We start from the raw sequence: 121,259 nt of genomic DNA, 5'->3' as shown, positions 1-121,259 counted from the left end.
GTCTTCTGTAACTATAAGGTCAGAAGTCAGTTTGTAGTAAAGTTGTAATTTAGTCAAAGTTGTTGGAAAAATTGTATAAGCATTTAAATCATTTGGGCTGAAGGCGACAGCAAGTTTATAACATACAAAGTAGTCAACAATTTAGCGCATAAAACTATTATTGACTAGAAAAGAGCGTTTTTGACTATACAGATAGACTATGTTAAATCCAAATTCTGGTTCTGGCCTGCTTCAATTCAAGTAGCTCAAATCCGAATAAATTGTGCACTTACTGCATGAAATGATTATCAGTTCTTTTTTGCTCATACATAATTAACAATATTTTTCTCAGATTTCCTTTGAATAAGGCACTTTGCGAGAAGTGGGTAACTGCTTTGCGGAGGGCGAATTGGATTCCAACTAGTTCTTCACGTTTATGCTCTGACCATTTTAAAGAGAGCGATATTAAGAGAACCGGGCAACGCACAAGAATTAAGGACAATGCTGTTCCGACCCGATTCAAAGCATTTCCAAAATATTTAAGAAAGGTATGCATAAGATAAACAACAAATTGAATCCTCAATAACTTTAAATGTTGTACCCAGAGCGACAAAAAATCCTGTCACATATTTTAATGGGTGTTTTTTTCATATATCAGGCAATTAAGATCACTATAGCATGCAGATACCTAGTATTTTAGCTTATGGTAATAGACTTGATCTGTTATGTATTTTAATTTTTAGTTTATCGGAATAACTATATAAAATCATCTGTTTATGTGATGTGAGAGATTTTTTTTTACGACAAATGCCTTCTAAATTTTCAAAATTCTCGTTTTTTGCCACATGCTTCGGTTCAACGCATCTAAAGTGGGACATGCTCATGATCATCAAAATTTCTTGCAGGTCAACGAACAGCGAAAGTCACCGACAAAAAGAAAATTTCATTCATGTGTAAAGCAGAAGTGGTCAGTGCAGGAGAAATTTAACAATGTGCTCCATGACCACTCATATTCACAGGTCATTGCTTCACCTACAAAGTTAAAAAAATTAAATCTCAGCTTACAACATTTAAAAGCAGTAAGAAAACGACTCCGGCTTTGTCAAAAAAAAACATATCGATTGCAAAAACATGTAAAATCTCTTGAAACGGTGCTAAAGTCCCTGAGAAAGAAAAACTTGGTGAGTGCTTCATGTGAAGAAAGTCTACAGCGATCTATACTTTCATCAATCTTCAATAGAATTTTAATGAATTTACAAACTGGAAAAGGCGTCAAATATCTCAAGTGCGTAAAGTCTTAAATCTGGCTTTACCACATCCAAGCGTAATAAAAAAATGGTACCAGAAACTTCCAGCTGAGCCTGGTTTCACAAAAATTGCATTTGATGCGATCCGGCTGAAGGTGAGTGCTGCATCGCACTCATTGATTTGTGCTATGATGATTGATGAAATGGCAATTAGGAAACATGTTGCTTGGGATGGAGAAAGGTATCGGGGCTTTGTTGACCTGGGAAATGCTGAAAATCAGGATGATTCTGCTCCACTTGCCAAGGAAGCTCTTGTTTTGATGGCTGTTTGTGTGAATGGGTCCTGGAAAGTACCTTTGGGATATTTTCTCATTAATGGATTGACCGGAGAAGAAAGAGCAAACATCATAAAGATTGGGATTCAAAGATTGAGTGAAACTGGAGCCAAGGTGGTATCCTTAACTTGTGACGGGCCATCTTGTCATTTTTCAATGCTCTCTCATTTAGGAGTTGTTGCCTCGCATGTAAGCATGCAATCATATTTTACTCATCCTTCGTGCCCATCTGAGCGGATTTATGTTTTCATGGACGTTTGTCACATGCTTAAATTAGTCCGAAACACCCTTGCGGAGTGGGGTGTTTTGCGTGATGGCAATGGGAACAAAATTTTGTGGGAATATTTTGTGCAGTTGCAAAAACTCCAATCAACTGAAGGTCTTAGGCTTGCAAACAAGTTGAAGCAAAGACATATACACTGGTATCAACAAAAGATGAAAGTTGATATTGCTGCTCAAACCCTGAGCAGCAGTGTTGCAGATGCGATCGAATACTCTGATACGGTGCTGAAATTCAAGCAGTTTAGTGGAAGTCAAGCAACTGTAAAATTTATCAGAATTTTTGACCAGCTTTTTGATGTGCTAAATTCCAGAAATCTCTTCGCTAAACGATTTAAGGAGCCACTAAGACCTTCAAATAAGCATATTTGGGAACCATTCATGAATCAGGCATGTGCATACATTGCACAGTTGAAGGATTCTTCAGGAAGACCAATCTTGATGTCAAGAAAAAAAACTGGCTTTATTGGCTTTTTGTTATCTGTATCCAGTGCAAAAGGCGTGTTCAATGACTTGGTCACTTCAAAATATTTAAAATATCTTTTAATGTACAAATTTAGTCAAGATCATTTGGAACTCTTTTTCTGTGCTGTAAGAGGTGCTGGGGGATTCAATAATAATCCAACTGTGCAACAATTTGCTTCTGCCTATAAACGACTGCTTATGAGAAGTGGGGTAAAAGGCACAGGAGGGAACTGTGAGCCCCAGGATGCAACAAGCATTTTGAATGTTTTGGACAGCTTCAGTCTGACTAATCATAATATGAGTTTAAGCTCAGTATCTTTTATGAAGAAATATGACCTTGAACCACGGACTCCACTAACTTCTGACCATGACTATGCTGACATACCTAACACAATCAGGTTGTCAGAATACGAGCTTCAAATAATCAAATATATTGCAGGATTTGTTGCAAAGAGGCTGCGAGATACCATGTTTTGCATAAAATGCAAGGAGGCTCTCGTATCATCTACTGATCATACTTCAAGTTTAATATATTTTAAAAACCGTGGAGGATTAACAGTTCCGTCAGCAAGTGTTATAAAAGTTTGTAGAGAAACTGAAAAATGTTTTCAAAGAATATTAGCTACCTCTGGAGGTAGACTGCCCCAATCCACTGGGCTCATCAATGCTATCGTTATTGCAGTGCAAGATGGTTTAATCGATAAGCCTATTTTTCCCGACCTTGTAAACCACTGGCGCGATACAGGGTTTGGTGATTGCCATATTAGTTTGATGGTGAAGGCCATTATTAAAGCATATTGTGGCATAAGGGCCAAACATATGGCACGAGAGTTTAATGACCAAGCTTCTGCAGTTAATATAAGAAAAAAATTGTCAAAGTTAATTATATGTCAGCACCAGTGAGGAAAATTTTTCGTCATTTTCTCAACAGGTCATGCTTTGGCAATGAATAATTTTAAAATAAAGTTATTAAACAAGGTCAATCATTGTCTATTTGTATCACATTTTTCATCCTGGCATGACCGAAATTACGTAATGTGGGTGATAATTTGGAATGCTATCAACAAAAACCTAAAATAAATTTTAAGTTTAAAATTTGTTTTAAGAAGTATTTCCAGTCTTTTCTGAACAAGTACTGATTCATACCTTTCATCTCGTACGTTTTCATTTGTGCGATATAAAATGAAACGCTTTTTTTGCCACTACTGTTTTCAATTTTGTCCTATTTGTGTCATTACTCTTGTTTCACGATTATTAGTTACAATAAATTAACATGCTTTATTATAGGTATAATGTAAAATGTGAACCGCCAACCTTATTCATGTGGGGGAGATGTTTACTTAGTGTGTGTTATTATTTGTTTGGTTTGTTGGCTAATGACTGGATGTTAAATAAACTTCGCTATCTATCCAAGTTTTCTGATTCTTATTATATTACAGAGGTGTGGCCAAAACTGAATAGGCTATACAGAATACCGTATTTGCTTGTTTAATAGCCCGGGCACTTATTTTTTTAAACAAACTCACTAACCGGGCCTTTATTCAAACCGGCGCTTATTCAAGCAGGGGAGCTTGTTATTTTTAAAGTAAAATTACACACAAAAATTACGGTACCGGTATCTTTGAAGACAAATATTTGACGACATTAATCCTTTTTCCATGTCAAACGCAAATTATTCACGTCTTAAGAGTAATTCCCTCATACTACGCTTCTTATTTCCTATTGCTCTCTACCACTGAAAAATCAGCTTTCACACCGGGCCCGTATTTATTTTTATGTCCTGTTCACACGGGCGGCTATTCAAACGGGCGCTTAATCAAGACCGGGCGGTTAAACGAGCATATACGGTATGTTATGAAAAGTTTTTTTGAACATTGGAAATCGAATATATTCTAAATTGGAAACAACTTCATTTGGAAAATTACAATAATTAATGTCTTAGCTCCGATAACATTTTAATTAGCAAAAAATGGTATTAAGGCGCACAAAATATGAAGCCGGGCTAGGTAAACTATGGCCAAATACAAGAAAATGGGTTGGCGATTCCGGTAAGCCACTCGGAGCAATGTAGCCTACTGTGTGATTGGTTAGGCAATATTATTCATCCACGATTAATGCAAATGAAAAATTAGCACGGTATGGCGAGCTTGGATGTATTAGCGTTTCATACCTAATAAAAAACGAATCAAGATCAAGCGAATATACAAAAAAAATCGACGCAAATAATTGGTATCTGTCAAATCCCATATGAAATACATTACGCGCTACGCAAAATTTGGAAGTCTAACGTCAAAACGAGAGAGGCTTCAAATGGTCCCGCGAAAACGAGAGAGAAGCACACTCTATATTTATATATCTCTGTGATTTGTACCCCCACAACTAATCGATCGACTAACGAAAAAGTAACGATCCTCTGCTGCCCACTGACGGCTCGTTGGAAAGCTTATTTAAAGAGCTCGCAATTGGCGATTAAAAAAAAAAAATTTTTCAAAAGGGGTGGTAAGAGTCACAAACCGGATAGAAAAAAGGCATTTTTTTTTCTTGGGTGTTGAAACTTCAAATCGTGATAAAAAATAGAAATATTTGCTATATCCTTTACTGTTACCGCTTCTTGGTTGGCAAACAATAGCATAATATTGCTGTAGCAATTTCGTTATCTAACTCAAAATACTTTGGTAGATAGAAGGGATAATATGGGTTCTATTACCACCCAAAAAACACCGAAATTTGCATGAATTTCAAAAACACTCCCTCGTTCCGCCGCAAATAAAATGCCTATGGTAAACGAAAGCGAGATTTACCGTCGCTTATGTTAATCTTGAAGAAGACTTCTTATCAATAAACTAAAACCCGGAAAAACTAGACCAACATTTTGCGACTGATTGCTAAATAAAACAGTGGAGTACATCAACGTACCCGCCGCAATCTAGCAAGTTTTGTCGTGGGTACGTATACGTGCCCACCACACGGAAAGGGTTAATTACCACCATTTAAAAAAGTCTTATTGTATATACGAATTATAAAATCATACAATACCAGTTTATCAATCACATATATATACATATTACATCCATGTCCATAAACTTCCTAACGCCAGCGATCTCTCTCGTTTCATGGTCGCTCCGCAGAGCCCAAAATGAATATAAAACACAAGCGAGACGCCAATTTCCGACAACGAACATTCACAAATGCCTCATCTGAGCAACAGTGTGATTCTGTGGGTGGATATATTAATTTACGTTCACGCAATGGATATAGTTGGGTACAACACGCACGGGTTCGCATGCAGGTTCATATCCCATGCAGCGATGGTTATGTGCGAGAGGATTGCTGGACTCCCCGCCGTCGTTGGGTGGTTCACGTAACCGCTGGTCGGTTACGGCTTCCTCCACCACCAAGTCCATGCTTCCGAAAACAAACAATATAACTAATCCCATACCCGACTTGGGAGACGCAGTTCTTACCACTTCATGGCAGCTCCTGCCACGAACGAACCGCGATTTTAATTGATCCTTCGGAATCATATCTACATAAACCCTAATCCCAAATCCATCAAAACTGTATTCATAAGAAAAACGTTACAACTTACCCAATATTCGTCACCATAAGGGGACAGCCCTGTCTTTACGGCCCACCTGCCGTGGTTAGGGCAGCAAAATTTTACCTGCCATTGGTTTTCAATTTGCTGCCGCGGTAACGGCAGCTCGTCATTGGTTTGTGGCGGCTAAAAAGTCAGTCGCCATAAGTTTGGCCGTAGCGGCCATGGTATGGAAATACCGCCATGGTTTTGCGGGAGCTGCAGACGCCACAAAATACTTAAAACTGCACTTGCGACTTGAAATGGTAACCGGACGAGAGGATGTGGTTCGCCATATGGATAAGCCGTCTTATCGGCATTCCTCTCCCCCGGGATAATCATGTAAATCTCATAAAAATACCTCTTATTTTATTCGTTATACGTTAGCTCTAACAAAAGCCATAGACAAGCAGAAACTGACATATTAATTTACGTTTGATGCCCTTCGATATACCAAATATTGTGTCACACTTTAATAGTAAATAGGATTTATACGTTTTCACTTTAAGTAAGGCTTTAGACAAGCAGAAATAGACATATTAATACACATTCACATGGGTGTAGTTTCGCACCACAATAACTTCTAGTGGGTGTGGCGTAGGAATTTTCGCATATATCGTCATTCAAAAATTACGTTACATATTTTATTCTAAATTTCCATGTGACTACGCCTTCCAAAAATGATATCACTGCGACGTCTCGACCGCGCAATAGAGGTGATTAACCCTTTCCGTGCGGTGGGCACGTATACGTACCCACGACAAAACTCGCTAGATTGCGGCGGGTACGTTGATGTACTCCACTGTTTTATTTAGCAATCAGTCGCAAAATGTTGGTCTAGTTTTTCCGGGTTTTAGTTTATTGATGAGAAGTCTTCTTCGAGATTAACATAAGCGACGGTAAATATCGCTTTCGTTTACCATGGGAATTTTATTTGCGGCGGAACGAGGAAGTGTTTTTGAAATTTATGCAAATTTCGGTGTTTTTTGGGTGGTAATAGAAGACATATTATCCTTCCCATCTACCAAAGTATTTTGAGTTAAATAACGAAATTGCTACAGCAATATTATGCTATTGTTTGCCAACCAAGAAGCGGTAACAGTACATGATTTAGCGAATATTTCTATTTTTCATCACGGTTTGAAGTTTCAACACCCAAGAAAAAAAATGCCTTTTTTCTATCCGGTTTGTGACTCAGACCACCCCTTTTAAAAAAAAAAATTTTTTAATCGCCAATTGCAAGCTCTTCAAATAAGCTTTCCAACGAGCCGTCAGTGGGCAACAGAGGATCATTACTTTTTCGTTAGTCGGTCGATTAGTTGTGGGGGTACAAATGCATAAAGTCGGCGTAGCAAATACGATTATTTAATAAAATTTAGTCGATGTTCATGATTTTTATTCAACCCTTTAAATTGGTGTCCGTTTGATTCTGACAAAATACATGACTTATGCTCAGCAAAGTCATTATATCAACCATATTCGGTATGTGTAAACGAACGCATTGAAAATGTCCCCTCTATGAGGGTTTTCATATAGCAGTCCATCACACTGCATATGCAAAATGGTCAACCAAACTTAATAAATGAGAATGGTTACGCAAATTACACTGTATATCTTAGATTTGTGGCTATGGCACGGATAATGTTGGCGAAATAGTGGGGTTTCACCCGCTTACGCCGCCATAACCACTCATCAATATAAGATGGAATGAAATCCCGGCTGACGCCGTTCATTCTTTTAAATTTGCGTTTACAGTCACACCACAAACTTTCGATATCATTTGTATGGCCACCAATGGCGGACACAAATCGACGAGAATGATTAACAGTCCGGTGGACATAATTCTGTGGGAGATTCAAAATAGAATGATCAAATTATTTTTCTAGAAATTTATTGAATACCTAGGGTAATTTTACCAATGAACCATTTTGTTGCTAACCCGATTAGGAAAAAGAAAGAACCCCATTCAAGTTAATTAAAATAAACATAATATTAAATACTAGACAAATTGCTGTAGGCCACTTTCAGATCCAGGAGCAATGAGCCGAGTAATAACTCCATCAAACGTGCTTCAATCGCGACTCGGCACAAGCTGGAGGAAGCATTCTCTGGAACAAAAAATATTGTTTTGAATTATGTTTCTGTGTCCATGATATATATTGCAATAAAACTCTGCTAACAACCTTGTCTCCAAATCTACTCATACAAAAAACCCATTGCTCCCGAATGGGTCTCGCTTGGGCATTTGACCCCCATTCTCCTTCTGGCCACCATTGTTTCATCGATGGCTACGATGTGCCCAATGCCGCATTAGATGCCCAATGCCGCATTAGATCAGATGAGCATGTCTGCAGCAGCGTTTCATTTTTTGTTTGACATTGGACCTTTGTTTTAAGCAATTAATAAATACAAACCTCACGCGCGAAATTACACCAATCAACACACGTAGCTTTGGAAATCCTGCACTCGTGCATAATATCATCCTGGTTTGTATTTTTCGTCCAGTAGTACAATAAAGTTACCAGAACCACAATTCTAGATGACTTCCTTGGAAAAAGGAGCCTTGTCGAATGAAAGTTGTCTTGCGACAACTCTAAAAAATCAACACGTGAACATCAGTCGATTACAGACGTTTTAATGCAAACATTTCAACTTACCCGCTCGGGACATCGCCAAACTTTACCGTTATTTTTCGCGGCCATCCGCTTCTCACTCATAGCAGCACCACATCCGTGGAAAGCCATGTTGCGAGAAATAAGGCCATGCTCTTTGCAAAAATCGATCGTACTATCGACATTATCAAATATGCCGTTAGCGTATAGCTGGTGAAGATTGATTGCGTTCAGATCCATGATATTGCTTACTCGGGATAAACACGAGATGAATGAAACATCAAGTCAGAGAATCACGGCGCATGTGATATATTTCTATTGTGACATCACAAAGCATCTAGGAGTATTGATAATTGCGACATTTTCCAACGTAGTTTGAATCATGGCCTGGTGATATGGTAACACGTTAAATGAGAATATACTTCCACGATTGTCGTGTTAAAAGCGTTCTTGAATGGCGTGCTGACTTCGATGATGAAGTACAAAATATTTGGACCGCTGTTGTATGAACGAAGTCGAGGGAAAACGATGCCTTTACGCTCTTTGTGCAACAAGTTAAGCCATATTCATTTCCCATAGACAACATTAGTGACTATAGTTTATTGTTCGCTCAACGTTTGATAACAAAAACTAATATGCGTAGTTGTGATAATAGATGTACCATATCTGTGTTATCACATATCTGAAACTAAAATCCGTGACAAGGCAGATTGTACGAACCTTGGTTTAATTTCGAGGTTTACTAATATCTGAAACGTCTACCATACTATTAAATTTCTCCGTGGATCTCTTTATAATATTCTCCACTGGTCTTTGAAATAAAAAAGCACAAAAAATATACTTATTAAGAACAATTATTACTAAAAAAATTTTATCGAAACATTTTTTTTTCAGTAGATAGAATAGTTCTTAGAAATTCTTTATGCGATTGAAATTTATTATAAGAGTGGAAGAATGAGGCGCCGGCATTATTCCGCAAGTTATAAGTGCAATCACATTTTCTCCAAGCATTCCGCCACTGCGTTCAGATCCTAAATTTTTAGAAGCGGAGAAAATTTGTTTATCAAATTCTGAGGTTCCCCATTAAATACAAATTCACTAAATTTGGCAAATTGGAATATATATTTCTTTGGGAAAAAAAAATTAAACGTTGCAGTCTATATCTTTAATTTAAAATGATAAAATCTTTGAAAATTTGAGCTTTGAAGCTTTGAAAATTGCCATATACCAGTTAAGTTAATTTTGCGTCAGATTTTCAAAACTCAATCGAAAAATTCAAAAATTTATAAGTGTTTGTTGAAATTCATTTGACTTTGCTCACATTCTATATGACAATATCTTTAATTTAAAATAATAAAATCAACCGCCTCTTGACCGACAACATGCTGCTGGGCTTTGAAAATCACCAAAATTGCCATATGCGGGGTATTTCAATTTTGCGTCAGATTATCAAAATTCAATAAATTGCAAATGTTCGTGTGACGTCATTGTTGCTTTAGATTACTTACCGTAGCTGAATTAGTTGAAATACAAATCTATTTTTTTGTGACGTCCACATTGCTTATAAAATTGAAGAATATACGCTCTGTTTAGTATTATATATGACCAAGTCAAAACGTGCTGCTACTATTTTGGTATAGTTAAGTCGAATCTATAAGGTATCTGCTTTTCTCCGATGTGTCATGGTGATGCCTTTAATGGCCATTTTCACGAAATCGACGTTCTAAAAACAATAATTTTTTCAAAACTTCTTATTTTGCGGATTACCTTAAAATTCAATTTTCGTTTACTTAGTCTTTTTTTAAACACTATTTCTTAGTCAAATTCGTTGTATTCATTCAGTTTAGAGATTTTTTTATGTAGTTCCGTGGTAAAATTATACTTTTATCAACCTTTCCAATCCTTATATGTAACTATAAGTGAATATGCGCGTGGAAATGATATTCAATGTGTAAAAATATTCTGGCTGAAAATTCTGCTAGCTTCACAGTGGTCCACCGATATGTCATGTATACCTCTGTGAAGCCAGCAGCAAAACACGGAATCGCAGAAAATACCCACGCGTAAATTTAAATGTTCCCAATAATTTTTAAAAGAAAGTACTGTATATATTTTGATTAGTTTTACAATAGCAAATAAAGCAAAACATCATTAACTACACTGCTCGTCTTGTTAATATATAGTAAATAAGCTAAAACGACTGTAACAGTGCATAATAAAATTAAATACTTTTTCAAGAGTTGTTAAAAAATGACTGAATTTCCGTCGTTTAAGACGGTCGTTTCCCGAAAACCTCAAAAAAAAGCATGATTACAACCCCATTGGAATAAAGTAGAAACCTCATAGATTCGATTTCATTATGTCAGAAGAATAGTAGCACGTTTTGACTTGGCCATATATAATACCTAACATAGCGTATAATTTTCAATTTTGTGAGCAATGTAGACGCAAAAGGGTTTTGTATTTCAACTAAATTTACTAGATAATTCATCAAATCCTTTTTTCTCTTGGTCATACATCTATACTGTACGTTCATCAAACTTGGAATAAGTTTCAGAAAATATAAAATAACTAATTTCAAAAAATTATCGTTTTTGAGGAGGCGATTTCTCGAAAACCGCCAATAAAGGCAGCACTACGACACATTCGAAGATAAGCAGAAACCTTATTGATTGAATTTTATTACGTCAGAACAGCAGCAGCACGTTTTAAAATAGCAGCATATTTAATTGAAAACAGTTTGGTATTTCAACTAAATTTACTGGATAATTCATTAAACATCTTTTCCTCTGGGACATAAAATAATACTGTACGGTCATTAAACTTGGAATAAGTTGCGGAAAGTAAAAATAACAAAAAAAAATTTTACGTCCTCTTGTGGATTTTTTTTTTAAATTTTTAAAAAAATATCGTTTTTGAAAAAGGGATATCTCGAAAACCGCCAATAAAGGCACCACTACGACATATTCGGAGAAAAGCAGATACCTTATAGATTCGATTTCAATATGTCAGAACAATAGCAGCACGTTTTGACTTGGCCATATATAATACCAAACATAGTGTATAATTTTCAATTTTATAAACAATGTAGACGTAACATGTTTAAAAAAGGTTTGTATTTCAACTAAATTTTCTGATTAATTAATCAAATATATTTTTCTCTTAGTCATACATTAATACCGTTCGTCTAATAAACTTGGAAAAGGTTGCAGAAAGTATAAAATAATAAAAACATTTATGCTCTTTCGTGAATTTATTTTAGAATTTCGAAAAACTATCGTTTCCGGAGCGGCGATTTCTCGAAAACCGCCAAGAAAGGCAGAACCACGGCACATTCGAAAAAAAACCTTATAGATTCGATTTCATTATACCAGAACAGTAGCAGCACGTTTTCACCTGCCCATATATATTACCAAACATTGCGTGTATTCTCAATTTTATAAACCATGTGGACGTAACAAATTTAAAAAGGATTTGTATTTCGACTAAAGTTGCTGGATAATCGATCAAATACATTTTTTTCTTTGTCACACTTTAATACTGTACATCTATTAAACTTGGAATGGATTGCGGAAAGAATAAAATAACGAAATTTTACGCCTTCTTGTTTCGTCAACATTGTTTATAAAATTGAGAATACACGCTATGTTCGGTATTATATATGGCCAAGTCAAAACGTGCTGCTACTATTCTGGTCTAATAAAATCGAATCTAAAAGGTATCTGTTTTTCTTCGAACGTGTGGTAGTGCTCTCTTTTTTATTTGCGGTTTTTGAGAAATCGCCACTTCAAAAACGATAATTTTCGAAATTTTAAAACAAATTCACGAGGGTGCGTAAAATGTAAACCCTGTTAGAATTTGTTACTTTTACGTTGTTTATAAAATTAAGAATACACACAATGTTTGGTATTATATATGGCCAGGTGAAAACGTGCTGCTACTGTTCTGGTATAGTGAAATCGAATCTATATTATATCTGCTTTTTTCGGTATGTGTCGTGGTGCTGCTTTTATTGGCGGTTTTCGAGAAATCGCCCTTTCAAAAACGATAATTTTTTGAAACTTCGTATTTTGCGAAGTACCTGAACAATCATTTTTCGCTTAGTTAGTCTTTTTTAAACACTATTTTCTCGTCAAATACATTGTATTTAATCAGTTTAGAGATTTTTCATGTAATTCCGTGGTAAAATTTTATTTTTATCAGTCTTTTCAATTTTTATGTGTAACTATAAGTGAATACTATATGCACGCGGAAACTATATTCATTGTGTGAAAATATTCTGGCTGAAATTGCTGCTAGTTTCACAGTGGTGTCATGTATTGTGCCACACTTTATTAATGAGTCTAGCCCACTGATTCTCAACCAGTGGGCCATGACCCACTGGTGAGCCACAGAGATATTTTGAGGTGGGCCACAGACCAATTATAGATTGCAAGGGTTGTTAATTGAAAAGATTGATTCGTTAACATAATCAGAAACACGTGTCTTGGAAAACAATACTGTATATTCAATTGCAAAACGCATTGTGACGCAACAAACACATTCTATTGTCGGTTGGCTCTGTACGGGGGATAGTAATCGTATAGTATTTTGAAACTTGGGAATCAGTTGAAATGGCAAAACGAAAGTTCATCGAAGATTACATTAAGTATGGATTCACATCATTTCTTGAAAACAGAGACGAAAAAGGACAGTGTGCCTTATGCTATAAAGTTCTTGGACCTCATTCATTGGGGCCATCAAAACTGAAACTTCATCTGGTAAAAGTTCATCCAGCTTACAAGGATAAAGATGTGAGTTTTTTAAACTCAACATTCAAAAACATTCAACATTTTAAACAACATTCCCGAAGCATTGTTGAAGCGTCTTATGCAGCGAGTTTTATAATCGCAAAGCAATGTAAACCGTACACAATTGGCGAAACTCTCATTAAACTATGTGCTTCGGAAATGGCTAGAATTGTACTTGGTCACGAAAGCAAAATGAAACTGCAACAAATCATTTTTCAAACGATACTGTACAGCGACGAATTGCTGATTTGTCGGACAATATGAAAAAACAGGTAATTACAGAAATTTGAAATTCACAATTTGGATTTTCCTCAATTCAACTACCGATGTTGCCTCTTGCTCTCAGTTCTTGGTGTTTTGCAGATACATGTCAGAAAATAACATTAAAGATAATATCCTCTTTTGCTCTGCATTAGAGGCCAATACGAGAGCTGTGGATGTCATGGGAAAGTTGGTCGCGTTTTTTGACCAAGAAGGGTTTATCTAGTTAATATTTTTGACCAATTGAACCGCCTAAATCTCAAGCTACAAATGAAAGATACAACTGTACCTGACTTCATGGACGCCCTGAATGCGTTTGTGGAAAAGCTTGAAAATTGGAAACGAAACGAATGCCCTCACATCTGTGATTGAAAGAAACTTGGACATGAAATTGTTGTCTGAAATATTGCAACATCTTGTCAGTCTCCGGGAAAAATTTTTGGCCTATTTCCCTGAAATATCTGATGTTGATTTGGAGCTGGTGAGAAAGCCGTTTACATTACCAGTGGAAAAAGCTGATGATTTACGAGATGAACTCATTGACTTTAGAAATGACCCTGCTGGTAAGGATATGTTTGAGACTTATTCAATCTGTGAGTTTTGGGCAAAGGTGTGTGTTACTTATCCGCGCATCAGTAAAGAATGCATCAAAGTGCTTTTGCCGTTCAGTAGCACGTATTTATGTGAAGCAGGGTTTTCCACATTGGTGCAAATCAAAACGAAGGCTCGGAACCGACTTGATGTGTAGAATGGCATGCGTTGTGCGCTCTCTTCAACGCCACCAAAAATTAATGTATTAGTCGATAATTTTCAGCAGCAAGTATCTCACTAATGCTCATAATAATAAAAATTCTATCGGGAATATGATCTGTTGCTATTTGTTTTTAAGTTAGTAGTTTCTTCAAGCATAAAAAAATTAGTGGGCCCCGGAACTTCCGTGCAACAAAAAGTGGGCCACGAACGGAAAAAGGTTGAGAACCACTGGTCTAGCCAGAGCTTTGGACAAGCATAAACAGACATATTAATCTACGTTTACGTAATGAGTGTAGTTGGGTACCTTACACCTAAAGACTTGCTATTTTATGTCCTGCGATATACCATGTATTGTGCCACTCTTTAATAATAATAAGGCTTTATACGTTTTCACTTTATTAAGTAAGGCTTTAGACAAGCAGAAACGGACATATTAATTTACATTCACATGGGTGTAGTTTCATACCACAGTAACTTCTAGTGGTTGTGCGTAACATTTTTTCATATATCATTCTTTCCCCATACATGACAAGGTCATTCAAAAAGTAGGTCATATCTCTCAATAGAGCTGATTAAAGAATGAGCGGGATATATTAATTCACTTTAGAACAATCTGACACGTATGGCGATGGGTATTATTTAGTACCACAGGTACTTTTAGTAGTCGTGGCTTATCCATGTTTACATATTTTATTCTATATCCCCATGTGACTATGTAAACCAAAAATGACGGCACTACGACTCCACAATCGCTGATCCAGGGGGGGGGGTATCAATTAGTTATTTTATTTATTTTTGGAAGCGTGGTGGAGGAAGCGGTGACCGACCAGCGGTAACGTGAGCTCCCTACGGCGGCGAGGAGTCCAGCAATCCTCTTGCACATAACCATTCCTGCATGGGATTCGAACCTACGCAGGGTAATCAGAGGTACGGTGGCGAGCGCATTCCTAACGCTTAGCACGATAAGCCACGCCGATTAATTTAATACTCTGAGGTGAACAAATATATACCAGCTCTTTTAACAACATCTTTCAATCTAAAATCTGTAAGTTTTGAACCTTATCTAAGGTTTTGTTTGCTCTCGTGACTCTATAATCAGTTTTATTTATTTTTTATCAATTATTTTATCGTCTATTATTACTGGGCCAGTTGTTCCCAAAACCCTTTCTTCAGCAACGCGAATTTTTTAGGAAATGAATTTTGTTAAATCTCGCTACGCAATGATATACTCGCGTACTAATCAGCATGTAAGCAGTAAAGACGCTGTTATATTCCCCAGATAAAATTGAGCAATACCTCAATAACCGATATAAAATAGAATTTTCTAGAAATATTTTTGTCGCCAAAATGGGCGACCTAAGAAGATTTTTAGGCGATCCAGTAGCCCGGTGGTTCCCAACCTTTTTACATCGGCGGACAAAGAATATCAAATAAAATGGTCTCGCGGACCGACAACAAAACATTGAACTAACAAATAGCACAAAAAAAAATATACGCGAGGTCTCACATTATTGAGTGGGTGTGTTGCTTTTGATCGCATGCAACACTTGAAAGTTAAAAATAAGACAATAGAATAGCAAATTGTTATATATATATAGAGTTTTCGACATTTGGATGAAAATGTTTGGGAACCACTGGGCTAGACCACCTGATTTACCAAATTATATTAAATTTTACTGGTAACCGTATAAGGAAGTATGATTGAAGCGGTAAAGCACGGTGATAGGACCCACAATCGGGCATGGATGCAACTTTCAGATAACCGAAGAAACAGGCAGTTATCGTCTAACAGCGTTTACTTTAAGCGGCAACCACAATATCATACCATTAAAACATTCGACACCACACTATTGAATACATATGTATATTTTTTTCCAATAAAAATTACTACAGATTATTAGATAATATAATTTAAGTCAAGAAGAGGGCATTATTCGTCCAATTTGACGGCGTCCGACCGTGTTTTTTTACTTGGACACAAATTGGACCTATGTATCATTTTGCTAATATGTTGTAGATAGCATTTTTGTTGTTGTTACCATATGAAAAAATCTACTCAACTACTGGATCAATTTTTTGAATTTTCAGTGGTGAAAGATTGTATTTGCCACTAGAAGACTATTCCTATTATTTATTTCGAAACTTTTTGTGGTCTTCGTGTCCATATACAGCATCACCCTCTTATCTTTACTATGTGTCTCATGTAGTAATATTTTTGTGTCGGTGAGACCACGCATTGCACATTTATTGTCTCTTTTTCGCATTTCCCCATGCGTTTTGTTGGCTAGGTCTTTATGGATAGGATAGGATTTACATAATTATCCCGAGAGACAGAAAAGTCGGCCTCTTGCCCGATTACCATTCCATGTCGGGTATGGGATTAGTTATTTGGTTTCGGGAGCATGGGCGGGTAATCGAAATAAACCTACTTTTTCAAGAGATTATCATACAGAAGACTTCTCAACAAAACAGCACTAATGTTTGGCGTGGTCTTCATTTATAAGTTGCAGTGGTTGTTTATATTGCTACATCATATGAACTAATGAAAGTGAGGCTTCAGCTTCAATATTCTTCCCAGTAGTTTTTCTAACGACTTTCCAAGTGTTCTGTACTGGGTCATACTCCTCAATGTTGTTGTCAGAACCAGCCCTGTTACAAATAAGAGACTTAACTCCAAGTCAGCAAGGAATTTATGGGCACCTCTGCCAGTGAGTGTTATGGTTTCAAATATAGGATAGGATTTACATATTTATCCCGGAGAGAGGAAAGCCGATAAGATGGCTTAATCATGTGGTGAACCACGGCCTCTCGTCCGGTTACCAGTCCAGGTCAGGTATGGGATTAGTTAGCCAGTTATTTGTTTTTGGAAGCATGGACTTGATGGCGGAGGAAGCCGTAACCGACTAGCGGTTACGTGAACCACCCTACGGCGACGAGGAGTCCAGCAATCCTCTCGCACATGATCATCCCCGCATGGGATTTGAACCTGCGTTCCCACGAAGGGTGATCAGAGATGCGTGGCGAGCGTATTCCTAACGCTTAGCACGATGCGCCACACTGCCGAGCCGTAAAAGTTTTGCTGCTTTTATATCAGAGTAAATGAAGAATTGTGATATCAGAGGTGCCGAAGGAAATCATTTGTCATTTCAAATAGATATATCAGCAGAGGCGGCGCGTCAATAGGGCCAACCGGGGCACTGCCCCGGTTGTTTTTTCGGTATAATAAAAAATATTCGAAAAATACCTCAATATCGGTTGCACAGACTGTCTACACTAGCCATATTCTCCCGACATGGTTCATTTTTCGCTCGCAAAGCCTTCGCCGAACGTCGACGGGGCGACGCCGATTTTGCCCCAGTTGCTCATTGTATATCGTATTCTCTCTTTTATCTTCCACTCGCCGCGTTTGTTTTCTGTTTCTTTTACTAAATCATCGGGGCCGATCGGGGCTAGCCCCGAAATTATGACGACACAATGCCGACGTTTCTTACAACAACGTGTTGACATATTCACGCATTCCTTCTCGTTCGTTGGTTGCTTGAAGAGTTGATAGTTTCCTCGCCTTCGTTTTTGTCGCTTGTTTCGCTATTTGAATCAGTTAGAGACCTTTAGTCCATTTGCTTTCGATTTTCCACATTTCTTTTGAGCTCCTCACTTCTTTCCGGCTTCGCATTTCTTAGCCTTAGACCTCATAATGAATAAGGTTGATGCACTACTTCGCATTCCGTTTTCGCAGCTGCCGCTGGAACAAAAATTAGAGGTACAACGTCTTGGGCCTTATCAACCAAAAAATTGTTCACTGGAACAATCCCATGACGGAGGAAAGCGTCGGCGTACATTCTGCGCAGAAACTTGGTATAAAAAACACGAATGGTTGTGTTACAGCGAGGACAAAAATGCACTTTTTTGTTTTTATTGCCTACTTTTTGCTACCGCCCGTGACTCACGTTGGTGTAAATTTGGTTTTAGAGATCTTAAACATCTTTCCGAGCGTGCCAGGAATCATCAATCTTCTATGGAGCATCTGGACAATGCAGTAAAATACCGAACATTCGGAAATGTTAATATTGCAGCACAGTTGGATGAAGGACGCGCGGTTTCTATTCGTCGGCACAACCAAAACGTCGAGAAAAACCGCCACGTTCTCGGTCGATTGATAGATGTTTTGAAGTTCATTGGTTGTCACGAGCTGTCCCTCCGTGGGCACGATGAACGGGCTGGCTCTTCTAATAGAGGGGTATTTTTGGATATGGTGGAATACACCGCATCCCTAGATACAGTATTGAGAGATCATCTTGATGCCGCAACTGTTTCGAAAGGGACATCTAAGGATATCCAAAATGATTTGCTCGACTCAATGTATAAAATTTATTTACAACATTTGGCTCTGGAAATTGAGAATTGCCAGTTCCTTTCGATTCAGTCTGACGAGACAACTGACATCAGTGCGTTTCCCAAATGGCTGTGATTTTTCGGTTTGTGAAAGATGGTAAACCTACCGAGAGATTTCACAGCTTTGTACCAATCGTTGATCGCACGGCTTGCGGGATATCGGCTGTACTGAAAGAAGTGTTACAGCCTTACAACGCGAAGTCAAAATTGATAGCTCAAACTTATGACGGCGCGGCAGTCATGAGTGGGTCGAAACATGGTGTTCAAGTTTATATAAAAGGAGATTTTCCTCATGCGCATTTTTACATTGTTATGCACACCAATTTAACCTCGTTATTAAAAATATGTGTCTTGATACTCCTCTCGTCCGTATATTCTTTGCAAATGTTTCGGTGTTTTCTTCATTTTTTTCCGTTTCGCCGAAGCGCTCTGACCTCCTTCGCCAGATATGTAGCCGCCGTCTCCCAGCTTGTGCACCAACACGTTGGAACTTCCAATCACGCGTGGTGCAGGGCGTGTCCGAAATTAGGCCTGAGCTCATTGAGTGTTTCAATGGCATTCAGAGCTCTCCGGTTTGGGACGAACGCTCTGTGAGGGATACGGCAGGTCTAAAGCGTCTGCTAGAAGATGGTGAGTTTTCATTTTTTCTCGCTTTTTTCTCCACAATATTCTATCACGTGGATGTATTATACGGCGCATTGCAGTCAAGGCTAATGGATGGAGCGTCTGTGCAGTCGTATATTTCAGACTTTTGCGATGCTGTATCTCGTATCCGGGAAACAATAAAATACGACGACACATGGAGTGCTTCTTTACGCCGCGGGCAAACAACGCAGCGTTTGATTTTGTCTGCATAGGAATGCTGTGACATTCTGGTGAATCAAATAGGCGATCGTCTGCGCACTGAACACCTTGCCGCGTTCTCTTTGATGAACCCCAAAAATTTTTCAAAATTTGCACGTCAATTTCCCATCCATTTGTTGGCTACTGTCTCCTAATTTTACCACATGATAAACGTGGGTAAATTGGAAAATGAATTGCGATGTATATACACCAATCAAACTTTTTTGAACATCACATCAACTTGCGCGCTCTATGGGTTCCTCATAGATAACACTCTAGTAACTACCTTTGCGGCAAAATTTCTGGACATCATTTTGACGATGCCTATTTCTTCCGCCGACGCAGAGCGAACATTCAGCACGCTGAAGCGTATTAAAACGTATCTCAGAAACACAATGAAGCAAGATAGATTAAATTCCTTGGCTGTTTTATCCATTCACAGAGACGTTATTTCTGGGATGCATGACTTTAATCAGCGCGTTATTGAGGATTTTGCTTCCAAGAAACCGCGGCGTGTTGCATATATGTTCAAGTAGTAGAAGTCTAGCAGCATATATATCTATGAGTGAGCGACGCATGTCCTTATTTTTGCATTATCTTTCCTTTCTTCATAGTAACGTTTTAAACCTTATTTTAGGTTTTGTCTGCTTTCCCGAAGTTTCTGTTAATATGTCATTGTATTTATCTGGGTAAATATTGCCTTTCCTTTTGAAAGAGGTTTCAAAATAAACTATGTCTATATTTATTAATCCTTTGACTTGGACCGGTTTTAAAGACACTTTCTTATCGTTAAAAATTGTCGCTTTTGCCGATTGGTTGTTACCGATGGAATGGTTTTTATACTCATAAAACGATGGGAGAACTTACAGCGCTCATCCTGTCCCCGTAGATGGGGGTGACTTGGTCCCGCAGTAGCTTGCCCCGGTTGTCAAAATGACCACGCGCCGCCACTGTATATCAGTAATATTGGATGAAAAGACTCTCACCCTCCGATAATATAAATTTTGTTTTGTGCAATACAAGCCCCAAGTTGCCATCTTGCATGATGCATGCATGCCATATTTGTCCATGTTTCCGATGTGATATCAAAACATAATGTGGTGTTAAGGTAGTCCGCGTTTAAGCTTCCTCCTAAAATAGAGATATGAAAACCAGTGATGAAAAAACAAGTTCATCGGGTTAATTTTTCAGATAAAGAAAAGAGAACTACAAGGTGAGGGCACAAAAACTCCCACTTTTCAAATTATTATTAATATGACAAGGCTGTTGCAGTTATTCGCCTAGTTTAGGTAAATTTATGTTGGTAATGGACAGTCATTTTATTATTAGTTTTCCAGAGATTACAACAATGAGTGATTTATTATCTATTTAATGAAAATCGTTGATGCATAATTATGTCTTGGATGAGTAAGCACCAGAAATAATGTAACTGGCATTGGTATTAGGCAAAAGTAACCTCGGAGAGCTACGCGAGTCGTCATTACGATTACATACCTAGCACATAGATTTTTTTTTTCAACTCAACAGCTGCAGCATAACATCTTCCAGCAGGCAAGTTGGGTAATGTGTGCCATTTTGAATAAACTGGATCAAATTTTAGATTGTCGGTAATAGAATATAATTTTTTGTATCCTCCAAGACAGAAGATGAATCCTGAAAACCTTTATTTTTCATTTTTAGATAATACAATACTATAGAGGCAGTGGCGCAACCAGCGGAGAGGTCACGGGGTCGTGTCCCATCGTTTGAAATTCGTTTTTTTTTTATATTGTTCCACGTTCAACAACGACGTTACGCGATCATAACACTCCGGTTCTCAGTGCTTTATCACCTCAACTTAATTCAACACCGCCCGACTTCAATCATGCCTTATCGATCGCTGTTAGTTACCTAATAATGACGCTATCCCCGCTGGACTTGCACGTAATCGACCAAAATCAGTTACGTAATTACGGGAAAATCGCTATGTAATGACGTGCTTGTGACCTTAATTTTCATTGGCGCCGATTTCTCTAATCATAAAGGTAGAAAATTAAGACATGGATGTATATTTAAATTACCTGAATGAGCTGATACTGGCTGAACAAAATGAAACGGACAAATAGCCATACTAATCAGAAACAACAAAATGAAACTGAAAAATTTGCGTTAGAATAAACAACAATTATTTGCAAAAAAACGATTGAATGAACGTTGTTTTCGTTCAACTTTGAATAAATGCGTTTGTTTTTCATAATTTGTTGCGACATTGGTAACAAAGAACGTTTCCGTTCTCCATTGCTCAACTTAAAAACATATTTGGGCACAATTTATTTCATGTCTGATTGTTTTTGTCAGCCTTGCGAGATTATTTAGAACGTAAACATCCATTGTGTCGATTAACTCTATTTGTGCAAATTCTCCCTGCGTCACAAATATCTCTCTGCACATATTGAGATGGGCAATTCAAAATACCGAATTCAAAAGGATCCGATAACAGGATTAGGTTTCCGCCTGCTTGGCGCCAATGGTTAATTTTTGTAATTCGGGTTTCAAATTAATCAAAGACGAGCGTATTAGCGCGCGTCGAAATCTCTCACGGTGATCTTAAAGAACCCATAAAAGCGGGAGACATCAGGAACGACAACTTCACCCGACATATTCAGAATGCGGAACTTCGTCAATCCAAAACAAAAATTTTTCTTTCTTTACTTTCTAGTTTATATATATTAATTATTGGTTCCGACTTCACGAAATCAAAAGCCAGGCGTTAAATGTTATTAAATTATTTGCGATAAATTTAGATCAAATATTATTTGCGCATATTTTTTTTTCAATTTCAAATACTTTTATGACATTCTTCTCCGAAAATACAAAGTTATATCGCAAATCAGCACTCCCAAAAATTTACATTTTATGGAATCCAAGTCAACGGTCCTATCTTCCAAGATCAACACACGTTTGGTCGAGTGTCTGTGGTATTTTAGTCGAGGATAGATCAAATAAAGTTTATGCATTTGGTAAAAACAGTTAATCATAACCGTACCAACTATTTAGCGGCATTACGCAAACATGTATTGAGTGGGGCCGAGTCTAGGTATATATAATCCGATAGAAGGTTAAGGACGGAAAATCGAGATTTTGCAAGTGCAGTTTTAAGTATTCTATGGCGTCTGCAGCTGCCGCAAAACCATGGCGGTATTTCCATACCATGGCCGCTACGGCCAAACCTATGGCGACTGACTTTTTAGCTGCCACAAACCAATGTCGAGCTGCCGTTACCGCGGCAGCAAATTGAAAACCAATGGCAGGTAAAATTTTGCTGCCGTAACCTCGGCAGGTGGGCCGTAAGGACAGGGCTGTCCCTTAGGGTGACAAATATTGGGTAAGTTAGAACGTTTTTCTTATGGATACAGTCTTGATGGATTTGGGGTTAGGGTTTAAGTAGATATAATTCCGCATGATCAATTAGAATTTGGTACATTAGTTTGTGAATATACCGTTAATACTGATTACTGAATACAGAATAGCGCTATAAAACCATGGCAAGAGCTGCCGCGGTTCGTTCGTGGCAGGAGCTGCCATGAAGTGGTAAGAACTGCGCCTCAGATTTTGTGATAAAAAATGGATCTTTTCATATTGCGTTACAAAATCAAAATTACTTCAACTTTATTTCACGAGTCTTGCTCGCACAGAATAAACACGCTGACCCATACTTGATTATTATAATTGATAGTGGTTGAATCTGATATTATACAGCAATATTTAACGTGATCCTTACAAAGTGCGGTACCCGCTGGCCCCGCCTTTAATTAATTCTCGGTGGGTATATTATTACCAATTATTTAATGCTGATTCATATCTAATTTTTGTATCATATCAGTTTACTATAGTATGAAATATATAATGCGAGTAATACATTTACACTTTTGCTTACATTTTTATCCATCAACTAGGTGCGGAATTTACACTATTTAAATAACTATGAAAATCGAATATGATTCGGTATTCTGAATTCGATGTAAGTATTCCAGAATGGCAAGACATGTAGCCACCACGTTAGTCAATAATTACGCCTGTACGTAATTCCAAATTTGCCGACGTAACTGAAAATTAATTCGTAAATGACGTGCAAGCCTGCGTATATTTTTGTGTTCGAGGATGTGATAAGTTACCTTAAGAGTAGAAATCATGCGCTGTCGATGATAATTGAATGCGGCAATGGTATCACGCTCTCTCTCTCTCTTGTGTCAAACTGTGCATTTTCAATAACTTATTTTGTCTATTATTTAAAGTCTGAATCTTGTGCCATCGCTGTCACTCAGTATCGACAGCGTGTAATATCCAGGCATCTACCTTTAAAATACGCATCTCATATATTATAATCATATATACCGAGATAGCACAATTAATATTGCAGTCTTACAGCGATAACTTATCCTAAACATGAAAAATTGCGGTAATGAAGAATTTCAATTTGTTCACCGTTGAATTGATCACCAATTGATTCAATCGATGGCGTATCCCTATTAAATATATATTGTATATTTTATATATATTGTCCTGTCTTATAAACTTATCTTGTATAAACAGTGTATGCATTCAATCTAATATTTTTTGTTCTGTACTTGTCAAAAGGGGTGCATGTCGAACATTTTTGTTTTAGGCCAGTACGGCCTTGTACATGCGTCCCGTCTCCAATATGAATATTGTCAATTTTTTATATTGCTTACTACTACGAGACTAATAAACATACATACATACATACAACCAGGAGCAATTTATCTTGTTTCCGACGGTTGAGGCGAAACCTAGTAGCGTTGCGACTTACGTCGTGATTGCACTGTGCCAATTCCGGCCGGACCCCCGTTGAAAGCGGCCTGGTTGCGCCACTGACTAGAGGTTCAAGACTTATGGAAAAAGTGCAGGAAGAATTTGGTTAAATTCAACCAAATATCCAAATAAAATACCAACACTTGTCCAAAAGCAGAAAAATAACCTTCAAATGGCCACTGATGCCAAATTTAGTATAAGAAGTTATTGAAAAAATGTATCATAGAAATATTGCTGCTGTTCTGAAAAGACCAAAAATTCCAAAAATAATTTGACTGTAAATCCCTATTATAACAAGTAAAAAATATCCAAGTAGGACTTCACTCCTTGCTATATGGCAAACCGGGGTTAATTGGTCTGTAAGGTTAACAAACCTTTTGCTGACACAATTGAGCATTCGTAGGATGGAACTGGTTTCTCAGTCACCTGCCGCCATGTCTCATTTGGAGCTCGCAAACTTTCAACAGCTGAACTGTAATCCTTAGAATCATCGAAAGCGTAAATTATGCCTGAAACATATTTTAATACATTATATACAGATTGCATCCAATGGTACTTAGCTTGAGCCCGATTCTAACAAATTCGAATCAAATTAGGAATAGGGATATATATATACATCTGAATAATGAGTAATAACAAAAAACCAACATTCTTACACATTTCGAATAGATCACCGCAAGAGGGGGATGGATGTTTATTGGTATAAATTATTGTTTCATTCAGCACAAGCGATATAAGCTACATGTTGCCTCTACTCAACCGGAAGACTGAATTAGGATAGGGATAGGATTTACATATTTATCCCGGGGAGGGGAAAGCCGATAAGACAGCCTAATCATATGGCGAACCACGGCGTCCCGTCCGGTTACCAGTCCAGGACAGGTATGGAATTAGTTAGCCAGTTATTTTTTGTTTTCGCAAGCGTGGACTTGATGGTGGAGGAAGCCGTAGTCGACCAGCGGTTACGTGAACCACCCAACGACGGCGAGGAGTCCAGCAATCCTCTCGCACATAATCATCCCCGCATGGGATTCGAACTTGCGAACCCACGAAGGGTAATCAGAGATGCGGTGGCGAGCGGTAGGTAGTATTTATACTCAGGAAGTAATGCTTCAGTGGATTTCCAACAGTGCTATACAATCGTTCTATGCTGTCATTTGTAAGCTAAAGAATGGGAGAACAAGGATCAGACCACTACTATCCCAATATGACATTATCTGGAACATAAGGTTTACCTGATATAAAGGTAGGGTTTTTATCAAGGGAAAGGAAAGCTTATAAAGATGGCTTAATCACATGGTGTTACACAGCCATCTTGTCCTGTTACCAGTTTATTTCCGGTATGGGATTTGTTAGCCAATTATTTGTTTTAGATGTATGGACTTGATAGTGGAGGAAGCCGTAACCGGCCATCCATTACCTGAACCATCCTCCAGCGGTGAGGAGTCCAGTAATCCTCTCGCACATAATTATTTTCAATAGAATTCGAACCTGTGGACCCACCCAGGGTAATTAGAAGAACAATGGCAAGTATACTCCTAATGCCTAATGCTCAGAACCAGTAACCATACGGAATTGGTGAATGAAATGTAAATACTAAATTAAGCTCACCATTCAAAGTCACTGCACGCAGTCTACCATTTGACTTCCGATCAGAGATTCGAACCCAAGTTGCTTCAGGATCGGAATAGTTTTTTAAACAATAGTTTGTCTTATCATATCCAAGAATATAAATATCATTATCAATGACGACTGCCACAAATTGTTTACTAGCAATCTCATCTGTAATGCTCTAAAATACCATAAAACTGAAATTTATAACAGTAATTTTTCTCTTTGAATTTATCAAGACAAAAGTCTACTTCGGCTCAGAAGTGTGACGCGCTGTGTTAAGCGTTAGGGATTCGCTCGTCACTGCACCTCTGATTACCCTGTGTCGGTTCGAATCCCATGCAGGGATAAGCAATAGCTTGTTTTATCATATCCAAGTATATACATGTTGTTGGCATCTACACCAGCACAGGACGGTTCAGCAATTACAATGAAGCTATCTCCATTGTAATTGCTGAATCTACATATTTATCCCAGTGGAAAGAAAAGAGAGAGAGGACGGCTTGATCATATGACGAAGAATGACCTGTTGTCCGGTTACCAGTTCATGTTGATATGGAATTAGTTAGCCAGTCATTTGTTTTTGGAAGCATGGATTTGATGGTGGATGAAGCCGTAACCAACCAGCGTTTACGTGAACCACTCTACGGCGGTGAGGAGTCCAGCAATCCTCTTGCACATAACTATCCCCGCATGGGATTTTAAACCACACACGGTAAGCAGAGGTGCGGTGGCGAGAGTATCCCGAATGCTTTGCACTTTGCGTCCTACACCGTTGAAAGAAAAACATGATAATACATTATCAGGTACCCGCAGTTCCACCAACTGATTGTTTTCTAGATTTAAACCTTGAATTGACTTCGAAGTTTTATCAAACACAGCAACAACTGAACAAAGTTATGACGACAAATCAGAGTTTCAGGTTATTGCAGTTAGAAGATATAAAGTAGCCTTAAAGTGTTTTGCATAATGGTTTTAATTTGTTTAAACTTATTACAATTTGTTCTATTGTATATGGGTGATGGTGAAATCCTTCCGCTTCTATCCTTCTAAATTGTTACTAATATCTTGATGTTTTTACTTTTCTTTTAACTGATAACATTTTTATAATATTTGTGTGCTTTAGTTTATATAAACACCTTAATTCCGATTTTTCGTATTTTAATGCTACTACGATTTCGAGGACTGTCTGTGTTAGTCAAGTATATATACCCCTAGCCCATAGGTTTCAGTCCCTTTATACAACTTGATGTAAAGTAGGCGAACAAAATTAGTTACCACCATATTGGGACACATAATTCTGGACCGCCCTTAAGCCAACCCAATATGTATAATAGAAGTGAGCTTACCATTTTTTTCGGTTTATCTGAAATAGAACATCATTTTAGAAACTTTTACAATAAAAAGTTAACCTAGTAACATGCAGTACCGATTCTAACTATTCATTCCACAGATTATAGTAAAATGCTATTCCATGTAAAGTTACATACAAGAACATTGTATTTAGGTAATTTCATGCATATTTTTGAACATAGGCTGAGAATAAAACTTGTTCTTTTCATGATACACAACATATATGAGGTACCTAAACTTTGCACTGAACATACCAGATACTTTTACAATACAAATTATTACAAATTGGTAAGGTGACTGTCATGGGGAACTCAAGATCTTAACTCGAGACCACAGGTTATTGCACAAGCAAAAATCAACCATCAAGGTGAATTAAATTGTGCAGTAAATACAGAACCTGTAATATTTTGATCTTTACAAACATTACTAGCAGCTTGGTTGGAGTGAAGCTATTAACACAGCTCAAATAAAAAATCATGGTGCGCTTTTCTAAAAACAAGATTGAGATTGTTTACAATCCCAATCAAAGTTATGGATTTGACGTATATCCTCAAATATGAGCCGAGTTGCAAAACTAAATGGTCGGCTTATACGTGCCAACTCTGATAACACTCAAATGAAATTACATTATGCCAATTTAATTCCAACAGCTAAAACTCGAACCATGCAAGTTCTCACGATGAGAACGTACCATTGTAAGATCAGCTTATAATATGCAAATATTTATAAATTCACTGTTTTAGGGCATTGGCTTATATGTGAGGATATACAGCAACTAGAAAACTCTAACATCTCACATTCACCATTTATGATATGGTCTTCAGATTTTATTTTCGCTTTGTCCATCAGTGCAGCAAAAAGGATTTTCCAGCATGGTTTCGAGTCACAGACAAGTGGCTAGAAACAACAAGTTATTTATTTTAATAAATGGGTTTTATAACGCTGGGTCTCAAGCAGGGTTAAGTTTTTTTTATCTTAAATGATAAGTAGGCTCTTGTCATGAAGAGCTGTCATATAACTGGGTCTTGTTTAGGGGATAATTGTATTACACTGGATATCTGGAAAGTTCTACTTTAATAATGAGTAGGCTCAAAGCAAGAATTGCCAAGTTTCATCAAGAATTAGATAACTGATTGCGGAGCTCCGGGCACTCACTGGGTATAAGAGTGTAATCAAAAAATTACCGGTAATAACTGTACTACAGTAATACAGTTAGGTAAAGAGAGGTTTCTGAAAGATGGAATGTCAGAATAAAGGTTGAAATCACTGGGGAGATGTACTGTTTGTTCATGAAGTATTAAAAAGATTTGAAATCTTTATGAAGTGGGGAGGGAGAGGGAATGAGGGTACAAAATATAGCTCGTTATATTTGACAGGTGAAATTAACAGAAAAATTGCGAAAAATTTTGTAAGCAAGAAACAAGCCTATTTTTCGAATGCATGCGCAGACATTGAACCCTCTCAGCAACAATGTGGAGTCAAGAGTCTCAAACGTGATAAACAACCACAAACACAGAACCTGCACGGGTTGGTCAACACCAAGGCAATTGATCGTGACACACAATCTAAGAAACAGCAATAAATACCTCATTCTCTAGCAAATATCTCATGTATTTAGTCCGCATTTTACTCAAATCAAGCATTTTAAAATTATCTCCAAAAACCAAAGCTCTTTCAGTTGATTTGTATTGAGCCCATAGAATTAAGGCTTTACATTTATCATCAACGGTTGCCTGAAAAATATGATTCTTCTTTATAGTAATCATAGGTAAGATAACAAAAGAAATGAAGGAATATGACACAAATCGCATAATGTTATAAAGAAGCATATGTCGCTTTTTGTTTCCCTTCTGTAGTAATGCTTGCAGTCTTGCTCTTGATAACTTCATATTATACATTATTTCAGCAAATCATAAAACTTCTCACTAATTCCAGCAAGGTAATATGTTGATATGAACTTCACATCCAGTTGGCGACCTCTCATAAAAAATTGACCATATAACATCTAGATACATAGAAATGGTAAATGTTCCCATAACAACTAACAGTACAGTATAAAAATATCGTCTATAGGTATAAGGGTGTCATTGCTCGATAACCAGTATTGGTTTCTGGCGTCTCCCATTCTGTATTCATGAAGTGTATTTTATGTATGGTGAAAAAAGGAACTACTGATTACTGATTATACTGTTGGGTTCACGCCCAAGCTCTACACCTGACCTAACAAATGCGGTACTCCCGTAGTGTGGTTACCAGGCTAGGGAGGGTTAGGCCTCGATTTTATTCCTTACATTAGGTATATTACGAGTTCAGAGACTGTCTGTGTTAGCCAAGTGAATATGCTCCCTGCCGATAGATTTCAGTCCATTTAAACAACTTGATGTAAAGTAGGCGAACAAAGTTAGTTACCACCAACCACCATACTTCTGGAACGCCAGAAATACAATAGTTCATGCCAAATGCAAAACACTACAGTCTTCTCAACATCTGTTTCAAGTTTCAACATACTACATCTAAATGGCTGGATACACAAGAATTCAATCAGATTATAATGCTAAACACATCATTGAAATAATACGAACCTTTGCCTCTTTGGAAGTCAGAAGAAAAGAAACATCATCCTTTTCCAGGTCCTTAAAATTCTCCGAAACAGCAATTAATCGAAAATTCCCCATAGCAAATTGATTGCAATGATTTTCCAATTTTTTGCAATTAAACATTTTTGCTATTTGCTTCGTTGAGACAAAGGTCTCAGGTGACAAATCGTTCTCCAGAAATACAGCAATTCCATCACATAGCCCTGAATATATATTTCATATAGTTATGAAAAACTAATTAACTCTTTGAACCCTGAAAGCCGCTATAGCGCTTTCCCGAGAAAGTCTTCTGACGCTGCTGAAAGCCGCTTTAGCGGCTTTCGCATCCCGTAAGAGGTATGCAACTTTGAAACCTCATATCTCGCGAACCATTCAATATATTTAGACAAGTTTTACATCGTGTGAAAGATAATCTACAGCACTAAGTTTAATTTTAAAATTGAGATAAAATATTGTGATCATCTTATGAAAATTGGCAAAATTAAAAAGCATAAAAAACTTTTGAAAATTGCTCAAATCTAATTGACAAAACTTCAATTTGTTTTTGATAAAACCTAGTACATTATCGACAAAATTTGTGGAATTTGAAGATAGCTTTTCAGTGATACCATTAGATTGAACTTATGTTGCACCATTCAAATTTTAGAAGCATTTTTATTCGTGATTTTGTTTGTCGCAAGATCGAGGCGACGTCAAGGTGACGTAAATAACGACCTAACACATTTACGCCGTTACGCAGCGACGTTAAGCAATTACGTTGGCACGTAGCACGTTTACGTTTCATACGAGAAACACTTTTCCTCGCATGCTCGTAACGTCATTTGCTCAAGTTCGTACTCGTGAAGCGACTAACGACTTGTAAACGATACACGGGGAAATTTACGCATTACATCCAGCCTCAAAATCTGTTCGACTAAAACACACAATACGCAGTGTTATTGCCGTTTTAATTGCATAAAGATATGAAAATACGAATAGCAAAAATAAGGATTTCTAAAAACGGAATGATGGAACATATCGATGGATGCATTGTTTAGCGCCATTGCTGAGTTTTATTGTGCCATATTTTCTTCTTCCGATAGATGAATACTATCCAATATTTCATCTGGACAAAGCTTTCGTTTAAAATCCATTGTAAATATAGCGATATCAGGAATGTAGCGTATATGCAGTAATTTCGAAAATCTAATGAGGTCGCAAAATGTAAAACACTGACCAGGTGAGCTACTGGTGCCACCATGTCTTCCGTGTATCCGTTATCAGTTTTTTTTTATTATTCAATCTTCATGATATCCAACGGTGAATAATTAGCCTTGATCTTTCCGGCGGAACCTCATAAATGCACGAGGATCAAATATTTCGTTTTGGCCATTCATTTTCGTCCCATATCCAAATAGTAAACGTATATAAAATGGCCTTTATATTCTAGCAATTTTACCATGTTCGATCAAAATTCGTCTGAAAGGGTTTTATCTGCGGCCGAGGATATGATACTGATGCAATGATGACACAATCTGAACTCAAGCTGTGAACGACCAGATGTGCAATTGCGCAATATACCTCACGCAAAGAGTTACGCACGAAACTTCGCATGAACGAAAATGTCGTCGTCGCCCTTTGCGTCGTTATGCAAACTTGGCGTCAAAATAGTTGATCAATTTTGTTCGCAAACCATTTGAATCGATAGTACAAATTCTGCAATAAAATGAGTTATGCGTATGTTGAGAAAGTCATCCGTATATTCTCCGAAAGGTAATTTTGTATACTTTTCAAAATTTTACTTATATTGATGATACATTTTAAAAAATGTATTAAATATTACCAAAATACAAAAAAATAGTAGATGGGGCTAAAAATAGGCTCACACATCTCATCAAAACATCTCGTGAAAAATAATGCCAGTTAAAAATAAAAGACTAGATAAGCTTTTTAATGACATATTACAGACCATCTGATATCTAATGGTTTAAAAGTTATTTTGATTTGAAATTAGGGATATTACAAATTTTTAACGCGTCAAATCGATGCGACGCTGTGGGAGGTCAGGGTGAGAGAGTAGCGTCGTTCTGGGGATTCAGAGTTCAAAGAGTTAAACGGGTCTAGCGATTTGCTTTATCAATATTCAAATATGTTTCACTTTTATCATACAAGTAGGCAACAAACTTGGTTTACAGATCATCATTATGAGAATAGGATAGTATTATCATATTCCTAGAGAAAGAAAGACTAGGAGACAGTATGATAGGATTTACATAATTATCCTGGGAGAGGAAAGTCAATAAGACGGCTTAATCATATGACGAACTACGGCCTCTCATCCGGTTACCAGTCCGGTTAGTTTGTTTTCAGCAGCGTGTACTTGATGGTGGAGGAAGCCCTAACGGACCAGCGGTTATGTGAACCACCCTATGGCGGCCCACGAGTAGTCCAGCAATCCTCTCGCACATGACCATCCCCGCACGGGATGCGAACCCACGCAGAGTAATCAGAGGTGCGGTGTCTGTTACATGAACCACTCTACGGCAGCGGGGAGTCCAGCAATTCTCTCACGCATAATTGTTTCTAAAGTATTCGAACCTGCAAAAGGGGAGTCAGAGTTGCAATGGAAAGCAAATTCTTAACAGTTAGCATGATGGGCCATACTGCCAAGTCAAGATTCAAAGGTTAAATTATATTTTTGATTTTTTCACAATCGCCAAACAATCTTTATTCCAATCGGGAGGATTGTATTAGTTGTGAACATATCATGGTATGAGGATTCCACTACGAAGGAACAGTTGCCACATTTTCCCATAATTATGAGTTATGACACTTATTCAGCTTTTGGTTTAAAAAAGGCCCTGTCCAGACACCCACTGATATATATTATTAAGTAAGGAGCAACTACCGTGTTTTACAGAAAATAAGACTAAGACTGGATTTTAAAATTGATTACTTCCCTTTTAAATAAGACCTAGTCGATCGCGCGAAAATTTTTTTGACCTAGTTGATAGCAAAAAATCTCTCCTACACATTTTAAATGATCAATAATAGATGTTTAGCAGTTATTTATAAGTAAATGAATATTGGTTTTCCTGTTATGTATAATTTCCCACCTTGTAATTTTGCTTTTAATAATACATGAAAAAAAAAGACATCCCCAAAAATAGGCCCTAGGGTCATTTTTCAAAGAAAATTGAAGTAAGACATTGTTCAAGGAAACACGGTAGTTTATTTCACAACTCACGTTGTAGTTGCATCATATGAGCCACATACATCAAATCTTGACGATCTCCATCAGCTACAGATCCTGTTCCAGTGTATATAAAATCGATACATTTCTCCACACAAATTGGACTTGCTTTCTTTATCTCAACAAAACCAGCCTGGCTTTCTTTCGTCTGAGAAAGATGTAAACATTTTTATTCAACACTATGCTGTGCACTATATTTTGACATTTTTTATAAATGAAGACGAGTAGGATTAGATTTTTATATTCAAGAAGAAATAGAGATTGTTTATTCATATACCGAACCATGGTCTCTCGATTATTTATCTTCCCAATTTGGATGGTAGATAGTTAACAACCTGGCAATGACAGAGAGTCCAGCAGTCCTCTCATACCTAATTGAATGGAAATCACACCAGCAAAGTATGAGAATCAGCAATTTTATCCGAACCAGAGCTGTGGGTTGCGAAAATATCACAATCGACCCCAACGCTGGGTTGAGAAAAAGTTAACTCTTGACTCAAACTTAAAAAAATTTTGAACTCAATTCCTGACCCCAAGCCCTAATGTATTTTGTTTCTGACTCCAGCTCGGAACTCAAAGAAAATTACTTTTTGATAACAAAATTACTCACATATGCAGGCCTCCTGTTTAAACTGTTGAGAATAATTAGTAAACTTTATATTATTTTGAGCTGCTGAAAAAAATTGACTTTTATTACTATCATCGAAAGTATAATATTCTGATGAATTCAAATTTCTAATTTCAACTAGTTTATACATGTCAAACTTGGGCTACATGGACTGTTTTGAACAATCAGCAGAAGTACCAACCATCTGGCCATAATACAAAGCATTGCACTGTCCTTCATAACAAAGACAAGCAGTATGGCAACAATACTGATATGCAAACAATAGAGTTACAGACATCATTGGATGGGTGTTCTAACTGATCCCAAACTCGACATGGAATGGTAATCAGATGAAAGCCATAGTACACTATATAATTGAGCTGTCTTATCACCTTTTCTCTCCCTCAGGATAAAAATGATAACTTATTTTACTTACATCGTGAGAAAGCATTGCTTTAAAGTAATCAGATCCAGCAGAGAGTATATTCCTATGAGCGAAAATTTCTTCAGATCCTGCTTTTATTGAGAAGTCACATTGGCCTTTGTCCTTCCTCATACTGTTTGGAATGGTGAATAAAATGTTACTGCTTAAAAATCTTATAAAACACCATAGTTATTGTTTCATTTCAGCAATCTCTCATGAAAATAATACCCTTGCAGGACAATCCTGACATCCAAAGGTAATTTATTTAATTTCACTATGTTCGACTCCTGTTTCACTCTTTAACCCCCTAATATTTAATTGATTTCCATACCATATTTTAACTAAGACTAGGGCAAAATGCAGTGTTAGACATATGCGCTGTCTCACTGATAATTATTTCCTCCCTTCAGTGCTATAATCATACTTTATTTTATCCCAAAATTTGGGTACTCTTGTAGTGTGTGTACCAGGTTAGGGTGAGGCCATAAATTTGTTCTGATTTTAGTTCTATTACGGGGACTGTCTATGTTAGCCAAGTGAATATATTTCTTTTGCCCATAGGTTTCAGTGCATTTACACAACTTGATGTAAAGTAGGCGAACAAAATTTGTTACCTCCATTTAGGTTCATACACTTCTGGAGCGCAAAAATTTGACTATACATCAGCATCGAGAAAATATCTCTGAAAGCTGTGTACCTAACGGATTAAAAAATAAAACAGTAAAGCACATCTTCATAATAAATGATTTGTTGGAAATTCCATTGAAGAAGTAAAGTTTTTGTTTATTTAGACGGCATTTGATACAGACTATTACAAGGGGGAGCTGACTTGGATAGTCGAATCGCTCCCTCCAGTCTTTACCAAAAAACATTGTGCCTTTTATTGTTGTATGTATGCTTTCATTTATTTGTTTTTGGTTGACATATCAATAAATCTAATATACCTTACAAAGACATTTACATACCTATTCAGGTTACTCAGAATCTCTGATGAATGAGCATTTCCATCTAGAGGAGTTTCTTTTTCCATTGTTACAATATACAATTATGATGATTTAGTTATAAAGTTTTAAGATAAATTACATTGAATAAAAATCTAAAATTAAATGATAAATTTTACAAAAATTGAAGAAATGAAAGAATTCATAGAACTGAATGAATAAAGAATTCATTAAATAAATATTCTAAATGATTACAAAATATATACACATATGACAAAAAATTCGACTAAACGTTTTCTTGGTTCAAGTTGGGTGGCAATCATACAACACAAGCCTCAAGAGGACATCATCCAGTTCATTTTTAAGAAAAATGAAAACAATCGCAGAAAAAATTAGCAAAATGGTAACAAACACAGTTTTCCTGTAAAAAGGGAGGTAATAGGAAACCGAAAGAGGTTGGATTGGTGTTCCCAAATCATTTTTTTCTTCAAATTTATCTTACTTTCAATTTATTATTCCTGTTTGCCTGAATGTCTAATAAAAAACAATGTGATTGATTGATCAAAATAGCAAACAGTAAAATTGCATGGGAAAATTGCAGGTCATGGAAAATAGGCTTCAGGTGAGGGCAGTTTTTGACAGATCATGCAAATAAACATTTGAGAATATTATAAAAATTTGATAAGTATTTGATGCGTTACTTCTGGTCCTCTATAATTGTTGAATTGGCATAATAAATCTAAACAAAGTTGAAGAGGGATATATATGCCTGCCTCAAAAAAGTTTGAGGTTCTGCCATGTATATATAGCATAATAAAACACATATTTTCAAAATGTAAAGCACATCGATGAAACTTGAGGAGTGGTTTGGATTTGGCATTGAAAATGCGCTATCGAGAAGTGGAGGGCTTGAACCCAGTAGTACAATCAGTAGTTCTTTTTCCCACAATACATGAAATATATTTCGTGAATACAGAGTATAAAACGAAGCAAGACTGGTACTTCAATCTGAAGGTGCTAGAAAGCAACACTGGTTATCGTGCAGCGACACCTGTATACCTATGATATGACTTGACAAATACAGACAATTTGAAAACAAAACTATCCAATATGGCCTAACTTCGAGTTAAAAGTGAATAAACATAAAAATACAGCATTACAGATCATGAAAAGTCAAACTTGATTTATTGTTTTCATTACAAGGTCACCATTATTGAAAAAAAATTGAAAACTTGTATCCATGCAAAAAAAATCATATTCAAAACTTAGAAATAATATTTACAGGGAATGGCATTAGAATTACATAAGCGCAACAAGAAAAAAAATATGCAATGAATGAATTATATTACACAAGACTAATTACCATTTCTTGCTCTATATCAGGGCTACTCAACCATTTTTACTGAAGGTCCAAAATTTAAAAATTACCGGGGTCCGATCGTTCTAAAAATATACCCTATTAAGTACAAGAGCAATGTTAAGTATCGCGCTTCAGTGCCGGTATGGCAAGGCTTCAGTTGTGTAGCTGAGAGCTGACTTTGCTGAGAAGATCTGAAATATTCGTCCCCATAGCACCCGTTTTACGCCCCCATCGACATCTTGCTGATTAGCCAACGCGAGTAGGGTAAACAAGTGAGGAGATGATCTGAGGAACTTATATTGCTATGACAATTTATTCCTCAATGGTTTAGCGAAAATAGAATTATGATTATGAGATAACAGAAAAAACAATGCATTTGAAATCAAGCAGCTTTGGTTCAAATTTAATACTCGAAGGGTCCGGATTAGGACTGTGGTCCGCCAGTTGAGTCGCCCTCCTCCATACCATTGTGCAAGTGGATGCGTATGTGCATAATGCAAGGATGCTGTAGCAGGAATAAATACCATAAAATGCCATTCAACAGTCTTGCTGCACATCAACACAAATGTATTTCTGTAACGTTTTGTCTGACCAATCTCTTCAGGCACGCATTTTAATCTATGACCATGGCTATAGCTCGGCGGTGTGGCGCACCGTGCTAAGCGTTAGGAATACACTCGCCACCGCATCTCTGATTAGCTTGTGTGGGTTTGCAGGTTCAAATCCCAAGCGGGGGTGATCATGTGCAAAAGGATTGCTGGACTCCTCGCCGCCGTAGGGTGGTTCACGTAACCACTCAACCCTCAAGTCCATGCTAGCGAAAACAACTGACCAACTAATCCCACTAGACCTGGACTGGTAACCGGAGCAGAGGCCGTGGTTCGCCATATGATTGAGCCGTCTTATCAGCTTTTCTCTCCCACGGGATAAATATGTAAATCCTATCATATCCTACTAGAAAAGCAAAGTTTTGGTCGACTGATACAGAAAATACATTTATGTTGGTCTGCAGCAAAACTCTTTAATTAGGGTAAAGTGAATTGATGTTGTAAAATTATAAGTTATGAACACACAAGGCAAATAATGATTTAAAATCATAGATTATAAAAAACTGAAATAAAGTTTTTTTAGCTGCGCATATTCTATATATAACTAGAGGGAAATTCCAGTTGGAAAGTTTAAAAATAAATTCATTATTCAATATTAACATTATAGTTACTGTCTTCGGAAATTAGTTTACGCTCATTAGCTAGCGTGGAGGTGTCACTGATATGATGACTTTAGTAGTCCTTCGCGACCCCTCTTCGATTGTGGAAATATTTGTTGATATAAATTGATCATTTATTATTATAATTGTTTACTTGTGTCGTTAGAATATTCCACGACGGAATAAAATATCTGAATCCCAATCTGGAAGAACACGAACTAGCACTGCACTGTTTTCTTTATATATTATCAAGGAACTATGATAGCAGAAATGCAAGGATTTCAATATTCAGTATCAGCATCGTAATCACTCTCTTCAGACATAAATTCGCTCTCGTTGATAAGGCTTGAGTAAACAGGAACTAGCACTGCACTGTTTTCTTCTGGAGTTGTTCTTGGTTTGAAGAATGACAGTTTTGCCTTCAATGAAGAACGTAACCGACCTAGGTAACCTGGATCAGGATAACCATTTCTAAAACCAAACAAGAAGTTCAATCAGTCATGTGAATTTAATATTCAAATAAAAACAGATATTTGTTACAAAATAAAAGTTAATACATCAAAAACAACAAAAATTAATAAACTAGTTCTCTCAACCAGGTAAATTCATATTGATGATAAATAAATCACAACCGGTGTTAGCAAAACGATTTTATTTGCCGACGTTTCAAATTTCAATTCAGAAAAACTTCATCAGGGCATGATATAGAAATACGAAACGTCGGCAAATTAAATCGTTTTGCTAACACCGGTTGTGCTTTATTTATAATCAGCGAGATTAATATTCGAGGGGGTGTAAATTTGAAAAAAAAGATAAACAGAATAATATATAGATAAGTGTAAAGCCATAATATTGTTTTGGGAACAAGCATGGAAGCTCCCACCTCTGTATATGCTTCTTATGTAATCAAACCATTGGTGAAATTGAGAAAATCAATTAGCGGGAATACAAATTGTAATACATTGCTTTACATTACTGTCCAATTTTTTTGTCCTGGGAAACTATTTATAGACTCAATAAAATAGCCATCCATGACCACTACTCAGTCAGTCATTGGTTTATTTTTCACCAAAATAGACATACACTTGATGCAAACAAAAACTAGGACAATGGCATTTCACAATAAAGGATGCACGAAAAATGTTGGTTATCGAGCATCAACACCATGATAAAAGTCTAACTTTGATACAGGTAGAATAGAAAGAAGTCGAACAAATATATGTAATTGAAAAGGATAATGTTCAAAAACCAAATCCATCACAAAAAAAACACGCTCCGGGCAACGGAAAGTACAGATGAGGTAACCAGCGGTAACAGCATAGCGGTGCACAGCATACTGAGTAACATCAGCGTAGGATAGCTATTCAAAGACTACCGACCTTGCTGGTCCTCCATAAATGCTGGTTTTAACAGGAATATCTTTATTCCACACAATCTGACCCGTCTGGCCATCAATATTCTCAATGTTAAAAAGCAACTCAGCTTTGAATGTTTGTCTTAATAAGTTGCAAAGTTCCCACCCTTCTGGGTCATCAGGTAAATAAGCACAAAAGCTATCAGCATGATATAATAAATCCTGAAATATGGATACACTTTGAGTATTTTTATCAGTATTTATTATTAGAATAACCATTTTAGATGTTCTAACAATTAAATAGTAATAAAAAATTATTACAAAAAGGGGTATGTTATAATTTGACGTTTAATTTACACATTCAATATTTCATTTCGAAAAATACCTGTGAACATCCATGGGGGAAAGAAAAGGTTAATTCAAAACATCCCAGTGCTGTATAACCGGGCATAATATGCCATAATGCTTTCTGTGACATTGTGCCATTGGGTGGTTGTTGATTACTGATTTTGTGAGTCTTTCCTAAAAAAAATAGAAATCATTCAAATGAAACTTTACACACAGATAATACAAATACAGAGTAGGTAAATTAGACATTAGTTATATTATGATATTTGATTTAAACTAAATGATATGTCAAAGTCTCGTCAGATGAAACATTACGGAAATAAATTTGCATTAGTGTGCAGCGAGACTCTTATTTTAAATATAATGATCATCTTTATTTTTGCTACAGCATCCTTGCATTATACAAATACGAATCTACTGGCCCAAAGACATAAAGCAAGCGAAGGTAATCTCGCGTAACCCCAACTGATAGATACCTACCGGTAAGTTATATTATGATATGAGTTAATTAAGAAGGAAAAATCTACATAAAAGAATAAAATATACAAACAATGATTCCTAATCTAAACATATTGGTATTATAGAGTTAGATCATTCAATTCATTTTGTTTTTAATTTTTCAAGTTTTTTTAATCAAAATTATAATATTTACAAATTGTTTGGGGTAAAATATGACAAAGATCTCACTGCAATATAGCCAAATCCAAGTTAACGTAATTACTTTTTCTGGTAGAGTCCACATGCACATTTGTATTTGAGTCTTTGGTTTGAGTTTGGATATTTTGTCCAGATGTTAAGCGAGAAAACAATTCATTCATGAGCAGATTGTTGCATTTTTCTGACTTTGTAACCAGAGATTCAGATCGTACTTCATGTTTGAGAAATTCAGATGAAATATTTCCAAGTTTAATGAGAGCAAATATTTCAGAAAAATTGCGTTTTCTGCTTTTAAGATCCTTCTTAACCCATTTCAAAGCTGCAAACCATTTGCTGGTTTCCATGGAGTATATAGTATGAGGAGACTCATAAAGAAAAACAATATCATCTTTGTGAATATCCAAAAACTCTTCTTTTTTGATTATGAGTTCAAAATTTTGAGCCATGAAGATTCTTATGACATTTTGAATCACAAATCCATTGCTAAGATCTTGATTTTCTGCTAATTGTTCAAGAACAAAGCAGTTATCAATATTAAGATTTCTTTTAACATTTTTAACATCAGAAAAAAGCGAACATATCACTGATTTCTTTATCTCTAAATTCCTCTTAACGAAAGAATCATTCAAGACAGTTTCAAGGATGAATTTGAAAGGAAATCCACTTATATTAATGGATTTTATAAGTTCAATAATATCTTCAACCCTGGTTTCTTTATTTGCTTTTGCCCAAGTTATTACAGCTCGCCATGACGTTTGACAAGTCACATGCGAAAATTGAATATACCGCAATAAATCAGATTTCTCAACTGATGGAAACATCTTTGATGAAACAAATGAGTCAAAATCTTCGCTAATAATGTTCTCGGCTTGCTGTATTAAGGCTTTTTGATGATACATTTTACCCAAGTTTATTACAGAAATACAGTTTCTAGGAGACAAATGACTTTGCAAATATTTGAAGCAACGGTTTCTCAGGCCAATCATTTGTAACATGCAGGACACATGCAAAATTGGTTCAATATTTTCACTTGTAAAGTTGATATCTCCTGTATACATAAAGTCAATACAATGCGCAATTGCATCCTGGTCAACGTTCTTCATAATAACAAAACCATCACTGACTTCTCTCATGTTACTTGCGAACATTCTCTCAAAATATTCTGAAGAAGCAGCAAGAACTGTGCGATGGACAAGAAATGATTTGTCACCGACTTTAACAGCAAAATCACAAAGAAATTTGCTTTTTCTCAACCTTTCAAGTGATGACATCAGTCTTTGTGATTGTGTTGGTTCCACGGAACTTTCAAATTCAGAAGCCATGGCATAAACTACCGTATATAGTGAATCAATGAATGCTAGAATTTTATAACTAAATGTACAGTTTTATTCTAAGAAAAGAATATAGAGCAATTTAAAACTGGTTTAGTTCATGGCAAAAAGAAACTAAAATGAAATTGAAAATAAATTGTATTTTGAGTGTATCTATAAAGCGAATGTGTAAGTGAATTATTCTCAAAGCACTTGACAATATTTCAGTACAAATAGCCAGAGTTGGAGTTCAACCTACTTATTGAGGACAGAGAAAGGTTGATCAGTGAACTTATATGGCGAAACTTAGCCTTCCCAATATTGTTGCAAGTTGAGAATTTGTATTGGATTACCTAATCCGTCAATAGTTTCAGTTGCATAGACTTTATATTGGAAAGCTCCCACCCATAATTGTTAATGGGATTCGAACCTGTTAATCCTTACACAAATTCAGTTGTGCAATGGAAAACATATTCCAACATTTACAATCAGCCAATTGCCAAATTTGTTGTTTGGTCTGGCATTGTAAAACTTTTTGTGTTTGATGTTAACAACCTATATATATAAGACAATTTATTTCAATGTAGTTTTCAAAAATTCGAAGTTAGAAATCTTAGCCTAACATCATGGTTTCAATGTGAGCTTTCAGTTTCAAATAACCTTGAACATGATTATCTATGAGTGATTGCTCGCCACTGCAGTTTCCTTGGTCAAAAACCTCTCCCCCCACCATCCACACCCAAACATTTTTAATTGAAAACTTGTAACCAGACAGAAAACTGTTGTTCACTGTATGAATAACCCATCTTGCCAACTTTCTTCTCCCTTGGCATAAATATGAAAAACCCTAGTAATAACCCTAGCATCCTAAAAACAGTACCAAACATATCCAAGTCTGCAAATTTGCAGATTACAACAACAACAATCTGTTTTACATTAAGTCAAAAATGAATCAAGACATAATAGAATACAAAAACGCTACCAGACTTATTTAAACAAATCAAATTATCAGCAGTTTGAATTTGAGTAAATAAAATTTTTGGGACATTATTCAGTACCTAATTAACAATGCGTTCCTTGTTTTATATTTTACAAATTTATTCAGAGGCTCTGTAAATAATAGTCATACTTTTCAATGAATCCATAACACAAAAGTTTGAGAACTCGTGTGACATATGCTAATAATTGCATCCAATATCTACATTGCGCTACTGGTACATTTTGAATACATAAATTTAAAATAAGGAAATAGTAAATGAAATTTAGAATTTTAAAAAATGTTAAACATTTCTGACAACATAACCACAAATCATATTAAGCTTAAGAACATAGTTTTAATAAAATTCAGCAACATCGTTAAATCAATCTCAAGGATTGTATCAATGTTGTTTGGAGCTGATATACATGTATGTTTTATTGAATTAACTCCTGAAACATGACTCAAATTACATGTACCATCGGTGGAAAGTAAATAAATGATGTAAAAGATACATGTGCTTTATTAACAAGCGCTTATAGCAATGAAAACGGTAGTAGAAAAATTGTTTTAACCTTGCCAAGTAAGGTAGGCTACAAAATTGGTTTGCGTATAATGATAAGAAGACAAAGTTAAATTATGAGCAAAGTAAAAGTAAACAGATATTCCATAAAATGGTTAGCAAATGATATATTAGAATGTAAAGAGTATTATTGATCAGTTATAAAAACATTATGTCAAATCATTTCTGCAATAGGCAGCTCTTGAACAGAAATAATAACATTAGGAACAATTAGAAAAACTGGCATTATCATATCTCTATTATTTTGTTTAATAGTTCTATAAAGTCTGATGGAAACTTTCATATTAGCTTAATGTAAGAATTAAAAAATTATAAAATAGGCTAAAACTAAGAGAGATTTAAATGTAATTTACTGATAAAACTAAGAATGAGTAAATATAGGTGCAAGACTATGCAAGAGAATTCCTATTTGATAAACATTAGAGAAGTTCAAGGATAAAAAAAATATCAGCCTGATTAAGCAACTTGTTATGACAAAAACTTAATAAGCAACCAAACAAACATTCTTCCAATTTTCAAACTTTTGTGAGACGATGATAAAAGACTTCCTTTCAAGATCAATTCTTCTGATTGAACATTTCTGCTCACCATCACTTAAAATATAAATTATAGAAATAGTTAAAAATGATTCTAAAAAAAAACGAGTTTGCCCATAGAAACTTTAGAAATAATATTTTGTTGCAGAATGAATGAATTTCATAAAGAGCAAATTTATATGTATGCGGCTGTGTGGCTCATCGTACTACGCGTTAGAATATGCTCGCCACCGCACCTCTGATTGCTCTGGGTGGGTTCGCAGGTTTGAATCCCATGTGGAGATAGTTATGTGCGAGAGGATTGCTGGACTCCTCGCCGCCGTAGGGTGGTTCATGTAACCGCTGGTTACGGCTTCCTCTCCCCCGGGATAAATATGTAAATCCCATCCTAACAAATATTTTTGTACCGTTGATTACATTGTGTGGGTCCCATGTTAAAATCTTGTGTAAAAAAGCTTGTAGTTGGTTCACTTTACCGCCCAGTTGCTACTTCTTTCACCACCAAAGTATATATGTATGAACAAATACCTGCTGAACTATCTCAGCTTGTTACAGTCTGTGACTTTGGTCCATTAAAGGATTACGATAGGATTTACATATTAATCCCAGGGGAGAGGAAAGTCGATAATTAGGCTCAACCATTTGGCAAACCACCGTCTCTCATCCGGTTACCAATCCAGGTCATATATGGGATTAGTTAGTTAAAGTTTCCGGAAGCATGGACTTGATGGTGGAGGAAGCCATAACCGACCAGCGGTTACGTGAACCACCCTATGACAACGAGGAGTCCAGCAATCAGAGGTGCAGGGTCGAGCGTATTCCTAAAGCTTAGCACGATGAACCACACTTTCACACTGCAACATCCTATAGGCTTTCCTCTCCCCAGTCAATTTTTAGGTAGCAACTTTGCTATTTTATGAATTACGTCAATTTGATTAAGCAAAAGGTATTCACATTTGTTTAAATTAAGATTTGTGAAAAGTTGCCTTGTTAGGGTATTAAAACATAGCTTTCTACTCTTAATGAATACAGCTGACAAAATAACAGTTAAATCGCATTTGAATATTTTTTTTTCAGTTTTATCCATTAAACCCCATGTAAGCACAAAGTACTGACAGCGAATTTGGTAATTGCAGACTTCTTGAAAAAACATACTTGCAAACAAAGTATAATTCACCACTGATGTTACAAAATCCTGAAATGTCTGGCGGTAGGGTGAAGCCATTCAGACAACTCCAAAAATTATCAGCTGGATGATAGATGTTCAAAAATACATCAGGTTGAGAATGTATATTACGCTGGCCTGTTTTTATTAAGTAAAATTATCTGAATTACCAAGAGGGAGCAGAATTTCAATGCATATGAGTAAATGACAGTAAATAACTTTACAATATTGAATATATTGCTGCTGTAGTGACTTTCTTCTCATCACGAATAAACTGTTTGTGAGCGGAGTAACTCATACTCGCAAATTGGAATATCATCTTAGCTTCACGCTGAATTAATTTGAATTTGTAATTAGCCATTCAATTTCATTTCACAAGGTGGCGCAACTGAGTTGATAACTAAATACTGATTAATTGTTTTTATTTTATTTTATTTATCGAGAAACACAAATCAGATCATATGCTGAAGTAACTCTACAGAGTCTGAGAATACATTCAAAAATAATAGTTACCAATAGTGTAGATCAAGCCATCTTTTACAGCAGAAACTTTGATGTCACTGCTATTGTCACAATCTTGTATTGAACTCCAAACATTGTTGAAATATTTTTCAGGAGCTTGTCCACCTCCAAATGCATACAAAGCACCTTATTTGAGATAAAAATTAATCACACACTAGATGAAGAAAATTTTGGAAATGAATAAAATTATTAAAGATTATATGCGTATTATATGATACATATTGTAGGTAGGTAGGGCCTTGGCGCAAAGGCTCAACTTAAAACTCAACTAGAAAATCTGCTTGACTTGACTTGGAACTGAGTAAAATTATTGAGATTGAGAACCCATGGCTCTATTTCTTACTCAAACGATCAGTGATTTGGTGTTGGGATTTGTACACTGTTTCAATATCTGGAAAATTACATTAAATGTGTTATTAAATAAAAAAAGATAAAATATCTCAAACAATAAAAAGCACAGAGTATCAAAGTTTATCAGCCCCCAAACTGGTTATATCTAACAACCAAATTGCTGCATGAACGAAATTACATTAATTCAAACAAATGAAATATACCTCCTACTGAATTCACAGTGGGAGAAACTCTTGCTTCTTTCATGTTGGATTGCACCTGCCACTTCAGGGTTCTCAAAGAATATCTGGTGACTTCATTGGTGCTGCCAGAAAAATTCCTGTAAATGCCTTTTATCCTTGTTCCCCCAACCAAATATAAATTTCCTGCAAGCAGAAGTTTGAACAATGGAGTTTTTCTTTGATATGTAGCAGAAAATTATCCTATTTAGTTGTTCAATTGAGCATTGGGTAAGCAATTTGAAATATAATATTGCTCAGTGTTTATCCTAGAGCAGTTTATGGTTGTATTATATACTAAGACCATTACAAATTGAACTACAGTATTCTGTTGTTCATCTGATATCCGATCAACTGACCAGAATCATATTTACAAACATCAATGAAACTGCTTTACATAGTAATAATATATTAACTGGCCCAGAACAGTTGATAATAGCAACCTTGGTGAACGGCAAGAGCAAATTTACTTCTATCTACACCATCATCAACCCCAGCCCTAGTAGACCAACTATTATTGTTCAAATCCAAAATGCCCAATTCAAGATTGGATCCAACAACATAAAGTTTGTTATCCACGACAGCACATGCAACAGCAGAGAAAGTTGATTCCTTAAAAAAAGTATAAATGAATTTGAAAACTAGCCTTTGCCTGGTACCTAACATTTATCTGACACACTCAGCATTCAAAAAACTTTGAATAACAACTATGATCTAGATCAGCGTTTCTCAAACTGTGTTCCGTAAGCATTTACAGAGCGTTTGGTAGAACAGGAATGGAAATTGCGACTAAAGTGGTCACCATGGTGAGTTCAGTTATACATCGGCGACTCTGGGCAGGAAAATTGTTTACCAACTAGTGACAAACAGGCAGACAAGTCTTGCTATTTAAACAGGCGGACAGCAGACAGGCCTCATGCCATTCTGGAAAGCATGGCATTTTTGTTAACCGTTCAATATCGTTTCCTGTCAGCCTAATTTATAAATTGTCAAGTTTACAGCAAACTTTTTAATTTTACCATAGGTGAATTTTTTGAAAACCACCCATCAAATTTACCTTCTAATTTCTTGTTTTTACGCGAGGCGAGATAAAAAGTGTGGGTGTTTCGGGCTAAAAAAGTTTGAGAAACTCTAATTTAGAATATACAAACAAATAATTTTTACAAGGCGATAAAAACTTAGGATTATTTTGATAACTTTTTTAGCAAAGTGGTTGGCACAACGTACTAACTATTTAAATACGGCTCCCATTGCAAAACTAATAACCATTTGTAAAACCACAAGGTTGATTTCTGCGAGGAATGGTTTGTGCAAGAAGAAATCACATTGTCTCAAGCATGTTTTATGTGAGTTGACACCTCTGTTGATATATTACACCATTATTGAAATGAAAGAGCACTTGAAACAGCTACAGAATACAGAAAATTATCTTACTTCCGGCTTTGGAAAACTATTCCATGTAAGTTTATCCGTATTAAAACACAGAACTTCTTGTTCGCTCAACTGCACATCCTTTTTCATTATCAATAGTCGTTTCCCTGGAAATGTTAAGGATAGTAAACTGTCTAGTTTGTGAGCTTGGCACAATAGGAAAATATTCGCGATTTTTATATTGATTATCTCACTCGAAGGTGACTTATTGATATCTATCAGTAAATTTAACTATTTTATCTAGAGGCTCACAACTTTGCTTTATTCTGATAAAACAAAATTTAAATGAATATATATTAGTGTAGCCTGCGATTCATCACCAACAATAATAGGCTTTTCATCATTATTAAGATATTCTAATAATAGTTTTTTACATCCCACATTCGCAAATATAATAGGGATGCAAATGAACCAATGGTTAAATCTAAGAGCTATTCAGAAAATTCCATACCCTTTGAATTATCTACCAATCTTCTCATATGTGTCACTTTCCCCATATGAATCTGTGCTATGGCTTCTTGTACCATCTTCACATATTTTTCATTTTTCCTTACAATTTTCTGTGGATAACCGATAATGTATTACAAAACAATTTTTACACAAATTCTATATATGACTTCATTATAGATTAGTATACATGCAAAGCAGTAAACCGTGAAGTTGAGTATAATATAAAAATGTAGCAATGGCTTTTGATTGTCATTCTTTCGTAGGAAGTAAGGCAAATGATTGAACAAAAATGACAATACATCGTATGTGTTGAATGGGTTTGAGACACGTGAGGATATTGACTTTCTGAGACTTGATGTTAGTTTGATCGTTTACTTCTCCAACAAAAATTTTTTGCGCATGATAATGACATGTAATCATTGCATAGAAATAGAAAAATCATCGGAAACATTCAGTTAATTGAATTTTATAATATAGAAAGTGAGAAAAATTAAAAATTTTAGCTGGCGAGAATAAATAATAATAGTGTGATAAATTTGGTAATGTCAATCCAGATAGATTCCATCCCTTCCAAAATTAATAGCTCCTTTCATATCATCGAATATTAGTGGTTGTTTGTACATGGACATGCAGTATAGGGATTGCACTACATGGACATGCTCTGAGCAAAATGCCTGAATAAGTCTGAATTAATAAATATATATTCATATATTTTGGAATATATGAATTAGGTAATGTAACATAACATATTATGATATTGTGTACACAATCAATTTTGCGAGACATAAATTCATTTAAAATCAACAAGTGTTTATTGGTTAAAGTGTTCTCCTCATAAATTGAAAAATATTTACTTATACTACGAGTAACAATATGATAAGCTTTACACAATCAGTTAAGGCGTCACCAATTAGAATTGGAAACACAACATCTTCCTAATTTAGACTTGCAGGATGTGTTTAAATAATCGCCAGCCCAAGATGTATTTAGACAATCTACCTTTACAAAAGGATAAGTGAATGGCACAATCCAGCACTATATATTAAATATTGACTCAAAGTAAATGTTTGCTGTTGTGAGAAACTACATGAAATATGAATACAGTTGTCACAGGCTGTGATTTCCCTACACCCCCCGAATTTTAAGGTGACACCCCACTTTAATTTCTTGTTCGAATATAATTGTATTTGACCATCCAGGAAGTACTGTAGGCCTATATACCAGTGCAGATAGTCAGTCAAATATATAAAACATTTTCATAGGTTACAAAAAGTTTTATCTTCAATAGCAAAATATCTACACCGTAAATTAGAAAACACCCCATGAAATTAAAAGTTCGGGAGCATACTGGACACAGTACAGACACATGTCAGCAATGAACATATGTACATGATACAAGAGCTATATGGAGAAAATAAAAAAACGCAACCATGAATTGACAATCACACAAGCCTCTCACATATATCTTACCAGTTAATCAATGTAAATGCATGTGGCTAATGGAGTAAGCTATGCTTACATGAACCATTCTTTCTTGTCAGGCGATGAGCAATTAGCTTGTACACGCTATAGGATGAGATTTTCATATTTTTACCAATGAAGAGGAAAGTTGATAAGATGGCTCATTTATATGCAAACCGAGGCCAATCGGTTAGCGTCCAGTGCCGGGTATGGGAATCATTGATTCTCAATTACGGTATGTAACTACATATAAGTATAAGACAGTAGATGTATTCCCTAGACAGCAAAGTTCAAAGCATTGTAATAATAGTCGATTATTTAATTTTTCATCAGCAAGTTAGCTTACCTAGCTTTTAATACCTAGTTACAATGTGCAAAGATATTTAGTGTAATATCACAAATGGGAACAGGAAAAATTAACCCCCTATTCTGACAAAGCTTTCATTCCCACTCATATATTAATAGTGTATATCAGAAAGGTGCAAGCTTCAATAAAGTGAGCCAGATACGAATAACTGGGTAAAACCGTGGGCCGCACTTTAGGCTTTCTGGTAGTTGCAGGCACAAAAACTTGATTTTGTTGATCTTATGACATGCGCTGTTTGCTTCGCACATGCTCAGATATAGGACTTAGGTATAGGCTTTGCAACGCATAGGGATTGCAATTACTCGCCAAATCAAAAACTTGTTTTATGGGGCGCACACCATTCAAAATTGGCACTTCTCCGGTGGCCGCACAATTTCTCCGCAGGTTGAAAACCCCTGGTGTATATTATAGTGTATACTGCATATTAGCATGTAGATACCACAGGAATTCGAAACCTCACCTCACTCATGACAGCATACAAATATTCAACGGGCAAAAGACTCAATCTCAGTTGCTGAAATAACTGTGGAAATAGTTCTTCACGATTCTCCTCATCATATTTAATCCAAGATATCACGATTTCATACAAAATCTTCTCGTTTGGTATCTGTGATGCAATAGTGGAAATTATAGTATTAGGCTGGAAAAAGGGTGCTCTGGAAATGTGTGGGCCAGGGGGTATATTCACTCGGCTAACAGACAGTTCCCGAACTCGTAATAGAACTAAAAGAAGGAAAATCGAAAAAAATTATGGCCTAACCCTCACCTAGTACACACACTACGGGAGTACCAGAAATTTTATGGAAAACATACATCCAAATTTAAAGACTAGGACATTGAACAATTCTTCTCCAAACCTTCAATTTATCTGAAGCCAAGATTTTTCCCAAGAATGCCTCATCCATGAACTTGTTGAAGTCGGAACTTTTTGAGACTCGTTCAAAATTTTTTATCATGAAACCTTCAACACTTTCTCTCAATTCATCACTCTCATAAAGCTTTGACATGTTGAATGATTCCATGCAGGTTTTCACACTCAAATTCTCTTGCATGAAATTCAGACAAAGCTTTTTCAAATCTGAACAAAAATCAAATTTAATTCCCACGAAGCTGAATCTGGCACAGTCTTGGCCTGTTGTTAGGGATACGCTTGCCACCGCATCTCTGATCACCCTGTGTGGGTAACCGGATGAGAGGTATAGTCTGCCATGTGATTGGGTCGTCTTATTGACTTTACTCTCACCCGGGATAAATATGAAAATCCTATCCTATTCTAACTGGTGACCAATCCACATACACAACATCGACTAGTAAGCAGACAAGAAACTATGGTTCGCAAAACTACTGCTGTACTACTTTGCGCCCCCCCCTGGAATAAATAAGGAAAAACCTATCGTATACTACCTAAATCAAAATATGACAGATTTCAACAAATATCTTTAAAATAAAATCTTCCCCCATGATGACACAACTTACCAAACTCGAGTTTGAGTCCTCATGAACATGGACACAGTTAAACTAAGAGTTCATGGTTCAAGCCTACACCTCACCACCAAGGTGAGAGAGTAAAAGGCCCAACTATACAGAGGATGTAGGGTAAAACACCATGACTGCAACTTTAACCAGAGCATATTTAATGTGGGGGGAAGGGGGTTTATATATTTATCCGGAGGAGAGGAAAGCCTCTACTACGACTTAATCTTATGGCGAACCATGACCTCTCGTCCGAGTACCAGTCCATGTCGGGTATGGGATTGGTTATCCAGTTATTTGTTTCAGATACATAGACTTAAAGGTGGGGGAAGCTGTAATGTAACCAACCAGCGGTTACGTGGACCGTCCATTGGCATAGGCAAACCAGAAAGATTTGGGTTCTTTTAAAATAGTATTAGTGACTGCCTGAAGTGGAAATGACAAATGATAATAGACACAAATGGTCCACAAAAAGTCAATCACACAAGGTAGCATCATGCTTGTCAGAAGCACGACAGTTGTTACCGCGCTGACCCGAGCATGACACTGACAATTTAAACATTGTTTTTCTCCGAATGGCTCTCTCAATTACATCAACATTTTCCAAATCGTGTTCATTCAAAAAAATATGTTTAAATACTGTTTATTTGACGTCATCTGATGCTGTATACAGCAATTTAGGTGTCGCTGACGATAACTTCAGAGTTTATTTGTGACTCCTCGCCTATTGCAGTCAAATTATTGTAGGTCTGTTATTTTGTTTTCTCCCAATTGATTTATTTTCACTGTTTATTTGTACATTATTTCATGCACGTAGGAAATACCGTAAATATCTGAATCACAAGTTTTCTACTACACAATTTCACCTTGTATCTGTTGCAGTGAACTTGCTTTCAATAACTCATGAACATTATCTGCATGAATGTTGATCAATCCAGTGTAAACATATTCAAGGCAACTTTTGAATATGGGAACACTAATATCTTGCATTTCAACTCTGCCTGTCACATTCTCTTTCATCTGAAACAACAAATGGGAATTTTTTTCCAATACAACACAGCTCCTAGGATAGGATTTACAAGATAGGATTTACATATTTATCCTGGGGGCGAGGAAAGCCAATAGGACGGCTCAACCATAAGGCGAACCATGGCCTCTCGTCCGGTTACCATTCCATGTCGGGTATGGGATTAGTTAGTTATTTGTTTTCGGACTTGGCGATGGAGAGAGTCGCAACCAACCAGCGGTTACGTGAATCACTCTCTTGTCACGGTTACTTAGATTGTTTGTCGACAGAGTCATTTTTCGTTGTTGTTGTAGAAATCCGCAACTACTGGGCATTCCAGGTCGACATGCCTCGAATTAATTATTGTTTTTTCCAAATAACGTTTACAATATGGTTCGATATTTAATAATTATTTTCTTGTTAGACTTTCTTATCAGTGCCGCTACTTGATAACCAAATTTGGTTCACCGCAGCTTCCTTCACCTTGAAACGCTTTTTCATTATTTATTGCAATTTGTACATCAAGTGTGCTTTCAGTAGGGGGAGAAAATAAACTACTGATTACGGATTACACATAAGATATAGATGAATAGTTTTGAACTGGCTTATATTTCATAAATTACATAATTTCTGTGCTCAAATATTTTACTACAAACAAGTCAAATACTATTTTAAACATGCATTGAAGGAGAAGTAAATTTCTAATGTTTTAACAATTCAGTAATTTCTGGCAACAAGGTCAGATTCAATTTTCATATTTATCTTGAGGAAGAGGGGAAGAGATAAAATGATTTATCTTATGGCAGGCAACAGCCTCTTCTCTTGCAACATAAATATCTCTCTGTCAGTTTTTAACCTATGTAGGGTGATCGAAGGCGCGATGACAAGCGTATTCCTAACACTTACAAAGATGCGTCATAAATAGAAATTTGGACTTCTCATTAGTGTAAGATAGTTCATGCAAATGCCGATTGGATGCTGCTGTTCCCACCACCCGAAGACGTACATTTGAAACATTAATTTAAAGCAGTTAATAGGTTAAGCCCTTCACATAATACTATCTGACATAGATGAGTAACCGAACAAGAAGCTGTATCCTGTCAGATGATTGTGCCATCTATTCACCTCTTCAGGATATTTATGAACATCTTCTAAAATTTCACGTAAATATCACTTTAATGTAGTGGACAAAAACTGAAGATATATCATACCTCCACATTAAACATGGTTTCAAAATACTCTGAAGCAGCTGATAGAACAAGTCTATGAGCAGGAAATTCTTCTTCTCCAATGATGATTGTTACATCACACATGATTCCTCTCTTCCGAAAACTAGTATGACAAAAACATGAATAGGTGAATGACATGTAGTCAGAATAAACAGATCGAAAGGATTTCTTATCCTTTATTATGATAATATCTACAGTGTTTGAAGTCTACATTCGATCATAATTCAATTTTCTTTTCTTACTATAGTTGCCAGGTATAAATTTGTGAATGGTAGCGATGCACAAATGTATACTGTGAGATTGTGTTCGTACAGTCGCATATGGAAGTTTCCATGAGCATCAAAAACCAAAACAATAATGAAGTATAAAAAAAAATTTTGGGGGGTCAAAGGTCGAGGAAGCATCCATAGAATGAAATTCATTTAAATAATTTCAATTTTATTTTACTTAATAATTTTGTTTGGTTTGTGGAGCCTTATTACACTTTTTCTATGCTATTTTAAGTTAATGAATTTTTAACATTCAATTATCAATTGGGCAGACTACTTAGGATAAACTTAAAATGTTTCAAAATTCTAATTAAACATAGGTTTTCAAAATGATAATACTGAAACCTTGATTTACAATTGAATAATAATTATGTGAAATGTTGTAATAAAACCAGAATGTCAAACAGACCTGTCCAATGATTGAGATAAAACACCATTATGTTCAATTTGATTTTTATCCCCCATGTTGCAATCGACACTATCACAAAATAACCAGTTACGGAAATAGCAGAATAACTGAAAGTATAAATACATATGTTTGAATAGGCAAGTTGAATTTTAAAATTTGGCTAAAGTAATGCCCTGACACAGTGATATAGCATCTCCATCCAGTCACAATTACAACCTTTGAACAATGACAAATATGTTATGACTGCATTGGATTTTAACCTTGTTTTATACGCAAGTACCGTAATCAACCAGTCGTATTTATAACTGTAATGCACCAAAAATCCCTCGTTTCCCTAAAAATAGAACAGGGTCTAATTTCAATTTCCTTTCGGAAAACAACACTTGGCACTCATTTTGGGGGGATGTCTTTTATTTATCAAAGTAAAAATTGATGAGACATTCAAATATACAAAATATGAAAACTGATATCCATTTACTTATAAGTAACACGTTTTTATTCAAAAAAAAAAAAAACTGCGAAACATTTCTGCACTCATTATTCAAAAATGACCATATCCTCATGCTCATCCTCTTGAATGTCGTGCTAGATTCATAAATTTCAATAAATATTTCATTTAACTGAATTTTTGCACCTACACCAGGTCTTATTTAAGGCAGTCAGGCAGTAGTAAGGCAAGGCATTATATTGAAATCATTTTAAAAATCAGGCTAAGTCTTATTTTCGGGGAAACACAGTGCCACTGCCGACTTTTGGTGGTAATATTGGGGTATTGATGCAACCCTGATTCTTTAATCTATATGACAATAAACCAAAGTTCGACGTAACATTGCATATAATAGAAAAAACTTTTATTTTAATGCTACTTTGCGACGAAGTGGGATTTCCGGTATCGAAGCAGGGGATTCCCCGTTTGCACAAACATTTCCCTACTAAAAACAAAGCAGATAGAATCTTCGCATAAAATGTGCGTTCTCCAGCACAAAATACAAACATAAGTAGTAAAGAATTTATTTTATTTCTTTATATAACATATATAATTACACAAACAAAAAAATTAAAAAATGAACAACAATAACATTGCTGAAAACGCGACAGAAAACAAAGAAATCGAGTAAAATTTATAAATAGTTAAAAGAGACTAAAAAAAAAAAATATCAGAATACTTGAAACAAAATATAAAACTAGGAAAATATGAGGTGCGTCTTCTAGTTTTGTACAATGTGCTACATCAATGCCGGCCTAAAAGGTTTGAGAACTACTGATTCAGATCGTGTTCCGTGTAGCATCTAATTCATTTGCTACTTCTATATGTTTTTATGCGTAAAATTCCTCAGAAAATATAATAAGTCGTTGTTGCATCATTCACTTACCATATATTTCATTTGAATATATCTGAAACGCTGCTCGCTCAAAGCCAACGGAGAGAAAACATTCGCCTATAAATTTAAGCACAACTTGGAACTCCATCAACTGAACCAATTTTTATTTTTTTTAAGATGGATTCTAAAATATTATTTATGACTTGCTTTGTGATGCTTCTAATTTTGTCAAACAGCTATAAGTGGGTATCAAATTTTTTTTGTCAATTCTCTCGAATAAGTAAGAGAAACATGATTTAAGGCCTCATTTTCTGGTCGATGCGTATCATGAAAATACAACTGTATCTTGCGTTCGTATATTTTTTTTAATGGTTTTATTCCGTTGTTTCTAGAACAAAAAACTGTGAAAATTATTATTTTGCGATAAAAGTTTCCAAGTCAAGACGCTGAAGCTTGGAGCTAAAGAGACTGACATATTTAAAAACTAAACCCATTATTATAAATTTGCCGAAAACAGGTCAGGAACTCTCATGTATTTGGTAGCTAGTGGTGGGAAGATTAATGACACAGGGCGCATGTGACAAACGAAACACAGATGCTTTGTTATTATAAATGTGTTAGATACTGAAAGGTTAATTTTATATTTAAGTTCAAGTTTACCCCACCGGGAACCCGACTCACTAGATAGGAATTCCAGAAATCTGAGCTTTTTAAAATACAATAATTAGCTGATCCAACCCACTTGTGTAAATACTGTTCGATATAACGTTCGCATTCTGTTTTTCAAATACTCGGCTTTATCCAGTTATAGTAATTTGGTGTTTATGGTTTTGGGTATGGTATTTAAAATTTCAATAAGAGCTTCTAAAACAGGTTCTTTTATTTCAGAGACCATATGTATGTCACTATGTCAGCTACATGAACATGAGGCAAATACATAAATTTAATACAAAGCTAAACAATTTGCTGCGGTCATCTGACGTCTGAAATAAAAAACAAGAACGGGTTCCTAATACATAACTTTGCCTAGCAGGCTGCACACCATTATTTTATTGAAATATTTTCTAAAACAAATTACAAATTAAAACTACAAATTACATTTACCATTGGTGGAAAGTAAATAAATGATGTAAAAGATATAAGTGCTTTATTAACAAGCGCTTGAAAACAGTGGTAAAAAAATTGTTTCAACCTTGCCAAAAAAGGTAGGTTACAAAATTGGTTTGCATATAATGATAAGTAAACACAGTAAAAATACGAGCAAAATAAAAGTGTACACATATTTAATGAAATGGTTAGCAAATGTCAAATCAGTTCTGCGGTAGACAGCTCTTGAACATAAATACTAACAATAGGAATAATCATAAAAACAGGACAGATCGTGTCTCTGTCCTTTTTGTTCAATAGTTCTACAAAATTTGATAAAAACCTTTCATATTAGATAAATAGATAATGATTTATTTCCTAATATTTCATTACATATTGCAGTAGAATAAACAACAAGAGAGCTGTGCTCAAATATATAGACACGTCACAAGGTCCCGCTATTTTCTTTTATTCTGACACATAAAAAACGAATCTCTTGAAGTCCACAGAAATTTTTGAAATAAGTAAAAGTAATAGCCTTCTGGCAAAAAAATCATTCTTTAACCACTGAAAATTTCAAAGCAATTGGTCCAGTATTCGAAGAGAAAAGCGATTTCATCATGACAAATAAGACTAACAAGAACAACAACATAATATTGAAACGATCGTTATGTACACTGACGTGTCCAACAAGAGAGCTAAGCTCAAATATATGGACACGTCACACGGTGTCGCTATTTTTTATTCTGACACATTAAAAACGAATTTCTTAAGAGTCCACAGGAATTTTTGAAATAAGTTAAAGTAATAGCCTTCTGGAAATAAATTCCATCTTTCACTACTGAAAATTTCAAAGCAATTGGTCCAGTAATCGGAGAGAAAAGCGACTTTTTAAAAACGTGTCCAAGAACAATAAGAACACTATATTGAAACGATCGTTATGTCCACTTAACGTGTCCAATAATTATGAAATATAATCGCAAGGGGGGCGGGAAAGACTTCAAGGTCAGCTGACCCCTTTGAAGCAGACATCATAATTGCAATAGAAAGAAAAACAATTTGGGGGTTTTAAGCCCGGTTACGAGGCCTCATAAATCAATTCCTCAAAACATACTAAATTGAGGCTTAATATAACAAGAAAAAGAATATCACATGATAGTGCATTTCATAAAAATTATCAACAGTAATACAACATGCGAAAAGAGAAAAAATAAGAAGGGCTTAGGGATAATTATAATTTAGTTTTACTTAATGTTGGACAAAAAATCAAATTGTCAGAATGAGATTTAAAACTAAACAATGACTAAATATCAGATTGCAAGAGAAATCCTCTTTAATATAATATTGGAGAAGTTCAAGGATGAAAAAAATATCAGACTGATTAAACAATTTGTGAGGACAAAAATTTAATAGGCAGCTAAAGAAACATTGCTCCAATCTTCGAACCTTTGTGAAACAATGATAGAAGACATCTTTTTAAAATCAATTCTTTGAATTGAAATTTTCTGCTCGCGATCACTTAAAATATAAATGTTTAAATAATTTATTACAATGCAGAAAGATGTGAATTCGGAATAACAAGATTTTAAAAGCATTGAGAGAATTTTAACAATATTTTATGGTCTGCAAATTCTTCTGAACATTAGCAACAACGTTACCATCGCATGATTATCCAATGTGGACAGGTTTAAATCCTATTTGTAAGAAGGTGGCTTAATTCTTACAGGGTGGTTCATAAAACTGCTGATTTGCTAAACGAGAAAACTACTTTAGCCTTATTAAGATGCAGATCTGTGGAAAGTCCATATTGTGACAATACTAGTGATGGTTGCAAGATTTTACAGGGCTACATTCAGGGTTAATGGCTCCAGCTCTATAGGAGTTTATTGCATTAGATATTTCCATTCTAGTTTTATTAGTGAACTTAACCATAGAGACATTGGACTTTGTTTTAGAATATAGCAAAGTAAACTTAAAGTGAGTGCCTGCGACTTTGATTAGTGTGAAGCAAACCATCAGCAAAAATACTTACCTGCCAACAATGTAAAAGTCACCATTGGCAATGCATAATCCAGAAATTCCCTCTGGGAGAGTGAACTTTTTTGGATACATCCAAAAATCTTCAGCTGGATTATAGATGTTCAGAAATACATCGGTATCAATATCACGCTCGCCTGTTTTTGTTCAAATTATACTATTTGAAATACTAAGAGGGAGCATACTTTTGATTCATATAAGTCAGATACGGGATATTGGCTTAAAATGGTTTTAAATGCATGGCTACTTAGTAACTTTGTGTCTCAGTCAATCAACATTAACAAAAGTTAGTTTTACTTGCAACAAACTAATTGTATTTGTAAATGATATATATTCAAAAGTTGCAATATCCTCAACATATATCAACCAGTGCTGGGGAGCTGGTTGAAAGTCAAGTTGGCCCGGTTTCAGCTTCCCAGTCAAATTATATTCAAACAGTGGCCCCAGCTCCGGCTTCACAGCTTTTTTTTATGTCGTAGCTGGGCTCCAGCTCCATAGCGATTGACGCAGCAGAATAAGTCAGAGGTTATTTTTGGAATAATGAAAACTTCAAAAATAGTGCATGCGATTGCATTTTGCCGTTTGGCTTCTTAAGTATGGCGTTTTATTTAGGCTGTAAACGTCTTATGAACTACTAAAATGAAATTTTTATTGCAGATTTTATACAAAATTTTCTAAGGTCGCAAAACATACTTATCAAAACTAAATATTATCCTGCAGTTTATCTCCAATTTTTCATGTCCACGGATTGTCTGGGTATTTTGAAGAAGTAATGCTTAATTTCGTCGTAAGTCTACTCAACCGCGAATTACGTTGAACACAAACAAATTAGTATAGAAAGACACTTTAAATTGTCGTCGTTGTCATGGATGGATATTTTACACAACACAAAAATCATAATACGCTGAAAAAGGTAGCTCTTTTGATGCCCGCATATTCATAGCGGCTGTTTGAGAACCTGTTGCATAGGAATTTCCGATTTTGAAAGCCCTCCTCCTGAAAATCTGTGCTGTGCCCCTGGCTATTAGGGTTATGGAGCTTGACCATATATAAAAACTATATTGAAAAATATAAATGTGTAAAAAAATATGATGGTTGGGAGCTGGAGCCACCTAAATTTCCGGTAGTTCCAGCTCCATCTAACATGGTAAGCTTGGCTCCAACTCCGACTCAAGCTCCATCAAAATGTTGTGGCTAGAGGCTCCACCATCTTCCCCCTAGCCCTGATAACAACATTAGATGGTCATGTTAAGTTATCTTCTCAAAGTTCGAAAATGGAGTCACCAAAGTTAATCAAACACAGTCAATGAATAGTTACCGATAGTGTAAATCAAGCCATCTTTTACAGCAGAAACTTTAATGAAACCGCTATTGTCACAATCTTGTATTGAACTCCAAACATTGTTGAAAAATTTTTCAGGAGCTTTCCCACCTCCAAATGCATACATAGCACCTTATTTGAGATAAAAATTAATCACACATGGAGAAAATTTTGGAAATGGATAAAATTATTGAAGATTATAATTATGCATATTATATATATGAAATGTATGGTAGGGCCTTCGTGCAGAGGCTCAACTCAAAACTCAACTAGACCAACTGCTTGACTTGGAACTGAGTAAAATTATTGAGAACTGTACTGGTTATTCAGATGATCAGTGATTTCGTATTGAGATTTGTACACTGTTGCAAATCAATTTCCTGGTACAAAATATTTTAAACAATAAAAAGTACAGTGTATCAAAGTTTATCAGCCTCCAGACTGGCTATATCTAACAACTAAATTGCTGCATGAATGAAATTACATCAATTCAAACAAATGAAATATACCTCCTACTGAATTCACAGTGGGAGAATGTCTTGCTTCTTTCATGTTGGATTGCATCTGCCACTTTAGGGTAATCAAAGAATATCTGGTGACTTCATTGGTACTAGAAGTTCCGTAACCTTTTTTCTTTGTACCCCCAACCAAATATAAATTGCCTGCAAGCAGAAGTTTGAATAATGGAGTTTTTCTTTGATATGTAGCAGAAAATTATCCTATTTAGTTGTTCAATTGAGCATTGGGTAGGCAATTGGAAATATAATATTGCTCAGTGTTTATCCTAGAGCAGTTTATGGGTTGTATTATATACTAAGACCATTACAAATTGAAATACAGTATTAATATATTCACTGGTCTAGAACAGTTGATAATAGCAAAAACACCTTGGTGAACGGCAAGAGCAAAGTTTCTCCTATCTACATAATAATAAACCCCATCCCTAGTGGTCCAATTATTATTGTTCAAATCCAAAATGCTCATTTCAAGATTGGATCCAACAACATGAAGTTTGTTATCCATGACAGCACATGCAACAGCAGAGAAAGTTGATTCCTTAAAAAAAGTATAAACGAATTTGAATACTAGCCTTTGCATGATACCTAACATTTATCTGACACATTCAGCATTCAAAAACTTTGAACAACAACTATGAGCTAGATCAGCGTTTTTCAAACTGTGTTCCGTGAGCTTATTCAGAGCGTTCTGTAGAACAGGGATGAAAATAGCAAATGAAGTGGTCACCATGGCGAGTTCAGTTGTACATCGGCAACTCTGGGCAGGAAAATTGTTTACCAACTAGTGACAAACAGGCAGACAAGTCTTGCTATTTAAACAGGCTGAAAGCGGAAGGGCCTCATGCCATTCTGGAAAGCATGGCATTTTTAACCGTTCAATATCGATTCCTGTCAGCCAAATTTATAAATTGTCAAGTTTACAGCACACCTTTTAATTTAACCATAGTTGAATTTTTTGAAAACCACCCATCAAATTTACCTTCTAATTTCTTGTTTTTACACGAGGCAAGATAAAAAGTCTGGGTGTTTCGGGCTAAAAAAGTTTGAGAAACTCTAATTTAGATTATACAAACAAATAATTTTTACAAGGCGATAAAAACTTAGGAGTATTTTGATAACTTTTTAGGCAAGGTGGTTGGCACAACGTACTAACTATTTAAATACGGCTCCCATTGCAAAACTAATAACCATTTGTAAAACCACAAGGTTGATTTCTGCGAGGAATGGTTTGTGCAAGAAGAAATCACATTGTCGCAAGCATGTTTTATGTGAGTTGACACCTCAGTTGATATATTACACCATTATTGAAATGAAAGAGCACTTGAAACAGCTAAAGAATACAGAAAATTATCTTACTTCCGGCTTTGGAAAACTATTCCATGTAAGTTTATCCGTGTTAAAACACAGAACTTCTTGTTCGCTCAACTGCACATCCTTTTTCATTATCAATAGTCGTTTCCCTGGAAATGTTAAGGATAGTAAACTGTCTAGTTTGTGAGCTTGGCACAATAGGAAAATGTTCCACGATTTTTATATTGATTATCTCACTCGAAGGTGACTCATTGATATCTATCAATAACTTCAACTATTTTATCTAGAGGCTCACAACTTTGCTTTATTCTGATAAAACAAAATTTAAATGAATATATATCAGTGTAGCCTGCGATTTATCACCAACAATATTAAGCTTTTCATCATTATTAAGATATTCTAGTAATAGTTTTTACATCCCACATTCGAAAATATAATAGAGATGCAAATGAACCAATGATTCAATCTAAATGCCATTTAGAAATTCCATACCCTTTGAATTATCTACCAATCTTCTCATATGTGTCACTTTCCCCATATGAATCTGTGCTATGGCTTCTTGTACCATCTTCACATATTTTTCATTTTTCCTTACAATTTCCTGTGGATAACCGATAATGTACTACAAAACAATTTTTACACAAATTCTATATATTACTCCATTATAGATTAGTATACATGCAAAGCATTAAATCGTGAAGTTGAGTATGATATAAAAATGTAGCAATGGCTTTTGATTGTCATTCTTTGGTATGTAGGAAGTAAGGAAAATGATTGGACAAAAATGACAATACATCGTATGTGTTGAATGGAGTTGAAACACGTGAGGATGTTGACTTTCTGGGAATTGTAGTCAATGATGTTATTTTGAATGTTTACTTCACCATTGAAAAATTTTTTGCGCATCATAATGAAGCATTCAGTTAATTTATTTTAGAATATAGAAAGTAAAAGAAATTCAAAATTTCATTTGTTAGAGGATACGTGATAATAGTGTGATAAATTTGGCTGACAATTTTAATCCAGATAGATATCAATCCTTTCAAAAATAATAAAGACTTGCATATCATTGATAATTGTGCATGGCCTGGAGCGAAGACGAAAGCCTAAATGAATGCTATCCAAAATACGTAATGATATAATTATGACATTGTGTACACAATCAGTTTGGCGCGACACAAATTCATTTAAAACCAACAGCCGTTTATTTGTTGAAGTGTTTTTATAAATTGAAAAAATTTACTTATACCTACGGGTAACAATATGATAAGCTTTACAAAATCAGTTACGGCGTCACCAATTAGAATAGGAAACACAACATCTTTTCTAATTTAGACTTGCAGAATGTGTGATGTATTGCAACTATCATTCGTTTACAAAGGGATAAGTGAATGGCACATCCAACACTATATATTAAATATAGACTTAAAGTATATGTTTGCTGTTGTGAGAAACTACATCTACATGAAAAATGAGAACCGCTGTTACAGGCTGTGATTTCCCTTCACCCCCTAATTTTGAGGTGCCACCATACTTTAATTCTTAACTTGAATATAAGTTAGGAAACACCCCATGAAATTAAAAGCTAGAGAGCATACTGGACACAGCACAAAAACATGTCAGCAATGAACATAATATGTACACGGTACAAGAGCTATATGGAGAAAAAAATACGTAACCATGAATTGACAATGACACAAGCCTCTCACATATATCTTACCAGTTAATCAATGTATATGCATGTGGCTAATTGAGTAAGCCATGCTTACATGAACCATTCTTTCTTGTCAGGCGATGAGCAATTAGCTTGTACACGCTATAGGATAGGATTTTCATATTTTTACCAATGAAGAGGAAAGTTGATAAGATGGCTCATTTATATGCAAACCGAGACCAATCGGTTAGCGTCCAATGCCGGGTATGGGAATCATTGATTCTCAATTATGGTATGTAACTACATACAGGTATAAGACAGTGGAAGTATTCCCTAGACAGCAAAGTCCAACGCATTGTAATAATAGTCGATTATTTAATTTTTCATCTGCAAGTTAGCTTGCCTAGCTTTTACTACCTAGTTGCAAAGATATTTAGTGCAACATCACAAATGGGAACTGGAAAAATCAACCCCCTATTCTGACAAAGCTTTCATTCCCACCCATATATTAATAGTGTATATCAGAAAGGTGCAAGCTTCAAAACAAGTGAGCCAGATACGAATAACTGGGTGGAACCGTGGGCCGCACTTTAGGCTTTCTGGTAGTTGCAAGCCCAAAAATTTGATTTTGTTGATCTTATGACATGCCTGTTTGCTACGCACATGCTCAGATATAAAACCTAGGTATTAGCTATGCAACGCAAAGGGATTACAATTACTCGCCAGATTAAAAACTTGTTTCATGGGGCGCACACCATTTAAAATTGGCACTCTTCGCGGGCCACACAATTTCTCCACAGGTTGAAAACCCCTAGTGTATATTATAGTGTATACTGTATATTAGCATGTAGATACCACAAAAAATTTGAAACCTCATGACAGCATACAAATATTCAACGGGCAAAAGACTCAATCTCAGTTGCTGAAATAACTGTGGAAATAGTTCTTCACGATTCTCCTCATCATATTTAATCCAAGATGTCACGATTTCATACAAAATCTTCTCGTTTGGTATCTGTGATGCAATAGTGGAAATTATAGTATTAAGCTGGAAAAAGGGTGCTCTGGAAATGTGTGTACCAATATGGAGGTAACTAATTTTGTTCGCCCACTTTACATCAAGTTGTGTAAAGGGGCTGAAATCCATGGGCAGGGGGTATATTCACTCGGCTAACAGACAGTTCCCGAACTCGTAATAGAACTAAAATAAGGAAAATCGAAAAAAATTAAGGCCTAACCCTCACCTAGTACACACACTACGGGAGTACCAGAAATTTTATGGGAAACATACATCCAAATTTAAAGACTAGGACATTGAACAATTCTTCTCCAAACCTTCAATTTATCTGAAGCCAAGATTTTTCCCAAGAATGCCTCATCCATAAACTTGTTGAAGTCGGAACTTTTTGAGACTTGTTCAAAATTTTTTATCATGAAACCTTCAACACTTTCTCTCAATTCATCACTCTCATAAAGCTTTGACATGTTGAATGATTCCATGCAGGTTTTCACACTCAAATTCTCTTGCATGAAATTCAGACAAAGCTTTTTCAAATCTGAACAAAAATCAAATTTAATTCCCACAAAGCTGAATCTGGCACAGTCTTGGCCTGTTGTTAGGGATACGCTTGCCACCGCATCTCTGATCACCCTGTGTGGGTAACCGGATGAGAGGTATAGTATGCCATGTGATTGGGCCGTCTTATTGACTTTACTCTCACCCGGGATAAATATGAAAATCCTATCCTATTCTAACTGGTGACCAATCCACATACTCAACATCGACTAGTAAGCAGACAAGAAACTATGGTTCGCAAAACTACTGCTATACTACTTTGCGCACCCCTGGAATAAATAAGGAAAAACCTATCGTATACTACCTAAATCAAAATATGACAGATTTCAACAAATATCTTCAAAATAAAATCTTCCCCCATGATGATACAACTTACCAAACTCGAGTTTGAGTCCTCATGAACATGGACACAGTTAAACTAAGAGTTCATGGTTCAAGCCTACACCTCACCACCAAGGTGAGAGAGTAAAAGGCCCAACTATACAGAGGATGTAGGGTAAACACCATGACTGCAACTTCAACCAGAGCATATTTAATGTGGGGGGAGGGGGGTTTATATATTTATCCCGATTATTCCCGAGGAGAGGAAAGCCTCTACTACGACTTAATCTTATGGCGAACCATGACCTGTCGTCCGAGTACCAGTCCATGTCGGGTATGGGATTGGTTATCCAGTTATTTGTTTCAGATGCATAGACTTAAAGGTGGGGGAAGCTGTAAGGTAACCAACCAGCGGTTACGTGGACCGTCCATTGGCATAGGCAAACCAGAAAGATTTGGGTTCTTTTAAAATAGTATTAGTGACTGCCTGAAGTGGAAATGACAAATGATAATAGACACAAATGGTCCACAAAAAGTCAATTACACAAGGTAGCGTCATGCATGTCAGAAGCACGACAGTTGTTACCGCGCTAACCCGAGCATGACACTGACTATTTAAACATTGTTTTTCTCCGAATGGCTCTCTCAATTACATCAACATTTTCCAAATCGTGTTCATTCAAAAAAATATGTTCAAATACTGTTTATTTGACGTCATCTGATGCTGTATACAGCAATTTAGGTGTCGCTGACGATGACTTTATAGTTTATTTGCGACTCCTCACCTATTGCAGTCAAATTATTGTAGGTCTGTTATTTTGTTTTCTCCCAATTGATTTATTTTCACTGTTTATTTGTACATTATTTCATGCACGTAGGAAATACCGTAAATATCTGAATCACAAGTTTTCTACTACACAATTTCACCTTGTATCTGTTGCAGTGAACTTGCTTTCAATAACTCATGAACATTATCTGCATGAATGTTGATCAATCCAGTGTAAACATATTCAAGGCAACTTTTGAATATGGGAACACTAATATCTTGCATTTCAACTCTGCCTGTCACATTCTCTTTCATCTGAAACAACAAATGGGAATTTTTTTCCAATACAACACAGCTCCTAGGATAGGATTTACAAGATAGGATTTACATATTTATCCTGGGGGCGAGGAAAGCCAATAGGACGGCTCAACCATAAGGCGAACCATTACCATTCCATGTCGGGTATGGGATTAGTTAGTTATTTGTTTTCGGACTTGGCGATGGAGAGAGTCGCAACCAACCAGCGGTTACGCGAATCACTCTCTTGTCACGATTACTTAGATTGTTTGTCGACAGAGTCATTTTTCGTTGTTGTGGTAGAAATCCGCAACTACTGGGCATTCCAGGTCGACATGCCTTGAATTAATTATTGTTTTTTCCAAATAACGTTTACAATATGGTTCGATATTTAATTATTATTTTCTTGTTAGACTTTCTTGTTAGTGCCGCTACTTGATAACCAAATTTGGTTCACCGCAGCTTCCTTCACTTTGAAACGCTTTTTCATTATTTATTGCAATTTGTATATCAAGTGGGCTTTCAGCATGATGAGAAAATAAACTACTGATTACGGATTACACATGAGATATAGAAGAATAATTTTGAACTGGCTTATATTTCATAAACTCCATAATTTTTGTGGTCAAATATTTTACTCTGAATAAGTCGAATACTATTCAAAACATGCGGTGGTAAAGGAGAAGTTTCAATCTCTAATGTTAGGTTCACAACAATTCAGTAATTTCTGGCAACAATGTTGAATTAGATTTCCATATTTATCTTGAGGAAGAGGGAAAGAGATAAGACGGCTTAATCTTAGGGAAGGCCGTTCCTTATGCACATAAATATCCCCGATGAGATTTGAATCTATGTATGGTAATCAAAGGCATGGTGACATGATGTGTCATACCTACAGGCGCTTCGTTTTAAAAATTTTACAAAAAATTTTCTAATAACATCAAGCTCATTTGCCAGAGTAACATTGGACTTCCCATCAGTGCAAGATACTTCATCACCAATATCACTTTAATGTAGTGGAGAAAAACTAAAGTTACATCATACCTCCACATTAAACATGGTTTCAAAATACTCTGAAGCAGCTGATAGAACAAGTCTATGGGCTGGAAATTCTTCTTCTCCAATGATAATTGTTACATCACACATGATTCCTTTTTTCCGAAAACTAGAATGACAAAAATATGAAATACGGTAGGTGAGTAACATATAGCCGGAATAAAGAAATTGATAGAAATTATTCTCATAAATTCATATCGAGGATTTCTTATCCTTAATTATAATAATATCTACAGTGTTTGAAGTCTACATCTAGTCATACCAGTAGTTCAATATTTTTTCTATACTATGGATGTCAGAAATAAATTTGTGAATAGTAGCGATGCACAAATGTATACCGTGAAATTTTGATCGTGCAGTTGCATATGTGCATATGGTAGTTATCATTAGCATAGAGAACCTTTCCAGAATTTTACAATGGTAAAGTATGGAGAGAATTTTTTTGGGGGTCAAAGGTCGAGGAAGCATCCGTAAAATGCAATTTATTTAATTAATTTCAATTTGATTTTACTCAATAATTTCGTTTGGTTTGTGGAGCACTGTTGCACATTTTCTATTTTTTAGATTAATGACTTTTTAACATTCAATTGTGAATTGGGCAGATAACTTAAAATGCTTCACTTAAACATGAGATTATGATATTTTCACAGCACAAAATTCGAATTAGCCTAAACATAGGTTTTCCGCAATGATGATACTGAATTCTTGATATACAACTAGAAAAGATAATACTCAATTGAATTGTTGTAATAAAAACAGAATGTCAAACAGACCTGTCCAATGACTGAGATAAAGCACCATTATGCTCGATTTGATTTTTATCCCCCATGTTGCAATTGACACTTTCACAAGATATCCAGTTATAGAAATAGCAGAATAACTGAAAGTATAAACACATATGTTTGAATAAGCATGTTGAATTTTAAAATTTAGCCAAAGTAATGCCCTGACACAGTGATACAGCATTTCCATCCAGTCACAATTACAACATTTGAACAATGACAAATATGTTATGACTGGATTGGATTTCAACCTTGTCTTATACGCAAGTACGGTAATCAGCCAGTCGTATTTATAACTGTAATGTACCAAAACGTTTCCCCAATAATGGGACAGGGTCTAATTTCAATTTTCTTTCAGAAAACTAGGGATAATTTTGGGGGGATATCTTTTATTGTCAAAGTAAAAAATAATGAAACTTTCAAATATACAAAATATGAAAACTGATATCCATTTACTTATAAGTAACACGTTTTTATTCAAAAAAAAAAATGCGAAACATTTCAGCAGTCATTATTTAAAAATGACCATATCATCCTTTTGAATGTCGTGCCAGGTTCATAAATTTCAATGAATATTTCATTTAACTGAATTTTCGCACCTACACCTAGTCTTATTTCAGTATTTAAGGCAGTCAGGCAGTAGTAAGGCAAGGCACATATCTGTATGGAATATAATAAAATCATTTTAAAAATCAGACTGGGTCCTATTTTCGGGGAAACACAGTGCCACTGCCGACTTTTGGTGGTGATATTGGGGTATTGATGCAACCCTGATTCCTTAATCTATTTGACTATAAACTAAATTTCGACGTAACATTGCATATGATAAAAAAAAACTTTTATTTTGATGCTACCAGCAACGAAGTGGGATTTCCGGTATCGAGGTAGGGGATTCCCCTTTGGAACAAACATTTCCCTACTAAAAACCAAGCAGATAGAACCTTCGGATAAATAGTGCGTTCTCCAGCACAAAATACAAACATAAGTAGTAAAGAATTTATTTTACATATTTATGTAACATATAAAATTACACAGACACACACACACAAAAAAAAATAGGAAATAAACAACAACAACATTGCTGAAAACACGGCAGAAAACAAAGAAATCGAGTAAAATTTATTAATAGTTCAAAAAGACAATGAACTTGCTCATTAACTAACAAACTGAAAAAATCAGATCAGAACACTCGAAACAAAATAGAAAACTTATCCAATGTTCTACAACATCAATGCCTGTCAACTAATACCATAATATAGAATAAGTTATTTTTCCCATAATCCGCCATGGTATAAAAATTTACAATACAGTACAGTACACAAAGGACCATTGCACAAGTCAGAAATTCAGAAGCCTTCAAAACTTCAAATCAGGTTGAAGCATGGGACATAAAGGTACTAATCTCACGGTGTGAAATAGACTAATAGCGGAAAAAGATTAGATATCGTCTAATAGGACTATAAGCCTGTGATAATACATGAATATAGGTGGAAAAAATAATAAAATACTCTCTAATTTTTGTAGCTTCGAGTGACGCTTTAGAAGTGAATGGGCGTATTACCATTTAGTTAGCCGTTTATTCATGCCGGGTTTGATTGATATTTTTTGACTTTATTAGACTAGGCTAGAAGCTCATGAAAATACATTCGTTTGATTCAGAAAAAGCAAGTGGAAAAATCGTGACACTGTAGTGATGAACGTTCTTTTTTTTAGAACGCTCTTTTAACCGCATGATTAGGTCTTAATTAACTAAGTAATGAAAACAGTATTTTATGAATAGATCAATTAAATGCCAGTTACAACCTAATTTACTATTTTCGCCCCGTAGTTGATTGATCGATATGATTTATACGTCGGTTACGTATACGTCCCCTAAGGGCCCAAATGCTTGGAAGAGACAACCGATTTTAACCCCCTCGAGGTTATTAGTGATATATTACCATTGTGCATTTGTCAACAACAAAAAATAAATGAAAGCTTACATACAATAAATAGACACTCTTTTCGGTAAAGACTGGAGCGAGTGATACGACCATGGGGGCATCAGAGTCGGCTCCCTCCAAATTCACTGTTATGCATTGGATTCACAGTTAGTGGATGATTGTTTATGGAGTTGTTTCTGTTAATTAACCTCATACCAATTATGCTATTAGTTCAATAGAGAATTGAGCACTGTTTTACCGTATTTTACGGACCATGACTTGAAGTATGCGTACCAAGATGGCGGATACCGGAACGTAGTATCTGACCAGGTTAGGGTTAGGCCATAATTTTATTCCAAATTTTCTTATTTTAGTTATATTACGAGTTCGGGGACAGGCCAAGTGACTCCGGTAGAATTTGTAACTAAAGGCTCAACCCTAACCTGGTACACATATTATGTTCCGGTGTCCGCCATCCTGGTTAGCATATTTCAGGAGTATCTTTCGGGCATCAAATAAAATTGGATTATATTGGATTTTTATTCACATCGGGTTATAAGAAGATACGGTTTCCAAGCAATATTGGTACAGATTTTGAGTGTAGGCATTAAAGAAAACAAAACTATCTGATCCACACATTAGGCGCACCGGCTAATAAAGCGCACGATTGATTTTTGAGAAAAAATTGTTAAAGGTCGCTTTCCATTAAAGCGGTATGTGTCGTTGTAGGCGCTCCAGAAGTGTGTGTAACAATATGGAGGTAACTAATTTTGTTCGCATACTTTACATCAAGTTGTGTAAAGGGACGAACTCGTAATAAACTCTAATCTGATACACACACTACGGGAGTACCTTGTTGCATACAACATATATATACAGGTATTGTACATTCTGCGGAATCGAGATTACAGTATCTGTAACATGGGGAGACGCGGCGGATGATCTTTCGTGCTTTTATTAAGTTGAAACAAATCTTCTCAGGACAAGTCCGATTGTGTTTATAACGCATATCATTATACGCTAAAATAATTATTCACATAATTACTGTATCTACCTCATAATAAAATCGTTTCGCTATGTATTGCACGCTTGTGTATGTAAAAGTGCCATCATTAATATCAGTGGTTCTCAAGCGTGAGGCAAAAAAAACTTTTTTGAGGGAGTGTGAAACTGATTAAAAATAAAAATATTTGTTAAATTTAATCGTTCCCGCCTTATTTTGAATATTTACATTTTTTTTTATTTTGGATATTCACGTTTCATCCACATATTTTCAACATGTTTTTGAATAAAACATACTTTCACCATAGGTCTTACGCCTTATTTGTAACTTATTGTTAGCAAGTTATTTTTGAGTTGGGCGCGAGACTCGACAAATTTCTAACGGGGGGGCGCGGCCTAAAAATAGAACCACTCATTTAGATCGTATTCTGTTCAGCATCTGATTCATGTGCTATCTTCATATGTTTTTAGACTTAAAATTCTTCAGAAAATATAATGAGTCGTTGTTTCATCATTCATTTACCCTATTTTATATTTGAATATATTTTAAACGCTGCTCGCTCCAAGCCATTTCGGAGATAGAACAGTTTGAGCCCAATTTGTGACTTTGCTAACTGAAATAATTTTTTATTTTAATAAGATGGATTCTAAAACATTATTTATGACTTGTTTCGTGATGCTTCTAATTTTGCCAATCAACTATGAGTAAGTATTAAAACTTGATTTTGTCAATGTTCTCGAATAAGTATGAGAAACAGGATTCACATTATATTTAAAAGCGATCCATGGCCTTTTCTGGTCGATGCGTAATAAAAAATACAATTTTGGCGTACGTTTCGTATTTTATTTCATGGATTGTTTTGCTCAATTGTCTCAAGAACAAAAGCCTGTAAATTTATAAATTGCAATTAAAGTTTCCAGGTCAAAGTTATAAAGGTTTCAGCTAATGAAACTGACATATTTGATCATTAGACCCAGTATTTTAAATTTGCCCAAAACACCGTCAGAAACTCTTAAGTATTTAAGAAGATTACTGATACATGGCGATAGGTTATAACGACTAATAGATGTCTTGTTGTTGAAAATGTGTCAGATTAATACGATTACGATTCCCCTGCGAAGGCGCCGAATCCTATCACTGCTCGTATCCATTCATTGTTGTATCCTGATAGGCCATGTATACCTTACACATGTACGTCAAAATAATTTTTTATGTTAACAGGGTCGATGCGGCCTACGGGCGAAATGGTGGCTATGGGGGATATGGTCGTTATCGCGGTGGCTATAGTAGATATCACCGGTATGGATATGGATTTCGAGAAAAAAGATCTGCGGACGAGAAAAATATATGTACGTTTTCTGTATAACTTTGACTAGACTTGAGTGTAATTGTAGTCTGTTTACACGTTTCACGTACAAATGAAAACGAAATATTAACCCCCTATTATACACAAATAACAAAACTCTAAGAAAATATTCTTTTACAATTTTTGGACTATTAGCTGCTAATTTATAATAATAATTTATGGCCTAGCCATGATTGGAAAATTGTTTGTGAATCTTTCTTTAGCGCCATTTCGAGGAAAAAAATTGGATGCCATATAGCGATAAGGAAACAAAGAATATTTTTCACAGTGGCAAATATCTTGTCCCTTTGTGTCTTGAGATCGTGTTATGCTATTTTAACGTTTTATAATTTTTTACAGTTGAAGACATCGACGAATTTATTGATGAGAATCTCAATGACCTTTACTAGCCAAAGAAGAAATATGACTGAAATCAACGAAACGAAGATCGAAGCGCTTTCCAATAATTGATGCATCCTATAACACACGAATAATTTTGATAAAAAAATTGTTTTGAAAAAATATATCTATAGCACATATCTATCATTCAAGGTTGTCGTTTCTGACAAAATGAATTTACCTAATATACATAGTAACATGCGTGCAAATTTTGTAATAGTGTAAATATCTTACTGTGTGAGGAAACTGAAAAACAAAATAAATAAGTGATTTTCATTTTACATGACTGGCCATTTACTTTTAAAAATTAGGTAAATAAGTTTACTAAAGAAATTTCATCATATTTATGCTTTACGCCCGAAACTCCCTATGTGTACCAGGTTGGGGTTAGGACATAATTTTATTCCGATTTTCCTTATTTTAGTTCTATTACGAATTCGGGGACTGTCTGTGTTAGCCAAGTAAATATACCCCCTGCTCATAGGTTTCAGTCCTTTTACACAACTTGATGTAAAGTAAGCGAACAAAATTAGTTACCTCCATATTGGTACACACACTTCTTGAGCGCCCCACGCACGTCCATATTAAAACTGTACGAACTCATCGTAAGTAATCAATTAGAAGGTCAATTAATTTGGGCCGCGTTGGAGTCAGATTCAATCGAGAGTTAGAAAGAAAGAATTTGAACAGTTCTACGTTTTCTTTGAATAGTTTTAAATTATGAATTCTTTTGACGTTTTTTCAAATTAAATGATCTTTGTACATGTCTGGTATTATGATGTAACACTATCATCACCATCATCATATCGCAGACCAGTGCTTCATTTTCCCACTCAATTTAGTAAACTGTGTTCATTCCATAGGCATAAACTATGAAGTAACAGTTGGACATATACTTTGGGCTGGGTTCGAACCTAAATATATCTCATTTTTTGAAGACCAGGCGGTGAGATTTCAGTTGAGATGTTGTTAACACAATTCTGTGCTTCCGCTGTTTCAACTTCATCAGCATAGAAATGAAAAAGTACTTGAAGCCGATTTTTCTCTCAGTTCGAGGTTCAGAATGGGATTGCGTGTAAAAATAATACGCATAATAAAATCTGTGTCCAAAGTCGGATATTTTATTTCGTCAGGCATGAAAAACATTGTAAAATAATAAGAAATTAAAATAAGTCAAATACAAGCAATATTTCGCAATTGACGACGAGTCGCGAAAGACTATTGAGTCATTGTGTCAGCGACACCTATGGGCGGAATTAGAGCAGCAGATTTAGATAAGGTATTGAGTATTATACTGAACAACACACAACAACGATAAATTAAGATACGGAAATGTCAAGAACCATAAGGATTTATTAGGGTACTCCCGAAGTATGTGAACCAATATGGCGGACACGAGAACGTAGTATGTGTACCAAGTTAGAGTTAGGTCATCATTTCAGGTACAAATACTACGGGAGTTACCTGGCTAGTCTCCAAACTCGTAATAGAACTGAAATAAAGAAATTTGGAATAAACTTATGACCTAACCCTGACCTGGTACACATACTACGTTCCGGATTTCGCCATCTTGGTTCACATACTTCGAGATCATCATTACTAGATACCGGTTGTCCCGCGCAATGGCGCCATCGAGTGAATCAAGTTTGTTTTGCTATACGATACATTATGAATAATTGCGCTGTTAAATAATTGCGCTGCTAATTAGTTGAAGTCTAGTTCGACTTCTTTTTAAATTTAAACTTAAGTTATTTACAAAATATTCTAAGTCATATATCCCCCTTTGCAGTGACGACCCGTCTGCTCTCAGATAATCAGAAATTGTCGTCCGACATTTTTGTGCCGAACTTCTTTCAATAATACATATAAGAACTGAGAAACAATTCATTGTAGAAAATTTCCACGTCTCGAATTCGAACAGGCAGTCTTTTAAACGAAAGAAGCTACTATTTTGGATGGCCAGCATCTTCCCGGTTCGGCCTTGCCCACCCAGTCGATTACATTCTAATAGCATGAGGCTTCATCCGACCCACCAACATAGAAGATAATTTGATTTTCAACACAACGAATGACGATATTGTGCCCTATGGTTCTTTACTAGATTAGGGGTGAAGCAAGCAGTACCGTGGTAAGCTGGAGACGGAAAAAACAAATGTATATACCTCACAATACCGATAATTTTTCATACCCACAGGTCCCTACTATGTGTCTGGCTGGCCATTGTTTTGTTCGGATTGAAATTGGTAAAACACCACTTTGTTTGAAGACCATATCAACACAAATCGGTTGTCCCGGGCCGTTATGTCCGTGTTTGTATTGCGTTGATAAATTTTTGCATTTCTCTGTATGCTCTGCGGATTTAGGATTCAGGCAGTTTTAACTGGGTCTGGACTCCGACTACCCATTACACGTGCGAGATAAAATATATTTTTTGTTCTCTTTCTACGAACGCTGGGCTGGAGGTTGGCTGCGTTTTGTTGTGTCTGTTTTTTCTGTGTTAAGTGTTATATTGTGTTAAGTCGCCGTACAATAGACAACAAATCCGGAACCTCTGAGTCTTTTGACTTATTTACAACCATAGGGACAAAAGCAAACTGTGACATTGTGCAATACGAATCAGGATCTTTAATTACAGTTCTGCTGTATAATGGGTAGATGAATTTGTTCATAATTGTAATAATTATTATTTAATAGTTTGTAATAGTTTTTCTCTTACATGTAATAGTTTAATTATGTCGTTAAAATATTCTTTTCTATGATCGCAATTAGAAACCAAATTGTCGGTAAAATTATTCATGTCGTTCAAATGGGAATATTATATAAAACTCTGACCTCAGGTGATAAATTTCACGTGAAATTATTATACATTTGTAAGGCCATAAATTAAATTCATCAGTAGTAATTATATTTGAGCCTAATCGAGGAAAATAACGAAAATAATTTCAAATATTTGTCCGATTATTTCATTTACTTCAACATTTTATCTTCAGATTATATTAAATATAATTATGTGAATTATTTGTCTGGACTTACATATAAGCAGTATGTAGGTCGCACGACTTTACATTGCCAAATAAGAAACGCCTGTTCAAAAGTAATGAATGCTGTTTTATTGAGTGTTTACTGTTTAAGAATAGAAACGGAAAATGGGCTATGACTGAGCATTATCGATTTTTTCAATTGAAATCATTAATTGAAACTTGGAAAATAAAATCTTGTTAAATAATTATTTTTGTGAGAATTTGATTATTTGAATATACTCTACTAAAGTCTGATAGTATTGTGCCTAGCCTGACAGACGGGTCTTGGAAAAAATAATTACAACCAGAAATATTCTTTTTTAAATATTGTTATTAATATAATAAATAATAATAATTAATAATATTTGGAATCTCCTTGTGGCTAAATAATTCGTTTTTTTATTCAATTTCTACACGCGAATCATAAATTTTTAAAAAACATTTTTTTTTAGATGAATTCTGAAAAATAAATATATAATATTACTAGAAAGTTATTTTTTATAATATATTTAATAATATCATATTTAATAATATTTATTAATATTTGTAATCTCGTTGTGGTTGAATAATTCGGTTTTTTATTCAATTTCTAAACGCGAATCATAAATTTTTAAAAAACATTTTTTTTAGGTGAATTCTGAAAAATATATATATATTATACCTAGAAAGTTATTTTTAATAAAATTGAATGTCATATTTATTAATATTTGTAATCTCCTTGTGGCTAAATAATTCTGTTTTTCATTTAATTTCTGCAATTTCTGCCCGCGAATCTTAAATTTTTCTAAATTTCTAAATTAAAATTCGAGTGTAGGCTTCGCAACGCAAAGGGATTGGAATTACTCGCACGTACCAAATTGAATTAAAAACTCATTTCGTGAGCCGCACATCATTCAAAATTGGCACTTCTCTGTGGGCCGCATAATTTTCACTTGAGGAAAGCATTTGGCTCGCGGGCCACAGGTTGCACACCCCTGGTCTAAACTAATTATTTAAAATGGTCATGAATAATAAATATGATTCCATGAGGTGTCCAGGGATAGGTAGAGAACTGCATGCGGTTAACCTTAGTAAACTCGTGCGATATGGACAAATCTTATAAATGGCACACAGATTGTCACAATGAGGAAGACATACTTTGTGAAAACATTCATCAATATTCACGATTCCAACAGGCGTATGGAAAATTACCAATTTGACTTAACTAGTTTTGACATAATGAAAGTATTAAGAAATGAATTTACTTATTTGGTACTCCCGTAGTACGTGAAGCAAGACTGCGAACACCGGAACGTACTATGTGTAACAGGTTAGGGTTAGGCCATAATTTGAAGTACAAATACTACGGGAGTCACTTGGCTAGTCCCCGAACTAATTGAAATAAGGAAACTTTGTAATGAAATTATGGCCTAATCCTAACCTGGTACATATACTACGTTTCGGTGTCCGCCATTTTGGTTCTCATACTTCACGAGTACCCCTCATTCCGGGACCGTACATTTGCACCCACGTACATATCAGACCATAATTTCAGGTACAAATACTACGGGAGTCACTTGGCTAATCCCCGAACTCGTAATAAAACTAAAATAAGGAAAATTGAAATCAAACTGAGGGCCTAACCCTAACCTGGTACACAAACTACGTTCCGGTGTCCGCCATCTTGGTTCACATACTTCGGGAGTACCCACTACTTCCTGTACCGAGTCTTGTTTGGAGTAAGGCGCAAAAACGTGTTGGAAAAATGAACACAATTTGAAAATAAAAATAGCCAAATGACATTATTGATTGTGAGAACACAGAGTTCTACAATGTTAAAGTGCACATCATTCAATTTTATCATCAGGATATGTTCAGCTTTATTTCATCCAATGCCAAATTTGAATAAACCACGATTTATATTTTATGTAAAACAGACAGACATAAATAAATTATTTTTGAAAATATACGCGTTTACTTGTTTTAATGTTTTTAACAATGTACCATTTTCTTTTGTATTAGTGTTTGATTCCGTAAAATAAAACACAGCCTGAGCAGCAATAATAGTTTTATAATGGTTGGGTATTGTACGTGCGTACTGCGTTACGCGCACGATCCAAATGTTGACAAGAAAAGCAGAGCATATACACAAAGAGCGCAGTGACGAATAAGTGCTACTTTTTATTCCGCTCAATTCTACTTCCAAATTTGAAGTGGTCAGAGACAAATATATTTCTCCGTTTTTCGTTCTATCTAAGCTCGTTGTTTCACTCCAGTTTCTCTAATTACGAAAACTAAGTCCACGAAACACACAAAAACTAGACCTGCTGCTAAGTGTCCATATAATACTTTAATTAATTTATATTATGACCTACCAACATTGAAACATGGGTTCTGTTCGACTCATTGCCTTCCTAATAGTCACTTGAAAATCTAATTATTCCTTCATTGGTAAGGTTTATTACTTTCACTGAGACTCGTGCATAACTGAAGAAGTGCAAACTCTATATTATGAAAATATTGATTATAAAATTTCCTTCGCAATTTCGGAACATCTCAGGGTAAACAGCGTAATAGAGCTCATGTTGGGTTAAATGATTTTCAAAATGTTAAAATTCAAGATTTATTGTTTATTTTCATTGCGTTGAGTCTTATGTTCGAACTGTTTTGTCATGCGAACGATATATTTGGATACGGGAGAAATTACACTTGTGTTACTTCGATATTGAATGATGATTGTATTGACCAGCTGTTGTTATAGCCTTGATCCGGTCAAAAATCAAACTATTTCAATTGATTGGATGTGATTGACAAAAAACAAAAAAATTCTGATAACATAGAACAGGGGTAGGCAAAAATTTTTAGTATAAGAACCGCATGCAGCAAGTCTGAAAAATGTGAATTTTTGAAGTTATTAATATCAGAGCTCATTAAATCATTGAATCATAATAAAATTATGGCCTAACCCTAACGCGGTACACATACTACCTCCGGTGTCCGCCATATTGGTTCACATACTTCGGGAATACCCAAGAAAAACCTAATGGTTTGTTCCCTAAAAACATAACAACGACGAGGTATAACCCTAACAAACAAAGAAGAGAAACATTGATATTTGCAATACAGGTTGCGATGTTCTTGGAGTCTTTTTGACTCGATATCACACTTTTTCAATTTATCAGTTTAATAGATCCTGCTAACATATAGACATGGATATAGGAATTAACACAGACATGGACCCCATTTACAAGTCCTAACGAGTGGGTAAACCAACGTCTCCTCCTGGGCCCACATGAAAGTTCGGTATTATATTCAGGCAAAATTTCTATAGGAAAACGTTTTTCACTTACATATTTCTTTCGGTTGTTAAAATATGCAATGTGACTGCCACGTTTATTATGCAATGTGTATTAGTTGTAATTGACAATGACCGCCCTTTGGCTCCTGCGGTGTAATTAGTATCTACTCCTTACTGCGATATTTATACATCACACAAAAGAAATATTTTTGTACTAAAAATGATTTAGTTTTCTATGTTGAAATTTGACAACATCTGATTTGTATCAAAATGACAGGCCAGGTTGGGTTGTCATTAAATTGGTTTAGTCTACTTTCCAGTTAAAAAGGTCGAAATCCACCGAACGATATCGTCGTACACGAGTGGCATTTCTGTACGTGTTATACAATAATACCTGATAAAATTGTAATGTACATCATTCGAAAACTTACCGTGGCAGGCACGGAAAATTGATATCAACTATAAAAGAGCTGAGTATGTTATGAAGAATGTATCCCCTTTTACTCGATTAATTAAAATTTTATTCAGAAGCAAATTAACTGTCATAACAGTATTTAGTTCATAAAGTAGGCTACAATGCATTCAATTAATTAAAACGTTGTTTTTTAAAAGTATGACATTGGCGCCAATAAGTTTCAATCAAATGGTTTGGCAACTAACAGAAATAAACAATAGCTTTACTCTGGAGAAGGAATCGACTTTAGGTAAGCTATTCCATCTGGTACTAAGGGCGAAATTTTTTTTCCAGCATCGTATGCAACCATTCGGTTAAAAATGTGCATGAATAATTTAGGGAATTTCGACGAGAAAAAATTCCAGAATCCGCCTTTCCCTCCAAAACAAAACTGTACTTTTCTGTTAGCTTCGTCAAAATGAACATATCGATTTCGAAAGAATTTTAACAGGTCGAAAGTATGTTGACTCTTTTTGTCTAATTTGTGCTTTGTAGGTATAAGGTCAAAAATAATTACTTCATTTACTGTTAAGTTTTCTTCTGATTGTTCTATTTCCTCCCTAATATTTTTCAACTCTTCCTCGTTAAGTTTGCACATTCCTACCCAATTTTTTAAGGACTCGTCAGCATTTTCATTAAAAAAGTTACAAGCTCTGTGAAAAGCAACATTTACCGAACTTTGAGTCAGTTTTGACGTAATTTTTCTTTGTGGAATGACCATTTTCCATACCAGAAAGACCAACTTTAATATTGAGCACCTATTATTTTGCTTTCAGCGACAAATTAGCATCCGGATTCTTTCTGTTGTATTGCCATCCTACACAAACAGAATTTACAGTGAACTATTTAAACTAACCTAGTCATCTAATAAATGAATTAATATGGCTGTCAAAAGCATCTCAAGCTATATAACATGTTAAAAGTTGAATTGGAAATTGACAAAACATTGAAAATCACAGTTTACTCTGAACGGATTACGACTTTTAAATATATATTACAAAACCTATATATTTGAAGTCAATATATATATATATATATATATATATATATATATATATGAATTAGAACCCCTTTAAACAACTAACACAAGTATTGCATTTTTATGACAGATTTGATTTTCTAACACAAAAATTAAAAAAAAAGAGAAAATTACTTGATATTAAAAACAATAAAGTAAAGGCAACTTCAGCACGACAGCAAAAAAAAAATGCAGGTTTAGGCGAATATGAAAACTCAATAAATTTACACAAGACTGATAATACTTTACCCAAAAATAAGGTTCAGACCCCACCGTGTTAGGAAACATTTTCAATCATGGTAAGACCCATACTCAAATCCTAAATGACCCAGTTTATTGATATTATGTAAATTAGAATCATATGTGGCAGTTACAAATAAATCAAGCAGCTAATCATAGGATACGTGAATTGTTGCTATTAATTTGTATAAACAAAATTCTTTTGATGTAAGCATAAAAAGTGTCACGCATTTTGATAAATTGCTAATGAGAAATTATAAATAAATATGTTTTTAATTTCAGTACATTTCACTGCAATAGCCAGTCAATATTACGATGACATATCAAATATCTAATTTAGCCTACTTATGAAACGTGAGCTTCGTGGAGGATTCGCATAAATGAAGAATTTGCTAAAAATTAACACAAGGAATTTTCTGTTATTTAATATTCTTTCCAATGCAATAGCGCTATTTAGACTATTCTTGCTCTGCGATAATTCTAATTGTTTTCCGTTATTAGAATTTTATTTATTGCCGTCGAATTCGCTCAGACATAGATTATTTCAAACATCCGTGTGAGCCTGGTTTGGAAAAGCCTTTTTAACGTTAATATGTTTTAAAAATTTGTTGTTGAGTAAAGGTTCGGCATTCAAGTGCTAAACTCATAAAATACATTAAAATAATTGCATATAATGTTCAAATCAACCACAGTAAATATACATTGAAAATATTACATAAGTTCAAATCAACCATACTAAAAATATTGCACACAGTAAAAATAGATTAAAAATATTGCACATTTTTAAATCAACCACAGTAGAAATACATTAATTAAAATAATTGCACATTTTAAATCAACTACAGTAAAAATACATTGAATTATTGCACATTTTAAATCAACCATAGTGAAAATATATTAAAATTATTGCATAATTTCAATTTATCACAGTAAAAATACGTTGATATAATTGCATAAGTTAAACCAATCATCAAAAATAGCATCATATTCCGTACTTCAAATTCTCAATATCGTTAAAACTTCAAATAATATTGGAATATAAGTAAGCTTTTGTTTTAACTTTTAACACATATCAATGGAACTTGTTAAAGTTACAATCAAAATCGGTTCAAAATCAATGATATCATACCATCATATTTGTGATGTAAGACGGGCGTCTCTAAAACTGTTTGTCTAAAATGCTTATATTGAAATGATGTATGTCACATACTCAATAGGTCGATTAACGGTAGTATTAAACGAACAAAGGTATTTTTAAAAAAATAGATGAACTTTTTCAAAATGTTTAATGTAGATACGATATTTTTTGTCGGCTTGAAGTGGAACTTTTCTTACGAGCTATTCTGCATTTTAATTTATTGATATTGCCACATTCTCCAGTGAGTTCAATAACTGTATTCTGCAAAATAACAATTATTACCAAGATGTCAAAAGTTAAAAATCCAAAAGCAATATTTTTTTAGCAGCATAAATTTGGTGTTCAACGCATCGACGTATAAATTTGACAATGATCGGTATATTTCCTTTAAAGTTCTTTGGTAGAATATGTGTTGTATCAATGTCGCCAAATTGAACAGGGTATTTGAGTTTCAGACTTGTATTTAGAGTCCTCGCTACAAACATCTCAAATCTCTGATACGGTTTAGACGGCGGAATGTTCTTACATCCGTGGAGAATAAGGCAGTTCCGTCTACCGTTTTTCTCGAGGTTGTCTATTTTTATCTCATTTTCTTTGGATCTTCTATTAATTTTCTCAACTAACGATTTTATTACATTGATTTCGGATGCGAATTGTTTTAGTTCTCCTATTAATGATGGTGATGATGTAGATGACGTGCTTTGCTTCTTCGCTTTGATTTAGGAGATTTACTTATAGGTGTTTGGCTTGCCTCCGTCGGAAATCTATCTTCAAGTGATTTCTGCTTCATTTGAATAATGTCCAGTTTTTGCAGGATACTGGTGTCAACGGAAGCTGAGCTGATTCCTTGTACTTCTGCCATTTTATTTGGTATAAACTAACTGACTATAAAGCGTTGAGTGGCAAAATCGACGATATGCAACGATATGCTGATACAGTATTAAGATATCAAAGTCAGCTAGACTACTGGCGCTTTAGCAACTCATTAATTGTACAAACGAGAGAAGAGAAAATACGTCCGTCTCTAAGCGCGTCAACTGTCAAGTTTGGTCCAACGTCCAACAGTTGGCCCGGTGCCATTGGTCATTCGGTATAAACAAAATATCGTATGTTGTCCAATTTTAGTAAGAATTTCAAACCAGGATTTTCAATTGATAAGGATTACAAATAAGGATGATTAAATTTTGTGTCAATAAATAAACCTAAATATTACCACTATTTAATATCACAAAATGACAAAACGTGACTTTTTATTGCACCCACATACATTTGCATCCACGGAGATGTGTACTCATACATTATCGCTCGCAGGTGCAATTGTACGTTATATGCGTCCCAATGTACGATTTATTTATGTTATATGACTAGTCTTCCATAATTTTCAAATTCATGTTAGCTTTTTTTCTCATTCAAGTTAGCTTTTAAAAACATCGAATCTATCAAAAAATAAAAATAAAATTAAATTGTGTTATTTATCTAAGGCAGTGGTTTCCAACCTTCGATTCTAAGGCCCATCTATATTGTATAAATATTCGTATGTTTTTGAATTCTTTGTATAAATGATATGTTTATAGTCAAATTTAATTTTTAATATTTCGTCCATTTCTCACATTTTATATCGCTTGAAATTTATTTGACTCTATTGCTCAAATGAAAACCAGACAGGGAATAAAAATAAGCGACGTTTTGAAGCATCTCTTTCACTAAAGTAATGCAGAAAAATTAAATTATATGATGGAAACTCGTTAATTTATTAATGTCTCGTCATGTTGAACCATTGTGCCATTGAAATATTTCAAAAATAGCTTAAACATAAAAAAATCCAATTTAATAGGGACATTTAGAGCAATATTGGGTTCTGTCATACGATTATGAATGTCATACGATTTCTCAGAAACTAATTGGCCAAGAGAGGGATGGTGGCGGTGACCAAAACGATTTGAAAATTCGAATGCAACTGGAATTGGTTACATTTGCTTCAGCTCTGATTTTAACAATAATATAGAATATTTTATTTCAAATTAGTAATTTTAAAAATTGAACGCATTGTGGTCATACAAATAAATTTTATATTTTTTGAATATCACCTAATTTATAATATATTCGACATTACATATTCAAAAAATTATTATTCCAAATGTGTCAAATTTAGAAAAATTTTCGGTTTTAGTCCAACTTTATAGATTGTAAATATCATTCAACTCTTTAATCTGGCGCGACTTTGTTCACTGGAGTTCACTATGTTTCTTCACTTGGATCGAATTTCATGACGATCGAGAGTTCCTACGTCATTACAAGAAAATGATTTCAAATTTGGTGGGTATTCATATGGGTTGATACGCCGAAAGAATACATACGCATGTTGATAGGTTTAATATTGCAGCTACTTGCAACTCGTTTCAGTTGGGTGATGTTTAATGAAAAACAAATTGTAGGATTGCAAACAGCTAGAATCGCACACAATTCGCATTTATAAGTTATTTGACCAGGGGAAAAAGAAAAATTGTGATTGTAATTTCCGACAGCAGCAAACGTTCGAAATCTAGTTTAGTTTTGTTTCCGATTACTGGCTTAGACTTTGTGATAATTGTTTGACTTAAAGATTTATGTATGTAGCAATATTTCTGCTCATCGTTAGAAACATAGTTTAGAGTTAGTGCCTCATCATCTTATACACTGACGTATTTATTAATTTATTGTATTCATATTAACTTCAAGTACTGGAATTATATTTTTGAAGAGATTTTTATTGAAGAGTTGAATGGAGCGATACAGATTAAATTCCAATTAGGCATCTGCCAATTGATATACATGTTTTAAAACATAGATGGAAGTGGTTTTAAAGAACGGATATCTTAGTCTAATTTTGAACAGGATTATTTTTCAAAGACCTCATAATGGGGTACTGGGAACTTCTTAGTATGTCCCGTTAATTCAGGCTTTTGGTATTCATATCGAAGAGAATTGAAAATAAAATCAGATAAACTTTTAACTAGAAACAAATTCATTTGCTCTATAAAAAGTAAAGGTTTAATTTGTTGCCCTGTCATCTACCATAAGTTACAACACAATTGAAACTTAAGAAAATAGGAAACGAATCGGATCGCACAAAGACCTATTATACACTCTAGTCTACTGATTAGAGTATTTCATTCCTTTTTACAATTAAAAAAGTTACATGGCGTGCTGATCTAGACAAAAAAAAACGATTTCATATTACACAAAAACAACTTTCTTGTGAGAGATGTCAAAGCTGATTGAGGGTTAGTATTTAAATAGGTAATCGAATTATTACTTGAAAGTTTCTCAAAAGTTTCGCTTATCTTAGTTATGTACTGTGGTTTAAGAAATTGTAATGCTAATGCTAGGGTTAGGGTTAGTTAGGGGTTAGTTCAATGCTAATGTCTGTATCATAATTAAATTTTCCATTTATAAAATTTAACATAAGTCATGTAAATCGAATATCCATTTTCGTTGATTATAATTACTAGTTTTGATAATCAGTTTTGAAATACGGTTTTTCGTTTGCCGTAAGAGTTTTCAAAAACAACTTCAACTCAGGTTTTATGACGGTTTAAATTTTTTGGCGTTGCCGAGTCCTATTATTGACTTAATAATGTAAATAAAATGAAGAATTATAACCTATACAATCAACGAGTCAAATATTTTGGGGCAGTTTCAACTAAATTCTATTTTCTGATTTGGGTGATTTTTTCTATAACGCGACAATATAATTTAAATAAGTATTCACTTATTATGTAAGTCAGTTTTCATTTAACTTAATTTTCACACTGAGTAATTAAAAACACATTTACTGTACAATTTTATTTATTGCGACAAAAATATTTAAAACTTATTTCCGATATAAAACCAATAATGATAGTGTAAAACGCAAAATTTATTCTAACAGAACGTGTTAAAACACATCTTACTAGTAAACTAGTGATGACCAAAGAAATTAATTTACTTACGAAAGCATTAGTAAACAGTACCCTATACTGAATTTTGAAATACTATTTGCAAAACATGTAAATTTTGGAATCATTTGCTCTATAAATCAATTACCTACATCAGTGGCTCCCAACCTTTCATGGCCCGTGGCCCTCTACTGAATATTTTCAGTACTCATGACCTCTTTGTTTATCATTCCAGTGTTATTTATAGTGTTATTTGGATTGGTAGATTCCAAATCCCATTATGTTCAAACAATTTATGCTCAACAAAATGAAAACACCCTGTGGAAAATCCTTATAAAGCAATGAAACTATGAATATCGGGGAGTTTTCTTTTCATTGTGACCCCCTTCTACAGCTTTCTCTTAGGGAGCTACGGTGTCCCGGTCGAAAACCTACATTGTTGAATAATATCAAAATAAATTTGCAATAAACAGTTTGTTTAAAAATACATCCATTAAAAAATCTGTTAAAAATAACGTCTAACAAATAAAATAAAAGTAAGTAATCTTACAGAAACAAATAATCATACTTTAGAATGAATCTTGCTGAAAAAAAAATTTTAAATTTTTCAACTTTACTTTATTCCTAAGAAAAGCATACCGATAACCGCACTGAATTTTAAGAAAAAAAAATTGAATTTTTCATTTGAAATCAAAAATCGAGTGATAAAATTTCCACTTGTTTTCTCCAACAACAAATTTTAGATTCAATGCAAAATACTGTTTCAATTTTAACATTACATTCAAATTCACTACAAAAAATGTATTTTAGAATTAGTCATTAGAATAAGATTGTGGAGAACCTTTCATTAATTTCGAGTATAAAACACTATTGTGAATTAAGCTATAAATCGAGAAAAAGTGTAAAAGATACAGTTCGTTCATAAAAAAAAATCGTCAAAAACAATGTAAAAACTAAATAATATTGTGATATCGTTATTATCTTATTTAATTACACAAAATGAAACAAAAATTCTGGCTTGACTTTGCCTCAGTAGTCAAATTCATCAAATAAACATGTATGAGAAGTTTCGATGAAATTGACCTTGTCGATGTACTCTTACAAAATGTTTCTATTATAGAATATATTCCGTTCCACCGAACTTTATATCTATATATTAAAGATAAAAAAATTGATTTATAAAATGTAGCATAAATATTCTTCAATGGACAATAGATTGCTCAAGTATTAGTCTAGAATTCGCAAACAGATGCAAACAGATGACGGTCTGCGAAGCTTTTTTAGCGGTTCACAAGAAATGGTTTATAGAGTGTAGCATACATGTCCATAATCATTGATGGGCAATAGATTCGGCAAGTATAAACCTAGATACATGGTTGAGCAATAATTACTCTCAAATTAGTTTCTTGTGGCCCCAGTTTATTTATCGATGCTTTGGTAAAGTTCAGTTATAAGTTGAATTCACAAATGGCGCCATTGAGTTTGTAGGTTGGTTCTCGATTGATAATCCCCTGATTAGTGCGCAATCGATTGACATCAATACCAACACGTAGATTCGATGCCGACGGGTACGGAAAAGCAGGATGCCACAATTCTTCTGACAAATCTACACCTTCACCCGACGTCGTTAGTAATTGGCCCTAACAACGATAGAGAGATTGTTTTTTATATTTGTAAAGTTAGGTATAAACTAATATTTAAATTTACTTTTTATATAAAATAATATAAAATCTGGTGACTGAAATATGACTCTTGACTAAATATTCATCACATGCAAAGTGTGTGTGTGTGAATTCAGAATTTACCAATTGCTTTATACCGTTGAAAGACCAAACTAAATAGCGATTTTTCATATAAAATACTGAGTTATGGTGACTTATCGTTGTCACTAGTAAAATAAAATAAAAAATAAAAAAATTGAAAAGTAAAAATAAAATGAAAACATTTAAAAAAAATAAAATAAAAAAAAGGAAATAAACCGGAAATAAAATAAAAAAATTTTAAATTTTTTTTTCAGTTTTTATTTTACTTTTTTAATCTTTTTCAAATTTTATTAGTGACAACGATGGGCCACTATACTAAGTGAATAATGTTAACTTTACTGACTAAATACTTTCTAATAAAAAAATTTCTAATAAAGAGTCAAAGTTTTTGTTATATGTTCGTCGTTAAAATGAACTCGTCTTTGACGAATATAAATGAGGACCTATAATCGCCATCGAAACTAAACGACAATGACACGTAAAAATTGATAAACTTAACATGCTTAACTTAAAATGTTGTTAACTCCAATGGTTACAAGTTTAACTTAGTTTAATATTCATGATCACATATGAAACGTGATTTATATTCAATAATATTTCAATTTACCTCGTTCTTGTAAGTCATTCCGGTATAAATTGCAATGAATGTCAGGCCATCGGGAATCATTGAGCGTAAATAATCTTGCATCCGCCTATAATGCTCGGCGTTATAAATGTTAGCCAGATTGTTTCCACAAAGCGATTGGGCATCGCTGAAAGTGACATTCCATGTTTTATAGACAATCGCCCGAAAGCATTTTGAATTGTACGTGAAGCCACATTTTTCTAAAATAAATTACAACAGAGCTTGAAGTCGAACAGGTAAAAAATATTTAGTTTTTTTTAATTATAAAATTTTATTCCGGCTGCGATAGCTCGGAATTTTTGATTTCACTGCTTTATGCCGCTGAACACGACCGCATGACATGTTACTTGTCAGGATGAGAATAACTATTTGGTTGGGCCCATATTGCAAAGGCTTTATTAGGATTTCATTGGCCAATAATACGACTTTAAAGACAGCCTTTTGGCGGGGTTAATAGATTAAGCGGCAACCGACAAACGATTACGTGAACCGCTATGTAAAGGCAAGAAGTATACTCTGTTATAAGATCAACTTCCACAATGGACAGTAGAAATGAATTTCTGTTATACTATCTCGTTTTGTTTTGTTTTAGATCTTGTCATTATTGCGCAATGTATCAATTGAGCGCTCCAGAAGTATGTGTACCAATACGAAGGTAAATAATTTTGTGTTTCTACTTTACATCAAGTTGTGTAAAGGGACTGAAACCTATGGGCAGGGGTATATTCACTTGACTGTCAACTATCGTTGACATTGCAAAAACGTACGTTTCTAATATTTAGCGGAATGCAGCTAAAACGACATCAATGGTAGCACGTTACTATTTTTCTACCATTTCAGCTTAATATGACTCAAATTATCAAATTATAATGTACCTGCAGTTGCTGTAACGAACAGTTCTCCCTCTAAGGAGATTGTAGTCATATCCTCTTGTGGCGTATCTGGAATTTTAGTCTCTTCGTGTTCAAGTTCTATAGAAGAAATAATCTGTTTATTTTTGTTTTCTGTTACGAAGTTATAGTGTACTGATAAGTTTTGATTCTTGCGAGCTCAATCGGGAAATAGCTCTCTATCAACCTATCGGACCGAATGTTGGTTTACTGACAGAGAACGCAAAAATCGGAGAACTCTATTCATTGCGTAGCAACTCTGCACACCAACAGCGTGGGAATAACCTGGAATATATATCTATCCACTTGTTTCGCTTACGTATTCAGATCAAACAAGACAAATAATATGAATTAAATGAGCATTTAGACACAATGAAGGACGCTTACCCTTAATTGTGCTCAACTGCAGCTTCTCGTAATTCCTAGTTTCAGAAATCATAGTGGGAAGCGATGCATCGGTGGATGACCAAGGGTGAGCCTCAGGAATTGTTGCGAACGCGGTCGAAGTAGCAACTGGAGAACTCGTCGTACCCGCGTTTCCTGTAATTAGGAGTATTTAAAGTAGTATTTGAAGCTTTTTATAGCTTTTATTTCTCATAAATCTAAAATTTAAAGGGCGAAATCGAGTTAAATTCGAATTATGAAAAATGGTATATATATACTAAAACATCGAGTAAATTAATGTATTTATAATATTTATTAATATTCCATGATTACAAATAACGATTTCTGCCTCTAATCAAGTAATCAAGTATTACTTATGTAAAAGCAAACATGCCATACTAGTTTAGCCTATTAAATATGGTAATTGAAATTGAAGCCACTTTAAAATGGGAAAAAAACTAATTAAAACACAATTCTAAATCTGTGTTGTGTCTAATTCAAGAATTTCTGCTCTTGTGGTTCGTAAAAATGTAGAAAAAAGAGCATCAGCTGCTGTCCTACGTCCACTGCAGGTACAGTTGGAGTTGTGACTAACGAAGACTTCTTATTATTATATTCTGATGAAAATATAATTTAAATCAGAAATAATATTTACTTGGATGATGTGTGTAGTATTTGTAGTGATATTGAGTAAATAGAGTGACAAGTAAAGGGTGGTCAAAATCGAATACTGGTGATACTAGCATATTGTCCTTGCTTACCTCCTACTCTGTGTCCGTATGTTATTATTATTTTTAATATTAATATTTTCAGTTATACCTGCCGTAGTTTTGTGCATCGCGGACTATGATATTATACGTTGGGTGTTCAAATGCCTATTCCCGTTATGAGAACGTATTCTATAACAAAATATATTATTCTAAGATTTGTTGGTAAATTGAATATATTTACAGTTTATTGCAAGATTGATTAAAAATAATCTTGGGATGTCATAGCAGCAGTAATTATAAATGTTCGACGGTTCTATTTTTCGAGTAAGTGTTGCAAAGTCCATTATCGTGGAGTTGAATTTTATTAAGAGGGTATGTGGTTGTATTTATAGTAATCCGACAAAAGCTTACAAATATACTCGATAATTTTTTGAACAAAATTATGCTATTCCATTTATTCCCATGGTTACCTAGACTGTGTAGCATGGAGTCGATTTTCTTCAGTTGAACTGACAACTGCTTGATATGTACCAGGTTGCTTTGACGTATTTTTTCTTTTATTTATTCATTTATTTATTTATTAAATAATATATTTTTTTATTTTTTTATTACGTTTCTGTTAAACTTCCCCAAGGGTGCCGCCGCTCGATAACCATACTTGGTTTTCAGCGTCTCTTTTCACCCTGGAATGCGATTATTTTTATGTTGTTCGTACTTTCAGCATGGTGAAAAAATAAATTATTGAATACTGATTATTCTTAATATAAAATTTTTCAGTATTTTATCGCCAATAACAAACAGCCTTTTTTAATATTAATTTAGTACAACTGCAAATCTTTCTTGAACAATAGTTGTTTGTCAGTTGAATACAAAAAAGAAAACTGCAAATAACAGTTGTTGACTCTTACCCCGTGACGCGTTTGTTCCTTTTACATCCGTTACGGTAGTCGCCCCGGTTCTTGTGTCCATTTTTTCCACTTTAAGTTGTAGAAGATTTATTAGGTTAGCCAACTCATCAATTCGATCTGAAATAACAAGAATAGAAATTAAAAACTGATATAAAGTTAACTGTTTTTGCCACTATTAGTCAATAAGTTAATATTTGTTCCAATTCAGTTTGGTGGTATTTTTAAAATTAGAATGGTTGATAAACATAGAGAGATTGTTTTTACTTTTTTAAAGAAGGCATCTGATTAGCAACCATTGCGTGATTCAGTCAAATTTAATTTAAACCCAAGTGACCTATGACGTCATTAGTCTAAAAGTTTTTTTGCCACCATTAGTCAAAGAAATATCATTTGTTTTATTTCAGTTCGAAAATATGTTTTTTTCAAAATTAGAATAATAGACATCATCAACCTTAGGCTGTTTTGTTGTAATTAATCGTTTTTTTGTTTAATCTTGCAATAAAACCTAAAATTTAATATTTTAATATTAAAGTTTAATTTTGATAACGAAAACTTTTAAAAGATGCTGTGAGCCATAAGATGCATTTTTTATTTCGCAAACCTTTTATAGCATTTTCCCTTATTTCCCAGTCTTCATTCTGAAACGAAATTAATGAATCTCAAATAAAAATGAATAGTCTCTTACATAGTCTTCTCTTATGTATTACAAATATTGTTGAAGGAGTAAATGAAATACTCAATCATAAAAATGCCTTATATTAAAAATATTAAACAAACAATGACTGTGACGTCACCCGGGAAAATTTCTTGTAAAATTTCTGAAAACGACATTAGGTGTGAGTGAGTTAGTAGTAAGTAATAAATAAATATATTATCGATGCTATTAAATAGAATTTGAATTATCTATATACGTATTTCTAAAAAAAATGCAGTCAACAAGTATAAAACCTCACCGTTTCATGACCACGGAATGTGTCCCATACTGGTCTATTATTACACAGCTTAGGCACCATGCATTTCTCTCCTGTTAACACGATATTTGGATTATTCAAATAAGTTTTTTAATGTCTCAAAAATTCTTCAGAAACATGTATTCATTTGATAACAGAGAAAGAAGATATTTTGGCGAATATTTTTAATAGTACGCAATCAACAAAAGCTATTTATTTTACTATTCTAGCTTTGACACATTGTACTATCAGAGTTGCATTGTGATTCACACTACTAGTCAGCTGATGTCCCTGCATTTTTTTAGAACGACGATCGGGTAAATAAAGTCAGTATTGCCTCGCCTCTGTTTGGAAGTCAATAGTTTATTTTTTCACAATGATGAAAGTACGCAAAGTAATCATTTAAAAAATGATGAGGGGCAGGGCCTCTTTCTGAACAAAATATAATGTTTTCTTCCAGGCATAATGACATAATTGTTTTTTAAAATAGAGAGATTTTTTGTTATTTTATAGAAACATCTGATTAGCAACCATTGCGTAATTCAGGCAAATTTAATTTAAACCCATGTGACCTATGACGTCATTACTCTAAAACTTGTTGCATCAATTCAGGCGACATCATTAACAGTAGATTTTAATTTCCAAATGATGAAATTATAACAATTATAAACTAAAATCGAAATTAAAAAAAACAACATTGTTTTTGGTATGCTGTGTAATGCTACACAAATTTATGAAATCACCAGTCACACGACAAAAAGAAAGGTCATATGACAATTTAATATATTTTCGCTTCCCTCAGAAAATTTTTCGAATGTATAAGAATGAAAATATAAGTCTTGCATTGTATTAAACAGTAGGCACGATTGCTGGAAGTCAAAAATGTAACGCGAAATATTTCGTCGTCGCAACGAATCACGTCACAGGTAGCGATTCCAGTAAAACTCTTGAGATAGAAAGATTAATCATCATACTTCATTCTCAAAACATTCAGTTTTAGATTTTATTTTACGTCTGGTTACCATAGTTTTCATACGCGTTCAATTCACTTTTATAAGCACGCATTCATTTTTTTCTTGAGTGAAATTTTCCAGTTGGGCATATCAAAGAGAGGATAAATTTGGTGAGAAGTTACTACTCATCAAGAAATAATGCATCAGAAGCCACAAAAAAATTGGGTAAGAACCCACATCAAGCAGTAATGAGACCTATTTGTAAATTTGAATAGAGCGAAGCCCTGGGAAACAAATATATATATATATTTTTGGGGGGAAACAAATAGCGCATCATCATTTGGACCAACAAACTTGTACATCTGATTTAGTTATGTATACATAAACTCAATGACAAAAGTATGCCAATTAGTGGCAAAAAATATGATACTAACCTTTAAGAAGTGATAAAACTTCAATGATCAATAGAAGTTTAATGAGGATGATTTGAGAAAGAATCTTCATACCGAGTTCAGAAATTTTTTTTTAACTTTACTTCAATTTTAGAATCCTTGTGTTTGGATTTTATAGGAACAAATACCTTGTTGTTGGAAGTCGATTTCTTTGACAACTCAGAATATAATGAAGCTCAACAGAGTTTGCACCAAAATATATTCTATGCAACCCCACTTTTGTGACAAAAAGAAATATTGTTTCTCTCTTTCAACAAATTAAAAAATAATAAGCGTTTTGTTAAAACAAAAAAAATGAATTTTGGAAACGCAACTTGCTTTTATCTTTATTAAACAGTACGATGACTCGTACACAGAAATATCACATTTAATTTTGATTTTTTTGTTATGACATCGTTGTCGCTAGCATAGATATATTACATACAAAAGAAACGGAGTATAAAACATATCAAATAAAAAAGGTGTTCAGAGTACGACTGTAAAATCATAAAAGCAGGCTACACACAATCATGAAATGTATCATGAACTTCATACAAGTTTCTTCGAAACAGCCTCACGATATCTCGACTAAATATGGGTGAAAACTGATAGATGAGTTCTAATCGACTTTTTTTGAAGGCTTCTAATCATGATCCCAGTATATCAAATAAAAAAGTTGTTTTGATGGATGATTTTTATTTGGCCGTTTATTTTTGCATAAGTTTGCAAAATACAGGGTCCCCAATTAAAGTACAAACATAATTTTTGTAGTATTAAAAGGCTTTATAAGAACCAATTATGTAGAAACGCATTTCGCTTTTCGAAGCAATTTTTTTGTCCATATTAGCTAATTCACAATTTTAGCAAATCTGCTGCTAATACTCAATTAACATATTCACATTTACTACATCCACATAAAATTGCTTCCGCTTATGGGAAAAAGTAACACATTGGACATAGTCAGTTGTATTCGATTTTTCAAAATTCTGTAAATGACATATTTAATAACTTCACAATTCAATTCTCGTTTGTATATTTGAGTCATTCATTTTTTCAGGATAATGTCTTACAAATAATAACACGGTTATATTTGGGTCTTTGGTAGTTGCTTAAGTTTAACGTAATCATCAGGTTTGAACAACTTTTGATAATCACAAACAAAAGCCAGTTAAAGAGCTGATCATTTTTCATTCTATTTTCGTTGGATTTTTAATCCGTAGTAAGGTTGATAATGGTTCGAAGCCATCAATTTCTCATTTCCTCATAATTAATGGTACAATGACGTAAACCGTTTTGTGAATGTCCCGTCGTGATTGTTTTCTATACAATTCAGAGTGAAATATGAGTTGAGATAGGGTTTACTGTAATAAAAAGTTAGCTACGTATTTTCAAGTTATAGTTAATTATTAGTTTAGTTATTAATATATTGAAATATATCTGTGAAGATTTTGAAAAGTTGGTGGTGGAAGTCACCAGGCATTCAATATATCTTACGTACTAACTCTGACAAACCTTCAGTCTGTCAAGTCGCCGCAAATGGAAAAACGGAAAACAGTGGCGAATTTTTTAAGAAATTTAAACATTGTCATGTTAGATATAGTTAGCATGGGTTGAGGTATGAATTGTCATAGATAAAGGTAAAAGTTTATATTTTTACTCAGTGATGAGTGAGACAAATTTATATAACAATGAAAAGGAAGTTTGCTATTTATGGTTATGATTCACAATATGTCCGTTTCCATGTCGAATCAATTAACTACATTTCCGTAGAGGCAAGTAGGTTTATGTAGAGGTCGGGGATAGGTTCATGTATGGGCCATTCCAAGCAAAAGTTGAATTCCATCAATTTTTCAAAAAGTGTAGTAAAAGTAATTTTTTTTTATTTTCGATACCAAAAGACATTTCTTCACCCATTTAACGATTTGTCGTGACAAATGCTTATAAAAGCGTTCAACCTGAAATTGTTAACATCTTCCTTGTGGAAAATGGTCGTTGTGGACTACTCACCGATGTATCGACAGTCATGCCAGTCCATACCAACGAATAACTGCCAAGCATCATTTGGCGGGTATTAATCATCAAATCGTTTATATGTTGCTTGTTATAAATGTTCGCCGGAATCCCATTGTTTTCTCAAATTCTTCTTGCTTCATTCACATTGACATCCCTAGATGAATGCAATACTGACCAGAAACAATGACCGCGAGACTGTACTTCACAGAGTCCTAAAATAAACAAAGTGAATTTCTCGTTAAACTAAACATTTTTGTGGCATTGCACACTTCATTTGCATCACGCATCTACTAACGACAATCAATAGAGTTTCGTCCTTCGGTAAACTTACATGACGATGTTAGCCCCCCCCCCCCCCCCCCCCCTTTTTTTTTTACAAATTTAAGGATCGTGATTTTGGTCTGAACAATTTTAAAAACGATAGCTCTTTTTATAATAAAAAAACAGTATGATCAACTTATTTCTTCTTCCAGAGCAAAGACTGGTTAATTTTAAATATTGTCAATTTTGGTTGGGAAAAAATAAGTTCTGTGCAGTTATCGTGATCGAGTGTATGGTTGTATCTTCTCCTGTCGAACTTCTTGGTACATACTGTTTGAATAAAAACCGTGTTTATTTCATCAAAAGTAACTTTGACTCTTTCTCAATAGTTCACATTGCAACTTCAGCAAAAATAGAGTATCGGGGATGGAGCTATTCATTTGTCGAATCATTTCTTCCATTTTATTAATTCTTTCAATCAATCCCGTGTTCACTCTATTGCATTCTGAAAATAAGACAATAGATTCGATTCGCGTGGCGTACACATCAAGTTGTATTAGAGTGCAGGGCATCAATGGGAACCTTATGGATATTGAGTTTGCCTCACCTAGTCTATACCGATGTACTGGGCAAACAGAAGAGATAATTTGTGCAAACAAAATTTGAAGACGTCTAAAACTGAATGGCAATTTTTTATTTTTGAACAATGTTTCGATTAGTATTTAAGAGCTCGTGTTCTTATGTCGATTTAAGTACACTTGCGGTATATATATGTACTTAAGAGGGTTATTGCTTTGTTATTTACTTGAAAAAAAACATAATTTATAACTTTGTAAAATTTAATTCCATGATTCGAATCAAAATAAGAAGAAAAAAAATTTCTATTAATTGTTGTTTTAATTATACCATATACAATTATAACCTGTAACTATGACCTTGTGATATTTAATTTTGTGATTTGAGTTAAAAATTTGTGAAAATTTGAAAACATGAGTTTATTCTAATTTTGGTTAATTTTGGGCGCTCCAGAAGTGTGTGTACCGATATGGAGGTAACTAATTTTGTTAGTCTACTTTACATCAAGTTGTGTAAACGGTCTGAAACCAATTGCAGGGAGGATATTCACTTGGCTAACACAGACATCCCCGAACTCGTAATACAACTAACGTAGGGAAAATCGGAATAAAATTCAAGCCTAACCTAACCTGGTACACACATTACGGGAGTACCGAATTTTGTACCAGTCATTTTGAAACTTACCGGTTGCTACATTTTCTTGAGTAGCTCGGTTCATTCTTCCGTAATCAACTTCTCCGGACGATCCTTTTTCTCCTGGTGGGCTAATATCGCCTTTTGTGCCTCGTTTTCCTGGTCTATAGGAATAAGGATTTCTGAAATAAAAAGTACTTTTTAATTAAAAAAGTAGAAATAATATTCATTATGTTTAATTGAAGTATATTTTAATATTTTCTGTTTCGATTTCAGTTTCTTATTTTTTAGTTTAGTTAGGATAAGCATTGGAATATTAAAGGGTTAAAGGGTTACTCTAAAGCACTTATGTCAAGACCTGTTTATATTTGTGTATATGCAGCAGTGTTTACATGCCTAAATGATTTACTCTGAACAGATAATCTTTTTTAAGCAGACAAGGAATGGTTTATGAGGATTAAAACAATTTATTACACCTCTGGCATATTGCTGCGCATGGAGTTCGAGATCTTATAGTTTTATTTCTCATTAATTTCGGTCGATTGGGTTAACTCTTAGACTGTAAGACACTGAACTACCCATGGACTACTAAGATGTCTCAATCATTATAATTGCAACCACAAGTATAAGATCGCATTATATTTCCTACCTTGTACGTCCAATCACAGATTCTTCTTCTTCAACATTAATGGTTTCCAGTTGCATGCAGATGCGTTGTTGATTCACTCCATTTGTCGTACAAGCGATAAACAAAGCCAAGGAGAGCAGTTGAACAATTTTTATTGAAGCCATTTGTGTTTGAAACTGTATAAACAAAATCACGATTTCAATCAGCCAAAATATAAATCAATTCACACATCGAATTGAAAGAGCCAAAACCAAATGAAATTTTTAGAAGAGTATCAGCTCAGTATACTATACTGTTTTTTTTTTGAACAACTCGTAACTTGAATATTTTAAATAAACCACCACAATCAAAATTTTGTATGCAGTTGTACTTCCGAGCACGGGGCGCATAAAATGCTTTTCCCTGGTTCGTAGTCTGTCTATCCATACTGTATTCTATTTCATTCGTAAGGCCTCTTTTTGTATTCTCCAATGGCGTCATACAAGCTTTTATAAAATGCATTATGACGCCTTAAATTAATTTTTCTGATTTGCATAAAATGTGATTACTCTGAACATACTTCAACATACTAAAACATCATGGCACTAGAAAACGACAGTTTGTAAAACCTGTTTCTAGTTGCGAGTCGTCCAAATAATAGAAAAATTAAACAATACTGGTGAATTAAATTATGATTACATTCCTTTCACATGTCTATGATAAATAAAGGGCCATTGAACTGTAAAAATAATAACAATCTACAATAAATAGATAATCCGATACAGATTTTCTCATTTTCTCATCGCTTTCAAAATATAAAAGGCATTACTGTTAGGGTAAAACGTTTTTTTTTTCAATCAAAAACAGAGTTTTAATTTTTTCTAAGGTGAATGCTAGAGATAACCAATTTCAGGCGAATTTATTCATTGCACCGTATTCACTGTTTTAATTATTCAAAAGGTAATATTTTGTATGAGAAATAGTTAACCTGTTCAAAATTGAACAATTTTTACTTCCAAAACTAAGTACAGTCAGCCCTAAAATGCGGGAAATTGCGAATACTAAAATGCTGAAACGACGGTGAATGTCACTTTCTCGTAGTTCCCCCAATTAAGTATTGGTAATTTCCAGTCATTCTCGTTTTTTTATACATTTCTCCGTAGTATTAGTCTTTCTCCATGTTTTGCAATTTAGGTTTGTTCTAAAAAATTTCAAAACTGGTAACATTTTTTAGCACGCCACCCTAATTTAAAAACAAATTAAAAACTAATAATTAAAGGCACCAGACTGCCTTTTTACGTCGAGCCTTTTTGCGTACAAAAAAATTACCAGCTTACCACCAAAAACATGCAACTTCACAAAACACAAATTGTGCTGATAAATTACCTTTGAGTAAGTTCTTCCTTGTAATAACTTGTCCCAGATTATATCGATCTGCTTGTCGGATTTAGAAAATAACTTTGCAATGCTTGTTATCGCGGTTTAGATAAGAGACGGAAGTTTTTCTGTTCTTGAAATTTATTAAAAAATTCGACAACGAGAGAAAAGAGAAAAAAACAAGAGAGCTATGCTCAAATATATGGAGGACACGTTTGAAGTAAATGAAAGTAACAGCCTTCTAATAAAATTTTTTATCTTCAAGCACTGAAAATTTCAGAGCAATTGGTCCAGTAATGAAGGAGAAAAGCGCCTTTTCAGGATTAGGTAACGAGTGGGCGTGGCTTTCTACACGTTTTCTCACCACTCGATGACTTGATTGACAGGTAGCCTGCTCCGGGCCACTAAAAGCCTGTTTTGTCCCACTTCCAATTTCAACGTGAATTGAAATATCAAGTGATCCAAGTCACTTCTCCATTACGGTACCAAGGCAAAATGAAAAAAAAATATCGATTTCCCGATAATTCTATGCGGTACGCCAACTTACCAGTACCTGAAATTCGTTCGCAGAACGGTTCTTCCGTGAACTCAATTCATTTCATCTTATCGAATAAAAAAAATAAAGTAGGCTACAAAATTTATGTTGTTTACATCGGAATTGTAACGAAAAGATGAGAGCGTAAACCTTACCAGTCAGTACCTGTTGCTGTATGTATGCCTGCTATTCGATCGTGGAACGGTTCTTCTCTGGCATATAAAAACTCAATTCAAATTGCTCTTATCAAAATTAACAAATACGGTAGGATAGATTTGCTAGGAAACCTACATTACTGCAATAGTAAGATCGTGAAAGGAATAAGTCAATTTCCCTGTGGTACGGTAACCCCGGTAACTTAGCAGTACCGTAACTGCAGGCTTGATCACGCAACCGCTTGAAATAAGTTTCAAAACAGTGTTCTCATGAGTAAATTTCAGATCATCGAAATTTTGAATGAAATATCAGATCTCCTAGGATTCATAGAAAATTTGGGAATGAATAAAATTAATAGCTTTCTGGAAAAAAGAAATCAAACTTTAACCACTGAAAATTTCAAAGCAATTGGTCCAGTATTCGGAGAAAAAAGCGATTTCATAATGAGGGTGACGAAAAATAATAACAATAATAATAACAACAACATAACATTGAAACGATCGTTATGTCTACTATGTGTCCAAACATGCTAAAACGCGATATCTCTCGAAAGAAGTAAGCTCGTCTAACTTCAAATGATATATTATGGGCGTGCAGAAATGACTATGACCCGCACCCCACTCTAAATTTTCACAACTGATCTCTCTTAGAGAATAAATGAACAGAATGTAATTTTCGTTCACGTTTGTAAAATACATTAGTGCCTTCATATATCATACTATTGTTCATTTTTGTACAATACAGCAGACTCTTTGTTATGAATAAGCATCGTTATTTAACATGATTGAAACCTTTTATCTCGCGATTTCGACAACAAATAGTGTTTTCGTTTACTTTTGTACGAGACAGCGAACCTTTGTTCAAAATAAGCATCGTTATTTATCAAACTTGATAATTTATAACACGCCATTTCGAGTACAAATTAAGTTTTCGTTTAATTTTGTATATGACAGCGAAACTTTTGTTCAGAATAAGCACATTCATGTATCGTACTTGACAACTTACAACACACGATTCCATGTGCAAATAGTGTTTGTGTTTGATTTTGTGAGTGACAGAAAACTTTTGTTTAGAATAAGCATTTTGATCTACCATGCCTGGCCAACTTCTAATAACCGAACTTGTCCAATAGCATTCAAATAATAAATAAAACGTATTTGCGGTTTTCACATCAATTACTAAAATAGCATTCCGTTGAAATTTTTTCAAATTTGATGTGAAAACTGCAAATAAGTTTTGTTTTCTTCATTATTTTTTACAGCCTCTTTGAAAACTCTGTACTCATGTCAGTGTTGACTTTAGTTGATTTTACGTTATCTCTTGCTCTGTTACGTTTGATAGTTTAAGTATGGATGCCGTGAAACTCCGAGTTGTAGTTTGGCCAAGCACGACTTTTTAACGATCAACGTTATTTTGTACAAAGTATCTGTAATTTTCACAACTAGTTTGACGGAAACTATTTTTGGTTCATTCCTCGTCACACAGTCGCAACACAAATTATATTTATTCCATAAGAGTTGAGGCTTTTTTGTTCTTAAGTTTTCAAAATAAAAAATTTCTTGATGAAGAAAAGTTAAATCAATCAACACTTGAAATTTTATAACAAATTTATAACGAGACAGAAAACCTTTGTCCAGTAAGGGCAAATTTATTTATCATACGTGACAACTTATAACACAAATAGGGCCTTTGTTTATTTTTGTACAACAAAAGCAGAAGCTTTGTTCAGTATACGGTAATCACATTTATTTATCATACTTGACAATTTTTTGCGCGCGATTTCGACTACAAATAGTATTTTCGTTACTTTTATGCAAAACATCAGACCCTTTGTTCAAAATAAACATCGTTATTTATCTTGCGCGACAACATATAACCTGCGATTTTGAATACAATTCGAGGTTCGTTTACTTTTGTGAGAGACATCAAAACCCTTTTTATCAAATTAATCATCTACCATGCCTGGCCAACATTTAACAGCTGATTATGTCTAGTTGAAAACTTTTTCAGTGAATCAATAGCATTCAAATATAGTGGAGAAAACGTATTTGCGATTTTCATATCAAATGCTAAAATAGCATTCTGCTGAAAATTTTTAGCGTTTGATGTGAAAACTACAAATAAGTTTTGTTTTCTTGATTTTACAGTTTCTCTGCAAACTCTGTACTCGAGTCATTTAGTTGATTTCACGTTATTCGTTGTCTTGACTGTTCTACCATATATCTGCCCTGATAGACAAATCCGGTTTCCATGTTTGATCTAAAAACTGAATCAAGAAGGACAAATAGAGAACTGTCGACAATATCTGATTCCGCAGCAAAACTGCAGCAAAACCTGAGAAACTATTATTTAGTTAGATTACTCTGTAGTCATCCGTGGTTGCTTGTGAATAAAATCAGAGTTCTTTCTGTCTCACATTTCTTTCATTTTCAAAAATATTTAAAAAAAATGACACAAAATAACACTGTTTATTTTTTAAGCCAGTTGTCTTTGAACAAAAGTTGTGTGATACGCAAAATACATCACTAAATTTTATTATTCCAATTCAACTTTTGGGGCTCCCGAAGTATGCGAACCAAGATGGCGGACATCGGAATGTAATGTGTGTACTAGGTTGGGGTTAGGCCATAATTTTAGGTATAAATACTACGGGAGGCTCATGGCTAGTCTTTGAACTGATAATAGGACTAAAATAAGGAAAATTGGAAACAAATTATCGCCTAACCCTAACCTGTTACCAATGTTACGTTCCGATGTCCGCCATCTTGGTTCGCATACTTCGGGAGCACCCAACTTTTTTGTCGCATTTATATTCTGACAGGAAGAAACTGATGAGAATATCGTTTTTACCTACGACGAGATCTTGTGGACTGGATAGCGTTTTTACCTGGCCTCAATTTAGATACATTTAGTTTCGTGTCAAAGCTGGTGTTTACTTATAACACTGTGGAATGGCCATTATAATTTCAAGATTTTCTACCTGCGACAATATTTTTATATCTAAATCCTGTCTATCAATATATCACATAAGCCTTGACAAAAGGATTGAACAATATTGTTTATTAGGCCTTCTCGTATTTACACAAGCTAAGGTTCTACTCATAATATCGAACCCCAAATAATTAACCCTGTTGTCGAGAATCGAATTATTGTTAACATTGCGAATCAATTACACTAAATTTTGGGCCAACCTTGGTCAATTTATTTTCGTATATCTGTTTAGTAATCACACATACCAAACTTATAAGATTACCATAAAGAATGAATAGTTCACCTCTTCGCGGAGACTCAACAGATCTAATTACTGAAAAGATTGCCAAATAACTGCATTAAATTAAGCGCTAAATCCATCAAAATATTCTTCTAAAATTGTTGTTTTCTAAGAGCTCAATCTTTACAAAAAAAATCGAACGTACTGTAGTTACTGAGCACATGGAACAGAGCGATAACCAAGCAGTCAACAACTGCAATCCTTCCTTTCTGTCGAAGAATAAGTCTTCGAGCTCTTGGACTAAATGGCAACTTGAGGTTCGATTTTGAAGGTATTTGGAACGCATATTTGAGTGTTCTACATTAAATGTTAAAAAGATTTCAGCAGATATTAGGATGAATGCTATTTATTACCGGACAAGATAGATTATTCCGTAGTCAAATATAATGACTGTCTAGACTCCGATATGAAACAATTATATTAATCAGAAGTTATACGAGATCAATTGGGAGTTCCTGTTAATTTTATATAACAGATCGACTCAATATCTTTACTTTAATGTTATTTTATTGCTCCGTTTAAACCATTACAATTTACATTAACAAGAAATTATAAAACACGACTTAAAGCATAAAATACAATTTACACCCTAAATAGCATTGTCCCTAAGGTAAAGCATAATTAGAATTGTACCTTAAATAGTATTGTCCATAAGATAACAGCTGGATTAGCCAGAACAGCTAACCTTTCTCCTACTGTTCACCACTCCTCTCTCTAACTTCTTTGTTCCGATAAGTCTATTTATATTGAATTGGGGGTTTCTAATTTAGAGGATAATTTGTCTATCTTTATTTATTACTTTTCCGGGAAGAAGGTTTTTCTTGACCAATCAAATTTAAGTTTGTCTCGTTTTTGATAGGAGGAATTTTGGATGCGCACGATAATTTCATTTCATCGGCATGGTTATTTAGGTCAATTATCTTGTAAAGTTATGAAATGACCTAGTTTAACTCTTTGAACTCTGAATCCCCAGAACGACGCTACTCTCTCACCCTGACCTCCCACGGCATCGCATCGATTTGACGCGTTAAAAGATTGTAATATCTCTAATTTTAAATCAACAAAACTTCTAAACCATTAGATATCAGATGGTCTGTAATATGTCATATAAAAGCTTATTTAGTCTTTTATTTTAAACTGGCATTATTTTTTACGAGATGTTTCGATGAGATGTGTAATCCTATTTTTAGTCCCACCTACCAATTTTTTGTATTTTGATAAGATTTAATACCTTTTTGAGAAATGTATCATCAATATGAGTAAAATATTGAAAAGTATACAAAATTACCTTTTGGTGAATATACGGATGACTTTCTTAACATACGCATAACTCATTTTATTGCAGTATTTGTACTATCGATTCCAATGGTTTGCGAACAAAATTGATCAACTATTTTGACGCCAAGTTTGCGTAACGACGCAAAGGGCGACGACGACATTGTCGTGATAACGTTCACGTGACGTTTCGTGCTTAACGTTTTGCGTGAGCTAGATTGCGCAATTGCGTTCACAGCTTGAGTTCAGATTGTGTCATCATTGCATCAGTATCATATCCTCGGCCGCAGATATAACCCTTTTATTCAGACGAATCTTGATCGAACATAGTAAAATTGCTAGAATATAAAGGCCATTTTATATACGTTTATTATTTGAATATGGGACGAAAATGAATGGCCAAAGTAAAATATTTGATCCTCATGCATTTATGAGGTTCCGCCGAAAACATCTTGGCTAATAATTCACCGTTGGATATCATGAAAATTGAATAAAAAAAAAACTGATAACGGGAACGCGGAAGACATGGTGGCACCAGTAGCTCACCTGGTCAGTGTTTTACATTTTGCGGCCTCATTAGATTTTCGAAATTACTGCATATACGCTACATTCCTGATATCGCTATATTTACAATGGATTTTAAACGAAAGCTTTGTCCAGATGAAATATTGGATAGTATTCATCTATCAGAAGAAGAAAATATGGCACAATGAAGTCCAGCCTTGGCGCTAAACAATGCATCCATCGATATGTTCCATCATTCCGTTTTTAGAAATCCGTAATTTTGCTATCCGTATTTTTCATATCTTTATGCAATTAAAACCGCAATAACACTGCATATTGTGTGTTTTAGTCGAACAGATTTTGTGGCTAGATGTAATGCGTAAATTCCCCGGTGTATCGTTTACAAGTCGTTAGTCACTTCACGAGTACGGATTTAAGTAAATAACGTTACGAGTCACCTTGACGTCGCCTCGATCTTGCGACAAACAAAATCACGATTAAAAATGCTTCTAAAATTTAAATGGTGCAGCATAATTTCAATCTAATGGTATCACTGGAAAGCTATTTTCAACTTCTACAAATGTTGTCGATAATGTAGTAGGTTAAAAAGAAAACAAATTGAAGTTTTTCCAATTAGATTTAGGAGTTTTTCAGAAGTTTTTTTATGCTTTTTAATTTTGCCAATTTTCACAAGATGATCACAATATTTTATCTCAATTTTTAAATTATGACTAGTCATGTAGATTATCTTTCACACGATGTAAAACTTGTCTAAATATAATATATGGTTCGCAAGATATGAGGGTTTCAAAGTTGCATAGCTCATACGGGATGCCAAAGCCGCTAAATCGGCTTTCAGCGTCAGAAGACTTTCTCGGGAAAGCCGCTAAAGCCCCCCGTGAGTATGAATCATTTTATGCTCTTTGAAATTTACAGGTGCTAAGTCGAAAGTGAAGGTTTCAAGGCTAATTGTGGTAATATTTGATGATTTAAAGTGACAAATTGCAAATTTGTTACAGATTACCACAACCACCGGGCAGAATTTTGTTTTAAGGGCACTATTAAATCAGCGAATAATATTAGTTATCGTTTGTTTCTGTAATATCTAAAGGGGCAGGATTAGAATAATTAAGGCAATGCTAATGATTAATATACTCTAATACAGAATAAGGCATCGATAGATTAATATAGGCTACAATAATAATAACTAACCTAATGTAGAATAAGGCATTAATAGATTAACACGGCAAGGCAATGCAGGATGCAAGGCGATTACATAATAATTCTAAGCACATCTTCACACTAAAAGACATTATATATACAATTTTAGATAGATATAAATAATAGAGAATAATACATTGTTAGAATATCGACAAATTGGTGAGTGTATTCCACATAATATCTTAGCACTAATAATAAAATTCTAAATAAAACTCTTTGAAAGAATAAAGGCGTACATAGGGATAAATAGAATAACATCTTTAAAGAACAATTCGCTAAGGTTTGAAGGAGTGAAATTGCAATAATTTTGAAGGAGGGGAAATGCAATAATTTTGCTATTGCAATTATTTTATTTGCCTTCCTCACCCCCACAGCTAACTATTTTTCAATTACACACGATTACGAAGAATAATATTCATGGATTAATTACAAATAAAATAACTAGATGGTTACTGAATTTAAATTGAAAACTATGATTTAGAAGGGCTTTCCGCGTCTAAAAGTGTCTTGATTCTTGAGTCGAAATCTCCAAAACTATGATAATATATAATTTATTTTACACTAAAATAATAAGGCAAAATTAACTTCACAAGTAGATAATAGGGCACAGATAGGTTACATGACGAAAGATAGAATAGGTATCAATGTTGTCAAGCAATATTCTGGGATATATATGTGGCCCACATGTTCCAGGCCTAAAGTCTACTAATATCAATACGTATCTCGCTTAATCACTGTCTTGGTTTTCGGTTTTCACGTTATTTTGCTCGGGCACGTTGGTTCTTTGACCAGCAAACTGTATTATTCGATTAAACTGGCCAAAAGACCACTTTGTGACTCCATATGATTCCTAGGAACGTATACCCCATGCTCGGGCTGTGGTCGAATGACTTGTGGTTGGGCCGCTTGGGGCTGGGCTGGCGGTCTGAAAATCTGTGGTTGGACAACTTGAGGCTGAGTTGGCGGTATGAAAATCTGTGGTTGGACCGCTTGAGGCTGAGTTACCGGTCTGAAAATCTGTGGTTGAAACTCCTGAGGCTGGTTCTGGTTGTTTGGTCTTACAATAATCGGTTGTGTTACAAATGGCAGGAATCTTCCGACTTGTGGTATCTCTTCACCGCGTACCGGGGCTTGAGATCCCTGAGGTTGAATGTTACGGGGCCTCTTTTGTGGATCAGTTGGTGGTTGTTCGACACGTCGAAGCTCTATGAATGGTTGCTCTTGCCTCTTGCTAGCTTCTTTAGGTATCGGTGATTTGGCCCGACTGTGACTTGGCTTTTGCTGCTTATCATTCCTCTGTGGTTGCTTTGATCTTTTAGTAGCGTCTCTAGGTATCGGTGTTCGAGGTCGGCTGTGGTCTGGGCTTGACTCTTTATCATTTCTCAGTGGTTGCTCGACAGCTCGACGATTAATATTGACGCCATCTGTTCCCTTGGACCTTGCGCGGTATCTGCCAAAATTGGTTGTGAATGGGGCTCTATAACGGTGGTATCTTTTCCTTCCTAGAGAGTAGGACGCGTAGCGACGACTTGAGCTCGGTCCAGAAGATTCTCGACTGGTGTGATTCGGGGATCGTTGATTCCTGGTGCTTTTACCACCTTTCGCGAAATCAGGGAACTTCTTTCGGAGACTTGCTCTTAAGCGGTTGTTAGCCATGTTTTTGAGTCCATTTCCAGCCATAAAGAAGGATCTGGAATAGGCAAAAATTATAGCTAGTATCAATCCAATTAAAACTATAATGGCTAAGAATTTATTTCCAATTCCGCTGAAGAAGGATATCACGATGTCCGTGATATGGTTACCTAATATTTTTAAAGGCAGTATAGGGTGGGCACTCACTACAGGAGCCTTATCCTCAAATGAATTAGCCTAATCGATCAAACTTTTAGTTAAAGCTGAGTTTTGAGTCAGAGTCATTGACATGGAGTCCATGTCGTTAACGTCATTCGGAATATCATGTTTGAAAAATTCCGACGTTGTGGTTAGATAGTTCACGTCTTTTGGAATTATATCTTTAGTCATTAGATAGGGGTGAATTTTCTTTGAGGCGATGGTAGTATTTTGTAATAAACCGTTGTGATAACGGTAATATGTAGAATTAATTTTAAATGTCATAAATTCGTTCAATTTTGTGCTGTAAAAGTGAATAACTTTTTGTACCATTCCGTTCGGGAAAATTTGGCCTATCTGGGAAGAATTTGAGTCAACGGTATAGTTGACTAAAGGTCTGGTGGCATATACTCCGTTTGGTAATCTTAAACTTTTGAGCAGGTGCATTTTGATTTGTTGGCACAGAAGTTTACCAATTACATCACCGCGATTTATCGCGAATAGATTTTGTTTTCCCAGTATTTCGTTTAAAACACTAGAAGGGTATGTTTTCGCTAAAATTCTATATAACCTAGAAAGTAAGCGTTCCGCTTTACAATCAATGCCGTGTATTTTATCTTGGAGTCTCAAAAAAAGATTAGTTTGTGAGTCTGCAACGTCCTGAAGCATAAGAGTTAAAGCGGTCGAGATATCGGTACGATCGGTATATTTATTTAAGATGTCTACTTGTTTCAACCGACTGCAGTTTATGGCCTCGACTATTAATTCGTTCTGCAAGCAGTAGGCACTGCTAAAACAATTAGTCGTTAGTTTATTACATGTAGAAAAAGAGTGGAAACTCATATGTAAGTCATTTAATTCGACTGAAAATACATGGTTGGACTCATTGATATGTAAAGTTAGATTTGAAGTTATTTCTTTTTGTTTATTCGGGCAAGATGAAAAATTTGCGGTGTCAAATAGTAGAGTATAACTTCCAATCTGGCAAGAAGGTTGATCTACTGAACAGTTTGCGCTATCTGCTAATGGGAAATATATTTTTGAATTCAAGTGGTCATAAGTTATATAGGGATTGATCAATGCAATATTCACGGTTTCTCCGTAATCAGATGTGGGCCATTTATAATTTATGATAGGGCGGTTGTCTGTCATAAATAAATTTCTCGTTTTTTGGATAAATTTTCCGTGCCGATTAGAATTGAATTTACACCCTAAATAGCATTGTCCCTAAGGTAAAGCATAATTATAATTGTACCTTAAATAGTATTGTCCATAAGATAACAGCTGGATTAGCCAGAACAGCTAACCTTTCTCCTACCGTTCACCACTCCTATCTCTAACTTCTTTGTTCCGATAAGTCTATTTATATGGAATTGGGGGTTTCTCAATTTAGAGGATACTATCTTTATTTATTACTTTTCCGGGAAGAAGGTTTTTCTTGACCAATCAAATTCAAGTTTGTCTCGTTTTTGATAGGAGGAATTTTGGATGCGCACGATAATTTCTTATTTCATCGGCATGGTTATTTAGGTCAATTATCTTGTAAAGTTATGAAATGACCTAGTTTTATGTCTAAAAATAGCAATGATTTCATTTGTCCCGTGAGTATGAATCATTTTATGCTCGTTGAAATTTACAGGTACTTAGTCGAAAGTCAAGGTTTCAAGGCTAATTGTGGTAATATTCGATGATTTAAAGTGACAAATTGCAAATTTGTTACAAACTTTGCTTTATTTTAAAGTGCGTGCTTCTGGTGCACGTTGTTGACATGGTATTTTATGGATTCCTTTTTGTAAAGTAGAAGCAAAGGATAACGTGGAATTTGAAACATTCAAGGCCACATAGACATGAATACAATTTATTGTTTGCAAAGAAATTGGGAAATTTTAGCTCAGTAGTCATCTGCAATTGCTTGTGAATAAAATAAGATTTTCAGTCTTTCTTTTTCCTCGATTTTTTACTTTCAAAAAGTAGTACAATGGAAAGATGGCACAAAATAGAACTGTTAACTTTAAAAGACGTATGTTTGAAAAAGAATAATCGTAGACAAGAAAATAAATCTCCAATGTTTACGCTTAATCTAAACATGGTATTTAAGCTTCCGAATGAAAACTTCTATAACTCTTTCTGTGCGAATATTAATGGTACGTTCCACTGCGATACTGAAATTATGAAGTTGGGTAATACTCAAAGTCGGAAACAGGCTTAGTTTTGTGGGTCAACCATAAACTCGTATTACAATTTTGAATAAAAACAGAAAATTTCTTTCGATTCGGAGTAACTACTTTCTAGTGAAATATTTGCAACAATAAGATGCAAACAATAAATGTTGTAGTCATTTGCACAGTTTATTAAAAGTTCATGTGCGCCATCTCGCGGAGTACGCTTGCATTGTGCACTGATTCCAAAGAAGCTTAGGTCAAATGTTTCAGAAAAGAACTTGTTTAATATCTTGTTATTATGGAACAGGGTATTTTTGTTCTTTGTTCCAAAGCTGAACTTGTTTTAGTTTTGATTTCAGGCAATACCTCATATTTATTTTTAGGTTTGGCTGTTAGAACGAAACTATTATAAAATGCGATTTGCACCCGAAAATGTGACATGAGCTAATTTGATTACAATGCGGCAATAAACAGGTTTGTGAACTTCGGAATTTTGAATATTCCCATTTTCTCAAAAATAATTAAATTTATTCTCAAGAAATGCAGTTCTTGGTTGCTAACTGCCTTGGTATCAATTCCAATTATTGTGTAAATCAATCTGTAAAAAAATTATTATCGATAACTGAAACCTATGGCCCCTTCACCATCTCGTTCGGAGTTAGATTCTGTTTAAATCGACCGTGTCATAACGGTTATCTACTACCAGAAATCTCGTTCAGTCTATCGTTATCGCTAAAGTTGAAAAGTAACGCGAAGTAACACAAATCAAGGAATGTATTGCTATGAGACATATACATGTGTCATGTTTTAATAACACGGTTGTAGTTAAAACAACAAAGTAAAAAGCGACAAATATGTACAAATATTCATCGTTGAGAGTGATCAATGTCTCACCACATAATAAACAACATACAAAAATAGAACTGTTACATAGTTTCATCAAAGTAATTAATTGGAAGTTATACGCGTGAGAAGGTCGGAAATTATTTAGCTTTTTCATTTTTTTTATCAGAACATTGTTATTTTAATGAAGTTTTTAAAATGTTGAAGACAAACTCCCTAATGCTGTTGATATATGGTTGCTTAAGGACTCATCTCTGTGAAATTTCATAACGGCTGCATTTGTAGGACAATATAATAATTTGAAATATTGGCTATTTTGATCACTTATAATTTTTATCAATTATAGGTAGCGTATTGAGTTACATTTCGAACGAAATAAAATGTCATGGCTGTATGGGTTCACCAAAATGACCCGCAATAAAAAGGGCAAAGAAATAAAACGAAAAGAATATCGTAAATAGACCCATATATTTTAAATATATATTATTCAAAACTATTTCAGGTCTACAACTTTTGTACTACTCTGATATTGCACATGATATTACCAAATACTCTGTATTAAAAACACAAAAAAAGCGTCGAAATGCTATATTCAGCCAGAAAGCAAATTATTCACTAGTAATCAATTTCATTACAAGCTATGCCGACATAGCTATGTTGGTCTTAAATCTGAAAAAAGGAGCAAATCATGTCAAATGTCAGCGCTTAAATATTCGCCCATACTTGAACGATTCCAAAAAATGACGATCAATAATATATAGAGCAATGAAGATCCTAATGAAATGTATTTGTTGCAGGGCATGTGATGTATAAAATTTATATTGTCAAACATTTATATGCGAAACTAGTTAACCTTGTCACCGATCTTACTGGGATCATTGCATATAGCCTTTTTAAATATGAACAACCTTTGGCTTCTTCGAAAAAGGCTGAAATTTAAAATTCAATGTTTAGTATTATTTTCCAATCCATCAAGGTAAATTTTTTCATTCATTAAGGTAAATATTGCCCTGATGTTGTCAGTATATTCTTAAAGCTCGTTCAGGATATTTGAACCAAAGTAAAATATCGTAGTGACGAAACAAGTACTTTATATATCACCATATTTTTGACAAAGCTCGAGTGTTTATCGGAAATATTCATACAAAGTAACAGTTGACGAGTATATATAATGAATAGATAGGTAAAATTTAAGCAGCAATGCTGGTTTACTGCCGTAAAATTGAGTTGAAAATGAATTACGTTCAAAGAGCGTAATTTGCAAAACGAATGTTCCATGTATTTCTCATATACCAGAAGGATTTTGAAGCCACGCTGAACCAAAGGATCAACATTTCTTTGTCAGACGGCAGTATACGATTATTGACAATAAAGAAAATAAAACCAAACAAATTTTCACATCTCGACTACTAATAATTATTGCATAATAAGTAAATTTCCAGAATGAATGAAAGTACAATTGAATGTAAGTTTAAGATTCATAAGTTTTCGCGAAATTGGCACCGGCCCTCAAATTTACAATACCGGTGTTGGATGTCGATCAATCGGATGCCCGATGCAGTCTTGGCTATTAGTTTTAAATATTTTGAGCTTAAACCATGTCAATACCAATAAAAAAAGTATATTTATGTTGCTTAGTAATTTATTCAAGTTCATTTTACAAATTTATTTTAGATTTCATTTACAACTCCCGCAGCTGACCACGATGCTACAAAATATTTCAATCCCAAACTCAGGCAAATAGTTGTGACTAAATTTTCAAACAATACAAAGTGCTTGGAAAAATAAGGCATCTAATATATTTTGTTGCCCAATTTATATAAAGAGTCGTTTCAGAATATCTGCTTGGTTGAAAACGAAAGAAGAGAAAAATTGAGACTAATGGCTGCCTGTGTATACCTGGCCATGCTTCTATGGGTTCACAAAATAATTGTCCGCAATAAAAAGGGCTCAGTAATAAAATGAAAAGAATATCCTATCCAGAAACAAATATTTCAAATATATATCATTGAAAATTATTTCAGTTTTACAACTATAGTACCACTCTCGTATTGCACACGACGTTGCCGAATACTCTATATTAATAAAAACACAAACAAAGCGTCGGAATGCTATATTCAGCCTGAAATCAAATTTTTCCTTAGTCATCAATTTCATTACAAGCTATGCCGACATAGCTATGTTGGTCTTAAATCTGAGAAACAGGAACAAATCATGGCAAATGTCAGCGCTTAAATATATGCGCGTGCATGAACGATTGCAGAAAACGACGATCAATAATATATAAAAGAAATAAAGATCTCAAGGAAATGTGTTTGTTGCTGGGGCATGTGATGTATAAAATTTACATTGGCAAACATTGATATGCGAAACGAGTTCACCGTGTTACCGATCTTACTGGAAATATTACTAATAACATTTTTAAATATGAACAATCTTTGGCGTTCCCAAAATACGTTGAAATTTAAAATTCCATGTTTAGTATCATTTTCTAATCCATGTAGGAACATTTTCCAATTTATTGATGTAAATATTGTCCAAACGTTGTCAGTATATTCTAACAGTTCGCTGAGGTTGTTTGAATCAAAGTACAAAATCGTAGTGACGAAACGGGTACTTTAAAAATCAACGATTTACTAGAAGATTGTGTTGAAAATAAATAACGTTCATAGAGCGTGTTTTGCAGTCGCAGCAAAACTCATTGTATAAAATATATGCTTTCGTGAATATGCTAAGTCGGTCAAATATTTGTAGATGTTACATTTCAATGGGATGAGAAGATAGTAAGTTTAATCTTAAGACATAATGAGGTTCACTTTAAAATAGAAAAACATATTTTTGCAACTAAGTTTACAATGAAACCTGTAATTCATAAAAAAGAACAAGACGACTTGAACACAGTATTTTTTGAATTACTTTTGTGTATCTGGACTTGTGTTCTTTTTTATATATGTTCCGGAACTAATTCGATAGTGATATTGATACAAAATAAGTCTGAAATATTTTACATGTTATACAATACGCTAACTGATGATCATGTGGGTAGCAAATGTGCATGACAGTTTAGATTTTCCTACGTATTATATTTCTATTATTACGCTTATATTTTTTGTCAACAGTTACTTTGTATGTATATTTTGAATGGATCCTCGAGCTTTGTCGAAAATCCGCTGCTTTTTAATTAAAAACCAATGAGAGAACGCGTAGTCATAAATTCCATTATATTCTATGTCGAAATATCTATTTTAGTCAGAAACGTGGATAATTCGAGGCTAAGGTGATCGCTTGAATATTCGCCCATACATGCACGATTCCACAAAAAATACGATAAAATATATAAAGCAATAATGATCCTAATGAAACGAGAGTGGTACAAAAGCTGTAAACATGAAATAATTATGTATGGTATATATTTGAAATATCTGTTTCCTAAGAGGATATTCTTTTCATTTTATTACTGAGCCCTCTTTTTTGCGGGCAAGCAGGCATTAGTCGCGATTTTTCTCTGCTTCATTTCTCAATCATGCAGATATGTTGAAACGGCTCTTTGTGTAAATTAAGCCATAAAATATATTATATGACTTGTTTTCCGAATCACTTTGTATTGTCTGAAAATTGCGTCACAACTATTTGTCTGAGTTTGGGATTGAAATATTTTGCAGTATTGTGTCCAGCAACGACAGTTGTAAAATAAAATTTAGAATAAATTTGTAAAATAAACTAAAATAAATTTCCAAGCAATATATATATACTTTCATAAAGTTATTACATGGTAATTAATAGCCAAGACTACCTATGGCATCCGATTGATCGACATCCGACATGGATATTATAAATTTGATTACCAGTGCCAATTTTGTGAAAACTGATGAATCGTTTAACTTACATTAAATAATACTTTCATTCATTCTGAAAACTCTACTTATTATGCAATAATTATCAGCAGTCGAGATGTGAAAATATTTTGGTTTTGTTTGCTTTATTGTCAAATCAGTTCTCATATTCATAAACGTATACTGCCGTCTAACAAAGAAATTGTAATCAGCGTGGCGTCAAAATCCTTTTGATATACGAGAAAAACATGGATCATTCGTTTTGCAAAATGTGCCCTTTGAACGTCATTTCTTTTCAACACAATTTTACGGCAGTAGAACAGCATTGCAGCTTAAGTTTTACCTACCTATTAATTATATATACTTGTCAACAGCTACTTTTATGAACATTTCCGATAAACACTCGAGTTTTGTCAAAGAAATGATGATTTTGAAGTACTTATTTCGTCACTACAATATTTTGCTTTGATTCACATAACCCGAGCAAGCTGTTAGAATATACTGACAACGTTCTGGCGATATTTACACCAATAAATGAGAAAATATACCTACATGGATTAGAATGATCAAATTATACATGGCGAGATGATCAAATAGTCTTCATTCAGAAAAGCTGAATGTGTTGTCATGACATTCCAAATAATTTGGGGTCACGCTCTATGCCTGGTATTCAGGCTTGTATGTTATAAATTGAACTATTCTTCGTTTTGAGGGCTATTTCTGCAGGATAATAAAATATAATTTGAAGTTAATAAACACGCTTACGCTTTCGAGAGATGTCGTGATAACGAAATATTTTTTTCCTTCTTTATCGAATCTTTTTACATATTTCAACAAGACAAACTTCCTTCTCGTATATAAATCGCGATGAAAAGCAGTGCAAAATCATTTGCTAAATCGGACAAGCAGATCGGATAAACTGGGACAAGTTGTTACAAGAAAGAACTAACTCACAAAGGTAATTTGTCAGCAAAATATATATTTACGTTATGTGGAGTTGGTATTGTTTGAATGGTTATAAAAGTGAATACGTTAGAATATATCAATGCGCCAAAATTTGAAAAAAATTCCATTTCAGCTCCTAAAATTGATATTCTTTTTTTGATTAATCGAACCGATTTTGCCCTCGTCATGCTTTTAATTTTTGAAAATGATGATATCTGTATTAAGTTTTCTATAGAGGTATTTTTTCGGTACTCCTGTTGTATACGAACCAAGCTGGCGGACACCGGAACGCTGTGTGTGTACCAGGTTAGGGTTAGGTCATAATTTTATTCCAATTTTCCCCCATTTTCGTTCTATTACAAGTGACTCCCGTAGTATATGTACCTGTAATTTTGGCCTACTCCTAACCTGGTACACAAACTACGTTCCGGTGCCCACCATATTGGTTTGCATACTACAGGAGTACCTTTTTTTATTCCGAGGATTTTTATTTCAAGAAATGAAATTAAAATCTAATTTACTAGTAATAACGTTTAATTTATTATTAATTTCACACGTCCACCTCCTCCCTTCAGGAATAGAAGCGGGTTCCATGATGTCGCGTTTTTCTGGTGCCATGACGTTTTTTATCACAGCCTTCATTACAGCCTCTTCACTGCAACGTATTGTCTTGTTGACGCATGTACGTTGAGAGAATTCGCATTTCACCAAAATTTTTGATTTTCAGTTTAATTAAGGCGTCATAATGTTATCTATAAAAGTTTATATGACGCCATTGTGGGGAGAAAGGGAGAGGCAGCACAAATGGAATAGACTAGGGCTGGGATGGGCATTTTGTGAGCCCCTCTTAATAAGGACGTTGTGGAAATTTCTTACAACTACATGCAAAATTTTAAATTTTTGAACCTTATTTAAAATATACAAGCTACGATTATCCAAATACTATTATTGTTTTTCTTTCCATCTCCAATTCAGCAATAGCGACAACTATTAAATTTGACACTATAAAAAATTAAATGCATTTCCCAACGCGGTCTTCAGCAAGAAAGATCTTTTTTAAATTTAGCTCTCGCAAAAAAAAAAATTGCTTATATCCGGTCTAAGACCACCCTTTCTCAAAGTTAGATGTGATTATCGCTCCAACTTATTAAAAAATTAAGACAATTGAAGACAATATATATATTAGAAAAATGGTGGAAGAGAAACAACAGGAATAGTAAATTTAACTGACTCGCCTCTAAAAATTAGGTTTATTATTTAGTTTCTTAATTGTGTTCTGGAGTGTGTTTGCATATTAGTCGATTAAAATAGTCATTTGGTTTTTAAATTTTTCAGTCCCAAACACAAATGGCTTCGATGAAAATTGTTCAACTTCTCTTCTTTGCTTTGTACGTCGCTTGTACTGCAAATGGAGGAAATCAACAACGTATCTGCATGCAACTGGAAGCCATAAATGTCGAGGAAGAAGAATCTGGACGTACAAGGTAAGAAATATGTTGCGATGTTATGGTTATGGTTGTGATTATGATGATTTAGTTAGACTAGAGACACCTTAGCCCATTAGCATTTTAGTGTGTTACCATTTTCTAATATTTATGCAAGACTCCATACCACCGGGTCGTTTTTTTCTGCATTTTATCATGATGCTTTTCGAACCTACATAAAATATATTCTCCTTACTTCCTGTCGCTCACTTGCGGCTTGTTGGAAAGTATAGCAAAGGGCACGTTTAATTAATTGGGTTTTGATCGTCTTCGGATCTGTCATTATATATTGTCAGTAATATTTAGCAAAATTTACTATTTTTTGACTAGGGAAACACAAAGTTAGTTTAGATAGAGTGGGATAATAGAAAATCATCTTACATGAACCTAAAACATAGTTTTTTAGAGAGCCTTGTAATCCAAAAAACGTATAAATAAATTATAGGCAGCCGACTAATCAAAGAAACTAGGCGATATTTCAAAAAAGTTGATTTTGAAAAGCTGAAACTCATGCCCAAAATACATTGAGTTTACATTATCACAACCCATATCAAAATACAATTTTACCGCTGAGCCACACTGTCTTATTTTAATTAAAAATTTCTTTTATATTTCAGAAACCCTTATTCTTCTAGACCAGGAAAACGAGGCGCAAAAGGCGATGTTGGCCCAGCAGGATTAAAGGGATCGTCCGGAGAAGTTGATTATAGAAGAATGAACCGAGCAATTCAAGAAAATGTAGAAATTGGTAAGTTTCAGAATTAGTTGGACAAAATTCGACCAAAGCCGAATTAGTAATGGTTTCAAATTGACTCGAATCATGAAATCAAATATTACTAAGTTAGAGCTATAGATTATAATTTTATGAGTAACAAATCATAAAACACCTTTTTTCCCCTATTTTGATTCGAATCATGGGATAAAATTTTAACAAATTTATAAACTATTTTTTTTTGTATCAAGTAAATAACAAAGCAACAAGCCGGTAGGCGCCTAATTGGATCTCCGCCATTGTTTGAGGCCCGCGTCATTTCAGTTTACTAACGGGTAATAGGAGACACTACTAAATATGCCAGTTCATTTAAACGCTGCGCGTTCCGTTGAGTTTATTTCAAACGCTGCGCGTTGCGTTGACATACTCGCGTGACTGATATGTGGCTAAAAATAAATAAAAAAATGTTCACTAAAATTCTAAAGGATTCTCCAGTTTATAGAGTATCGAGACCAAAGACGACTTATCGGAAAGAGGTAGTAGCATTCTTGGAATTGTAATTTTCGCTTTAGTTGGCGAGAAAACGGCGACCAATTGTGAAAAAACTGGAAATTTCTAACAATCGGCGCTTTTTCGTTGTTACCACGGAAACGAAACCCCTATCTGAAATTTCTATGAAACGCACATTACTAGGGTGACGTGCAAATTCCATCCAGATTGGTCCGGCCGTTAAGACGCTACATCTAAACAGACAAAATGTCTACTAATAAGGGTCTCCTAAAGCGGAGATCCAATAAATATCTAAGTACAATATAGCGTAACTTCGCTCAATTAAAAAAATCAATAAACTGAATTGCACGAATTAGAAGTTCATAAATGCTTATACACGGCCGATACTTTGTGACCGAGCAACAACAACCGGGGGTAATGACATAAGAGCGCGAGCCTTTAAATAGTAATCGAAATATTTTTTAAATTAAAATCGCCATACAGTTTAGATGGCTTCAAATTTTGCAGCAAATACAATTGTCTGCCAGACAAAAACAAAACTATTTTTGAGCTCTTTCTTTGAATGAAAGTTTGCAATGCAATTGAAATGCACGCCACGCGATCGGAATCATTAATCTTACTTTTCAGAATGCAATCGAGTCAACACGGGATTGGTTGAAAGAATTAATAAAATGGAAGAAATGATTCGAAAAATGAATAGCTCTATCCCTGATCCTCGAATTCTGCTGAAGTTACAAGGTAAACTATTGAGAGAGATCCAATGTTACTACTGATGTGATGAGGTGACTGCCGATTGTTTTCAAACAGTTTCAAACAAGAATACAGGATATAAATAAACCCTGGACTACCAAGTACTCATGTTCAAGAAAGAGGACGCAAGCCATTTTACGCAATCAGAATGAGCAATCATCAAAATTAACAAACCTTTGCGTTCCAGAAAAAAATAAGTTATTCAAACTATTCATTTATTTTTATTATAAAAAGGCTAAAGTTTCTAAAATGGTTCACAGCAACACTAACAGCATCATGTACGTCTACCGAGGGACGCAACTCTATTAAATGTGATTGTTCGTTGCAATTGAAGTCTACAATGCCACGAAAAGTTTAAAAAGAAACCTTGCATTGTTCCACTTTAGGTCTCTGTGCCGTACAGTACCGCGGTCATTGCTTCTGGTCATTAGTGCATTCATCCAAGGATATCAATATGGATGAAGCCAGAAGAATTTGTGGAGAAAACAATGGGCTTCCTGCGAACGTTTATAACCAGCAACATATGAACGACTTGATGGTTGAAATTCGTCACAAAATATCGTCAGGTAGTCTTATCTGGACTGGCATGAAAGTAGATATATTGGTGAGTAGTTCACAACGATTATTTTTCACAAGATGTGGACAATTTTAGGTTCAAGCGTAAGCGTATTCGTAAGTGCTTGTAACGATTTCAAAGTTAAATTACAGATTATTTAGTGCTAAAATTTCCAAATTTCCTTATTCATCCTCGTTTAACATTTGTATTTACAGACAAATGCAGTTCTCATGCGTGACGGAAGTCGGTCACCCTATGTTAAATGGTGGGATAGTAAATTTCCACAAGAAGAAGAATCAGGTTTGTATATCTACGTTCTTACTGATTCATCATCCAGCGGACAAGGAATGGGAAACGATCCTCCTATAAACAGTCTACATGGCGTGATTTGTGAAAAATAAAATTCAATGCATTCGAGATTCTTATGTTTGATTAACCTTTCACAATCCCTGTTTTGTAAATCAAATTTTTGGAAATGTTAAAAACATTCCTTCATCATTTCTGGCATAACAATGCGATAGTGTGAGCCATATTTTTAGTATATTTAAATATAGAACAAGTTTTTCGATCCAAATGAGTTGTTTTAGATTTTCGCCTTTGAAAGGCCACATGCAAGCATTTCAGATTTCTTATTTATATATTCGAAAATAACTGTTTTGCGCTCTATAATTAGCAAATCTACGATAACTTTCTTTATTTTTGTATTCCAACTATATACTAAAATTCGACATTAGAAACGTTTGTTTTAATTTTCAATTGTATAAGGTTGTACACTTCATCGTAATTGTTTATCATTAAGTTTAATATGTAGTCAAATTTGTTTTCTTGTTTATTATATTACATGTGCGTTCTTCAGTTTCTGTAGAGTTTCTTGCAATTCTGTTAAAGTTGTGAACAATAAAACGAGCAAATTTCAAGCAGATATCGTCAACAATTTGACTTGATTCTCATGTTGAAAAAAAAAAAGATTTGCAGCAAAGCGAAAAAAACAAGAATAATTTATTAAAGGCGGAGTACGCGAATTTAATACGATCAGAAGAACTCTATAAATATTCTAATCGTTACTTGATCTTCATAAACGAACGGACAGAAGCCAAGTTCAGATTTGATTTATTGTTTCGATGACAACACTACTCCCGATCGATCACACGATAAATTCCGACATACACTTCAAATTAGGTATTTTGATTAACAAAACTCATGTGCTAGTACTATTTTTGTATGTTGTTCATTGTGTGGTGCGACATTGATCACTCTAGTATTAAATATTTGTATATACTTTCATTTTTATTTTTTGCTAACTCCTAACTTCTCATGTTATTAATACAAGACACATGTATATGTCACATAGAAATATACTTCTTGATTTGGATTTTGTCACACGTGACTTTTCAATCTTTTACGATACCGGAAACAAAATTTGGATATCGCCACTACACCGTTTTAAACAAAACTTGGTATACAGTCGTTCACAGTTTTTCTAGTGTGAAAGGGATGTTGCTGGTTATACAAAACCGAACTCTAAACAAGATGATAAGGGGGCGCTAGGCTTTAATTATCCATGATGAATGTTTTTTTAAAGATTGATTCACACAATTATTATGAATTTGAGACAAGGCAGCAAGCGAGAGTGAACGAAATACCTTGAGAATAGCCTTGAGTTCATTTCCGAGCTTGGGAAAATGAAAATATTCAAAATATAAAATTCTACAAAACTGTATATCGCCGCAGTATATTTAGCTTATGCCACATTTTTAGGTGTAAATCGCATTTTCATAGGAGTTTCGTTCTTACAGCTAAACCTAAAATTAGATACAAGGCACTAACTAAAATAAAAGTTAAAACAAGTACAGATGTGAAACAAAGACGAAAAAATAGCCCATGCTCCATAATAATAGAAAATTGAAGAGGTGTTCTCTTGAACATGTGACCTTAGCTACTTTGGAGTCAATGCGCGATGTCAGCGAGATGGCGCACATTATCTTTCATTGAACTGAACAAATTACTATAACATATATT

General features: G+C 34.6%; 7 protein-coding genes across 11 annotated transcripts; 1 reads left to right on the top strand and 6 right to left on the bottom strand.

The window, feature by feature from the left end:
• Nucleotides 1-16,127: 16,127 nt before the first annotated feature.
• Nucleotides 16,128-35,303, bottom strand: LOC120345637 (kelch-like protein 11). 2 transcript variants are annotated; one of them, XM_078115035.1, is made up of 12 exons: nt 35,135-35,303; nt 34,182-34,302; nt 33,133-33,286; nt 29,892-30,109; nt 28,896-29,042; nt 28,107-28,206; nt 27,306-27,322; nt 25,957-26,137; nt 24,720-24,854; nt 21,028-21,186; nt 20,520-20,664; nt 16,128-16,947 (listed from the first exon to the last, which is right to left on the bottom strand). In XM_078115035.1, the coding sequence occupies exons 1-12, from the start codon at nt 35,197-35,199 to the stop codon at nt 16,824-16,826; spliced, it is 1,566 nt and encodes a 521-aa protein (XP_077971161.1). In that variant the 5' UTR covers nt 35,200-35,303; the 3' UTR covers nt 16,128-16,823. The 2 variants fall into 2 exon arrangements, with proteins under 2 accessions (XP_077971161.1, XP_077971162.1); XM_078115036.1 differs by having other exon boundaries at nt 28,113-28,206.
• Nucleotides 35,265-42,087, bottom strand: LOC120345993 (uncharacterized). The gene is made up of 4 exons (XM_039415617.2): nt 40,101-42,087; nt 39,417-39,553; nt 39,057-39,253; nt 35,265-38,148 (listed from the first exon to the last, which is right to left on the bottom strand). Exons 1-4 carry the CDS (start codon nt 41,356-41,358, stop codon nt 37,959-37,961), a joined length of 1,782 nt encoding a protein of 593 aa, XP_039271551.2. The 5' UTR covers nt 41,359-42,087; the 3' UTR covers nt 35,265-37,958.
• Nucleotides 42,088-42,146: 59 nt separating this feature from the next.
• On the bottom strand, nt 42,147-53,898 carry LOC120345995 (kelch-like protein 7). Of its 2 annotated transcripts, XM_078115033.1 has the most exons (12): nt 53,793-53,898; nt 53,097-53,217; nt 51,746-51,899; nt 50,264-50,484; nt 49,867-50,013; nt 47,580-47,688; nt 47,132-47,235; nt 46,141-46,309; nt 45,683-45,844; nt 45,120-45,254; nt 44,597-44,744; nt 42,149-43,498 (listed from the first exon to the last, which is right to left on the bottom strand). In XM_078115033.1, exons 1-12 carry the CDS (start codon nt 53,846-53,848, stop codon nt 43,387-43,389), a joined length of 1,638 nt encoding a protein of 545 aa, XP_077971159.1. In that variant the 5' UTR covers nt 53,849-53,898; the 3' UTR covers nt 42,149-43,386. The 2 variants fall into 2 exon arrangements, with proteins under 2 accessions (XP_077971160.1, XP_077971159.1); XM_078115034.1 differs by lacking the exon at nt 44,597-44,744 and having other exon boundaries at nt 42,147-43,498.
• Nucleotides 53,899-55,628: 1,730 nt separating this feature from the next.
• On the bottom strand, nt 55,629-67,936 carry LOC144425866 (kelch-like protein 12). 2 transcript variants are annotated; one of them, XM_078115618.1, is made up of 8 exons: nt 63,914-64,044; nt 61,880-61,988; nt 61,433-61,536; nt 60,446-60,614; nt 60,068-60,220; nt 59,556-59,690; nt 58,233-58,374; nt 55,629-57,718 (listed from the first exon to the last, which is right to left on the bottom strand). In XM_078115618.1, the coding sequence occupies exons 2-8, from the start codon at nt 61,953-61,955 to the stop codon at nt 57,607-57,609; spliced, it is 891 nt and encodes a 296-aa protein (XP_077971744.1). In that variant the 5' UTR covers nt 61,956-61,988; nt 63,914-64,044; the 3' UTR covers nt 55,629-57,606. The 2 variants fall into 2 exon arrangements, with proteins under 2 accessions (XP_077971744.1, XP_077971745.1); XM_078115619.1 differs by lacking the exons at nt 55,629-57,718; nt 58,233-58,374; nt 59,556-59,690; ... (1 more) ...; nt 60,446-60,614; nt 61,433-61,536 and adding exons at nt 64,377-64,597; nt 65,866-66,019; nt 67,046-67,166; nt 67,831-67,936 and having other exon boundaries at nt 61,886-61,988; nt 63,914-64,056.
• Nucleotides 67,937-69,862: 1,926 nt separating this feature from the next.
• On the top strand, nt 69,863-72,789 carry LOC144425835 (uncharacterized). Of its 2 annotated transcripts, XM_078115553.1 has the most exons (5): nt 69,863-69,928; nt 70,033-70,091; nt 71,404-71,468; nt 71,986-72,113; nt 72,470-72,789. In XM_078115553.1, exons 1-5 carry the CDS (start codon nt 69,874-69,876, stop codon nt 72,517-72,519), a joined length of 357 nt encoding a protein of 118 aa, XP_077971679.1. In that variant the 5' UTR covers nt 69,863-69,873; the 3' UTR covers nt 72,520-72,789. The 2 variants fall into 2 exon arrangements, with proteins under 2 accessions (XP_077971679.1, XP_077971680.1); XM_078115554.1 differs by lacking the exons at nt 69,863-69,928; nt 70,033-70,091 and adding an exon at nt 70,501-70,521.
• A 13,926-nt stretch (nt 72,790-86,715) lies between these two features.
• On the bottom strand, nt 86,716-90,927 carry LOC120345638 (uncharacterized). The gene is made up of 5 exons (XM_039415167.2): nt 90,853-90,927; nt 89,238-89,390; nt 88,836-88,931; nt 87,943-88,160; nt 86,716-87,212 (listed from the first exon to the last, which is right to left on the bottom strand). The coding sequence occupies exons 1-5, from the start codon at nt 90,911-90,913 to the stop codon at nt 87,021-87,023; spliced, it is 720 nt and encodes a 239-aa protein (XP_039271101.2). The 5' UTR covers nt 90,914-90,927; the 3' UTR covers nt 86,716-87,020.
• Nucleotides 90,928-95,158: 4,231 nt separating this feature from the next.
• Nucleotides 95,159-99,516, bottom strand: LOC120346737 (uncharacterized). Its single transcript, XM_078115668.1, has 5 exons — nt 98,663-99,516; nt 97,319-97,473; nt 96,721-96,851; nt 95,792-95,965; nt 95,159-95,411 (listed from the first exon to the last, which is right to left on the bottom strand). The coding sequence occupies exons 2-4, from the start codon at nt 97,459-97,461 to the stop codon at nt 95,820-95,822; spliced, it is 420 nt and encodes a 139-aa protein (XP_077971794.1). The 5' UTR covers nt 97,462-97,473; nt 98,663-99,516; the 3' UTR covers nt 95,159-95,411; nt 95,792-95,819.
• Nucleotides 99,517-121,259: the final 21,743 nt, after the last annotated feature.

Source organism: Styela clava, chromosome 8 (assembly GCF_964204865.1).
Source record: "Styela clava chromosome 8, kaStyClav1.hap1.2, whole genome shotgun sequence".
Taxonomy (NCBI): domain Eukaryota; kingdom Metazoa; phylum Chordata; class Ascidiacea; order Stolidobranchia; family Styelidae; genus Styela; species Styela clava.
The sequence above is the reverse complement of the archived record's forward strand: the minus strand, read 5'-3'. Positions and strand labels throughout refer to the sequence as shown.

What these genes read in the sequence shown, in the direction of transcription:
- LOC144425866 (XM_078115618.1), bottom strand. Translation starts at nt 61,955, where the DNA reads ATGGTACAAGAAGCCATAGCACAGATTCATATGGGGAAAGTGACACAT. An exon ending in ATTGGTAGATAATTCAAAGG is followed by an intron (nt 61,537 to 61,879) that starts GTATGGAATTTC and finishes TAACATTTCCAG; the next exon opens with GGAAACGACTATTGATAATG. An exon ending in GACTTTTACATTGTTGGCAG is followed by an intron (nt 57,719 to 58,232) that starts GTAAGTATTTTT and finishes TTATATTTTAAG; the next exon opens with TGATCGCGAGCAGAAAATTT.
- LOC120345638 (XM_039415167.2), bottom strand. Translation starts at nt 90,913, where the DNA reads ATGGACACAAGAACCGGGGCGACTACCGTAACGGATGTAAAAGGAACA. An exon ending in AGGAACAAACGCGTCACGGG is followed by an intron (nt 89,391 to 90,852) that starts GTAAGAGTCAAC and finishes TCCTAATTACAG; the next exon opens with GAAACGCGGGTACGACGAGT. An exon ending in GAATGACTTACAAGAACGAG is followed by an intron (nt 87,213 to 87,942) that starts GTAAATTGAAAT and finishes TATCGTTGTTAG; the next exon opens with GGCCAATTACTAACGACGTC.
- LOC120346737 (XM_078115668.1), bottom strand. Translation starts at nt 97,461, where the DNA reads ATGGCTTCAATAAAAATTGTTCAACTGCTCTCCTTGGCTTTGTTTATC. An exon ending in TCTGTGATTGGACGTACAAG is followed by an intron (nt 96,852 to 97,318) that starts GTAGGAAATATA and finishes TTTTTATTTCAG; the next exon opens with AAATCCTTATTCCTATAGAC. An exon ending in TCAAGAAAATGTAGCAACCG is followed by an intron (nt 95,966 to 96,720) that starts GTAAGTTTCAAA and finishes TCTTATTTTCAG; the next exon opens with AATGCAATAGAGTGAACACG.
- LOC120345995 (XM_078115033.1), bottom strand. Translation starts at nt 53,848, where the DNA reads ATGGGGGATAAAAATCAAATTGAACATAATGGTGTTTTATCTCAATCA. An exon ending in TTATCTCAATCATTGGACAG is followed by an intron (nt 53,218 to 53,792) that starts GTCTGTTTGACA and finishes TTGTCATACTAG; the next exon opens with TTTTCGGAAGAGAGGAATCA. An exon ending in TGGCTTCAGATAAATTGAAG is followed by an intron (nt 50,014 to 50,263) that starts GTTTGGAGAAGA and finishes ATTGCATCACAG; the next exon opens with ATACCAAACGAGAAGATTTT.
- LOC144425835 (XM_078115553.1), top strand. Translation starts at nt 69,874, where the DNA reads ATGGGGGCATCAGAGTCGGCTCCCTCCAAATTCACTGTTATGCATTGG. An exon ending in TGTTATGCATTGGATTCACA is followed by an intron (nt 69,929 to 70,032) that starts GTTAGTGGATGA and finishes CGTATTTTACGG; the next exon opens with ACCATGACTTGAAGTATGCG. An exon ending in TGCGGACGAGAAAAATATAT is followed by an intron (nt 72,114 to 72,469) that starts GTACGTTTTCTG and finishes AATTTTTTACAG; the next exon opens with TTGAAGACATCGACGAATTT.
- LOC120345637 (XM_078115035.1), bottom strand. Translation starts at nt 35,199, where the DNA reads ATGGAAAAAGAAACTCCTCTAGATGGAAATGCTCATTCATCAGAGATT. An exon ending in GATATTTGCTAGAGAATGAG is followed by an intron (nt 28,207 to 28,895) that starts GTATTTATTGCT and finishes TGTTGTTTCTAG; the next exon opens with CCACTTGTCTGTGACTCGAA. An exon ending in AAAATTTATATTATCGGAGG is followed by an intron (nt 16,948 to 20,519) that starts GTGAGAGTCTTT and finishes TATTTGTAACAG; the next exon opens with GGCTGGTTCTGACAACAACA.
- LOC120345993 (XM_039415617.2), bottom strand. Translation starts at nt 41,358, where the DNA reads ATGGCTTCTGAATTTGAAAGTTCCGTGGAACCAACACAATCACAAAGA. An exon ending in TGTGGACTCTACCAGAAAAA is followed by an intron (nt 39,554 to 40,100) that starts GTAATTACGTTA and finishes TATTTTTTTTAG; the next exon opens with GAAAGACTCACAAAATCAGT. An exon ending in ATTTATGGAGGACCAGCAAG is followed by an intron (nt 38,149 to 39,056) that starts GTCGGTAGTCTT and finishes GTTTGGTTTTAG; the next exon opens with AAATGGTTATCCTGATCCAG.